Source organism: Aulonocara sp. 'chitande type north' Nkhata Bay, linkage group LG4 (assembly GCF_057382095.1).
Source record: "Aulonocara sp. 'chitande type north' Nkhata Bay isolate Kocher_YH1m ecotype deep benthic linkage group LG4, A_spYH_male_GT1.1, whole genome shotgun sequence".
Taxonomy (NCBI): Eukaryota; Metazoa; Chordata; class Actinopteri; order Cichliformes; family Cichlidae; genus Aulonocara; species Aulonocara sp. 'chitande type north' Nkhata Bay.
In genome coordinates this window covers 15,167,960-15,312,138 of record NC_141347.1, presented here as the reverse complement: position 1 = coordinate 15,312,138, position 144,179 = coordinate 15,167,960, and the positions used below count along the sequence as shown (strand labels likewise).

Sequence of the window (144,179 nt, the reverse complement as noted above, 5' to 3'; positions counted from 1 at the left end):
CTTTCTCTCTCCAGTCTCTGTTCTTTAACCAATAATAATCTTTTCCGTGTGTTGGCCAATCTGGACTTTTTGCTTTTGTTTCCCTACTTGAAGACCAGCGTCTTGGAGTCGTCTCTTCACTGCTGACACTGAAACCCTCAAACCAGTGTCTTGTGTTTTTCAGTGTTTTCGCTGCCAGCTGAGAACCTCTGAGGCATCTGTTTTTTGAATCAGTGGACTCTGATGTACTTGCCTTTTATAGCTGAACTGCACACCTTCCACTTCTCAGGAATTGCGGGCCTTCTCTCTTTCTGCTAAGAGCCAGTTTGCACTGTCCGAAGGGAGCACAGACTGTTGTATGAAATTGTAATTCTTTTTTTTTTGTCTTTCTTTTTTTGCCACAGCTTCCTGGAATTGCTTTGGGTATTTAGAGCAAAAAGGTCCTGGTGAGTTTGAGAAAAGCTCGTATCACAAAAACTAAACAAGCCAAATTTATTGCCTCTTCACCTGAAATAACACGATTAGAAAAATGATTTTTTTTAATGATTTTCTAATTTTAGCATGATAAGCTTACATGATGTAGCACAATGTGGCACTGGAACACAAGCACTATTAGGCTGACAGAAATGGGCCTTTTTGCATATATATGTAGATATTCCATGAAAAATTACAAGTAATTTAAATTAGTTTCCGCTATTTAGGACATTACTGATCAATTATTATTTTAGAGGAAAAGCAGCTTTTCAAAGTAACCACATACATTTGAGCAGATGTGTACACAGTCAGTGTCTTACGTCTTTATATGCAGTAACTTTTTGCATGTAGTTTGATAATTTTCCTTTACGTCACCGCAATTTCCTGAGTGTTGCGTTGCACTTCTATCCAAAGTCGCAATTGTTACCTCGTACTGCCAGAAGCCTTGGCCAAACGTGTGAATATGAAACGAGTGTAAATATAGCTCCATAACTCATGCTGTTTCCTCCATCAACTCTTGTTTGAAAAACAATGGCATCCTATTATTCACAGGGCCACGACTGACCTGTAGGACTTCGCTAACTGTAAGGGGCATTCATAGATACAGCGATTGCTTCAGTCAAAGAAAAAAGGGTTCTTATCCCTTTTAGACATGTTTTCTATTATATAAAAACTTACTTGCTCTTTTCTTCTGTCAAATAATATAACAAGTCTAAAAAAGGTCATCTATACCTGATATGCTATTTTTGGGCCTGCAAACTCACCAATCGGGCATTGTTCAGAAATGTCCTTTAAACACGAGTGATCATCAAAAGGTCAGAAATCTTAGAATAACTCCTGTGATATTTAGAAACACCTTTTATTTCCTGAAAACCTCGCTGATGCTGGTGGCGGTGATGCTGATGATAAGAGGAGTCAGTTGGCATGGCAACTATCCCCATGACCTCTCTAACAAAGCATCTGCACAAAAGGTCTGTTATACAACACACTAAATTAGGAATATGGGTTATGCATAGGTGCTGACATGGTTTAAGGCACAGCAAATGGTTTAAGGCATGATATCCCATACTTATGTGTTGTACCTCGTTATAGATATAACTGTTCTTTTTACACAGATGCTAAAGAATAATTGGAACATTCAGTTTTTCACAGTTAACTAATGTTAAATATTAGTCCTCTTAAAATTAACAACAACCATATCTACAGCATCAACAATAAGAAAAGGAATAACAATATTAAAGATGTCAGGGTTTATTATCTGTTCATCAAAATCATAGACTGCACATAAAAGACTGAGGTAGCATCTGGGACTGAAAAGTGATGCTACTTCAAAAGTGTCTTAACCTTAATGAACAGAAGGAGGCGACTCCTCTGCTTGCGAAAAGAAGTTTGATTGCGCAGGAAATCGTTTGGAAAATGATGCTTGTGCTTCAATGATCTGTGGCCTCAGTAAATCCTCACCTATAAGTTTTTAGTCTCAATCACTAGGTTGCGTTGGAGTCAAGGCAGTGGATGCTGTGGGCAGGGCCTACCTTCTGATGATAATCTCTACCATCAGAGCCGTGGGAAGGGCCTTGAAGTGGCAGGGGGCTGCAGTGCATGCACATATGTACACAATATGCCAGCCTTGAAACTATCAGATGCTGATGCACCCGGCAGACAAGAAAAAAAACCTGCCAAAACTGAACTGAACTGGACAGCTGAGAGAAATATACCAGCTTATACACAAAATTTTAACACAGGTGCGACAGTAGTTAGACCTCACAGGGTGCTCATGTGACGAAATTCAATAGAAAGAAGCTTACAACTACAAGGTTTGTTAAGACACAGCAGTCAAGATATGCAATAAACCAACTGAACACAGCTGATCAGAACCTGTCCGTATGTTAATAATATTTTGCTAGGCCCAAAAGCAAAATTTGGGGGGATAATTATAGGTATTTGCTGATGGCTCATTTTGAAAAATCACACATTTCTTAGAAAAATAGCAATAGGAACAGTGATGGGCAGTATCACAGCAAGGGCTTCATATTTTCCTCACACATGACATTAGTGGGACATTATTAGCTTATTAATGCATCCGTTTAGAAGTACCAGACTGTAACTTTTACTTTATATAATGCACTTCATATTATATAATAATAATAATAATGCACAAGACACTTTGTATTGTGATTATACGCAAAACAAGTTAATATGAAAATGAACGTGTGCACATAGCTTTAGATTAAATATAGTAACAGCATGGACTGTGGAAACAATAGTTAAAGTGGTGTACCACTGCTGTTGAGTAAATGTACTCAGTTACTTTGGTTGCTTTCTACAGTTAATGAAGTTTTAAGGTGCGTTGTAAAGATTCATGTGAGGAAGGAGGAAAAATGGCCCAGCCTTACAAATATCTGCATAAATGATTCATGGCTGAGGAAATATTCCTCAGAGTGGGTGCTGCCAGGCAGCTGTTAGTGGACAAATTTGGCTTGCATCGACTTTTCTTCGGACAGGGGGCAGCAGAGATACCGCACACTCGTGAAAATCTGCTCTCCCCTTCACCACCACCAACAACACGGCTGCGTAATCAGTCAGGTCCAGGGGCTGAGACGCACCGAGCCACACAGCGGTTTGCTTGTTGATAAGACTCCTTGGAAGAAGAGAACCGCAAACTATCTTCCTGCGACGTTATTTCTGCCTCTAAGCTGGACTTTTGGGACGCGTTACGGTTAAAGAGGAAAAGACTCTTGACTGTCGGGAAATGAAAATTCAAATGGATTTGTAATTTATTGCTTTTTTAAAAAAAAAAATTAATTTGGGACACACTTGGAATTATTTTGACTTTGCTTCCTTTCTAAATCTCTTGGATATTTTTTTTAAAAAAAAGTATTTTTCTAAAGTGTAGACTTTAATTGCTTGGAAATTTCTTTTGCTAAAATGGTCTTATTCTTTTCATCTGAGCTTTCAGCCAAAAACGGACACTTCAGCGCATCAAGGTGAACTTAACTGAGTGAACTAAACCGGACTTTGAAGAGTGAACTAAAAGTAGGAGGCTTACTGTCGCTCTCAATTTTTTTTTATATATTTCGAGGGGAACTTGGAAAAAAAGGTTTGGTGCAAGCTGAGCGGATTCTTCTTCATCTTTTGGGAACACCTCTGCTGTGGGACCGCGGTGTGGACGGACGCTCGCACGCGCGCGCAGTCTCGCAGGGCGAGCCGCTGTCCCCCCGCGCGCAGTGCTGAGGAGAGAGGCTCTCTCGCGCTTCCATAAATGCCCGGTCCGTCGAAGAGGCTCGAGGCTGGGCAGCAAGATGAGCTCGTGGGTACAGCTGCTGCTCGCGTTACTAGCGGTGTGTCTGCGGTTTGGCGTGGCCGAGGTGAGTTCAAATCAAAGTTCTAGAAACCTCTTCGGACACTTAAGAGGGATTAGTGGTCCCTCTGAAATTAGAGCACTATAAAAACAAATGTACCAACGAGTGAAGTCGCAAGGTTTATCTAAAAGTTTACGGCAGGATATAAAACACAACAGTGTTGTGGAGTCTTTATTTATTTATTTATTTTTGAATAGTAGTTTAAATGTATATAATACTCGAAGCATATAAATATATTAATGGGCCTATATGCGGTAGCCTACTGTATATTTTCTGGCTAACATTGGGCTCTGACTCTTGTAGTCTGTTTTTTTTTTTAATTTTGAGTAAGCATATCACTCCAACTACAATGCACATGCTGTTAAATCTGTGTCATTATTTTTTAAGCTCATGTCCGCCTTTAAAAAAACAGCCAAACAAAAAACCTCCAACTTCAGACTCAGTCTTTCTCTTACTGCTTCTCTTCATACAGAAGATAACTGTTATTCCTCCCCATTAACTGGCGTTATGAATGGATGCCCAGGGGCAGACACATGCAGGGGTCAACCTCTGTGGGTGATGTGCAAGGAAACGGGCGCTGCCATGATAGGCTCATTTACAGCTGGATGCTTCACCACGTGGTGAAGTGATGCATTTACAGATGCTGCTGTTCCAGATATTAAAGGCAGCCGGTGCATTCAAACATACATTAACACCATCCTACAGAGACCACATTTGTTGTTTCTGTACTTTTTTGTGTGACTTTTGTTTTTATGATTATATGTTGCTTCCTTTTTTAATCAACACCTTCTTTTCTCTTGCACCATGTTCTCTGCCAAAACAGTGTTTTAGAAACAGGTGAAAATCAGCCAACAACAGTGAATATATAAAGGCAGAAAAGATGGATAAAATCTGGTGAAGTCAAGCAGGAAGACTAAACTTAACCACGGGTCTCATCTAGGTCAAGACTCACTTGACCTAGACAACAATATTATGTTCATTTTAGAACAAATCCTGTCCACTTTTCCTTCGCTGATATGAAGTCTGATTTTATCAGTCTTCTGCTTCTATGCAGATTTCATCTGTGTTTCTGACCCAGGCAATTCATGTCATGTCAATGGGGTTAAAGCACAAATAGTTAACAAGTCAATCGTGGGAAGTGAAAGCTTAAACAATGTTTTTACAAAAGCAAGGAAAAAGGCATAACTGATTGAGTTAGTTTTCTGCCATAGAACTGATGTGTTGGTATAGTTTGTTCCCAGAATAACTTATTCAATTTCAATTCAGTTTTACTTGCATATCGCCAAATCATAATAATAGTCTACTCAAGGAGCTTTATATTGTAAAGTTTTAAGACCCCACTATAATAAAGAGAAGCCCCCAGCAATCAGACAACTACCTGTGAACAGGCACTTGGCGACAATGAGAAGGAAAAACTCCCTTTTAACAAGAAGAAACCTCCAGTGTAACCAAATAAGGGGAGGGGGGGCATCTGCCGTGACAGATTGGGGGTGAGGGGAGGAAGACGGGACAAAAGACACACTGTGGAAGAGAGCCAGAGATTAATATTAACTAATGATTTAATGCAGAGGGCTGTATAAACACATAGAGGTTAGGTTAAAAAGGTGAGCAAAGAAGAAACGCTCGGCCCATCACTGGGAAGCCCCTGGCAGCCTAAACCTATTGCAGCGTAACTAAGGGAGGATTCGGGGTCACCTGATCCACCCCTAAATATGTGCTTTGTCAAAAGGGAAAGTTTTTGATAAAGAGAGTGTCTGTCTCTTGAATCCAAACTGGGAGCTGGTTACACAGAAGAGGGGCCTGAAAGCTGAAGGCTTTGCCTCCCATTTTACTTTTAAACACTCTAGGAACCACAATTAAGCCCACAGTGTGAGAGTGAAGTGCTGTATTAGAGTAATACAGTACTATGTGGTCTTAAAGACAAGATGGGGCCTGGTTATTCAAGACATTGTATGTGGTAAGAAGGATTTAACAGGGAGCCAATGAAAGAAGCCCATATGGGAGAGGTATACTTTCTCCTGTCAGGACTCTCTTTTCAAAGAACTTATGCACATGTCTGTAAAAAGAAAATAAGTTACAAACACAATAGCTTTGCAAATGCTGAACTGCAGTATATCTTTATCGTGTAAAGCCCCTGAATCTTTAAACATTCGTTTTATTGCTTCATTTTCCTTCTTTCATCCACTCGTGTACATATAAGTAATCTTCCATCATTATCACTGCCTCACATAAAAGTACATTTTAAATGTATATTTAAAGATGACGGTTGACTTTCCTGTCGTCAAGCTGTCTTTCCATTTCACTGCCTCTGCAGGCACCACATGTAAAAGAAGACTTTGACAGTATTTTTGAAGGAGAAAGTCACAAAAGGCTTTGAAGGTATACAACCTGGAAATTCCCCACGTGTGATTTTAAAGTTTATGGCACGGCAGCTGGGGAAATAATAGAGACTGTATGTTCAATTATGGTCTTTGTTAAAAGAACTTCACCAGAAAAAAATCTGCTGGTATATAAAGTGGTTGTCACGTATAAAGCTGTAATGATCATATGCACCTAGCCAAGGACCACCAGAACGGAATTTAGTTTTAGCTAAATTGTATCAGGCCCCTTTCCAAGTGCTGATGCCAATTATGACAGTGGAATTAATTAAACTCACAGTTTCTGGCACATGCCCATATTGAGCATGTGTCAGCATACTTTCAGGGACTACATGTGAAACCTCACACATGTGCTATAGCTGCTGCTGCTGCTTCGCCGGCAGCAAACTCGACCCTCTAATTATGTACAATTAGATGTTCCCTCTCGTCCTCTGCCCACTGCAGCCGCTGCCTGTACCTGGCATTCTTCAATGTGTCCATGAGTTCTCCAGGGGATGGGGAGTTTCTTCAGGTGATAAATACTGCAGTATGTCAAGTCTTGTGTTTTTTTCCTGCCATAATTAGCAGAAAAAAGGGAGAAAACATACCTGAATAGTTCAGGTATAACACACAGTTTGGCAGGAGTGGTCTTTTGTGTTGTAGATTAGCAGCTGTCAAAAACAAATGCTTTGTCAGCAGAAGCTAATTATTCCAAACAGGCTAACTACTGCAGACTAGCTACAGCTGGATTTTGAGATAGTTTAATCTTTTCTTTAAGAAACGTTAGCTTTTTATCCTTTTTCAGAATGAATAAGGTGCTGCTGTAGGTATTAAAATGACATTCAGCTCTATATTATTATTATTTTTATGCTTCTGCCTGCAGGAAATATGAAATGCACCTATAAAAAACGCTTTTCTTAACCTTGATAATTCACCTTCATGCCATAGGTGCTCATTAATCATTATCAGAGTGTGTTTACATAGTCTGCCAGTCCAGTTTGCATCTGTTTACATCTGCTTTGTTTATCAGAACTGAAATGTTTATTTAATATTTCCTGCTTAGACACAAATTGTCATGACAGCAGGCACCACCGTGAACAAAAGCACACGTCCTATAATTAACATCAGACACAATTAGCCAAGCAGGCAGCTTTGCTCCATTGGCAAAAGGAGGAAATAATCATGACGACTCCTCAGGGGCATCGGCAGCTCCGCAGCAGAGATGCGAGTGTAATACAGCAGGCATTTCCCTGCTGTATTATTTGACTGTCTGAAAATCTGAGCAACAATGGGGGAATGTCAGTGGCAAACAGTATGGGCAGGGTGAGAATACTCGTGCATGAATGGCCGTTTCCTTTTTCTAAAACCTGCATCCCGCTGGGATTCATTATTTTCTTCAGACCTTAAATTAATCAGTATTAAAACTAAAGTTTATTTCCAGATGGCTTTGTGTAACATTTACTGAACTGAACATGGTTCACTTAATGCCCGACGCATTTGCTCTTTTGGTCATTTTCATCGGTTCCATTCTAGCGTGAGACTCCAAAGCAAGTGAACCACATTTACAGCGCTGAAATCAATGCAAGGAAGTGCCTCGACCCACGGCTGATCCTCGTCCGTTTCAGCCCAGCTTTAATTCATCTATTATTCCTCCTTTTTTTCAGATGCGCCTCCCTTCTCTCATCCTCTCTGTATCACTCCTTCCCCCACTTCCTGACTCCTTCCTTGCTCCTTTGACCCCTAAATGTTAGCAGATGAGAAGACACAACGCCAATAGTCATTCACCGTGCTCTTAGTGACCATTGTGTGTCCGCTTTGGTTAATTCTCCCCCCCCCCTCCTTAGCTGTCTCTTACCCATTAATGACTAGAGGGGTTAAATTCATGGACTCACAATGTGGGACTGTTTTTGGTTTTATGGTTTAATACTATAGAAATATTTGCCCAGATCCACCGTTTTCCTAGAAAAAAACAGCTCCATATTCCTGTTTCTGTGTCCTGGTCATAACATTGAACTGTGTGGTGAATTACCTTTCTATGAGTACACAGTAAGAGTAATAATGTAGCAGAGAAGTGTTTAAAAGCCCAGTCAATGTTTTTGAGATTTTATACATGAATACAGTTTATACATGCATCAGTTTAATCACATAGGAGCGACTATGTGTACCACCAAACAACTTCAGTGGTTCTACGTCTACTGCAGGGATCGAAGACCATTTTCCCCTCATTTGGTGTTTTGGTGATGGGGGAGGAAACCCCATATAACATGTTGCTCTAAATTCTAGGTGTTCAAGTGAGCTGCAAATTGGAGACTGCGAATGTCCAAGGATGTCTTCATAAATATCAAATCATTCGGTGACTGTGATGGGTGGGGAAAGTGGGCACCCTGAAATTTATGATGTTTTATCATAGGATGAAGGCAATCACTGAGAACTGTGCTAATATGTGTCTCTCAAACCATGCCAGCATGCAAGCAGCTAAACAGAGTAACCAGATGCCCTCATTGTAGGGGTCAAAGGTTCAGCTGTATTTTTAATTTATTGTGCATAATGATCTCTGTTTCACATAACTGTAGATTTTGAGTGATAGCACATCCATGTTCTCAATCTGGTGTTTGGATTTTTGCTTTGGTAACTTTGGCAACAGTTTCCCCAGATCAGATGTTACAGATGTGGAAAAATCTCATCAGTAGCCAGGTGTGCCGGTGATGATATGTCTCAATGTCGTCTTCTTCTGTGTTTTTTTTTAATCTCACAAACTATCCAGAACAGTGCATCTTAAGGTCTCTTATATATCTGTGTTTCAGGAGGACGCTCTGCCTGCAGCCCTGGTGGAGCTGGTTAGAAACAGCCCCATCTCCTCAATAGAGGACCTTCAGATGCTGCTGTTCTCTGACTCCGTAGGTAAAGACCAGAGCTTTCTAATATTATTACTGATACATGCTTTGAAGCCAGAGTCCAAGTTGCTGTCTGCAATTTTACTCCAGCCTTAGTGACGTCGTAAATTGAATACCATTTTCACACAACCAGATTAAGCTCCCCTAAAACATTTTTTTATTCTGTTCACAAACCCCAGTCATCCAGTGCAACCCAAAGCCCTTTTTAAAATATCTGTAGCTCTTCCCTAAACATGTATTGACATTAAAGTAAAAAAATGCTACTCTTACATTGTTGTTGTCACAATGAGAAGTGGTTTTCTTAACACATTAGCACAGATTAAAGTTGGTTTGAGAAAGCTGAGGTTATGTTGCACTTTCAAAATAAAGAACAAAATGTTGCGCAATTAAGAAAAAAACACATATTTCCTATTACAACAGAAATACAGTAATAAGTGGTAATTATTGCATTTTTTTACACTAATTGAAATAAGCAACCACACCTGTAATAAAACATACATCGGTGTACATGACGACAGAAACACACAGAAGATTTATTAGATTTATAAAAGTGTAACAACTGGTTGCCCTCGGACTGGGTCTCTTATTTTGTGACTCAAATGTGACATCGGCTATGCCCCCATCCTCCTCCCCGCTCTTTTGACACAAGCTCGTGTTTTATCTCTCCACATACAGAGGGCGCTAAAAGCCCTTGGATTATATATATGACGCCCCATGCAAAAAAAATGAAATGCTCATGATTTGTCTGGGACATAAGTCAAATGCTGTTTTTTGTTTCTGTTTCAGATGAGGAAGACGAGACTTCTGCAGCCAATGGAGGTCACAGACTACCAAGGAGCCTTGGTGAGCCCTTAACCCCCCCACAAAACTTCAGCCAAACTTCCTTTTTATTCCCATCAATATATTTTAGAAGATATTTTTTTGTATTTGAGATGTGAATGTATTGTGAATGCCTGAAACCCAGCCTCTGTAATTGACATTTGCCTTTGGTCTTTATCTTTTGACTTATTTGAGCTACCCTACTAAGTCCTAATGTGCTTAATAGAGGACATCTTGGCCTCTTCAATCATGCCTCACGTGTTTGGGTGTCCTCTTTAGCTCCAAAGAGGCAGAAAATCACAAAAAAGTTACACTGGTAGATAATTTTCTCCTCAGTTCTCAAGAGGTTATGACAAAAAGACTTATTATCTGTATGTGGCTCTTCAGATCTTCACAGAAATTCTTCCTAGTGTGGATAAATGTTACTCTGTTCATATTCATACAAGATGAATAGAAGGTTTTAGTGCCGCCATGCAGATTTTCCTCGTGAATGTAACAGTACTCAATCCTCATTAGTAGAGGAGTCCCTTCCTTGAGTGTTCAGTCAAGTTTCCTGTGAAGTGATTAATGTGACAAGTATGGTTTCAATGATACGGTTAAAACCCTTCCCATTAAGTGTTTTTTTTTCATTATTATGATAAAGCAGATATCTGAGTTACTTGTCATTAATCACTAACCGTCTGGTTGACTGAGAGACACTAATGGGCCTATGCTAATCTTTGCCTTTTGATGAGAAGACGCTCTAGCATATTTTCTTCTTTGAAGCTTCGTGCTTCAGGTCTACAAGCTGCTGAAGTGCTAATACTCAGTACTGACAGGTGATCAGACAGGAGCTTGTGTTTTACTATCGCATAAACAGACATGAAAACAAGGTAGTCTTACTAGAGTGGATGAATGAGCAAGCTGGAAAAAAAGAAAAAATGAATTTAGTGCTGGATGGATGTTTGAAATACTAATTTAACACCACTTCTGCCCTAATACTCATGTTCACTTGTGTCTCATGGCTCAGATGCCCAGCCGGCCCAGCAGGCTCTGTGTAAAGTTCGAACAGAAGTGGTTGAGGTCACAAGGGCAATGTTGGACCGGAGCAATGCTAACTTCCTGCTATGGCCACCCTGTGTTGAGGTGCAGCGCTGCTCTGGCTGCTGCAACACTAAAAGCTTGCAGTGTGTTCCTGTTGTCACACACAAAAGATACTTGCAGGTAAATAACATCACACAGAGCTATATACACATACATGTATACACACGCACATCCGTTAGTGCTGTTCTCAGAATTGTTTCCTGTTCCTCCCATCTTATTCTCAAACTCCGTAGGTTATGAAGGTCGAGTACATCAACAAGAAACCCACTTATGCTAAAGCAGTGGTGTCAGTTGTGGATCACGTGGAGTGCAGATGTCAGACTGCTCCTCGTCCTCCACCACACAAGAAGAAATCCTCTCGCAGGCAGCACGGCTACCTGCATCGAAACCAGACGCATAGCCAAGGTCATGCACACGAACAGGTGGACAGAAACTCTGCTTACTATCATTATTTTTCAGAATTAACACTTACTTTTGCCTCTTTGTCATAACAGTGCAAAGCAATAGAATTTTTATTTCCAAGCATGACTGTGTTGTAGCCTGTGCACTGCAGTGCATGTATAGCTGTAGATAAAATAAAAGTAAAATGAATTTTGTTTCTTTTTTTCTGACAAGGTTAAGGTGCATTCCAAGGATGAGCTTCATCAGTTGGATGAGCTCAAACAGAACCAGAGGGCCCACCTGGAGGATCTCCTGAAGCAGCAATGGAGCCCCAGAGGAGACACCTTCACTCAGCCCGGAGAAGGATACAGTCTTGCTGGGGAGGGCACTTCTCGTTCTGGAGAAGCCGTTCTCTTTGCTCCACACTGGGCTCATAACATCAGCAAGCTGGTTGAGGCTAAAGAAACTGAGAATGTGGAGAGGAAGGATGGTGTGGTCTCAGATGCCAACAAAACTGCCTCCTCAGTGGATACAGCTGGAACTAAGGTGAAGAACAAGTTGGTAGAAGGTGGGAACGGGTTGCACATCAAAGTTAACGAGGAGAACAAAGAGACACAAACACACAGCCCATTGTGGCAAGAAGACAAAGGCAAATACCCAAAGATTCACACAAGTGGATTCTCTCAGCATGTTACTCCTGAAACAAATTTCAGCCCTACCGAGGAAACCGTCACTGACACAGTTAGGGGCAGGTTCCGACCTACCAAAGAACCGAACCCGGAACCCCGTGAGCTGGCGCGACAAAGAGAAAACGAGACTCCAGGGGAGGAGAGGATATTACAGATTGTGGAAGCCAAACTGGAGGAGGAGAGAAAAGAACTTCTGCTTCTCCATAAAAAGTTGGACGAAGAAAAGGAAATACTGAGACAGCAGCAGATGAAGCGAGGAGAGGAAGAAAGGCAGAAAGAAAAGGAGACAGTCAGTCGGCACCTACATGGTAAACATCATCCCAGTCACCAAACAACTCAGAAACCAGGTAACAGAGATTATTAAACGTTTTTTTAAACAGTGCAGAATTAAGTAAATTGTTCAATTAACTAAAACAGTGTGTTTAAATTACTTAAGAGTATATTTTATCACAAGATTGTATGTAGAGTCAGGACCACTTCAGTCAAAAAAGATATTTCCATTTGCAGTAATTCATATTTATGTTATGGTTCAGTTGTGGGACTGTCCCATAGTTCATGCACACATGTGGAAAGCATGAGGCCCCCTCCCTGTGCATACATTTAAAGCAAAAGGCTGATTGCTTTTTAAGTAAGACACAGCATGTAAAGGAAAAGCTCGGATGAAGTTGGGTTGCAAAGCAGCCTACAGATTGCCAGCAACTGAGTAAACAATCAAAGTGAGCTGGCACTGACATCAGCTGATCTGCTGAGTTCGACTGAAGCCTGTTCAAGCCAATGTTATGCACAGCTTTTGTAATTTTCTCTTACACTCTTTGTTTTCCATCTTACAGAGACAACAACATCGACAACTACCACAAAAAAGCCATTGGCTCCTACGGCCCCCAGACTCCCAACTCGACCACAAAAAACAAAAAGGATGAGGAAGAATCGCAGACGGATTAGTAAAGCAGCCATGAGAGCAATGCTGATGTAGAACTAAAAGAAACCCAGGTTAGTTCATAGAATATATAAAACAAAACAAAACAAAAAACAATTATAATTCTGCTTTATGTTTCTTATTGTAATCCCATCTTCCTGTATTTCTACCACAGGGACACAAAGAGAACATGGTGCATTTTGTGGATAACCCAGAGAAGACCCAAATGGACTCCCTTTGTACAAGTATTTATTCATTTGTCAGTAACCTGCTCGTCCTGTGAGATCTCAGTAACACTACTAATGACTGTCTGGTGAACCTCTACCTATACTGGGAGTAACAGAGGAGGGGGAAACAAGAAAATGGAGTGTAAAGAAAAGGTGGACCTTCTCCAGAGAATGCTTGCTTCTTTGACAGTTGATGGTATGAAGCAACAAGTGGCACCCAAAGACTGATGAACTGTGTGCAAGCACTGTGCCTGTGGGGAAATGAAACCGCATTGCTGTAGAACTGTATAAAATAGTGCAATTTCAAAAGTTTCCTTGGAACCTTGTCTTGATATCAGCAGACAGAAACTGCACTTAAATGTTGACAGAACCAAGTGTATAAGGAGTTTGTTGCTGAAAGCCTGGATTGTTTGATAACCACAGTCAGATTAGAATAAGGAGTATATCTGGTGTAAAAATTAACCAAAAAAAGCCTAACTTAGCTGTTTTTCTAATTGGATAATATAATAACAGAGATTATTATATCGTCAACACACTGCAGGAGCAGAAGAATTTCCATGTGTGATATCAATTATTAGCTCATTAAAAATGATGGTCTCTCTCAAACCGTATTTAATTTTATGTAACTCATTGCAAACACTGGAATTACACTTATATGGGTATAGAAAAAATATAGTTTTGCATTAATGAGGTTTCCTTGTCTCAAAGTATTGTCACGGGTGAAACAAGAATTGGCTTGTGACCTGACTGTGTGCTGTGTTTCTTATTTATTTGTTGCTACTGTTACTACTCTCTATAAAAAATACTGCAAACAACATGTGGCTGAGATAGTCTGAAAAAAAAGATTCATTGTGTCATAATAACTGTGAGGTTTAAACAAAGGGACAGAACATAAAAAAACTAATCCTGTCAGTTTACCCCAGTATCCTGTTCAGCTTCAGTGTCAAATAGTGCGTGCATGTTTGTTTTGTATGCCTGTGTGGTTCAGTATGTGTTTCTGCTCACATCTATATTCTTTATTTGAGTTTTTTTCCTTTCATACAGAAATGTCTCTCCCCCACCAGATATGTTTTGGTGCAAGCAGTCACATTCATTTTAAAGTCCTAACCCCAGAGTGTATTTCTGTAGGGAGCCTACAACACATTATATTTGATTTCATTTACAGGCAACTAAAAGAGTGAAAACCAGTAACTCAAGGGTTAGCTATTAAAACAAGAAAACTAAGATAAACTTTACAAATGTTGTTGTTTTTATGACCTTTCTGTTTCCCTTAATAACAGCATGTAGAAACACACTGATGCTATTTTGTGTCTGATAATTTAGAGTCAGAACATTTTAAGTTATTGAAAAAAGGCTTGTATGTATGTTCCTTATACCATCTGACAACTGTTACTTTAAAAAAAAAATGTGTTTTCTTACCTGATCTGGTGAAAAAAAGAGAATGTTTGTGATAACTTTGCCACATAATGCTATTTTCATATGGGTATAAGAAGCTAATGTGCTTGAAACTTCTTTGTATGTGTTTTTATTCCCTTTCATTAATTCAAGGCAGTTAAGCCCAGTGCTACATGCTTAAATGATCGTGTTTCCTCCAAATACTAAGCGGGTACCATTTCTTTTCATCATGTTTAGCATCTTAATTTAGCATATCAGCACATGAAATTACTAAAAATTACTAAACCGTAGACTACTTGCTATAATGTCACTTTGACCTTTCATTTTATGGCCATCACCATTTTGGCCCTTTGGAGCCTGGAGACTGGTCAGACAGTTGGCTGGTTATCAGTTAGCAATAGCTTGGTTAGCAATATGCATAGCCTGAATGTTTTTGGCACAGGTTCCTGATAATAAGCAGTAAGTGACATACAAGTAAATGCAAAAAAGCATTTAAAAATTGCATTATAAAGGACAAAAAGACAACTCAAACAGCGGCTACAGTTAGCTGAAGTGAAGCCTCGCAGACGGCTAGCAACATAGTTAGCTCTCACCTCAGTATTTAATAAGCTATAACTTTGAGGCCCAATGAGTCAGTTATGAAGAAAGAAAATGCAGACCAAAACCTTTTATCTAAATTGAGCTATAAACTTGTTTTGTACATGTTTGGGCTCATCTTTCAGTTCAACAAACTACAGTTTTAGTCATTTTACGCTAGCTTCATTTTGTTGTCAAAAAAATGACATAACATTAATCAGGAGTATCATCAGTTTAGCCACCCAGTAAAGCATGGATAGTTTAAATATTGACTGGATGATGGTGATAGATGAAAAGAAAATAGATCATATTATTTGGTTTGGACCTGAGTGCTGAGACTGTGAGACTATCCTCATTCATGTGGGATTTTAAGGCTGGATACAGAAATGTTCATAAACTTATCACTTTAGTTTATTTTTTATATATGTAGCTGAGCTGTTTAACCTAAAACACCCCCAACTCTTCAGAGGCATCATTTCCACCTTACCTTGTATATTTAGAAATGTACAGTGGGGTTTGTAAAGTGTGAGAGGAAGAAAGGGGAAAAAAAAGCAAGAGAAGAAAATGTGGGGGTTGATGTACTGTAGGTGAACTCTGGCACACACTCTCTCTGTAGTTTGTTTTTCACAATTACCCATTTGACTCTTGGCTGCAAAAACTCCCCAACTCAGCAGCCAGCTGCACTGGTATGTTTGTGAATTATCGAGCCAATAAGTCATCACGGCTCCTGTCATCATATCAGTCATACAAGGAATTACTTGACATAATAAATACTAATGTCCTGAATAGTATAGGGTTAAAGGGATTATTTGAGTGTGGCTGCGAGTGCATATAAATAAGACCTTGTCGTTTTGCCTTAATCTGCATAAATCACTACGCTGGATCTCATATTATTGCGCCTGTAAAAAATGACAGTTATGTAAGGGTTTGCTCTGTATCTCCATATGTGATTCAGTGATTCGTGCATTACTTCCAGCCCCCCTCTATAACACCGTCAATCTTGCACAGGCATACTATTCCTAAACAGCAGGCCATCTCCAAATTCAGCATTGAGGTGGGATGCCTGTTTTTCCATGGGTGTCCACCCAGCTCCCCAACCCCCCGCAGCCTTCAAACAAAAACAGGCGAGAGTCGTGCACTGAGGCTTGTTGACTGCGACAAACACACACACAGGCAGTGCTCATGCTCATTCACATACATAGAGGGGTCAGCCACCGTAGCAGAGTGGGAGTGTCTCTGAGGGACAGGGACTAAAGGCACGGGACTGCTCATAGCTGACTGACTGACCTTAAAGGACATTATGGCTTGTTAGGTCTCAACAACACAATTACCTAACCAGCACACAGCCACTGGAACTAATAAATGAACAATCATGACCCAAAAACCTGACAAATGCTTCAATGCAAATTAAACACATCATGACCCAAATTTTGACCATCCTGTTTCATAATGCTAGTTATGTCAGGATTCAGAGCTGCTTTGGCTGTAAGTTAGCGCTCTGATAGACTTGGGAGATTGACAGAAAAACACATGCTGAAACTATAGTGGTTCAGTAGGGTTATAGTTCACAAAGTCTGGGTAAATTTAGTGAATTTGTGACCCTCATAAGGTTAGTGCATGTGAAATCAGGCACTCAAACATGTGGGGACCTTTGGGAGAGTGCAACCATGCAGAACTAGCTGCAGCTCTAATCTTATTTACATCCACCTGGCCAACTAGGGCTAGGATTATGATTGAATTTGTTTTAGCCATATGCTAAATACATATATTTACAGAAACTAGGCGATATTAAGTTTTCAATAAAGTCTTCATTTTTTCCTTTAAAAGCATTAAAAGTTCCATTTGGTTGCTCCAAACAAGGGAAAATTGTGTAAAAAGTTAAAATCCTTTTGAGATATTCTTTTACTCGCACTCATTCATCATCTAGATTGCAAATATGGAGACTTAAGTAAGACTGACAAAACCTATCTTAATGTCCAGGCTGCTTTGAAAGACATGTCATAAGTATGTGTGCTCCGGTATGGCTCAGATTCCCCAATGCACAGTAGTAAGGAAACAGGAGGCCTTTGAACAGGAGGTTACACAAGCATCCGTGTGGCGCCACGCACCCCCTACACCTTCCAGCACTTTTATTTTCCTGTTTTTATGTACGACAAAGGACAGGGACATGCCGTACACAGATGACCACACAAATACCCCCGTCATTAAGCAGTCTGGTCTTTCCATCAAAACATACCTTGGTGCTTTATCTCGACCACTTTCCATTTCTCCTTAATATGAATGTGTCCGTCACTCACTCCCTGGCCTCAGAACAATAGGCCCGTGACGACGACCGTGAGACCAAGGAATGTGTCTGCTTTTTGGGGCATAGTATTTGGAAAAGCCTGGAATGTTGGGAAAACACATCAAACACCTTCCCCTCACCTTCCACGGACACATTGCAGGTCAAATAAATGAGTGTGTAAGCATAACATAAGCATCATTTCTCAGTTAGCGAATGTCAAACTGATCCTCGATCTCATCAGGCAGGAAGTTGTACCTAACGATGGGTTGAAAACACAGGAAATTGATATCAGCATGCCTGGAATTCCACCATTGTGTTTTTTCTGCATAGAGAACAGAGTGACAATCTTATAGTTCACTAACACTGAGACAAATCACTGATCACCGAAGCACAATATCTTCACGAGGTGACTCTGATACAGTTATGTTGCATAGCGACCTAAAACATGCATGCATACCACAGACTCTGTGTATTACACACACACACACGCTCACACCTGCTTTCAGAAACTAGCAGCCCCTGAAAACTCTCTGCAGTCCTGTCAGGCCAAACAGATGGGAAAATAAACAGAGCAATAAATTAGATAACGCTGTGAAACTGTGTGTGATCCTCCCAACACCGGTGTGTGAGGTTAAGAAATACAGTCACCACGCAGACACGCAGACACGCACATACACACAAACACACAAACACAATCTGTTCCAATTTACAAAACCATTTTCAGCAAAACACGATAAATACAAACGAATTATCTTTGTCTCTGTGTACGTGGATGCTTCTGTGCATTAAAAAAACAGGCAAGGAATATGAAAGTGTTAAAATGCAAATGATCACAACTACAATTATGCTGCACAACATTTCATTTCTTTTAAACCTGAACTTAAAATTTGTAGGGGGTTTTTCCTATAAAACACAAATAAACACAATGCCAGCCTACATTTGCTTTGGTCATACCTCTGTATGTTTGCTCAGTAACAGTACTGCACTAACAATGGCTGGACTATAAATGGTACTTTCACACTTAGCTGAAAAAAAAAATCAACCACAAAACCTTAAAAAAAGCCATGCTATATTAAGAAAAGGTAGCTGCACACCTACTCCTAGCTTTTAAAAAACTACATTGTAAAGAATTTTCCTCACCTTGTTTTTATGGGCCACATTTGATCTCATTAATGGACAGGTAAGTTTGCCTGCCTCAATGCAAAACACAAGTACACCTTGTATAAGCCAGTTGCAATGTTTGTCATTATATTTGGGCCACACAACACTAATCTCAACAATTGTTGAGTTAGCTATTGAGTAAGTTAACAAATGCCCCAAATAGCCTAAACTGAACCTATATTTAATGCTATAATGCTTAAGTGCTATAAAATTGCTCAACAGGAATCCAGAATTACTAGTATTGCATGCGAATGAATTTAACTACAAAATAAGGACAACCTGAAGAAGGATTATCAGCGCTTTGGCTACAGAGATGCAGCTTATGATTGGAGAAAGCAGAGAGACATGCACCGCAAAGAACACTGTCCCCACACTGAAACACACTGGTCTGAGAATTATGCAGACTCAGTTCGTCTTGAACTGGAAATCTCATCACAGTTGAATGAATCCAGTGGACAACTACAAAGTTTTTTATAGTCTAGTTTTGACCAGCTGCCATAATAAAGCATGCACTTCAATGCATCAGTGTTTTCAGTATATTAGCCGTACTCATAATGGTACATCAGTAATAGTAACATCTTACTTTTGATATTTCTTTGCATCTTCACTGTGTCAAACTGTCTTCTACCTTAAGGACCTTCGGTCACATCTTCATTATATTGAATTTAAGACAGAAACCCAGCAAAAATATAATATTCTTTTAATTACAGCTGACAGCAGTTTACACAAGTTTATTTCCTTCAGCATAAAGATCATCCACAGACAGAGTGCATTTATAATATATATATATTACATAGTTTGGCAGCCCAACGTTTCTTATTTTCTGTTCTTTTGTATTTACAGGCAGAGTTGTGCTCCTTCACCTTTGATTGCCATTACCTACATTAAAATAGACTTTATGTGTTTAGATTTACGTCTCTGTGCCTTTGCTGACGTCAGTTCTAAACTAAAACCTTTGCACACGGCACTGGTTATGCTTATCTTAGCACAATCAGCACATCACAATGCAGATGACATGTTCTACACACCTTTGGCAACACTTAGGCTCCAACACTGACAACAAGGTCTCAACTCAGACACCTCTGTGCAAAACACGCATATTGTACATGACCACAGTGAATGTTACAGTTGGCAAACGTACAGCACACACTGTTTCCATGATGTTAAGTTCACATAGTTGCGTCCCTTCAGCTGTGAAGGCAACAAGGAATTAGAGGAAGTAATAAAAGAAGACTAAATTTCAACTGAGTTCTTAGAGTCTGCGGCTAAATGTGCACATCCTGCGTGAAAGGCTGTCATTACGCTGAAAGATTACACAGGCAAGTAAAATGATGGTGCCATGCATTTGAAAAGATGGTGCAACGCTTAGACACAGGCAGAACAAAAATTGAATGCATTGAGAATCACGAAAGCTGTTTTGCATGGCTGCTTTTTGGATTACGTTTGGATTACATACCATCCCCGTCTATGCCAGGAAATTATCTAAAAAAGTTCAAAGAACAGGCTTAGTTTGCTTCCCATAATATTGCATTCTATCCCTCACAAGCTTATAGACCACCTACAAAATTTGGCTCACTATTGCCCTCAAATGGTGAGACACTAAACTACACTTCAGTATATTTGATTTTTCTTTGGATACTCTTCCTGACACAACTCCAGAGTCATTTGCATTTCCTTCTGGGATCAAAACTGAGATCTTTCGCCTTTTCTATAAGCCACTACACTATGGAGCCACTTTGTCAGTTAAGATTAAAAACAGGCACAAAGCTTCTCAAAAATGCTAGAAGGAATTTTTTTTCACATTGAAGCATCAGTAACTCAGAATAAAGTGAAAAGTTTATGCAAAAAGAAAGTTGTTTCATGTGCAGAGAAAGTGATAGGTCCTCTTTTGATAAAATCTTCCTATGAATTATGCAGGCTAGCGCGTTGCTCTTGCATGAAGGCTGTGGGGAGGTGGCAGTACCCTGACGCCTGTACGGTGGCCCCTTCAGGCCAGTGGGTGAAAGGTCCTGGCGTGTATTCTGGCGGTTTGCCCCCAACGGTGGGCTCGCTAAAGCCAGGCTTGATGTCCGAGTTAACGAGCCATGGTGTTGGATCATTGCACCTCTGGTCCTGCTCAGCACTGTCACACCAGTGTGTGCTCGTGTTTTCATCACAGTGGGACATGAGGTCCTGTGTGGATCTGGAGTTGCTGTGTCTGGGCAGACACACATAGCCTTCGCCGAAAAGAGTGAAATTTACAGGAGAAGGCGATGCAGAGTCATCTGACGGGGTTTCTGTGTCCATCTCTTCATCCTTGACACTCACTGACTCGGGGGCTGGCTCCGGCGACTGTCAGATAAGAAACAGTGCTGTTTAGTCTTCAATCAAATGCCTTAATTTTTCTTTTCTTTCTATCTTTACCAGTGATGTTTGCTCATTTATGGTTTGCTATACATAGATTCAAGTAACACAGTTTTATTTGACACATTCATGAAGGGCACAGTTTGGTGTTTTTCTACGAATCTACATCTTCACTTTCTGTTTCGATGAAACGGCTGGTACAACTTTCATCTCTGTGAATTAAGCGGCCAAAAATCTTAGCACAAACACCGGAATCAGTGGGAAACTGCTAACCTGGCACTTCCCATCACCGCTATAGGTGACATTCTGTTTTGTGTGTCTGTTCTGGAAAAAATAAAAACAAAGTGCCAGAACTGCATGCTGTGCTTTTACTGATGCAACAACTGCTGCAGTTAAAACTCAAAGGTTCAGGCTATCAGTCGTTAAACCAGTGGGCAATGTCACAGTGGCTATATCTAGTTCATATATAGCTTACAGGGATGTTTTTTTAATAGGACCAGAGACTTTCTATCATTGCACCTAATTAAGAAATTATCTAAAATTCTAGACAATATAGTGTGTAAAGTGTGTTCTTCTCATCTAACTATTAGCAAGAAAACTATTAAGTAAAGTTGTCCATACAGTATGTGGATATGCAAAATTGATTAAGGCTAGTTTAATATAAATTGAGTTTCATGTTTTTGGTTTTCAGGCTCTGGACACATGACAAATGACTTGGTTAGAGTTTCTGAGCAGCTGACCCGACAGAGGATGTATGGCCCGGTGAAGCTTATCGCAGAAGTGTCAGAGACGTTAACCTCCTCAGTAGGAGAGGGCAGGTTATCACAGCTCCAGCAACCCTCATCCTGATCCAGGCACTTTTTTTCTGTGTCCTTGGTCGGCCACAGCGAAGCTTGTGATGAGCTACAGGGGAAGAAAATAAGAATTTTATTGATTTATGTAACAGCTCGTCATTTTGCAATTCACTTTCTGGGAGCTACGCCCAGTGATTGGTGACATTCAGGAGCACTGAACGGTCTGTCTGTGTGAGTTATCTAAGGGAACAGCTATAGAGTATCACTGATGCTGAAAGTGTTTTCTTTTACTAAAAAAAAATGTGCAGACCTCCGGACAGGTCAAGTGTGAAACATATTACCATGTAGATAAGACGTCCAGTTGTTGCACTTTGCAAATATACAGCTTTTCAGTCTGCGTAAGGGTCCGACTGCCGGGGGACTGGATCGCAAATAGATGTAGAGAAAAAAGGAAACACATTTACATATAAAAACAGCAAGTGTGCAACATTTATATAAAGATAAAGAAGTAGCAAAAAAAACAGCAAACTGTAAACTGAACAAGTCTTACCATCAACTCTGACAGGATTTTACTTTTTCCTGGAGAAGGAACTGAGTCCACCCACCCAATTACATTCCTAGTGGTTAAAATTTATGCAAATAGGGTTAATTTATCATTTAAAAAAATCATTCTTATGAAATTAGAACATAATAAATGCATTATTTATACTTTTGATGGCAGTAGTTAATTTTTGCTTTACACAAATAATGTACCTTCGACAAGCTGGAATAGTGCGGTACAGAATGAGGAAGACTAGAGCCACTGCTACAGTGATAAGTATATAGATCCAGGTTGTGGGGGACCAGACTGTTGGTGCGGAAAACAGAATTAATGATCGTGTTATTGGGGGAATGACATGAATCATGATATGCTTCTTTTTTTTAAGTTTTAAGCTTAAACATATTGAAAGTAAAGCCCACAAACCTTCATTAGTGGTCCACTCCACAGGATCCGTCCATTCTGATGGGGTTCCTTTATACTCTGAACCTGATCCAGGGACAACCAATGACCTAACTTTGACCTGGTAATCCTGGAGTGGGGCTAAACATTTTCCAAGGATGGTCCAAGAACTTAAATCCCTTACTTCCAGTAGCGTAGAAGAATTCTAAAAAAACCCCAATAAATAATATATATATGTACCTGATTTTTTGTTATTTTTTTCAGTTACGTCACCTTTAAATTAGTACGTCTTTTATAGTTAATGGGAATGAATTCCAATGCAATTATCAAGATTAAAAAAAACAAACACTGATAGTAAGGCTTCTTACCTCATCTTGTTTCCTGTAATAAAGGACCTGATAATACAGGCCGTGTTTTTGACTCTTGTTTGGTTCGGTCCATTTCACGATCCAGTTATTGTCTTCTTCCCTCACATTTACATGCTGTGGGGGGTTGGGACGAACTGTGGAATAAGAGCAATGCAGAGAAGTTCGTTTATAGCTAAAGTTATTGTGGAAAGTTTTATGCATATTTAACAGCTGTGTGTGGTATCGCTTTTGCCTTGTGATTTAGTGTCTGCACTCGTTTATCTTGCCAAGTGGGGACTTTAATCTTACTGCCCACCAACCTGTAAGGACTTGTATTACTGTAAAGACTAAAATTAGCCCATGCTAATTTTTTAGGGTATTATTAAATTTTAGGATAAAATTAGATTTTAGATTTCACGTCTGAGCCATTAGGCATTCATTCTTAAGCTCATTGGTTAACTTTAGGGAATGCATTATGCCAATAAATAAGCCCCACAGGGTGTAGTTACTGTGTGTGTGTGTGTGTGTGTGTGTGTGTGTGTGTGTGTGCTTGTTTGTTTTGTCATGACAGACTGTAGTGGAAAGTACCAAAAGGGGTCTTAAGCATCTATCTATCTATCTATCTATCTATCTATCTATCTATCTATCTATCTATCTATCTATCTATCTATCTATCTATCTATCTATCTATCTATCTATCTATCTATCTATCTATATACATACATATATATTGGGTACACAGTCTATTGGGTACGGCATGGGTGCAATAGTGCTATTTAAACAGTAGGTGGGGCTACTCAATCAAGACCCTTTTTTCTAAGCGCTCCTTGAGTGTGGATTTGGAATTTAGAAGAACAAGAATTATTCCCAGGTTGGAGCACCCGACCAGAATGCTGTAGCTCCAGTCACATGGTTACTCACTGTTTTGGTAGAGTTTAAAACTCTTGGCACTGTGTGTTGGCTGGAGGTTCAGCTGCAGATGTTCTGGGTCTGTGACAGACAGTGTGCAGCTGTACCTCAGCATCATCCTGGTGAGGTCAGAAGTGACTGCTGGGTTCAAACAACATCTCTCAAACCTGAAAGCAGAGGTTGAAAGCAGAGGAAATGACACGAACGGTCTGACAAATGGATGGACGAATGATGAAGGTGCATTTTTAATTTCCAGCCAGGTGGTGTTGCCAGCGTCACGCTCAACTTACGGCGCACTCTCATTGTGTCGACAGGCCAGCTGGTAGGTAATGATGTGAGCCAGCTCTCTGCTCACTTCCCAGCTACATGTTACCTCCTTCTCTCCGTCCAGTACACAATGCAAAGTGGGAAGCTGCCCAAAGTCTGTGGCCCAAGAGAGAAAAAAAGAGCTAATAACAACAGCTGCAAAGCCCCAGACTTATCTCTAACCAATAAAATTGGACAGAGGGAGAAGATTAGAAATGTGAGGAAAGCAGATAAGAGTGTGGGTCTCCTTAAGAAGGAAAAGGCACTACTTGTGCAAAATTATTCAATATATTAAACATGCCAACCAATTTATTCAGAGCTGAAGTTGAACCGATTTCTTTAATTTACCTTCTTTAGTGTGCCAGGTCACCACAGGACTCCAGTCACTCCACAGGCCCATGCTGGCCCAGGCCCTCACTCTGGCTTCATACCTGTGACCTGGACGCAACAGCTGCCTCTCAAGTGTCATACTGGTGTTTGTGACATTCACAGTCTGCAAAGAGAATCAGGTGTTGTGAGTGGCTTATGGAATATTTATTTGTTGACATTTATTCAAGGTTAAAAAAGTATTTGGATCAGCTACTGAGTTCTATGTGCATCCTTATTTTATTTTCCAGGTTTTTAGCTACCTAGAATGTAAATGTATGTTTGCGTTATTTGTTTAAATCCAAACTGTGAATGTGTTAGTATGCTTATGTTTGAATTCAGAACCTCCCCAGGTGTATCCTAATCTGTTTTTTCTATTTCTTTAAAGCTGCCAGGCTTCTGACTCGAGGGTCTCGTAGGTTTGAAGCTTTCCTGTGAGAGGAAATCTAAAATGTGATTTATATGCATCAGGTCACTGGTTTCATTATTATTGCTAAATATATTGCAAGGAAGTATGAAGAGTGTTAAATGCTACCTCGGTTTCTATTTTCGACCTTTCAGTTAAACTGACGTGCTACAAAGATGAGGCATTTTCAATCCAGTTATGAGCTTGCATGCGCGATGCTTACCACCCAGTTGTCCTCTCTGTGCGTCTTATAGCTGAGCTGATAGGTGAGGTTTTTGTTCAGGGATGAGGAGGGAGGGTAGGGGCTGGACCAAATGAGCTTTCGGCCACCATCAGCTGCATCGTGCGTGGAGAGATTCGCTGGTGGGAGTGCTTTCACTGTAAAAATGCAAACGCGCACAACATCCCTGAGTGTTTAGTTTCACTTGAATGCTAAAGGAAGCACAACAGAATGAATGTTAAACTCACGGTGCTGTAAAAGATGAAGAGTCTTGTGCTGGACAGAGGAGGAGGAGAGACAAGTCTTGTTTTGGAGGAAGAAGGCGGTGTGTTTTAAGCCGATGCCAAATGCATTGGCTTTATATCTACAGCGGACATCCCTGTGCTTAGTTGCATCTCTAGGATCAAATGGCTCACACTTCACCTCCCTGCAAGGACATGAACACAGTTATTCCTTGAAAAAGGCGTCCCATGTATCTTTTTTTTCTGTTTGCTTCTTCACGTCTTTTGTCCCTTTTTTTTTTTACCTTCCAGATCCTGTATCGACCCAGAGCTCCAACTGTGTGTTTATGTGTCGCCTCCACTTGCAGTGGACAAGGGACATGTAGTTATTATGGCATTGTAATGATTCCAGTATTGAAGACACTGAGCAGAAAAAGAAAAGCATTTTAGGTAATCGGGCAGTCGCTTTGTTGTATTCCTGTAATCTTTAGTCATCTTCAACTCAAAATGATTATAATTATATAAAAAAAAAAACAGTTAAGATATTCTTACACTTCACCTTTCATAACAAAATACATTTCATATGACAGTTAGCCTTTTTTGCTTTACTTTTCCTCAGAACCTTTATCAGATTTTAGGTGCTTATGGCACGATTTGCATGAAAAACTATTATAAGCTAAATATGCAAAAGTCACTGTATTTTAAAATGAAAGTACAATAAAAATGAAAAACAATTACACCGGGCATATATTTACCATTTTGTGAGTTGTTGATCTCCTGGATTACACAACGATCTGAACCGGAGAAAAGAGCCAGCTTAGGAAGCTTTGCCAAAAGCAGAAGCCAGAAGAGAGGCACCATTATTGCGCCCAGTGAGGGCAAGGTGGCCCTTTTGTTATGAGCTGCCCTCACGAAACTTGTCCAACTGCTTTTACTGATATCATCAAGAAGTCTGAAGACAAGTCGGAGCAGAGGGCAGTGTGCGAGGCAGAAAGAGAGAGAGAGAGAGGGGAGAAGAATTAGTTCATTTACTAGAAACAATGAACAAATGAGTCATGACCACACTACGAGCATTCTTCCGCTTTGAGTGTCTGCTTGTTGTGGGATGTCACCACACATCCGCCTCTCTCTTATCTCTTTTTCTCACATGTGATAGACGCAGATAAAAAGAAATAAACACACTGGGGATCACACACCGCCACACATATGTATGGTTAAGTTGTGTGCGTATGTGTGGGTGTTTGTATATGTGTATGTGTATGAGTGAGGGGTGGTGGTGGGCATTTTCTTTTTGTTTTAAATGTCTGTTTTTTATGTTTTAAAGATATGTAAACACCGTACAATGACTAAATGTAAAAAACACAAAATAAAAAAATCAATTTTTTTACCCACATTGCAAGAAGAAAATCAATTGATTCATGTTGCGTCCACTTTTTTGACAATGTAAAAACAGTAAAACCTTGTACATTTTTGACAAATAAATGCAAATTAAATCAAAATGACATTTTGTGAAATGCATTTGTCATTTTTTTTAATTGATCCCTCAACATGTTTAAATAAAATTTGATGTACAATCATAAAAAACGTGAATGCAACCTGAAATGGTAATAAAGTTACAGAAAAATGAGGGAAAAAAAGACTTCAGTACATTGTTTTAGAATATCAACGGGGGATTTTAAGGGTCACTCAGGCATTACTTCTGCCTTTAGAGCTGCTGTTTACAGTAGAAGGTTGGGGGAACCCCCGTTCAGGAGAATGTGGGAATCCAGTATTCACTCTGAAACTAAACAACCTTGTCAACCTGTTATTGTCAGAGGTGCAGTAGGCCACACTGTAGAAGTGGAAACCATCAGTTGAGTTGAAATCAAAGACAGAATGATTTTCAGAAAATAGCACAAGTAAAAAATGTAAATGTAAAAAAAAAAAAAAAAAAAAAAACCAAAACAAAAAACCCCACAGCACCTGGAAACACCTGTATGTTACTGTATTAAGCTATTTTTTTCATTTTGTACACTCACTGTATTTTCTGGGCGATATTTTAAGCGTTCATAAAGAGAAGTGCGCATGTTTCTGAAGAGTCTCAGCCAATTTCTCATCTGATTGTGAAAATTCTGAGCAAATCAAAGGAGAAGAAGTCACAGGATGACATATGCTGGGAATTCATGTCCGCTTTCATGAGCTCAACACATTTTAAAATGAGCTCTGATGAAGCCCAAAAAGCAAACCTGTGTATTTGACTTTTGTGGATTTTTATCATTATTTCTCAATAGGGCTGATGCTCACACATCAGAGGTCATTAACTTTTAAAATAATATAGCAACATGATTTTCTAGCTGTGAAAAAGTAGCACTTGTGAGAGGCAAGCATTCACCCCTTTCCTAGCTCACCCATGATCTCCAACACAGTGCAAGGGTGTATAAAATAAATGGCTCACTTACCTACCATAGATTGTGAAGGCTGTTTTTCCTTTGTCCTTCTCTCACTGTGGCTTCCTTCTAGTCAGCCAGCCGAGAAGTCTGTGGGAGTTTCCTCTGTGACGAGTTCAATTTCCCCTTTTCTGTCCACAGTAGCATTTAATGTCACCTTCACGTCAAATGCATAATCAGCTGTTTTAAATGACAAGCTCTAAAAACATGCTGTCGGATTGCAACACTTCTTGCGAAAAAAGCCTAAGTGCAGAAGGAAGACGCAGTGGAGGCTTTTGGTTTAGTTCAGAAGTTTATGAAATTCAGAAATGACAAGTATGATTCATGTTTTTGTTTCCGAGGACACAGAAAACATTAAAAACTGTTCTAATGAGTAAGCAAGTCACAATAATAAGTAAGAAATAAGTAAGTTTCTGGCAACAAATTTCTGGCTTACGTGTAAAACGGTAATTATTTCAGGATGGCGAAAGTTATCACAAAACAAAGTAAAAATCTTGACAGTACATATTCTGGTTTTGCGATAAGGCCTTATCAAGATCTGCCAGCCAACGTTTAAGCAGTTAACCAACCACATCCCTTCAGATAATGGCAAATTTTTATTTATGTGGCTTTACCACAGGCTCCTGAAACCTCCGCCTCTCAGTATCACATTCGGGATACACCACATATTTACGTCCTAAAGCCATCAGCACTGAATCCACGTTTTACAGCTTTCTGATTTAAAGCATTATGTGTTCTGAGCTGCTTCTTCTCATACTTTATATTTTCCTGCAGTCACTTGAAAGGTGGGCGTGATGAAGATGTCATCAAATAATGATCATTCAGTGTTATAACATGTAGAACGCCCACATCTCCTGAGTGGGTAGAGTTTCACATCTTTTTGTCAGATAAATGTACATTAGATTAGATTAGATGAGGTTACAGATATTTCCCCCTTAAAATATACAGTAAACTCTCACTTTCATGATTTTGAAAAGCTTTATTGAAATGTTCAGTTTGTACCTGAGAACACGAGTTTAAAATAAAAGAAATAAAAAATTTTTTTCAATAAAAAGTTCCTGATCTGTCCTGTTATGGTACTGAAACTAATTTGAGCTAGACTCTTTCTAGTCTGTTCTACAGTGTTGAGTCAAAACACGCAATCAAATAACCTCCTCTGGTTACAAAATCACTTATATTTAGACTTCTAAACCCCACATACACTCTTCCTCATCACACACACTTTTTGCACTCTAAATAAAAAGTACATATGCAGTATGTGCACATTGGCAGTATACTATTACGTATGTATAAAGTTACTGAATTTTTATCGGCACTCGCAACTTTTTTCACTTTCCTACCAATAGTGATTCCTCAAACTAAATTTGAAACTGAGTAACTGCTTGACTCACACAAGCTTTTCACATCTTCTTTCACTTAAGCATGAACAGTCATATGTGGGTATTTGCTCTTTAGGAGTAAATATCTTGCTGCAGGAGAATAATTGTTTATTATTCCTTTTTTTTTTGCACAATTGATTTCATTTACGCAAAAATGATGTCTTTTTATTTTAATAGACTGACTTTTTGGAGTCAAAAGACAAGAGCAATATAAAGATGACAGAGTTCGTGTTATTTCTTTATCTCTTTCCTTTTTTCATTTTTAGACCCATACTGTAACTTCCTGCCAACAAATGTCTTTAACACCTCAGTCAGAACAAAGTTGATGATGAGCTTAGATACCGCATGACCAGTTCCTCATTTCAGCTAATGACACTCACTCACACATTTCACAAAAAAAACCCTCGAAAAAAGGACAATTTATTGAGTTCAATGCACAAAATATTCTTAGAGGTCACATGTGCAAGAGGGTCAAAATAATTAAATGTCTTCAATAAATTTGCACAGCTTGTTTGCTACATAAAAAAATGCTATCATGAGCAATCAACCACTTGTGACTGCTGATACAGAGCTGTCAGTGTTATCACTTCAGTGTGGGTTTGGTGTGAGTCCTGCCGACTTGGGAAAACTAGAATAGCTTCTTTCTCTAGAGGTTTTATAAAGTAAACAAAAACTCCCTTTGCTTCTAAGAAGTGATGAGGAACTGACCAATCAACTTGCTGAACTTCACATATCGGCCCTGAGGTTTGAGTCAAGAAAAGACGAGTATGAAGTATGATCTAACAAGAGGTAACAGCCATTCTTACGTTTTGTTTTGGAAATGCGTCATCAAGCGGATCAAAAAATAACATGAGAAAGTTCAGTGTTTGAAGAAAGCTGGTATCTGGTAGTAACTTTAAAAGGTCTTGCTTTTCAAAGCATGCCATGCAAAATGTGCAGGAATACTCTGCAGATATAATTTAGAGCTTTAAAACATTTACTTTGCACCCCTGATATGGCAAGATAATCAATAGCGCAACTCTAAAATAAATAATCTACATGTGATGCTTTTTTTTGTCCTTCTTCTGTTTTGCATGTTCTGAGGTCGCTTTCCTCACCGCTTATTTCAGCCTCGACCGTGCCCCCTAGTGATCTTGAGCTACAACTGTTGATCTGCAGGGTGGATGGATGGTGGAGGATGAAGAGCAGTTTAAGAGACTTTTGGTCTTCTTAACAAAAAACAGTCACTTGATCTTAATCTAAATACTAAAAGTATTTGTTAAGATGAACAAATTCACAGTACAGCAACTTACACATACTTAAATTGATGTGTGGTTTTAAATTGGTTTCTCCTTGAGTGACGAATAAATGACATTAGTCCCAGGAACTGTAATTGAATTCAGACTCAGTCTCATGCATAATTCAGAAACCTGACACATGAGCACATTTCAGTGCTCATTTCAGCACATTTTAGGAAAGTTTTATCCAGTAAAATTCTGCCAGGTAACTATTTCCAAATCATTTGAACACAACATATGTAAACAGTTACATGTGATTTACTTTTTACATACCACTTACTTTAAGCTCGTTCATGCACTTAAATATGCTTTACTTCTGTTGTTTGTTCAGACAGGTTATTATTAGAAATTATCCAATAGTTTTAGAAAGAACCACTCCCAACTCCATCTTAAAATGTTATATTTCTTTTATAAAGAGGAGACTAAAGGGTTGGAACCATTGCTTTAATCTATAATAATGAACAATGTGGTGTTTTTAATTAGATTATTAGATTACTATTGGTATTATCCTAATATATAAAGTCATTATATAAATTATATATCTATCTTTCTCGCTCAAGATCGATCTATCTATCTATCTATCTATCTATCTATCTATCTATCTATCTATCTATCTATCTATCTATCTATCTATCTATCTATCTATCTATCTATCTATCTATCTATCTATCTATCTATCTATCTATCTATCTATCTATCTATCTATCTATCTATAGTGAATATTGTGTTTTTTGAACTTAAGACAGCTGGCAGCTTAGACACATCCAAAAATGTTATAGGATGCTATTTTACACAAAGAGAAAAACGGAATGATCGGGCACAACTGCTCACATTAATAACAATGTGGTGTAATAAAAGTCTCAAAAAAAACAATAATTAAAAAAAAACTTCCTTTCATACTGTCTCTGGCTTTTTTATGGCACAGGTACAGTTTCATCCAATGCTAAAGCACTGTTAAGGTGTCACACTAAACAATACAAAAGTATGGCAAGACAGATCTGAAGTGCTTTGGTTCCTATATTTGCACGCCTGGTTTAATTTGACTACAGTCTAAGGAACTGTAGTGGTTAAAACTTAAAGTGGGAATGTGACTTCTCTAGCGAAATAATTTTACATGATTTACATGACTGAACCTAAAACAACAGGAAACTTATTTCCTTTTCAGCACCAGCAGTCAAACTGCTGTGCATCCTGTTTAGCCTTGCGGGCAAATGCACCGAAAAAGTAAAAGACAGATATCACATTAGGATTTACTTTTTGTGTGTGTGTGTGTGTGTGAATGTTTACTCTTTTGAAGTATTTTTAAATGTCACTGTTATTTGTCATGCTTTGTTCCCCTTACTTTAATAATGACATGCTACTTGAACTCCTGCCTTTTGTTGTGTTAAGAACAGCAAATTCATGATGTAGAATTTCATTTAATGATACAGCAACAAACTACTTCTTTTGCTAATTTTGGACAGGCAGGCAGCTGGATTTCCACAGACAAAGCAGCTTCATTGCTCAGTTGTGTTTCTCAACAGGAAAAACATTTACTTTGAACAATAAGTAGCTGTAACCCGAACTGTTAGATCAGCGCTCGCAGCATTTGTACACAAGCATGGACCAATCTGTTGTAATCTCTGAGGCAAAGTAATGTGAACTAATGGGATCAATACGAGAGTGTGTGAGACAGAGTGGGCTGTGCCAGAGCTGAAAAAGCAGAGAGTCAATTACTGAACTTATGAAAATTGGCATACGTGCCCAATAAGGATACATTAAAGTAATTACAAAGCAGTTCTGCTTAAAACTGAGCTGCGTCCTGCTGGAAGAGGCACGTCTGCCACTTCCCAGTGCTTCGTGGTTTTTGTGTCTTCTTCTGTCCCCCCCCCCCCCCCCCCCTTTTTTTAAAAATCAATTGGCATGCACAGAAAATAGACAAAAAACTAATATTGTAATTGAGCCGGACAGTTGCATTACTGCCTGATTACATCACTTGAAAACAAGAAAAATCAAAGCTTGAGATGACGTTTAAAACCTCAATATGACATATGCTTTTAATATTCAAAGATGAACACTGTTAAGTATTAAACTTAGAACATGAGTGTCAAACATTAGGCCCAGGGGCCAGAACCTGCTGGATGGCTTTGGAAAATGTTAAGAGGGGCATAAATCTTTGGACTTAACTGTATTTTTATGTTTTTTACAGCTTTTTCTGTTCCCCCATAGCCATTCATACTACATTAAAGTGGATAAGTAATGGATAAACAATTGAATGACTGAAAGGTTCCTGTTTTCTTTTCTGTCTACATTCGAAATTTAGGTAAAAATAAGAAAATTTTCATCAATCAACAAAAGCCTTCGGTTTTATAAATGTGGGGGAGTCTGGGCAGTGAGCTACCAGAGCTTTTTTTGTAATTTTGCACATTTATCATATAGAAAAATAGATGTGCTGTTGACCTTACACTTCTTTATTTTATGTTAGGAAAACTCAGCGATTAAATGTGTAGTTAAACGTCTTTACATGGATAAAAAGTGGAATTTCACTCAGCCTGCTTAAGACCAAAACAGTCTGTATGTGTCCCTCGATGTAAAATGAGTTTGACATCCCTGACTTAACAGAAGCAATGATAGCAGTGAATCTGTCAAATAACATTAAGAAAAGTCTAGATGTGTCAATGATTTTCTAGGCGTCTGAGCAGCAGTTCTGCCAGACCTCTTTCCCCCCTCCTCTTGCTTTTCCTTCTACTTATTATTTTCCCCCTACTTCTTCTTTGTGCTTCCTCTTCTACTTGCATGTTTTGATTGATTCGTTTTCAAGGTTTTCAATTTGTTTTACATCTATACAGTGGCATTTCAGCCAATCAAAACGTACTGTGAATTTTCATCTACTCAGTTTAGTCAATTGTGGCCTCAGAATCTTATATTTCCTTTGGTGTTTGTTAGATAGAATGGGGTTTTTTTTCATCGGTTTTATCAGTAAGTCTGGCTATTGTAAGTCTTTTTAAAAGCACTGGAAAAAAAAGGAGAAGAAAAAAAACCACCCAAGTGTTACACATGTCATATTATGGCCTCATCATGTCTGTGATGCCAGCGCCTTATGATAGAAGCACAGTATTTGGCCCTGGGCCTAGAATTGCACTGCAGACAATGTGTAGAAAGCAATGTCTCCACAGTCACTCTGTGTCTGTAGGAAAACTTTTCTGAGGATATCCAGGTTGGAAAGTCCTATGAGAACCAGTGTTGCAATGTATATGTATTTATATAAGTATTCATTAATATCAACAAACCTAATATTTTAAATGCTATCTGCATAGACAGTATCTTGGGGTCTTGTTCATGAGTGCGGGGAGAGTGAGCAGGAGATCAACAAACGGATTGGTGCAGCGGCTGCAGTGATGCGAACGCTGTACAGGTCCGTCTTGGTATAGAAAGAGCTGAGTTTAAAAGCGAAGCTCTCAATTTACTGATCGATCTACATCCCTACCCTCACTTATGGTGACGAGCTTTAGGTAGTGACCAAAAGAACAAGATCACGGGAACAAGCGTTGGAAAAAAAGGGTGGCTGGCCTCTCCATTAGAGATAGAGTGAGGAGTTCAGCCATTGAGGGGCTGAGAGTAGGTGGTTTAGGCATCTGACAAGGTAACTCCTGGGGACCTCCTGGGTGAAGTGCTCCAGGTATGACCCACTGGGAGGAGACCACAGGGCAGACCCAGGACATGCTGGAAAGACTATAGCTCTCAGGTGGCTTGGAAACACCTTTACAGGAGGTAACTAGGGAGAGGGAGGTCTGGGCTTCTCTGCTTAGGCTGCTGCCCTGAAATAAGCTGAAGAAAATGAATGTATGGATCTGCATAGAGTCTATGCCTGCATGTAGTATTATTACTTCCTCTTTTATTACTAGTTGTGGCTTTTGTGCAATGGGAGTCTTTCTTTGGATATTCAGTCTACACTTATGGAGAAAACACCCTGTTGGGTGAAAACATTGCAGACATAACCTATGATATAGCTTTACACGAATGAAAGCATGTGGAAACAGCTGTGCACAGAGACTGCAGCCAAAGCTGATTTTAGCAGTCTTTTATGAAAATAGACACCATCAGTACACTAAATAGCTGAGTACAGCTTTTTTTTTTGAAAGGGAGAAAAGAAATCCTAGGATTAAACTGTGCATTGGCAAGCATCCACTCTGCTGAAGTGTCCTTGAGCAAATGAATTCTCACCTTGACAAAAATGAATGCCAGCCAGCTTAAGAGTACTGTGGGCTGACCCAGACCTCTGACACTGAACACAAATAGACAATTGCATGAAATCTATATCTGACAAAGCATCTGCATGAAGCGATGTCTCTCCTTTAGAAGCCAGTGAGAAAGGACCCCAAAGAGATGTGAGAAAAGATACAAAAGCGACCACAAACAGTTTTTTTATATGCTAGTTTAGGATTTTTTTCATTTTCACTTTTACATTCAGTAACCTGCTGATCAACAACAGGTGGAAAATCAGGGTTTCTTTTTAAATCCATGAAGAGGAGCAGACTGCATCACCTACATAACCAATGTAGTTCTGCTAACTTTCCAGCAAGAGTGCAGCAAGCTAGCATTTAGCATCACGCTGGCTCTCTCGCATCTGCTCAGCGGTTAGAATTGCTGCATTTACCATAAGTGGGTCCTGGGTTCAAACCAGGGTACGGCTCTTTTGTGAGGAGGTACACTTCTCCCCATGCTTGCAGAGATTTTTCTTGGAGCTCTGTTTTCCCCTGACGTGAAACGTTTGCTAGGTTAATACTGTCTATGAGTGGCTGTGGCTTAGGAGCTACAACCTGTCAACCTCTCTGTTTCTTACTTTGGCTCCTGAAGTCAGCATGTTGAAGTATCCTCGAGTTGCCCCTGGTGCATCCATCAGAGTGTTAACGTGTATGTAAGTGTTAGATAAAAATACCAGTCTATTTGACTATGTCAGTATAGGAAAATCTTGCAAAAGAGACGCTTAGTTTCACTTCCTGGTCAAATAAACACCTAAAAATATCAAACTACAGTTGGATTACCAAGAGGATAGTCTATCCCAGTGGCCATGGGTGTCTATAGGAGTTGACTCGCTTTTTTAAGCAGGCCTAAAGTGGTGATTAGAGGAATTGCAGTTTTCAGTCATGAGACTCAAACATCATTTTAATCCAAACATGATGTTTTACTAAAAAAAACCCAGAATGCTTTATTGTGTTAATTTATTTGAACAGTATCAGAAAACCAAATTTGAAAATAAAAGTGTAAAAACAGCAGTGCTACATGGGACTCAGACTCCTGGAAGCCCCATGGTTTCTCAAAATATGCTCCTGTGTTCGGTGGCATGGTGTTTCATACATGCAATCAGGCAACCCCCCTATGAGCAAGCACTGGGTGACAGTGGGAAGGAGAAAGTCCCTTTAAACAGGAAGAAACCTCCAGCAGAACCAGGCTCCAGGGGGCAGCCATCCATCATGACTGGCTGGGGGTCGGAGGAAAGAGAAGAGAGCAGAGACAGGCAGTCTATCCATAGCTGTAATGCGGTTTGCTCACATTAAAACTTTTTGTACAGTATGTTACAATCCACATGTGAACCATTACTCTCCTTAAAGTTCCTGAAAGGTATATGTATGCTCACCTCCCAGATTCCGTTTTTGTCACCAGCCTCTCACAAAGATCTTTCGCTTTATTTTCCCCCCAGTTTTTCCATCCGCCGGTAAGTTATTGCTCCAAAGTTAATCGCAGTATCCGTACTGCAACACATCAACACAAGATTGGATTACCGTAAGATTTAATGGATGGAAGGACATTTTCTGCACTCTGAAATTGATTGTCTCCAGGGACCGCATGCATGTGATGGCTTGACATAAGTTGTTCTTGTATTATTTGACGCTGTTAAAGGTTACATAACGGTGCCCTGAAATCCCACACTTCCACTTCTCTTCCTTCAAATCATAGCTGATCACACCTATTTCCTGTCAGGTGTTTTTGTCCTCTGGCTCCCTTTTAGACTTTTGGTTCTGCTGCCCTGTCTGCATTTTCTACCTCTAATCTGTCATTTCCGTCCTCCTCGGATACTTGGCTTTAGGTCATCTTTCGCATGCATCTCACTCTTTTATCCTCCCTCCTCCATCATTTCTCATCAATAAACCTCTTTTTCTCTTTGTTCCCTTCCCTCCTCTCTCCTCTCTCCAACTTTCCCTTCATCCGCTGCAATCCCTCCTCCTCTCAAACATCACACAATCCCCTCCTATCCCAATCCAGTGCACCCTAACTCTCTCCCTCCCTCTCCCTTTATCTCTCCCTCCCTCTCTCTTTCTCCCCTTCATCTCACCTCCAGCTAGCTAGGAGAATCCTGCTCCTCCTCCACTTGGATCGCTTCAGCCCGCCCCTCTAGTCCACTTTTTCCCTTCTCTCACTCTCTCTCTTTATACCTCTCACTCCCTCTCCTGTCTTGTCTCTCTTTCTCTCTCTTCCTCTCTGTCTGTCCTCCACTTCTTTTTTATCTGCCAGAAGCTCACAGAGGCTCGCTGCTCTATCTTCAACCACTGAAGATTCAGAAGCACTCCGGACGGAAGATCCTGTCACAGAAGGTAAGTGTCTACGCTTGTGTGTTTGTGTGTGTGTGAGTCTTTAGGCATTCACCCTACCCGCATCACCACCTTCCTCGGGATGCAGATGGGATGGTGAGAAGAAAGAAGGGTAAGAAAAAGATGGAGTGACAGATAGAAAAAATGTTGTGGAAAAAGCAAGTTGTGCAATAAATGGGAAAGTGGACAGGATAATTAAAAATATTTGGAAGAGGCAAACAGCTGTGGATGATGGTGAAGGTAATGGTGAAAGAGGGGGGATATTTCAATGCAGCAGTCACAGCCAACTGCACCATCCAAAAAAAGATGAAAAGAGTCAGAGAGAGTTCAAGAAGAGGGAAAGAGTGATGCTGCAATAATAAAAACAACCAAAATAACCATAACATTAAAAATGAAACACAAAGAGAAAATGAGAGAAATATTTGAGCTTGTGGAGGAAAAAAAATGAGAACGGGATGCTGTAGCAGCTGCATGCCTACAACACAGAGGTGCCTGCCTCCTCCTCTCCCGTAAAAATCCCATTCACAAACAGGACCTGAAAACAGGCGATGGTGATTGGTTCCCTGAGCGCTGTGTATGTGTGCTTTATTGTGTGTATGTGTGTGAGCATAGGATCGAAGGAAAGGAAGATATGGAGCAAGAGTGAGTGTGAGCAGTGGAGAAAACACAGTGCATCCCCATGCGTGTGATGATTTGGAGTGAATGAATGTGCAGGGCGTGTGTGTGTGTCTGTTCTTGTACATTAACTGCACTGCCATAGTACATACTACACAATGCTGCAGAGGCATTGAGACAAACAGTGACACTGCATTATATATCTGTGGAAGCACTTTCTCACTGACACCACAGCCTCACAATGACAGACAGATGTGGTCACAGACTTGGGGTGGCAGTAATTTGCAACCAGACTTGAACTCTTCCTCTCTCCTTGCGTCATTCACATTGCCATTCCAGATTGTCATCCCTCTCCCCACCACTGTCACAATCTTCTCTGCCGCTGCCAACCCTTCGAGATTAACAGCTGTCCAAACACCAACGCTCTCATGACTCCCCAGTTCTGGCCAATTAGAGAGCGACATTTGTTTGCGGAGAGGGGGAGAGTCGGTTGCACTTCAAGTGGAAGGGGGTGATCAAAAATGGTTAAAAAAATGGATGGAGAAAACTTCAGATGCCTTCTTAGTGTAGGAGTGATAAGTTGGACTGAAAAGGGAGGCGTACAGATAACGATAGGATCCCGTAGAGGCCAAGAGTCAAAGACAGAGGATCACCAAAGCAATTAAAATATATCTTCTGGTAACCATTTAAAGCCTGTGCAAAATTTGGGCTAAAGCGACAAGAAGATTTAATATCTATAATTCTGCAGTACTGATATGTTATTCTTGGACTTTATAATAAATTCTGTGTTCTGCCAAATACATAGAAAAAGGCAGATCACGAGCTTTGGGGCATGTAAGCCAAGCATGTCTAACATATTCACCAGTCCATCCATTATAAAGTTGGACGAAAGATATAAAACAGTATTGTCTTTTCACTGGTAGTTAGCTTTTTACCTTAAATTATAACTTTGCAGCTTGACTGAGACACTTACAAATTATCAAAGAGATATATAAATGTTTGTCATCTGCATATGATTTGGCATTATATAAATAAAACTGAATTGCGCTAAATGATTTATGACCACTTCCCTATTAGATGTAAAAGTCAGATGGTAGAATATATTTTTGTGATTTCATGGCAGCCCTGCATAGAGCCCTGTGGAATGTAAAATACCTACATATATAATTATGTCAGTTTTCGTCTTTAGGCTCGAGATATGAAACAAACCAAGACAAATTATAGGGACATACAATTTTGTGTCATCTGCATATACAAAAAGTGCATATGCAGACAAAAGAGAAGAGAAAATAGGGCCCAGATCAGACCCTGATGTGTACCACAGGTAATTTCTCTAGATGAGGAATTGGCCCTCCAAAAAACCCCATTTTAGAGTGACATTAACCTATAAAAACATTCTTTTTGCTCCAATATTTCAATAAAAAGGATAATATGAAAATACAGCCCTCTGTATCTGCCTCTTGCTCTCTCTCCATTCCTAAAACTCACACATCACACAACCCCATTAAACTTTGTCACCACTTCCCTATTAGCTATAAAAGTCAGACTCAGTGCATGGTAACATATCTTCTTGGGATTTCATGAGAGTTCAATGAATTAAAAAGCACAGGGCCCTGCGGAGTGTGAAATACCCAGGTGGGAAATAATGCTCTGTGGGAGGGATGCATGAGACGGGGTTGCAGGGTGTGTGTTAGAGAGAGAGAAACAGCTTCAAAAAGAGGGAGTGAATGTTTTTCTTATGTCACCGTGTTTGACAGGACAAGAAGATAAAAAGAGGGTGACAGGGGAAAGAAAAATAAAGATTGGTGTGTGGATCATTATATGTCTGTGTGTGTATGTGCGTGTGAAGCTACAGCAATGATGTGCATGCGCATTTAAGGACACGTCTTGAAAACTGCGGCACAGTATATCTAGTATATCTGTAATGCAATTTTGTCCGATTCCACGTTTCTTCAACTGCTGCCATTGCAATATTGTCTCTGTTTTAGGTACTAGTTTGAGGTACAAACTTGTTTATGTTTAGGTGCTAAAAACTTATTCTAAGGTTGTGAAAAGATTGTGATCTGTAACAAAAAATGGTCCTTCACAGCAGTAACCCTGACGAAACACGAGCTATGATCGACAGTCCCATCTCGCTAATGCCATGCGTTAAGCTCCGCTGCTTAAGGACACCTTGTGCTAAATGAGCCAAGCCAACAGCTTTGATAAAACACCATTAATTGTTGCCCCAGGAATAAGAACAGGCTGATTTAGGGAGGCACAGGGAACCAGTGTAGAAATTCCAAACCTTCAGTGGCAGATGCGCAGCAGTTGCGCTGATGCGTCACATTAACAGTATGACTGGGACATGAACGAGTGCAGTTATGTGTATATTGACAATGTGTGAACGAGGTGCTACCTGTTTAACAGTGACAGTTTGTTTTAGAAGACTGTGCTCAATTGTGTGGTAGAGTTACACACAGGATATATGAATGATGCCATTACTATATTAGCAAGAATATGGATGCTGATGTGCTGTCTAAATCGGCTTTGAAGTCTTAAAATATTATTAGATATGATGTTACGCTACTGACTTTTTAAACAGGAAATTGACAGGAAATTGAGGGACAGGAAATTGAGGGTGTGGTCAAAATGAGTAGGATTCATCCTGTGGTGGCTATAAAACTCTGTAATACATTTCATGGTAATCTATCCAATACTTTTCTATCATCTTTTACAGCCTCGGGTAAAGTGGTGGACTGATACACAGACAAACTGACATTAACATCCTTAGCGTACAAACAGACAAAGAAGCAGGAAACACATGACTGACATCAAAGTGCTCTTTGGTTTACAACAACTTTATTTTGTCAAGTGAATCCAAGTGAAACCATGCATAATAATAATAAAAAAAACCCTACTGCCTACTTATGGCTGCTGATGATTGTGTTCAGGGTTTTATTTTTTCCTGCGTATTGCTGAGGATGTGCTTTGGCCTACAATGCAAATCACAGTTTGCCTATCTTTTGTGCTCTGCTGCCCATTGTTGCTTCGCACATGTTGTGGAGACATGACTGTTAATGTGAGCAGGGAGGATGGAAGCCCATTGGCAGAGGGCTGAGTAGGGAAGGATAGTGGAGTAGCTGTTTCTGGAAGCGTGTGATAGCACATAAGAGAACATCATGAAATCAATAGTCAGAATGTGAGCAGTATATTGACGTTTCTTCTAGACATTTCTTTATTTATTATTTTTTATTGTTATTTTAAGCATCACTATCATCATTGTTCCTTATTTTTGGTGCTTTACTTCCTGAATATCTGTAAATCCGAACATTCTTCCACTGATCCTCCACATTCTTTCACTTCCTGTGATCCGCAGCATCTCGAGGATGAGACCTGACTACTGACCATATGGTTACCCCGTCACCATGGTTTCTTAAGAGGTTGTCTGGATAATTAAAACACTATTCCAAGGAACGGAACAGAGGTCACGCAGAGAGAATTTGCATTTGAGCTGATTTCACGAAAAGCACAATTAACCCCCTGTTCAGAGGGCCCTCGTTGAACGGCGTTAATTAAAACACAGATTTTAATAAAGATGACTGAAGAAGAGGGAGTCACGTGGTTTTGCTGAAGAGATGGAAAAAAGGTCAACCGGGGTTCGGCATTTAGGAACAATTGATGTCCATTTTTTAAATTCTCACCCCTATCCAGTGTGTAATGCACACGGATACACAGAAACAGGGCCTGTAACGCTGGGCCAGTCATAGACCCCCCATATACCCCAATGCACCCACAAACTAAGTAGCTGCATTTACACAGCACAGAGACACATTAACAAATGACCCTGTTATCATAATTGACCCGACAGAAGGCTGTGATAGGCGGAGCAGCTCGCTATACACTGGTGGGTTTTCTTTGCCAAGGTCAAGGACAGATGTTGTTTGTGGCGGTTGCGTTGGGAGAGAGCTTGATGGTTTCAATGATACGCAGGCTGATAATTAAAAGAAAATGTGCCCAATGCTGCCTGTTTACAGCTTATTATTGGGTGTGCTGGCCTGCAGACACACGTGTGTAGACGCTGCCGCGTGCGTATATGTGTGGCACTGTGACTGTGTGTGGACTGCACTGGTGCTGGAACAGAGCCACCTCCTAACAAAGACTTATGAGGCTGGAATGAACAGCTTGTATCGAAGCATCAGATGTTGCGGTTTGGCTAATATTTGAATAAGTGATGGGATTGTGGCAGTGCGCAGTTTACTGCCAGACAGTGCTCAGCTGCACACTGTGTGATTGTGTCAAGGTGTCACATGCTACCAGAGTGAACAGCATGGTGCAACAAGCGGCAAATTGCCCAGCAATACTGGAAACTTGCATTACTTTTAATGGTCCTGGCGTATATAGGGCCTCTTCCTCTTTGTTCTATCAGTGTAGCTCATCATGTAGCTTTTCTCCATCCAAAGTAATGTCACTAAATCCACATAAAGTCACTATTTCTCCAAAGGCAAAGAAGGCTTTCCTTAAGGGAGCTCCAAAGGTAATTTGAGCAATTAAAAGGGTCGATGTGGACTTGTAAGGTCAGTCGGTGAGAGAAACTTGACTATTTTTAGTGGGGTCACGAAGTCTGTGCTAACTTTAGACCGTCACAGAGGTCAGTCCAGAGAAACAGTAGTCAGCCCACTTTCAATTAGAGTACCCATGACCTCTTAAATGAGATCATTAACAACCTGTTGGTCAGATGGGAGAAGGAGTGAGCAAAAATTGGATTGAGAGTTTTCTTATTATTTTAGTTGGGTCTTTTTTAAGAAAAGGAACATTAATAGGATGATGATGTGACCTATTTTGTCAAAGTCACTTAAAGCCTCCATCTATGGGGAGCCAAATCTTATCTCACACACACACACACACACACACACACACACACACACACACACACACACACACACATATATATATATGAATGCCGTGAGTCCTCAGGTTAAACATTCACCGTTCAACAAATGCACAGCAATTATTCAAATACAGCTTTGTAATTGGTTTAAATTTCAGGCACGTTCTGGCTGGTTTCACAATAATAAGGCTGAAATGAAACGAAAATGCTACTTTGGATTCAACGAATAGTTTGGAAATTACAGCTAAGTTATGATGAGGACTCGACATAAGCAGCAATGTGGAACTTTCGCTTCTTTGCTATTATTACACATCCTTCTATAAAAAGTAATTTTAGTAACTGGCTTTCTTATTTCTTCAAGAAAAGCAAAATTTAGCAGATCAACATCACATTGATTAAACAACAACAGCACCAACAGCATAAACACAATGAAAGCTGATCTCAAATACTCTCTAATGTGGAGAAAAAGTAGTTAAATGGAGGGATGGTTTTGCCACAAAGTAGTTGTGGCCTTGTAAAGGCCTGTTTATTTAGAACAATATCCATCAATCCCATTTAATGTTAACATATACCAGGCCACATCTGGCCCCTTAGGAATAAAGCCAAGGATGCTGATGGTGCGTAAGTTTCCATTTATCACTTCTTCCTCTTACCTTCCTCCCCTTTCATCTGACCTTCATTTCCAATTCCCTGACGCTACATTCTGTTTAATCCAAAACCCTTATCCAATCATCCACCCTCTCTCTTCCCTGCTACCATCTCTGTGTTATCACCTGCTTTCCTGCTGGTTTATACTGAAATATAACTGTCGATGAGCCTGGTTGGCACCCAAGATAAATTTGACAAGAAGATGACAAATCTGCATTTTACCATTAGATCTCTTCTTCTGTACTGGTATTGTGTTTCTCATGCACTCAGAGACTGGACTGAATGATCCTTCAGATTGAACAGAGAGCATCATTTATCAACAAGGTCACTTAACACAAAAGTGTAACCCCCCCCCTTTAGTCCCACAGGCTTTTAGTGCCATACTAGGAGAATATAGATCCACCTGGAGTTGTTTTGTTTTAAAGCATTAAGAATGACCCACAAAAATCTATTAATATAGTTTAGTTTAAGGGTGTGGATTTACGCTTGGCCTTTGTCATTTGTGTGTACGCATGACCCGAGGGTCTCTATATCTGTTTGCAGAGTGCAAACAAATGCAGGAGTTTAATCCTGGATTTGTGTGTGAATTGGTCATATGCAATATTTAAGCACAGGTTAGTCAATGAGGTCGTATGACACTGTTAAGTCGTCTGTTAACATGGGGCGTAATATTATTAACCCAAACCAGCAATTAAAATGAAAGCTGGCTCAGTAGTTTGGGTGTATAAAGAGCAAATGAAAGCTAAATTCAAATAAAACTGAAAAAAAGTAAAAAAAAATGGAACAAAGAACAAAGCACAAAGCTCTCAAATGGGATATGAACCGCTGTGTTTTGGCTGACAAACATGAATCTTTGTGCATTCCTCTTAATGCCAGTGACTTCTGACAAAATGCTGGTGAGTGTGCTGAGTACACGTTGTCACATCCTGCACGTTGACTTTGATGTGTAAAATTGGTGGAGCCCCCTTCTACAAAGTAAAATTTCATTATAGTTAATTAATTGCCTTTGCCAAGCCCTGTTCTACTTTGTGTGATACCTAACTAAAACACCATTTGGCTTTATACGATGCATTTGAAACAGACCTGCCTTTTAATTAAAGACAAATATATTTCTAGGCTTTAAATACAGCAGTGTTTTCCCAGCAGGATTAACAAAGCCCCAAAACAGACAAAAACTCTCTCTGACAGCGTTCATGCCATAATGCACTTGTTCCTGAAACCCATTCACTTCCCTGTCATATTCAATCTGGCGACACAAGCCTGAGGCCTGTGGTATTATCAGAAAGAGGCACTAGGTTGAAGAGAAACAATGGTTTTGTCATATTTAACCAAGGACTGGACTCAAAAGGCAGGACTTGGAAACCGACTGCAGTTTCACCGGTTTTATTGCAATGATAAAAAGTGTAATTTATGGGCAGGTAAGTGATACTGGCAAGTGGAGGTTTCTCTAAAGGCAAAGGATAGGAGGCTCTGCCAGAGAGGAGGGGAGTGATTAGTGATGGCCAAGGTGAGTCAGAGATGATCTTGCAGATTTTGCAATTAAACTCTAAGACCTTTTTAGTTTCTTGAGCAGCTGATTCAGAGTGGGAAGCTGGCAGATGGATAGGTTTTCAGGAGGGTGGAGAGCGGGCAGGCAGGTAAGTGTAACTCGTCACAGGTGGAGTGGATGGCAGGGAAGCTCAGGTGAGTGGAACTGGATGTGTGAAACAATGTTCTTAATGAGACAGGAATCAAAGGAGCTGAACAATGGTTCAGTATTTCTGACTTAAACAAAAGAAAAAAACCTGAGAGAGTAGAGGTGACCGGATCGATTTAGCTCTCAACAGTATCACTACCGATGCTGGTATTGGCATCGCATTTATACTTGTGCCAAAGCACTGATTTAAATTCTAGGTCTCCAAAAAACCCAGATTCAAAAAGTAGTAAAAAGCTAAAAGGTGTGTTTTGTTCTGTTAACTAATTATTGTGGAAAGTAAAACGTGTTCAGAATTTGCAAATTAATGATGATTCGTCTCATAAATTATGACACACTGCTCTCCACTATAAAAAAATGGCTTTATAGGTTAAAAGTATCTTTATTTGTATTAACAATCTTGGCCCTGCATTTACTTGGTATCTGATCGATTCCAGAATTTGCAGTATTGCGCAGCCCTAGAGAGGAGGCAAGTGCCCAAAAATGAAGGCTCCGCCCACAACCAGGTCTAACAAGGAGGGGTGATCCACAGCTCCACCTGAAAGTGGGGATAGAGAGTCTGGAGAGAGAGAGAGAGTGGAAAAAGGAGAAACTTTTATCTGACTTTTACCAGCTGCAGGGGAAGTTGGGGCTGAGGATGCTTTTTGCTTTCTATTTCAAGCGTGTGTATGGGCATTACATACATTCATAATGCACTTTGTAGTGCACGCTAACGCATGCATAGAACTGTGTAAAACTGGGTGTGTGCGTGTTTATTGATTTCCCTCCCTGCGGGTAGAACTCAGTTTCACTCTCTGTCTCTTGTCGCTGGAGAAACTGATCAGGAGGGCTAGCTCTGTGGTCGGCATGAAGCTGGACACTCTGGTGACAGTGGCAGAGAAAAGGACATTAAAGAAACTGATGGACATTATGAACAATGCTGGGCATCCTCTGCACACGGCCATAAACAACCAGAAGAGTCTGTTCAGTGACAGGTTGCTTCTCCCCAAGACAAGAACTAACAGACTTAAAAACTCCTTTGTCCCACACGCCATCAGACTGTTTAACTCCTCTCTGGAGGGGAGAGGGAGGGGAAACAGGAGGACAAAGGAGGGGGGAACAACTAAGCTGTAGTGCCTCTGCACCTCACTGTACAATACCTTGTGCAATACTTTTTGTAAATAGTCAACAGTGCAATAGACTCAATACTTGAAATGTGCAATTCACTTGTATTTTTATTTTTTATTCCTATTTATTCTATTTATCCCCTTTGTATATTTTATTTATATTTGTCTCTGTATTTATATGTGTGTGTGTGTGTGTGTGTGTGTGTGTGTGTGTGTGTGTGTGTGTGTGTATATATATAACAGTTCTGTAACTGTAACTTTGGTCGTTGCTGTGCTTTTTTTGGAAGTCGAATTTCCCAGAGGAACCCACCCGAGGGATTAATAAAGTTCTATCTTATCTTATCTTATCTTATCTTTATAAATGAATGCACATTTGCTTCAGTATATGGGAACACGCGTATTCTGTCCTCAACCACCAGCCTCGGGCACATTTTCTGTCTTGTCCATTTCCTCGTGTAAGAAGGCTGGCAAACAGGCCTGAGGTGATTCCAAAGTGTAGACCGAGTGTCTGAATGAGCACGAAGAGATGCAAGGGGTGAGAGCTGTGTGTGCGCTGTCCCAAGAGCGCTTTAGCGTGTGAGCAGTCGAGGGTGTGCTAGTATTGTTGGAACTGTTTGGGTTTTCTGCTGCAAGGTCAGTGGAGCTCTGCTGCCCCATCTTTTTTCCTTCTTGCAGCACTGCAGGAGCTGCTGTCAGTGATGGGGTGGGAGGTTTACGTGTGTGTGTGGGGGGGTGTCAGCTGCTGACCAGGCATTGCTGCCAGGGTAGGATACAGAGTAACATGTATAAACGGGCATCCATGCGCAAACTCATTCGTGCAGGGGAATATTGCTCAGTCATGGAGGTACAAATTCAAATGCATCCAAACACACCGTGCCACCAGCATCTAAAAAGTCTACTGTTGAGCACTTGACTTGCCACGTGTGTGGATAGCCATCCTTCTCCCTCTCTCACCCCTCTAACTGCATCATTATCCAACTGTGAGGATACACTGGGAGTCTATATTTAAGAAAAAAAACAACCCCACAAACGGGCAAACTCAAGCGCAATGCAGACTTGTGTGTCAATATACAAATCACCTGTGTAATGATGCACAAAATCAGGCAGAATTATAACATTCTGCAAAATGCATTTCTAATTTCTCCTCGCTGCAGTAAAGTCAAGCTATTGTTATGTTAGGAAGTGAGTGATGGTGCATTGTAGTACCTTCTCTGGCGTCAGAGCATGCCACTTTGCTGACTCAAGGTCAAATTCCCTCTTTAAAATAAAACCAAAAGAAAAAAGAAAAAAATCAGTCTACCAATGTGGGCGAATGCCCCCAGACACCTGCCTTTATGTCAAATACATTTAACCAGTCATCAAACTGTGACTTTAACAAGCCCTCCTCTCCTCGCTGCCCACCTACCTGTCTCTCCTTCCCCCTCTCTGTTCACTCACATCACAGACATGGCCCAGAATACAAATTGTGTTTTTCTTTCTTTAATGCTAAGGAGAATGAGAGTTTGAGTGAAAGTGTCCAACCAAAGCTAAAAAAGAGGTGGCTGCAAGGCGTTAAAGCAACTCGTCAGACAAGAAAAAACAACGAGCGGACAAAGAAGTGAAGAGGAGGTGAGGTCGGGTGGGAGAGAAAAGTATAGGTAAATGGAGGATGTGTGAGCAGTTAGCGACAATGAAGAACGATACAAAGACGGAAAGGCAAAATGCAGATAGGAGGTGCTCCGTGAAAGCCAGGCAGCTGGACAGACGTCAAAGAATTCAACTGTCTGCTCCGGCCTACGGCGCGAATTGCTGCCAAAATGTTGGGAAAACTGCACAGAGCTGCAGTTGGTGCGTTGATTCTTAATGCTCAGATGCAAAATATTGTTTAACAGGGCTTTGATTTCTCAGCGTCTACCTGAGAAACAATCAAAAGTTATTTAATAATAATGGCCGTTGATTTTGTCATAATGCATACCTGACTACTTAACCAAGCTTTCGGGTTAGGCCACAGAGCCTAAAGAAGTGCACATTTCTGCATGTCTTTTCACTGGATGGGTAAACTGAACTCCAAATGGAAAATCCAGCAAAGTGCCCGTTTCAGTTTACCCTCACCCCTGCTTTGCTTAGTCCGCCAGGGCACTGCAGCATGACACAGTGCATAGTTTTTCCTGCATGAACAAGCATCTGCCTGAAGTGCTTTTGAGCAGGACGCTGAAAGGGACTGCTCCTTACCGACAAGGACAAGAGTCGTGATATACAGACCGTGGCACTCATGAAGCAAGCCATAACTCTCGGTAAGGCAGGGTTGTCCTGCGCACATCACGGACAGTATGCAGTGAGTCAGGTCTCAGAGTCCATCAACCTTCATTAAAATCATCAGAAAGGGGTCTGCTGCCACTCACGCCAATGGATCTCTCGCTCTGTCCGCTGGACGGACGTCTCGCAATGTTTCACCGAAGCTGTCTCTTCCCGTTTTTCCTCACCAACGTCAGAGGAAACAAAGGGGAACAGGCAGACAGATGAAGAGGGGAATCAGGACCCAAAGGCCGGGGATGCTTTTTGTTTGTGTGACTGTGCTTTATAATTTTTTTTATGTCTGTATAACCATGAAGGCCAAGTGCCTGGAAGAGGTCTGTGTCTGCATGAGTAAAAAAAGAGACACGTCTCTCATGACTCCCTCTGACCCTAGTTAGTCACGACTCAAACCATATTTGTGTTGTGTTGCCCTAAGTGCCACACCAGCTAGTATGCACACAAACTCTGTGGCGCATTCAACGTCTGTCTCATTTGATTAAAGGTTTTTCCTGCACAAAGCCCGGCCGAACTGGCCTCCATCACTTTAAAGGAGCCAAGGAAAAAAAAAGGACCCTTACATCATGCTGCTGTGAGCCAGCGAGGCATGACGAGGACTGCAGTGACCTTCAACTGAACGATAAACACTCCTCCACCTGGTTTCGCTTTTTTTAAATGGCTTCATCAGCCATATCCATCAATGCCACACAATGTGCGATAGCAGCATGATGTATAGTGCACTTTTACATTTCTGCCATGAAGAATCAAAGTAAACAAAGAAAAAATACTCATATCATAAAAGACAGCAGAATCGTTCCCAGAAAGACCGGAGGCTGCCATTGCCGATAAAGTTGTTTTAAGCTAGTCATATGAAAAAGACTGTATGCAGTCTTCAGAAAAACTAAGTCCACCTTTACTACTTCCATAGGAATTAAGAGGGCAAGTAGCAGCTAGATGCTGACAATCAAATTCACTTGATTAATTGAGCAGCAGCAAGTGTGAGCACCTCTGTAAAAGGAGAAGTTTTCTCAGTTTGCTGCACTGGGAGGATTCAGGTGTGTTAATACACACACACCACAGTCTTTCCAGAACCTCTCAGGAAAATCCCTCCAAGGTCAGACGGTACAATGCACAGAGAAATGGATAACAACACAAGAGCTACATCTCAGACTCTACAGGCCTCAGTTAGCGTGTTAAAGTTCATGATAGTATAATTAGATAAAAACTGAAGAAGTATGGCTTGTTTGGAGCTGGGGCTGCCTCTTGTCTCTAAAATGAACATGATAGCATGGCTTAGGTTAGCAAAGTTGGGTCTGAACAAATCACAATGTTCTTTGAACAGGCAAGACCAAAGTGGAGATTTCGGGCCTAAATGCACAGCTCCACATTTGGAAACTAAACACAGCATGCCAGCAAAACACCTCATACCAACTGTCAAGCACGGTGGTGGAGGGGTGATGATCTGGCCATGTTCTGCAGCCCCAGGAAACTGGGCATCTTGCAGCTACTGAGTCAAACGTGAGCTCCTCTGTACATCAAAGTATTCTAGTGTCAAACGTGAGGCCATCTGTCTGCAATCTGCCAATTGCTTCACTTTATCTGAATGATACCAAAAATGTAAGCAAGTATGGAAGTAAAGTTTATTTGTGGTGATTTTCACAGACATGTAAGGGCTGTAGAATAGACAAAAGACAAAAAAAGCTGGGAATGTAGGAAGCTTGAAAGGGTCTAAAAACTTTCTGAATGTACTCTGATTACGTCGGTTAGAGCTGTTTGCAAACGTGGGAGAGAGATTAATCTCAGAAGACCTGCTTCTTGAACTTTGTCATGCAATGACAGTGATTTAACTCTTGCAGTCAGTGGCTTGTCTGGGTCACTTACGAGTGTGTGCTTGTATGTCTCTTTGTATTTGTGTCTTGACTATAAATTATGCATGCATGTGCAGACTTCATACTCTATAAGAGGAAAATACATGGTTGGATTTTTAATCCTGTTAAAATGTGTGTGCGTGTGTGTGGGTGCATATGTGTTTTGGCTGCATCCGGACCTTCGGGGTCTTTGTCTTGCAATGCTGCTGAATAAAACAAGTGAACAAGACAGTAAAAAGGACAAGGCATTGCAGTACAGAGACAGGGGAGGGGAGATGGTGACACTGATCACAGAGACAACTAAAAAACACAGATTCCCCCGTCAAAGCCAAGGTCATCCGAGCTATAGGAATGATCTTGGGGAAGTGCATGTTATAATCCGCTTATCATTCTTTTAGCTATCTATCAATTTGTTTTGTTTTCATTAAGGTTGTTACATTTAGAGTTTTTTCCTTTTTGCTTTACTACGTATCATGTAACAGTCATAAAATTGGTATTGGCAGGTGGGGGTTGGTGTTCAGGGGTCATGGACAGTAACAGTGAACACATCAGCATGTATGACAAAGTCTTTTGTCATTCTTTATCTGTATCACCCAGCCGCTGCTCGCAGAACTCAAATACAGAGAAGCTGATAGCTAGATGATGTAGACAGTTAAAGCACAGTTTGTATAAAATGCAGCATAACTGATTTTCTATTTTTTCATTGGTTTTTTTTTATGCGTAACACACTGGTGGACAGTCAGTTGACTTTTACTCAGCAGAGGCACTGTAGATATAAGACTAGCTGAGCACATGCTGGGAATGCTTCAACACTCCCTCAACTTAAGGATGGTTTTAGTTCATACAAGCCAAAAAAAATAATCAGATCCACTTTGGATTTAGAAACTGCAGGACAAGCTGAAAACAGACAGCCATAATGTGCTGATGGTTCATGTGATACCCTTCTGTCCTTGCAATGGACATATTTAACACAGGGCACACTATATAAGATTCCATGTCAATTCAGAAGATGAGTCTGTCAATTTATTCTGACCGCTTTAGTGACACTACAGAGACAGGTCAGGAATGACTACTCAACTGTTGTGTATTATTACTATTTATCCATCCATCCATCCATTCATTTGCTTCCGCTTATCCTTTTCAGCGTCGTGGTCAGCTGGAGCCTATCCCAGCTGTCATAGGGCGAGAGGCGGGGTACACCCTGGACAGGTCGCTTGTCATGATCCTGGGTCTTTTGACCCAGCGTTTTAAGTTTGAGTTTATTTTGTTCATTAGGTTATCTAAGTTCATTTGGTTATTAGACTCCTTGTGTTTTCTTCCCCTGTATTTAAGCTTCCCCTCACCCTTCGTGTTTCATGCTGCGTGTCTTATGTTATCAAGTTTGTATTATCATGCCTAAGTGTTTCTAGTTCTTATTATTTCCCCCTCGTGGTTCCAACCATGTTAAATCTCCCCTGCTCTTCATGCTTTTCATGTCTGTGTCTTACATTGTCAAGTTCTGGTTGTCGTGTCTAAGTCTGCATGTTTCCTGTTTTATTTTGAAAAGGGGTCTTGTGTTCTGTGCTCATGCGGTTAGTTTTACTCTTGCCTGTGCATCATTATGTTTATCCTAGTCAGCTGTTTCCTCATGTGTCTCCACTTCCCCTAATCACCTCCTGTGTATTTAAGTCCTCTGTTTTCAGTGTGTGATTGTCAGGTCGTCTGTTGTCCATGCCATGCCATGCCATGCCATGCCATGCCATGCCATGCCATGCCATGCCATGCCATGCCATGCCATGCCATGCCATGCTTCGCCATGCTTCCAAGTTTCTTGTCTAGGTTTTTCTTATTGTTTGTTTAGATTCCCCAGTTTAGGTTTGTGTTAATTTTGCTTCAGTTTCCCTTGCCCTTTGTTTGTACCTTTTCTACCAGCCATATTAAACGGCTCACCTTTTGTTAACATTCAAGTTTTGTTCCCTGTTCCTTGGAGTCTGCATTTTGGGTCCTTTTTTTCAATTCATACAGTCTGCCCTCGCCAGACTGTGACATCGCTAGTCTGTCGCAGGGCTAACACACAGAGACAGACAACCATTCACACTCACATTCATTCCTATGGGCAATTTAGATTGATCAGTTAACCTATCCCCACTAACTGCATGCCTTTGGACTGTGGGAGGAACCCACACAAACATGGGGAGAACATGCAAACTCCACACAGAAAGACCCCCGGCCTGATGGTGGAATTGAACTCAGGACCTTCTTGCTGTGTGGCAACAGTGCTAACCACCGTGCTGCCTTATTGCTATTTAATCATATATTTTTCATGTATCATTATTTATATATTAATAATATTGATAAAATGTTACTATTTAGTCATATATTATTTTATTAATATTATTATCTAGGCAGGTCTAATCTAGACTTAAGTCTGCCTTAAGTTGTTGCACGTCTGCAAGCAGCTTTGTAACCCACAAACAAATCCAGCTTTTTTTCCTTTTTGTGCGAAGTCTGACTTAACCTCCTAGGACCTGGCGTCCACATATGTGGACATCACATTTTGGGTTATTTAGACCAAAATACTCAATTTCGCTCTACAAGGGCCTGATATCTACTTATGAGAACATTATACTGCTACTGTTCTATCAAAAATTTAAACAAATATCCTCATATGTGGCTCTCTTTTTTCTTAGAAACAAAAATTAGGTTAAAAAAACATCTGGTGATTCTTTGTTTTTACATTCATCAGGTCCCAATCAGCCCAAATATCAAAGAGAAATTAGAAATGCATGCCATGGAAGAGTTTGGGTCTTAGGAGGTTAATCACTGTCATCGCCATCGTGACAGATGCAACGTCTTTTTTGTATGGGCATCTTACTTCATATACTTCTTATACTTTTCATATATGAACATAAAATGCAAAAAGCAAATCTAAGAGAGTGCAGATGTTAATAACAATTATCTTTTGGATTATAGTGGCAAATCCATCCATCCATCCATCCATCCATCCGTTATCTTCTTCTTCTTAGCTAGGTCCCGGGGGCCTAAGCACAAAAACTCAGATCTCCCTCTTCCAGCTTATCTGGGGGAACAGGCTAGCCGAAAGATATAATCTCTCCAGCATGTCCTGCGTCTGGCCCGGGGCCTCTTTCCAGTGGGACATGCCCTGAACACCTCACCCAGGTAGAATCCTAAACGGATGCCTAAACAACATCAAATGGCTCAATTGAATGTGGTGGAGTAGCAGCTCTGCTCTGAGTCCCTGTTGAGGGACTGAAGTCCTCACCCTATTGTTAAGGGACAGGCCAGCCACCCTTTGGATAAAGTTCATTCCTGCTGCTTGTATCTATGATCTCGTTCTTTTGATCACCACCCAGAGCTTGTGATCATAGGTGAAGGAAGGGATGTAGCTCAACTAGTAATTCAGCAGCTTTGCTTTTCTGCTCAGCTCTTTCTTCACTATGACAGACAGAATTACAGCATTGTAATTAATATACATTTAATTTGGCCCTAACACTGAACCTTGTGGTACACCACACACAATGTCCAAACATTCAGGTCTATACTCATCCATTCATTCATCCATTGGTCGAGAGACAATTCAACACAGGTCTAACAAAGACAGGCAGACAGACTACCTGCACTGACATTAACTGTCTTGGACTGTGGAAGGAGGCTTGAGTACCCAGAAAGAAAATGCAAACTCCACAGAGAAAGAGCCCTGCCAGATGGTGGAGTTAGCTCCAGACCTTCTTGCTGTGAGGCAACAGTGCTAACCACTGAACCACCATTTTGAAAAAGCAGAAGGGCAAGGAAGACCTTATTTTAGAGGGAGACAAATTTCCTTTGTTCTATGATTGCATGACTTGGGAGAACAATTTTAACCCAGAGGGTTAAAACATAAAGTTAGTGCAGCCGCATTGAAGTTCTATTTATCTCTGCAGGCGGATTTGCAATAGCATGTGTAGTGCCATGGGTTCAAATAGCTAGTCTTTTTTTAAGCCTCTGTTATTTGATTGAGAGTGTTATACAACAAGAAGAATAAACTTCTTCCACTTTACTGTGTCTGCAGCTCAACACACCCTCAGATGAATATCTGTTTCTTCGACAGAGGAGAGCATCTCACTGGTTACACTCATTGATACATAATAGCAGAAATGATGCCAGTTCAAGCACTGCACCTGAAACTTAACCATAATTTGCAGTGATTGTGCAATCATTTCGTCATAAGTAGCAAAAGACTCCCCATAAGGGCCAAAACTATTGCTTATCAGAGGTTAAGATTGGATAAATGAGACATATAATTTATTTTCCCCACATTGTTTTCCCGAGTTCTTTCACATTCCATAAACCTCTTATCTACTTTCACTGATTTAAATTGTTAACAATGGTGGCATTTTGTTGATAAATGCAGAAACCGCATAAATCTGTCCCACAAGTGAGGCTCACACAAATATCAATCCAAAAAGTAATTAATTCAGAAATTCTCCTTGGTAGTTGCAAATGTCTTACTGATTTCTACCATGAAAGATTACTCCCATTCAGACACTTCCATCCAAATACAGTGACTCTTCTGTCTTCCCCAACAAGTTATAATAGCCATTTTTACACCTCATTGAGCCTAGAGGCAAAATTATGACAGCACAGTATTGATGCTGTTGTCTATTTAATGAGCTAGATGAATTAATCCATTTGGAATTAGAAGAAAAGAGAGAAGGCGAGAGTAATGGCTTGGCAACAGTTGGGACGATGGCATGGAAAACACATTTATCACACAGAGCCAAAAATCTCAAGGGGGACTGTACCAAGTTTGATTGTGTGTGTACATTTATATGATATGTTGAAGGTATACATTTGTACCTCCACGTCGGTGTGTTCACCTACATATTCATGGATTATAAGTCAATTTCTCAAGACACAGAATGACTCTATGTTTGATTCGGCTATTCTAACGCAGGCTGACTGGCAAAACATGACAGATAGTCTTCCTGGAAAGAGAGGAAAGGAAGAAGAGGAAATGCTGGGCACAGAACTGTTGGTGCAATGATTGGGCCATTGGCTGCTCATCACAGATGTGCGTGTGTGCGTTTGTGTATGTGTGTGCATGTTTTGTGTGAGCTGTATCCAGGTCCTCCTGTGGTCAATGCAGTGCACCTGGAATATAATGGCCCATTTGCTGTGGCCAAATGATCTCGAGGGGGACGGGTGTGTGAAAGGAGAAAAAAATAGAAAGGAAGTTTAGGGGATTTAGGGGCGAGAGAATGGGGGAATTCAAAATGCACATATGAGACCACGTATGTGTGCCACTTCCAGGAAAGGAAAGTGGAAAACTATGGGTGGGAATAGTGGAGATGAAAGGGAAAGAGAGAGAAAGAGAGAGGGGAAGATTGGGGGAAAGGATAAAGGCTAAATGAAAGGGAAGAGATGGATGGAGAGCCAGAGAGATAGATTAGAGTGTTACTTTAGGTTGCAGGGCCACATTGTTTCTGCAGCTTCAAGGGGATGGAGAGGAGTCACGTAGACAAATGAGGCAAATAAAATTAAAAAAGAAAACGTGGAAGCAAAGACTCAGAGAGCGTACATACAGGAAAGCCTTGTTGTATTGCTACCTTTTCACTCTGCTGCTGAAAATGGCTCCAATCCCAATAGATGATATCATAACACTGATTTAGAGTTACTTCAACATGCCTCCTCTCCTCCCTCCTTTATAAACTCTGGGGGAAAAAAAAGCACTTTTAAAATTGGCAGAGCTGGCAGAGATTCACTGATGCAGTGAAGTTATTCCACCAAAAAGTCCTCCGACTATGCGATCCTACTGGCTTTTCAACCATATCAAACAAAGGATATTTGGAAGAACTGAAGAATCCAACATTAAGAGGCAGGTGGGATCGATGTTGCACACTTATTTTTGGGATCACTTTTAAGTGTTATTTTCACATGGGACTAACATTTATAACCAAGTCCTTTAAGAAGTTTCCACATCTGCTAGTCTTCTGGGGTCTGTTTGAATCTGAGTGGTAGAGGTGGGCGGATCTATGCAAATATTGATAATTTTGATACCAACGCTGGAACTGGTATTGAATCAATACTAGCACAGTACGATCAATGCTTTGTTTCTATCCTCTGAGTTGAGTATGTAGCCCACTGAATTGTGTTAAATTAAAATTTTTTAGCAATTTTCTCCTACACATAAGCTGCCTTTAGAAGTTAAAAGTATCTGTATTGATATCGGCGTTACTAGCCCTTTATTTATTTGGTATTGATATCCAAATGTGCAGTACAGCACTGAGCCGACATCATCAGGGAGTCTGAGTAGACATCAGCATACTTACCTGTTTTCTGTGGCCCCTTCGACTCATCTGCAGAGCCTCACTGTTGGTTAACAGTAAAATGACTATTTATTAAGTTTAATTAATTATCGCCTTACATCTTACTATAATGAAATAAATACTAATGTATATTAGCCCTTTTCCATTAGTACCTACTCAACTTGAGTCGACGCAGCTTGACTTGACTTGAGTACCACCTAATGTGCGTGGGGTTGTTAAAGCAACATGGCCAAAAGTACTGTGAGGTCATTTTTATATTACCCAGAACAATGGAGGAGTCGATTGAGTCATCTAGTGATGTCACTGACTCGCCAATCGGTGACATCAGATCTCTTACAACCCCGTATGAGTAGATCCTAAAACAGTACCTGGTATGAGGAAATCCCCAGAGACCGAGTCGAATCGTGCTGAGCCGGACCAAGTAGGTACTATCAGAAAAATGCTAAATGTCTTTATCTACCCTGTTTCCTTCATGTGTGTGGGCCAAGTTTTGGACAAGGATTATCACACACAGAGCAATTGTTAACATCTCTATATTTTTTTATCTTATGGATTTAATCATCATCACTCTACTGTGGTGAAGAGAAAGCTGAGTGTGACGTTAAAGCTGTTGATTTAGTGGTCGATCTACTTTTTTTTTTTAATTAAATTTTTCTTTATTTTAAACCCCTTATAGTCCCACACGTGGGAAATTTTGTAGTTCTTTGCATTTAACCCCAGCACCCAGGGAGCAGTGTGTAGAGACGGTACCTTGCTCAAGGGTACTTCAGGGTAGCCGCTCAGTGGATTCAAACCCCTGACCTTCCGATCCCTACCCCCACCTATGCCCACAAGGGGGTTAGTGACCAAAAGAATGAGACTGCTGATAAAAGCAGAAGAAGGAAGTTTCTGCTGAAGGGTGGCTCTCTCTTAGTAGATATGGTGAGGAGCTCACCCATCTAGCAGGGGCCCTGCTAAAGCCAGGATATCTCCACATCAAAGGAAACCATTTGAGGTGGATCTGAGGTATCTGACTAAGATGGAGGAGGCCCCCAAGTAGATGGCACTCTGAAACTGGCTATGGAGCACCTTGATGTCCCCTCGGATTCCAAGGTGGAGGAAGTGTGAACAGGGAAGTTTGGGTATCTCTGTTTTTACTCCCACCCCCTGACCCAGACTTGGTTAAGTGGCAGAAAATGGATGGATGAAAGGAAATGAGAGAGAAATACTTCAGGCAAAGCATTAAATCTTTAAATGGAAACCAACTTCCAACTGGCTTACAACTTGCTACTAACTTCTAACTTGACTGTAAAATACACTCAGTGTATTTTGTATTCATAAAAAACAAAAATCAATGTTTTCTCTTTTTCAGATGAACCAACAAATAGAACTCATAGAACTTCAGCAGGGGACAGGAAGTAATGAAGGACGTAATGATTTTGGACATAACCTTGTTCTGAATTTGACTGTTTGCCATCTCACTGATGCAACGCATTCAGTAGCTACTTGAGATGCAAAGAAACACATGCCCATTGAGGCACAGCATCTGACTCTGTCTCGTCTCGCATGAATGGAAAGTGGCGTAATAATGAAATGAGAAACTCAATCATAGATCTCAAGAAAACTGACAGGTGCCAACATCCAACTGTGTGAGAGAGAAAGATACAAATATTTCTCAAAAAGAAAAAGAACAACAAAAAAGAAACAAAGAAGAAACTTTATTTGATACCAAATGCTACCTAGGAGAGAAGGGATGACATGGACGTACAACTGAGAAAATGAAGTGGGGATGCTGGGGAAATGAAAAACAGAAAGAGGACTAAAGGTGGAAGAGAGAAATAGAAACCGAGTATACTCACACAGCCGTTTATCTTCAAAAGCTCATTGCAGATCATCCTATGGGAAACATGATTGTCTGCAAAAAATATTGCAGACTTCATTGTGGACCGACGTAAAACTCAGGGGATCAAAATTTCATGGCACTGTCTAGCAGCTGTTGAGGTATTTCAGTCTGTAAAAAAGTGGGGGATGACTTGACTTGCTGTGTGATCGAGGAAGAAAGATCAAAAGATAATTTAAAAGGCGTGAAAAAAGCTGGTCTATTATTGTTTTCATTAAACTGTCAGCACAGCAGTTGACTGCTTTCATCAAAGCTCTGCCACTCGCGTGCACGTATCTCTTGCTTGCGCTTCCTCTTTTGCCCCTATCTTTAAGCCCTCGACGCTCTATTTCATTCATACCTCTGCTTCCCGCACCCCCTTTTTCCAGCATTGCATGCCTCTCCTAATTACTCCCCCTGTCTGTTTCCTTGTCTCCCCCCCACCCTGCCCTTCCTCACCTGCCTCATCTGTCACCTCTGATTATGTGTCAGGAGCTCTTATTGGCAGGCCCAGTTCAGGAGCTACTACAACATCAATGCTTAATGTAAGCCTGCTTCAGTGGGTGCGATGTGATTTAAGAGATAAGGAGGAAAAGATGCACGCGTGTGTTTGTGTGTGTGAGTCCGGGTGACTTCTGTTTATGTTGCTGAGCGTGAAGAGAGGACAGGCGAACCGCTCTTGAATGAATGATAAACCAAAGTCTTGCGAGGGGACGAGGGGATCAAAGGCAATCTCTCAGACACTCAGCTCTGTTTCTTTCTCTGATTCTCAGTCGCTGTGCTTGCTGCTCCCCTCATGCACCATCTTATCTGCTCTGTATTCACTTCATCTGTGCTTGTTCTGCGAGATGCCAGAAGTGAGGAACTAAGAATCTCTGCACACACACACTCAGAAGTAGCGTGTGGACACTGACATGCTGGTGTGAAGAGTATAAGTTTTAATCCTGACTCCCTCTGGTGCAGCAGCTACCCTTCAGGGAGTAACAACTAAGGTCAAAGTATTGATCATTATTCATTGTCAGGAGCTGTGTGAGATAGTAAAAACTTTCTCTGCTCTTTTCTCGGAAGCACACACAGACACACTCTTCCTCTCCAAGGCTTGCATTCAGGAAAGTTAGGGGTGTTATTGGAAGAAGATTTACAGATTTACATGTTTTATTATTAAATTTATGGAGTATATTCTTCATAATAACCACAGAAAATGACACCATCAGAGTTTAGACTGGTTGCCTATAAATCTTTCTTTCATTGCTGGCACCAGCCTGCCTGAGCTGGAATTTTCCTGCACTAGATCCGATTTAAGAAAAAGAGGAAGTAAGTCAGCAACTGCATAAAAAACTGGAAGCACGTAGTGGCTAGCACTAGGCTAGGCTAGGCTAACGGTAGCTCCTGTCCTGCAGAAACAGCAGGAATAGCAAAGAAGTAATTTCTTAAAGAAGTTGTAAGTTTTTCCTTCTACTTCTTCTAAATATAAGCAGGATTTGACAAAATAAGTATTTAAGAGGATTTTGAGTGTTTTATTAGTTTTACAAATGATACATATCATTTAATTACAAAACAGAATGGTGAAATATATTTCACTAATAAACAATGGGTGCAAGAATCAACATAAACAATAATTTTATTAATGTAGAAGAATTGGATAATGGAAAACGTGAAAATTAAAGTCGCATTTAGCTGCGCTAAAATAAAGAAGGTACAACAACAGAGCACTCACTGTGAAACAGATTGAACCAGTAATTTTAAAACTGACCTCACTATGTAAGTTCACTATGACAAAATAAGAAACATGTTGGGTAATTTTATTATAGTAAAAAAGGAAATAAAGTTCATCATCTGCCGTCCACTCTGGTCTCCCTGTAGCCTTTCTCAGCTCTACTGCTCGAGTCTAAAACTCGGCCGATTTGCTCCAGATTTCACTCTTTATTTGCTCGGATTACTCCTCCACACTCCACTCCCCCCCCCCCCTTTGTTTTTTTTTTTTAACATAGACTCAGTTGTAACTAACCTCAGGTCAGAAGGCAGCTTCTTCCAAAGAGCAGGACCACATTACCTGAAAGCACCCTCGGCACTTAGATCTAATTCTGGGATCAGTTAAAATATCTGCACCTGATAACCTGCAAGTCAGAGATGTCCTGAGTGCTTTATAAACTAATAGAAGGGTTTTAAAGGCAGTCAATGACGTCACCTCAATACTGGGGCCTGCTTGTTATGAAGGCTTGGGCCAGTTTCACAGTATGGGATTAGAATTTTCTTACTTTTGACTTTTTCAAGTGGAAGAAAGCTGTTTTGGCAACCTTATTAACAAGTTAAAAACCGAGATCACTATCTAAAATAATTTCAAAGTTCCAGAGTTAGTAAATTTCAGAGATAATTGAGAACAAACTCTCTGTCTGACTTTTTGGACCAATCTATCTATTGTAGGTTTAAGTCTTCACTTCTGGTACGAATACTGATCATATTAAAAGCCCAGCCAACATTTAAAAGGTTCACACACAGGCAATAACCACAATAGCAAATCCCACGTAGCTACATCTGCCTATAGACATCCAAGTATGTTTGCCTACACAAGTACATTAACACTTGTAAGCTGTCTCTTCCTCATTTCATGGCAAACATGTTGCACTTTAATTACAACCCAAATTTCCCCAAATCTGGGACTCTGTGTAAAATATAAATAACAATAGAGTGCAATGATTTTTAAATCTTATAATCCCATTCTTTATTCACAATACAAGTACAAGTTCACTCCCATTTTGCGCAGTTGATGCACTTGTAGCGCATCTTGGCGAGCACAGGTGGCAGAAGTTAAACAGAGCTACAACACAGACATCATTGCTCGCACTCGTTGCCAGTGCTGTTCAGAAAGCACAGGTAACACGGGCGAGCTGAGGGTTGATAGACCTGGAAGGCAGAGGAGAGCGAGTGCGTTTCAGAGGTGGTGGAATTTGAAACTGAAATTTGAGCACCTGTGATGATGTTCATGTAATGGCAAAAGGGGAATGAGGACAGAGTACAACCCAACTTCAGCACATTCTCTGTGGCCACTGTGTCAGTGACATCTCATTGCTGACAGGGCTACTGTTATCAAATCTGAAAGGACTGAACTATTAAAGACAATGTGAGTTTAGAAGAAAACAACACCAATGCAGCAGGGTGCTCATGAAAACAACTGTAAAGAGAAACCTTTAAAGATCAAAGATCGGGTCAGAGCTGGTCCTCATGTGATCCCGAGTGAATCACTTGCTGACTTTGATTTCGAGGTTAAATTGACAGTGTGCTGTAACGTCCTTTCCATTTGCATTCTGCCAGCATCCACTGGCCTTTCGCAGTGCTGTATTTTTAGTGTATGCAAGTGCTGAAGCCACAGAAATTCAATACTGTATTGCCTGCTGTACAAACAGCACAGAATTTCTTTGCTGTTTGTTCTTTATCTAAATGGACCAACCACTGTGACTGTTAAGCATCACTTTAGTGTGAGTGATCAGAAAACACCATTTGGCTGTTTGTTGGTTTGGTCTCCCAGTTTTCCCCAAACTTTGATGGTTGCATGAAATTTTAAGCTTCAAGTCTCAGCATATGTGACAGATTTCTCATACATCAGTGATGCTGGAAAAGAAATGAAGTGGCTGGATGGTCACTGTGTTTATTGTGTCTGTGTTCAGGCTTGTTGTTATTGTAATGTGTCAGGAGCCGAGGTTAATGTAAAAGCAATAACAGAAGGTATGTAATGCCATATCCAATTTTATCTGGGTAAAACCACAGGATGGAGGTGAGGAGTGAATATGTGCGTACACAGGGATGAGCGAGCCAAAGGGGGTGAGCCAGCGGCAGCTTGTTTGGAAGGGAGATGTTTGATTCAAGGCAAACAATGTACGAACCTCCGAGAAAAGAAACGGAAGATGAAATTGAATCTCGAGGCTGTTGTATGCTTGTTTTTCCCCCGCAGAGAAACCCTCACAAAGCATTTTTCTAAAGCTTTTTCCTCTTTTTCTCGTCTCTATTTTTCAAAGCACAACTTGTTAAATTAATATTTGGCATATTGCCTACTGGCAATATTTGCTCCTGTTTTGTCCAACAGGAGATTTTTTTGCTTTTTCTTTTCTTCTTCTTCTTCTTCTTCTTTTTTTTTTTTTTTACAAAGCTGGGTAACATTAGCAACATTAACAGCTTACAGTCATTTGCTGTAACGGCTTATTGTAAAGGGTATTACTTTTTTCTGGAGTTCCTTATTCAAAGAGTTCCTGAATTTCTTTATTGGGGACAGTTAGAGGAAGTAATTCGTAGAAAGACTGATGGCCTCTGCTTCTTAGAAAAGCAATAAAAGATTTTTGAACTAGCTCTTGAAAGCCTCGATGATGCTTCACCCAAACTTTCTAATTGTAACTGCAATCTCCATTATCTACTCCATAAAAAGAACTGGAGATTTCTGTGACTCGCCTGACTTCATAAACCATTGTGTCTGTTGCTGCTACTGTCTTGTGTCACACAGCAAGGTGTGCAGGTTGAATGGATGCTCTTTTATTTAATCAGATCATACTGTGGTTCCAAGTGTGCATCTAATAAGCCTAACAAGTCATGCCACTCTGGGACATTAGCAGGCTGTGGATCGATGCACAGGAGACTCCAGTGCATTAACTTGACTTAATTATAGTGTCCCTGTAGCGTCAGACGTCTACTCCTCCTATCCTGCAAAACACATTTGCTATACTTTGTTGCCCATTAATTAGGTACACCTGCGTAGAACTAATGCAGTCATGTGGTTGAAATTCGCTTAAAGAGTGATGAGTGATGGTCTTGGTGAACATAGTTTGTTGGCTGTTCTAGTTTACTGCAGATGTCCTTCAATATATGAAAGAGGCTTTAAAGAAAGAACACCACTCATAGTCACCATGTTTGCAGCTTGTAACTGTAAATACACAGGAACATACACCTACTAATGAACATGCAAAGACTAAGGACAGCGGCTCACAACTGAACTAAAGCTATAGTCTAGTGCATGCACTACATGCACTACCTTTTTGATGCACTGCCACTTTAACATTCAACTGATTGATGATATAATGATAGCGCGCCCTCTTTTCTGCCTTGCAGAGCATTGCTCTGAAGAACATCTCTCCCAGGAGAGTCCTTGACTGAAATAAGTGTTTGACTGCAGTGTGGCTGGCTTTCAGTGCACAGCAGGCTGTTATCCACCTAGCATAATGTGTGTTAATAGACCATTCACTTAAGACAGATTCTTGAACTTATACTGGTCATAAAAAGCAAATAAAGCAAGACATCTGCAGGATGAGACTGCAGAGCAGGTGCTGTTTTCTTTGCAAACGTGGCCTTGTTATCGCTTTAATGTCGTTGTAATGTGCAGTGTTTAGCAGGCGGAGACGCCAAGCATGCCCATAGATTAACAAAAGGAATGCACAAACATAAGGCTGTGTCTGACAAGAGCATATTTGTTGGTCATTATCATAACCTGCAGATTTCCACCGATGTAATTTAAAGCTTTAGAGGATTTAAGGCTGAGTAATCTTCAGAGATTTCCCTTGATGCCTTTACTGCCTGACACTAGTGATTTGCTCTTACTCCACACCTACTGTAAGAAATGCATTTTCTAATTCATACTGAATCTCAAGGTCAAGTACTGCAGTCTTTAAAATGCAGTATATGTCTAGGTATACCATATATGAGCATATTTGCATATCTATACACGAGTGTCTGCTGGCTTATAGGTTGTGTTTGCAATGTTTTTAACTGGTACTGAGCAAATATGCTGAATGGGAGTGCATTGATGCATGCATGTGTGTTTGTGAAGCAGTTTTCTCAGTAATTTCATCCCCTTTATCAGCTATTTCAACTTTCTTTCCTTTAAAGATTAGCCGGTTGTCTAATTTGTAGGAATAAAAGAGTTTTACCTGTAGTTCAAAATGTTCAGTTGTGCTAAACCAATAGATACTGAAACACACAGGTGAGTATATACACACAGGTTAGCTGTGACTTAAGATTTATAATGTGTGTATTTTTGGATTTTATGTGCATTTTCATATAAAATATATCCTCACACATATTACAGTTATTCATATTATTTATAAAGAAATTCATCTAGTTTATAAATGACTTAATTTTATATAAAAGCCTCAGTAAAGGTGAATGGGACACATCACATTCTTATTCCCTTTGTCTTCCACCCTATCCCAACATCCTTTTCTGTCACACCATCCCCCTGTCCTCCTTTGCTATATCTATGATCACTACACAATTACCACATCTTTTCGGAGGTCTTTCTTTATTTCCTTCTGACTGGCAGCTCTATACTCAACATCTTTTCTCCACTATATCCACAAACTCTTCTCTGCACATGTCCAAACCATGTCAGCCTTGCCTCTCCAAACTGCCCAACCTGAGCTTGTCCCTCTGATTTGTTCTTTTCTAATCCTGTCCATTCTGGTCACTCCAAATGAAAATTTTAACATCTGCAGCTCTGCCAGACGTTTTCTTTAATTGTCAGCAGCTGTCTCTAAATCAAAACATGATATCCCAGCAGGTCTCACTATTATCTTGTAAACTTTCTTTTTCACTGTTGTTGCCGTCGTTCTGTCACAAATCAGCCCTGACACTCGTCTCCACCCGCTCCACCCTGCCTGCACTCTCCTTTTCACCTCTCCTCTTAACTTAACTTCAACAAATCTTCCCAGTACCTCCATTATGTGATCAACTTTTTGATCAAAACCCATTTAAATTCTTTAAATATCTAAAGATAAATTGTGATGCCATTTTTAGCCCCTGTGATGGACTGGCGACCTGTGTTTGGTGTGTACTTCTGTTGTAACACTGTGTTATACATAACCTATGTGTTACTGAGCTTCCCTCAAGTGTAGATAACACTTGAACTATTTACCACTTACAGAAATCTAAAGTTTAAAATGTCTTAGGTGAAAAAAGTACCGAGAGGTCAAACATGCTGCAACTTAAGAAAACACCATCAAAATCGAAAAATGCTGCGAAAACGTACAAACAACATCAAGTGTTGCCGAAGTGACTGTTAAAGGCTAATGGCAAACATGTACACTACCAGTCAAAAGTTTGGACACACATTCTCATTTAATGTGTTTTCTTTATTTTTACTACTATCTACGTTGTAGATACAAACTGAAGACATCAAATATATGAAGCAAGGTCTATGGAATTATGTAGAAAGAAAGAAATGATGAATAATTCTAAATCTGTTTTATATTTTAGATTCTTTTGCTTTGTTGACAGCATTGCAAACCCTTGGCCTTCTCTCAGCTTCATGATGTAGTCACCTGAAATGGTTCTCACTTCACAGGTGTGACTTGTCAGGGATCATTTGTGAAATTTCTTGCCTTCATAATGGGGTTTGGACCAGGGAAAAGCAACAAACACGAGAGATTTTTGGGGACCAAGAAACACAAGAAATGTACATTAGACCAATCAAATCTGTGCTTTGGTCTGACGAGTCCAAATTTGAGATCTTTGATTCCAACTGTCATGTCTTTGTGCGACGCAGAAAAGGTGAATGGATGGTCTCTACATGCATGGTTCCCACCTTGAAACCTGGAGGAGGAGGTGTTATGGTGTGGGGCTGCTTTGCTGGTGACACTGTTGGAGATTTATTCAAAGTTGAAGACACACTGAACCAGCATGGTTACCACAGCATCCTGCCATCCCATCTGGTTTGCGTTTAGTTGGACCATCATTTATTTTTCAACAGGACAATGACCCCAAACACACCTCCAGGCTGTGTAAGGGCTATTTGACCAAGAAGGAGAGTGATGGACGGCCTGGCCACAGTCACCTGACCTAAACCCAGTCGAGATGGTTTGGTATGAGATGGCGAAAAGGGCCAACAAGCACTCAGCATCTCTGGGCAGACTATTGGAAAACCATTTCATCTGACTACCCCATGAAGCTCATCGACAGAATACCAAGTGTGTGCAAAGCAGTAATCAAAGCAAGGGGTGGCTATTTTGAAGAATCTAAAATATGAAACATGTTTTGAATTGTTTCACACTTTTTTGTTTACTACATAATTCCATATGTGTTCATTCATAGTTTTGATGCCTTCAGTGAGAATCTACAATGTAAATTGTCATGAAAATAAATGAGAAGGTGTGTCCAAACTTTTGACTGGTAGTGTATGTACACTCTTATATGAAGGTGTATCTGATATCCCCGTGTCCTGCATCATCATAATAATATTGGTCCAGGATCAACATTTGTGTTGTTGGGATGTCAATGCGTTGGAATATGGAAGAAAAAGAAAAACCAAATCCATTTGTTTATATAAAACTGTCTGCTAGAAAAAGCTGGTAAGTGTTTTTAAGTGTTGTCTTTATTAATTTATACATATTAGCAAGTTAGCTAACTTCTTGGCTAATGCAAAGTGAACATCCAAACTTCAGGACTCGTGAGTCGCAATGTTGATCCTGCACCAGCACTGATCAGGTTGTGCATTATGCGATTAAAAAACACTTTATCTTGCATCTTTTTCTCTTTCACAAGACTGATGAATCTTCCCCTTTTTTTTAAGCACATCTCAGTGTCATTCTTGGCATTTCTTGCTTTTTGTGAGATATTTGTGAAATTTCCATTATGTTTTATTCAGCTTCCTACTTTGGTTTGTGTATGTTTTTGCAATCTTTTTCTGTTTGCTGGTGCTTTCTTAGATTGCAGTGCATTCGAATCCCTCAGGGCCATCATAAAAAAAGAGTTGTTGAGATAAAATAAAGTTAAATTTGGTGACTCACAGGCACAGCTCAGAAGAAGAAAACAAGACAAAAAAAGAAAAAGTTTTTTTGGGGGGGGAAACACTCATCTTTTAAATATTTCCATATATCAGCTAAAACATTTAACAATGCTTTGAGCTGACAGATACATCCCTCTGGGGACTGGGAATGTAAAAAAATCTCACAACAATCAGACACTAGTCAAGATGTAAAATCCTAACTCTCCATTTTCATGCTTTGTCTTTAGAGAGCTGCAGGACAGGTGTTATATGATGGGAATGTTTGTGGATCTACTCACAGATCACTTATATCACCATCAGAATGAGATAACGTTCCCTCGTGAACTCTCTTCAAGCTTTTTTCATCTCTCAGTATCACTCCCTTCCATTTAAAGAAGAAATTAATTTAAATAACTTCACTGAATGTAAACCAACTGCTGAAGGTAAAATTAGTTCACTGTGATTTTGCCAGCGATCAGGTTACTTGGCGCTACATTCAAATCGTGCTTGGCAGAAACTGTAAACCTCCTTCAGGGACACCAGTGGCCACAAACACGCTCTCCCAGCTCTCATATAGTTCCAGGTAGACCTCAGTTTAAGATGTTTAGCTTGCTTTTCCCCTAAATCGCTCTATTTCCCCATTTCCAGTACTTTTCTTTAGCAACAATGTGTCCTTTAACATTTCATGTTAGATATACTTCCTCTTTCTCATTCCTTTCGTTATCAACATCCCTTTTTCTGCTTATACAACTCCAGCTCTCACACTTGGACTTTTTTTAAATGAGGAAATGTAACTTTTTGAAAACAGTAAAAGAAAGAAAGAAAAAATTAAAAAGCGAGTTTTTCCCCCCTTTCTCACTCTCCTCTCTCTCTGAATATCTACAGCCTGTCATATCTGGTTGCTGGAACTTATATTGCTTCTGAAGTCACTCTCAGCTATTCCCAGACACCTGTTGCCTGAGTTCACACCATTCATCCAGCCAAGGCTGACACAAGATACTGTGTGAATCGAACACATCACCCCATCTCTCTGCAACACCGTGCACTGTAGCTCGTCACCACTCCTAGATGCAATCATATGCCAAGTTTATATATCACAATGGTTTTGTTTATATGTCTTTTTTCTAATTGTTTAATAATGCATGGAAAAACAGTTATTGCTAACCTCATAAAACTAAAAAGTAATGTTTCTCTATCATGGTCGGCACCACATATAAAATACTGGGATGTGAATATTTGGAGATAACCATGTAATGCATCGTGCAAAAGCATATATGCTGGCAATGCTGTTGGCCATTTGCATGAATCAGCAGATTAACCAGTGGTGTCATTGACCTGTGGAGCTGTGGACCCAAATTCAAGACACGGGAGCCAGACTTAAGCGATGGAGAGCAAGCCCTTTATTCAGACCAAAACCAAACTCCATATTCAACATAGTCCAGTAATGTGAAACCAGCAAAAATCCCCGAACACAAGAGCTTGCATGGTGAAGCAACAACAGATCATTTGACAATGGACAAGAGAAAAATGGGACTGAGGAAGTAAAACTAACAGGACACAAGACTAACTGTTACAGTAAAACAGAAATGACACTTATCAAACACAAAAGATCCACGGGAGCACTGGAGAACAAATACAGACCTGTTGAGGCAACTAAACACACAAGAAAATAATAAACTTATAAAAAGGAACTGAAGCTTAAACAAACAAGACAAGCAATCTAAAGCTTTGCCAAAACTCTCACCTTTATAGGCTATAGCAAACTATTTTAAACCACAGCATGAACCAGTGTGCATAATTGAACCCGTACACTCATAGTGCACTCTAAGAAAAATTGTAGTTACAGTATACAAAACAGGAGACACATTTTCTGAAGTGGATTAAAGAACTAATCAGACTCTCGGATGAGTGAGGGTCACCGACTGTGAGCGCAGAATGAACTGAAAACATTTTGTTTTGTCATTTAAAAGCGAGAGCATTCTTTAAAAGTCAGCCTCATGAGCTGATATGCGACATCTTTTTAGTTCTAAACACATATAAGAGAAAGGAGAAGTTCCATAACTTCCATAACCCCGTGTGCTCAGAAAATCAGTGTCGATGATCAACCTATTGATGCAGATGCACTAAGCTATGTCAGGTAAAGGCTGTGTGCAGGCAGGAGTGGTGGTATGGAGGACACAAAGTTTCGGAGGCAAACATGAACTCAAACTCCGCTTTATTGCTGGATGGCAAGGCAGAACAGAAAACTAAACAAACTGAGAATACAGATAACTAACTGGCAGGCAGCTGGACAGCCCACAAAGCATAGGATGATGGTAGAGCAAAACACAGACCAATGAAAACACAGGGCTTAAATACACAGAGGGAGCAATCAGTGAATGAGAGACAGGAGGGAAACACAGCTTGGATAAATCAGGGCTAACGAGACTAGGGAAGCAAAACATTAACATGAGACACGGACTTTCAAAATAAAACAGGAAACATAACACAGAGACGCGGGCTTGACAAGGGGACACAGCTGATAGGGGAGACGGCAACTATAGAACACAGAGACACAAACCATAAGACAGAGAACTCTAACAAATAAACCAAAAGAGTAGAAATGATAAATAATATCAAAATCAAAGTTCAATAATAATGAAAACTCAAAACTCTGGATCAACGACCCAGGTCTCCTAACAAGCTACTGTCAAATGGATAATTAGCACGAGCTTGGTCTTTAGTGCATTAACTTATTGGTGAGCTGAATGCTTTCATTACCAAATTGTATGACTTCATTTTACTAGCTGAGGGGTGAATCTCACCCTTTGGGACAGACCAGAACCCACCAACACCTTGTAACAGACGATAATTAATGAACTCAGGATCATCAGACCAGTTCTTATTGGAAGTTCTGTTTTGTTTTGTTTTTTTCTTCAGAATATATCAGAACCACTTGTCCTGAAATTTTCAAACCTTGACCTCGGCAATGTTGGTCTGATCCACTTTGATACAGATCAGGATATATCAGCCAAAAAATTCAGTGTTGTTTATATAGTGCCAAATTCCAACAACAGATGCCTCATGGTGCTTTTTATTGTAAGGTAAAAACCCAATAATACCGAGAATACCCTGGTGACCGTGGGGAGGAAAAACTCCCATTTAACAGGAAGAAACCTCTGGCAGAACCAGGCGCAGGGAGTGGCAGCCATCTGCTGTGACCGGTTGGGGGTGAGGGGAGGGAGACAGGACAGAAGACACACAGTGGAAGAGAAAAAGGATTGCCATAACATTCTTTGGACAATCTGTCATCTCCGCGCTTTCAACCAAATAAAACATCTGAATGATTTTAGGCATTGTCATTTTGATCATGGATGCTGACATTAACAATTCAAAGTAATTTTCCACCATATCCACGGGACATATTCTTATTTGCATCACAGTAACTGGTTAAGCTCATAACTCGATTCGTAGGTTTTTTTTAAATCTATGGGATGATAATCTTACTCCAGCTTGCTCTGATGGGTGTGCGCCAGAGTCACCAGATAAAATCACTTCCTTTAATACGAAAGATGGTGAATCTCTGAAAATCAGCTGAAGGGTTTTCATCCTCATCTTGTTAAGTCAGCATGACAACTGTTTCAACAAAATTACCATGTTCACTGTGGCCACATGAAAAATAAAAGGGATGAAGGCACAGCTGATGACAACACTGTCACCTCATGGATAGTTCAACAGTCACTCGATGTGAGAAATTTTATTTTCTCAACTCTCCAGACCAAAAGATGGACGCACAGATGGATATCTGACAGGCACACTCATACATCTTCCACCCTAAATCGCATCCAGCAAAATCCTCTTTTCTTCGATGTGGCTTTTTGTCTCGTCTTTTTCCATCTTCCATCAACCTTTCTTCTCTATCGGTACATCATCCTCCTTTGTGTGTAGAGACAGGTCAATCATTCGTTCACACTTCCAAGTCTCTGGGTATCTTTGTCCAATATCTTCAGACCCTGCAGCAAGGAGTGGTCCTTTACATCTATAAATTTGCAGAAACCTTCTAGGTTTACGGGATGCAGTTCTATAGTTCAAGGGGGGACTGATGATTATTACGGTGAATAACCAGGTGGATTTTTCTGTCTGTCTATTACACATCTTTTCCCTTTTTCTCCTATTGTCAGATTCACTGCCACTTTTCCCGTCAATCTATCAAATTTTGTCTCACAACTCTGTGTACTTTACTTTTCTTTCTGCATTTCGATGTGAGAGCGAGATGGATGGAAGCACTGCTGAGGCACAGTAATATAACAGTGCACATGGAGGACACATGATGGTTGTTCTCTCCAGCTTTCTCTTTCGCAAACACTCTTACAGCTTATGTGTGTGCGCGCGTGTCGGGGATGTTACATTTAAAAAAAATTGTGTGTCTCTATCAAGGAATACAAGAGTACTTTTATTTGCATATTTATTTCTTAATTCTTTTAATAAAAAAGATTTTTTTTTGGTTCCTTTCAGTCGCTGATGTCAAATTCAAATTCAAATTCAAATTTTTATTTGTCACGTACACAGTCATACACAGTACGATATGCAGTGAAATGCTTGGACAACTGCTCGTGACCTAAAGAAAACAAAAAAGGAAAAGGCTATGAATAAGATAGGAAATAAATATGAAAAATTAAAAAGGGTAAATTTAACTAGGAAGGAATAAAATATAAATTAAGGTTAAAAATTAAATAACTGTACAACACACTGGGAAAGAATAAGATAAAATATATAAATTAAATTGAAAATAAAATAACTGTACAACAAAATACACAATATAGAACTATATAAGAATGTATGAACAAAATACACAAGAAGTATAAATAAATATATACACAATAACAGCAGCATATACACAATAACAGCAGCAGTGATTTAAGTGATGAAGTGAAAACAATGTCCAGAATGTCCAGTGTGTGTGTAAGAACTGTATGTGTGGGTCAGTACTGTGTGGTGGTGTGATTGAGAGACCGTATCGCCTGCGGGAAGAAGCTCCTCCTCAGTCTCTCTGTGTTGGCCTTCAGGGAGCGGAATCGCTTTCCTGACCTCAGCAGAGAGAACAGTCTGTTGTTGGGATGGCTGAGGTCCTTCACGATCTTCCTGGCCTTGGTCCGGCACCGCCTGCTGTAGATTGAGTGCAGGTCAGGGAGCTCGGAGCGGATGGTGCGCTCAGCTGACCGCACAACCCTCTGTAGAGCTCGTCTGTCCTGCATGGTGCTGTTCCCGAACCAGGTTAAGATGTTTCCCGTCAGGATGCTCTCTATGGTGCAGGAGTAAAAGTTCCTGAGCACCTTGGAGGGCAGTTGGAAGTCTCTCAAGCGTCTGAGGTGGTAGAGACGCTGACGGGCCTTTTTCACCACGGAGTTGATGTGACAGGACCATGACAGGTCCTGCGTGATGTGAACTCCGAGGTATTTGAAGCTGTCCACTCTCTCCACTGGGCACTCGTTGATGACGGGGGTCTGGTAGTTCCTCTCCTGCTTAGTGCTGAAGTCCACTATCAGCTCCTTTGTCTTACTGACGTTTAGAAGGAGGTTGTTCCTCTGGCACCAGTTCTCCAGATTCCTAATCTCCTTCAGGTAGGCCGTCTCGTTGTTATCAGAGATCAGGCCCACCACGACGGTGTCGTCAGCAAACTTGATGATGGTGGTGGAGCTGGTAGTGGCCACACAGTCATATGTGTACAGAGAGTACAGCAGGGGGCTCAGAACACACCCCTGGGGGGCTCCAGTGCTGAGAGTGGTGGAGGCTGAGACATGTCCGCCCATCCTTACTGCCTGTGGTCTGCCAGTTAGGAAGTTGGAGATCCACTGACACATAGATGAGCTGAGTCCCAGATGCTCCAGCTTGGTGGTGAGTGTGGAGGGAATTATGGTGTTAAATGCAGAGCTGTAGTCTATGAAGAGCATTTTAACATAATTCCCCCTTCTAGTGTCCAAGTGAGTGAGTGATGTGTGGAGGAGATGAGAGATGGCATCGTCTGTGGAACGATTTGGACGGTAAGCGAACTGTAGTGGGTCCAGTGTGTCTGGTAGTGAAGAAATGATGAAGTCTCTGACCAGGCGTTCAAAGCACTTCATCACTACTGAGGTGAGGGCTACAGGGCGATAGTCATTGAGAGAAGCAGGGTGGGGTTTCTTCGGGACAGGAACAATGATGGACTCTTTGAAGCATGTGGGGATCACCGACTGAGATAAAGAGATGTTGAATATCTCAGTGAACACAGGAGCTAGCTGGTATGCGCAGTCTCTGAGGATACGACCTGGGATGCCGTCTGGTCCTGCTGCTTTCCTGGTGTTCACTCTCTTGAAGGCTCTCCTTACTTCATGCTCGGAGATCACGAGCACGTTTATTTATTGACATTCTAACCTAAAACATTTCATTTCCTCACATCAGATTTTTGCACAGTGAAGTATCCTCAAAAGAGGCCTGGATTTGATTTGGATGCAAGTAGCACATAAAAATCTCAAAGGGGGCTTATTAGGTTCCCTTCCAGCCACTGTAGTAGCTTTGCATGATTCATAATTCAATGTAATCCTTATTTGTTCTGTGGTAGGCACTGATGTGACCCTCCAATTCATCCACTGCTTGAAACAAGCTGCTTTAGCTTCCCCATCTTTGGCCGCTTTTCCAAATGACGGCCACTTTCTTTGGATTGGCTGCCACTCTCAGCAAGATTTGTAGCAATAGCAGTATCTGCATATCTCCTCTCTTTGTGTCTCTGAAATTTAATTTTCAGTGCAATCTGAAGCCGGAGGTTTTGGATCACAGAGACTTGTATGAATGCTGAGCTCATTTTTGAAAACTTATGCCATATTAAATGTTACTGTGCGGTGACAACCCAACATATATATTTTCATTAGATGGAGATGACACATTTTTCAAATTGGTTTTGTTAGTGGAGGAAGAAAGAGAATCAGAGGGGGTGGGGAGTTCCAAAAGAATCACAAGGTTATCTAGGACAGAAGGATATTTCAGACAGGCATACCAAGACCCATTCTTAGACCTCTGTGTCATGAACTGGAACAAGAAGTTGACACTGATGTCATCTGCAGAGTGAGACAGTAGCATGTTATGAGACGATATTCATCAGATGACACCAAGATAGGATAACTTCTGGGATGTCAAGGTATTTGAGTTTAGTGTGCAAAAGGTCACGTGTCATGTTTTAGGGTGATTTTGCATCCATATATGAACAGTGGATTTAAAAGAAAAATCTAAATGTAATTCAAAGGCTTTTAATTCAAGAGACTTAACAAAAGGATTTAGGAAGCTAAACACCTATTTTCATACACAGTTCTTCTTTTTAGAGCTTCAAATGTGATTGGACAAACTAACATAAATATAATAATCATAACATCACAAATATCCTTTGCAATCAGTGACAGCCTAGGCATCAAAATAGGAAACTCTTGGGTTGCTTTTGTCTTTGGGTCATTATCCTTTTGCACTGTGAAGCTCTGTCCCATCAGTTTTGCTTCTATTAGCAGTCAAATCATCACTAAACACTAGTGACCACCAGTTCCACTGGCAGCCATACACCCCAATGCCACGACATTGCTCCAGATGTCGGGGTATGCTTGTGGGTCATGATTTATTTCTCTTCTCCAGATTTTTCTCTTCCCATCATTCTGGTAAAAGTGCATCTTGGTTTGATGTACCCAAAGAATTAAGATGTTTTCTAACCCTCTTGTTCTGGAGTGTAACCAGTTGTTTGCTGCAATCCCTCTATGTTTCCATTTACAAAGGCATCTCTTGAGTGTAGATTTTCACAAAGACGCTGAGATAATGACACCTACCTCCTCCAGAAGAATATGAAGACAAGAGAGAAAGAGGTCAACCCCCCTTTTTTTTTTGCAGTACATCCATGCATTTAAAATATGCAGGGAAGCAGATAGTTCGGAGCAAACTTCCTTTTTCCCTATCTCTTTGTACTTACCAGGTTCCCATTGTGACTGCATTATGTTGGCTTACCTGGATTCCCGCTCAAAGGAATTTCATTCAACCCAACTTCTCTTATTAGCATTTCTCTTTCTTTTCCTCCTTGGAATTCTACCTTATACTTTATCATCTTAGTTGATCTCAAGAATAACCTCCCTTTGTTCTGACGTGATAAGTAATCATGTTTTGCTTAGAATCCTTTTAAAAAGGAGGCCAAAGAAATAATCTGAGAGGAAATTAATAGTCATAATCTTAAATCCCAACTCAATAATTAGCAGTTTTTTAACGCAAATAACTTACACAAATATTTGATCATGATTTGACTAACAAAGCCAGATAAACTCAGGAGAATCCAATAATGAGCCAAACGAGTTTGCATGATTAAGAGTAGATCCGGTCTGCATGACTGCTGCCAATGAATCAGAGAGGTAGGTTGTAATTTTCCACCTTAATGTGCCATTCTGCGCACGACAACATATCCAAATCCATTTGGAGCAATCTCAAACAAACATTGACAAATGGGAGTCCCATAAGTAAACACGAGCCAAAAATCTTTTTTAATGAAAACGGTGCAGCGGCAAACCAATCGTTTGTAGCAGCAGGGCGACTGGAAACATTCAGATGCTGTTCGGGAGGGTGGAGTCTGTGCTGCCATGGTATTGGGACAAAAGAAAAACTCCCAAACATTTGTTTTTTGTCTCTAAATGTGAGCCAATGATGAACCTGGAGTCCTGCAGTCTTTGGGGTTTGAGATAAACCCAAACACATAAGGCAAACTCTGGGATTGATCCTTCCTCACATTCGGTCCTTTTGCTTCGACAACATTCAACCCCTCTGTACACCATCTTACATCGAAATTCCTTTGCATCATCTACTGTCAACCTTCTAGCCCTCTACTCCTTCACTAGAGAGAATGCTCTCTTTGCATTCCTCTTTAAATCTCTCCTTTGTCATTACTATTTTAATTTCTGCACTTTCATCACCCACCTTTATCTCCCTCCTGGCTTCAGTTGTCACAACTCCATCAGCTCTCTCTCTGTCTCTCTCTTCTTCCCTCCTTCGTCCTGTCACCCTGCTGACTCCTCTTGGCAGGCAACAGCGAGAAGCACCCAGGCAATGAGGGAATCAAGGTAACTCCCTCTGCGGCCCTTTGGCTGGACAAAGTGAGAACTTAAAAGGAGTGTACTAGCAAAAAAACGTAATGGGTGGAAGGAGGGATAGAAATTCCTGTCACAACGTTGCAACAAAATTAGATAAAGATGGAGGGAAGAAAAAGGAGAATACACAGCAGCAAGGACAGGGGCAGAGGAATTAAAAGAGAAGGTTATTTTTAGTTTCGAGTTCTCACATAAGATCCTAAACCTGAACATAATAAGGTATTTGTCAGTACCTTCAATTTCATATCATTGCTTTTTGCCACCCTACAAGTAACTGTGACTAGATTACTGATCTCATATCTCAGTTTCCCAGTTTCTGTCAACATGTTGTAACTAAAAATGTATGATTGGAAAAGAAAGAGGTCAGTATCATTTGGGGGTGGTTTAAATCCCACATAAGAATGGCAGACACCACCAGTAACATTATATAGACTAGGAAGGTCATTGGAGAACTCGATTTAATGCCATTAAAACCTTGTAAGGATTGCAAAGTCATGGTGATGACAGTCTCAGGCAAATATACAAAACATTTCATAATTAGATGGCAAAGATAATAAATCTTTGCCCGTTTAAACACTTTTCTTTCTAAAATAAATACCCAGCATGAAATTGATAGTAGCCTCATAACTACAATATCTTTACAGTAACTGGGATGATAGCACCTGGTGTCCACAGTCGCTCGACAGAGAATACACACCCCTGTTTTTAATGTCTCACTCACACTCCTGCACTCAGCATTCACAATGCATGCACGAGTCCCAAACACACAAACACAGACTTGTTTACGGCTCTTACATGCAGACAGTAGTGCCTAAGCCTTGGACTGTCTTTCTAAAGGTCACTGTGAGCGATTCTTTAGTGGAAACAGCTGTTTCCACAGCTATAAGTACTTCACATCTATAAGTGAGCCTCAGGGACAATTCCTGCACTGAGTGTGCTCTGCTGGGCCGGAGATGTAATACCTGCCACTGCCTGAGTGATCAACAGCAGCGTGGTCCTCTTGCAGGTTCTTTCTCTGCATTGTTCACTGTGGAGGTGTACTTCTCTGCAAATTTTATTCAGAATACTGTTCAATTTTCTTTTCCTTAATTCATATCTTAACTTCAGAAAACTGATTTTAGAAAATCTAACAATTAACGATTCACAAAGCCCCTCCCTTAGAAAGGAAGTAACGAGGTATGAATCAGCAGCCTGGGTAAGCCACAGCAGTTTCTTCTAAAAGTGAGATTCATGCCTCTGCATTAAATCTACATTGTAGGTATATAGCATCCGCAAACCCTTCTGAAACCCTAGCTAGCTTTGATTGACCCACTGTGGACATATTGTTGGCTTCTGTCAGTTCCTGGCCGCCTGTTCTTCTGATTCGATTTTCCAAATCAATGGAAAGAGAATGGATAAACTAGTGTTTACTGGGAACTAAAAGCGCTATATAAATGCAATCCATTATTATTATTATTATTATTATCATTAAGTACTGTTTTGGCAGCAAAACTGCAAAGCAACACCCCCAGCATTGGTATAAATGCTGGAAACATCGTAGGGGCAACATCGATTCAAAGCAGAAGTATAAATCACACATAAGCAAAAGGAATGTAGGCCATACAGAGTTAAAAGTACCAAGGATGGGGACTTTTTTTTGAGAAACTTTTAACTTGGCTCTTTTTCATGTCTGAAATCTTCTCTCATGTATCCTCTTTTTTACATTGGATTTAGGAATGTTTGCTTTGGGCCCAATATACCCTTTATGGAAATATATTCTTCTTTTTTTCCCCACTATATATTCTAGATAACCAAACTAGTATTGTTAAGTATCCTGTTTGCACCTACCTCATGGGCTTATATTAGCATAATTAGCTAACGTTTACAGCCAACTCAAGGGGCTAATGTTAGCTTAATTAGCTAGCTAGCCACATGACAAATTTCACCATCAGATATAAACAGAAATCAAAAATGTTTTGCCACCACAGGTGTAAACGACAAAGTATAACAATACAGGAAATCCTGAGCATCAATACTAACTAAAAAAAAGATTATTAGACAAAGCATCATAAGAAATACCCTAAAGACGATTTTGTATGCCAACTTTCTAACAGTTTAAATGATCAAGAGATAGAAAACAACAGTGATAGAGAGCAGGGCCTTGTAATTTGTCACTGATGATGTGGAATGCCTTAAAGGAGGAATTCGTAGAGGAGAATTAAAAGTGAAAATTAAAAGTTTAAGAGAATGGAGAGAGAGGAAGAGAGAGAGAGAGAGAGAGGCAAAGAGAAGTAGTGGAGTGAGTGATAGGATCAGAGACGGATTAGAGGACAGAGCAAAGTCCCTCGGGTGGGAGGTGTGAGAAAATTAGGTGGAGAAATCGAATGGCTGGAAGGAGGGAGAGCTAGAGTGAGGGAGGGGTGAGAAAGGGTGAGCATAAGAAAAGAAATCTGGCTGGAACGAGGGGTGGAGATTGATCCAAGATTATTAATAGTAATGTTTGATTTGCACGGGTCCAGTCAGGAAAGTGATACAGGCCAACCTAGCGGGATAACATCCCTGTCCCCACACTGAACCCGGAGCCCATTTTTCATCCTAAAATAGTTGGAGAGGACAGGTATAAAACTGAAAGAGCAGAGCCTCTGATCTTTGACTGGACATCCCTCCTGAACCCATCTCGCCCCTCTTCCCGCCTTAAACCCGTCCACCAGCAACAAGGTAAGAGGAAGAATGAGGGAGAGACAAAAAGTTTGCCTGAAAGAAAAAGACAGCGATAAATGAGAGATGAAACGACAAAGGCCAGTGCTTTAAGTGTAACCTGCAGCAGATCACACTTGACAATGATTTTCAGGTACCTTCCTCACAGGGCTGATGAACGCTTACAGCTGGCTTTGCTTTCTAATCAAATGAAGTGATGGATGCAACTAAACAGGAAAAGCAATTTGCCTTCTTTCACTGTCTCCATAGAGTCTGCTTAGATTTAGATAGAGCGACAGGATATCAACAAAGTAATCACTTTCTGATAGTAACGCTTTGCTGCCAGAATTAAAGGACACAGGTTTGCAACACCGCTTACGTGTGAAATCTGTCAAGGTCAAATTTTAATTACCACTTAATGAGATTGAAAGCAGTGTCCTGTCCGTGCTCCATGGTAATGCATCTGTAGCAAAATGCTGATGAAGTACGGGAAATTTCTCTTGAGAATAAATCCGTGTGCTTATGATTAAAATGTTGCATATTACTCACATACTAAACTGTGCCATGAATATTAATGAGGAGAACAATACTTTAGTGGTTGCAGTCTTAATTAATGAGGAGACAGAGTTTTTTGGTGCAAACATGACACAGGGACGTGCCCCTCGGGTAAAGTGGTACAACTTTTGCCATCTTTGCTCGTGGGCCGTCATTAATGGTGTATCTGCTTCACACCAGGACATTCTTATTACGTTGGCATAATTTAAAGTACAGTTTTACTTCAGGTGCCAAATGACATATCTCTTATATACTGGTCTCTAAAAACTTACTGTACAGGAAGAGCAAAAAGATGCATGTCTCCTGCTTGAAATACACAATAACACACCCCATGTATATAAAGCTTCACTTCAGACTAACAGATTCAGCCCATAGCACACTGAAATGTCTAAAAAATTATTTGTATGATCATTGTTATGATTAGATTACAAGTTTTGTTTTCCTTTGACCAGGAACTGAATATTTTCTTGTAAAACAATGCACAGATCCTTCTGCACACACACACATACGCACATGCAAACCACAAATGCAGCGCTGTTGCTGATGGCAAGCTGTAACTGTGTGGTTAAGCTATCCTCTCCCGTACCTGCCAGCGGATTAGACAGTGGCCAGTGGTGATAACAGCCAGATGATCCCCATGCCTCTGCTGCTCTTATCAAATCCTCTTTTTACTCGCTGCAGTCGCCCGTGGCTACATGCACGCACAAGTGTGTTTGTTTCAGTTACGGAACTGACACCACTGTACCATCTCTTCCCATAAGGAGCGGTATACAATCGATAAGCAGTCTTATGCACTCTAACAGATAGCTCTGGTTGAGGTAATTTTGCAGATCAGTGGCGATTCAGATTAAAAGCTTTCAGGGAGAAAGAAAATCATTGAGGGCTCCCTTTGTTTCAAGAAAGAATAGCCCATTAGAGTGCTTCATTGTCTTCACATTAATGGTGTAGCTAAAGCTGCTGGCACCCTTTAAGGGAACTGAATGACAAATGTTAAATACTGAAATCTTTTGTAGGGATATGAAATGCACTGTATGGTTATAGGCCAAATGAAAAATTGTGAAGTTTTTAATTACAAAATAAACCTCGCTGTTGGCGATCGTAATGAAACCTTAAATCAGCATAAAGCTTGAGGGGTGTTTAAGTCACATAATAACAATAATTCCACTAGAATGTGTTTATTGTTTAATGTTAGATTGCTGTAAAATGCCAGAGAGGCGGAAAGAGAAAAAATGAAGAAGGTTCATTTTCAGTTCACACTGCAGTAATACTGAAGGGGCACCTTGCCTTGGTTTATCTATATAAGTCTAACACACACTGGCACACACATATTACCTCAGCTTTTAACAGAGTTCCTCTCAAACACACACACACACACACACACACACACAAACACACACACACACACACACACACACACACACACACACAAACACACACACACACACACACACACACACACACACACACACACTCTCTCTCTCTCTCAGATTCACATTCTCAAATGAGCACAAACGGCTCAGGTTTCTTGAAATGCAAGTATATTCTTCCTGCATTCCACCTCTTTACTCGAGTCTGCCTGGCACCTCAGTAACACATTTAAAAACTTTCACACGCACACGCACACACACGCAAATATATTCACACATCCATGCAGCTGTTACTGTAAACTGGAGAGTTGGCACTCTTGCACTATAGTTGGGTTTCCCACACCTAGCAAGACCATCAGAGTCATGTGACTTCCCAAGTCTTTCCCCACTTTAAAAGGTTCACAGGCAAGCCTTGTGTAAACCAGAACTGCCTTTGAGATGTTACTTTATCCTCAAGAAATACGAAGCGTTTTCTAAAGTTCGGTCTTTGTAGAATAACTTTCAATTTTTTATTTAGCCAGACAAAAGATGTCATCTAATAATAATCAAACATTTCACCAATTATGAGCTAAATGTGTTACTGTATACACTGTGTACAAATAAATTACTCTGTTAATAAATAGGCAAAATTACAAATGGTTCATTATCTGACATTTTAATAAACTACTAGAAAAGTAATAACAATAAGAAGTAAATAATATACAAAGCAGTCATTGAGTCCACACTTTGAAATACATGAATAAATTCATAAATGCATAATGGACTTTGCTTGTTGTGGACATGGATCATGTTGACTTCTTAATAATTGTGCTACTATGGCTGTTCGTTTTAGATTCATTTCGTGGTATTGAATGAAATCCCCCGACATTAAAGTTTAGAGTTAAAGCAATCTGTCAACTTTTTAAAAAAATCTGCTGATTACCTTTCTCACTCATTAGTACATTTGATAAAACAAATATTTAATATGCCCATGAATAAGCTTTAGAGTTGTTGGTATGTGGATTTCTCTTATGCTAAGAACAAATTTCATCCACTTCCTTCCAATCTATTCTGGCTCCAGTATCGTATACTTCAGGCACGCCTGATATTTCAAGTGTTCTCATTTGACTTTGCAAGAAAGTCGAGCAAACTGAATTTATTTATTTTTAAAGAAGTATTTAGAGATGCTCTTCTATAAACAGAATAGTTGATCGACTGTTGCCTTCCTATAAGCTTGGCCATTTTCTCTGACCTCTTTCATTGGCAAGACCTTTTCATTGGATATTTTCTCTTTCCCAGACGGCTCTCTATGAACCCTAGAGATGGTAAGTCTCAAGAGATCGGCAGTTTCTGAAATACTCGGACCACTCCATCTGGCGCCAACAACTATGCCACTCTCCTGACAGACTTTCTGACTAATGGGTCACAATGCGTGAGGGTCAATCATGTATTTTCTGATGTGCTCTCCTCTTGTACTGGATCACCCCAGGGTTGCTGCCTCTCTCTCCTCTTCTGTTCATTCTGTACACGAATGAGTGTCGCAGCAATTTCACGAACAGACACATCCTGAAGTTTGCTGATGACACAGTGATCGTCAGTCTTCTGGTGGGGGACGAGTCAGGCCATGGACAGGTTGTAGATGATTTTGTGGATTAATGTGATGAGTCCTTCCTTTCACTCAATGTGTCAAAAACTAAAGACATGATTATTGATTTTAGGAAGTCCTTTTATAGCTCATCACCCACTATCATTAAAACTGCTGATATTGGGATCGTTGAGAGTTATAAATATCTAGGTGTGGTACTTGACCATAAACTGTGTTTTGAATCTCATGCTGATGCCACTACTAAAAAAGTTCAACAAAGACTGTTCTTTTTAAGGAGAATGAGATCTTTTAATGTCTCATCTGAGATGTTGTCTTTGTTTCATAGAAGTTTTATCGAATCTGTGATGTCTTTTTGTATCGCTGCCTGGTTTGGTAACCTGATGGTGAGGAATAAGAATTGGTTGGGTCTTTTGGTAGAAACTACTAGCAAAATTTCAGGGCGCTGGAAAGATGGACTTTTGGCCATTTACAATAAAAATGTGCTTAGAAAGGCTCATTCTATTGTTCATTGTTCGAACCATCCACTTCACAGTGAGTTTGAGTTGTTGCCTCCTGACCTCTGAGGAAGACCAAAAGACTCCAAGCTTCTTTTATCCCTACTGCATCCTGTCTCCTAAATGGCATATAACCGTTCTGGGATTTTCTATTACTATCATTGTCATTTTATATGATTGTTTTGTTTACTTTTATCCTGTTGCTAAACTAATTTCCCTTTTGGGACAATAAAGATTGAATTTGAATTGAATTATATGATTGGCTGATTAGATCATTGCATCGATGAGAATTAAAATGAATGCCATGTGATCTACTAATCACATAGACATTACCAACATTAAAAATGAAATAAAATGACACCAACGAAGAAAATCTGCACATTTCCTCAAATACCTAATTTATTTAATAGATTATTAAAAGAGATCTGGGATGTTATAGATTAGTATTTTAGTAGTATTTTTACCATCCTCACAAGGTGAACTGTTAGTCTGTTTGTATGCGTGCAGGTGTGTCTGCGTGGTCAAATGTGCTACTGTAACAGGAAATATCACAAAGATGGATTTTTGGATTTTAGCAGTTTTTTGTGTCTTTCAGAGGAAAGGCTTGGTCAGCATGTAAAAGCATCATTCGCATGACTTTACTGGTGTATAGTTGAAACCAAAATGACTCTGAAGATAGGTTTTCTTAACCGTTAAGGGTCATAAAGGTACATAAAGAGCTGCTAAACATTCATTTTATTGTGGCTATTAAACACAGTGATATCTGAGGCATGATGCAGCAAAGAACAGGCGGCATGAGTCATTTGCAACCTGCGGAAATGTATAGGTCATACAGACCGTATTTCCAACAATGAGAAGGACGGAGGGGTGATATTGGCCAGTTCAGTATCATTTGCTGAACAGAGAGAACACAGTGTTGATGACGGTCCAAGGAAAATGATGATGGAGTGTCATTCCTATGACTTTAGCTGAGACAGTTCAACTCCGTCAACTCTCAAAGTTTTCCACCAGAGCATCTGACTAATCTTTGAAGTCAGACTCTTACAAATGTGTTCCATGTTAAAAAATTAAGAAGATGGATTACTATGAAATTAAGCACACTTGTTGATAATTGGTGAATGCATTATGGTTAATTTGTTAGTGTTGCTATGTTTCAGACAACCTCAGAATAGGATATTTTGAAGCCTTAACTAGATTAAAATGAAAGGGCTGAAGATTTCAAGTATATTGTATAAAATAGAAAACGTATTGTCTTAAAAACAAGCTGGTGTTTTTTTTAATCAGACAGCCCTAACAACACTGGATAAAAAACTGAAAGTAATATGGATTAAATTTTCACTTTATTATCACCTGTCACCTACTGACAAGTTTTTACCCTTGGAAATCATCCCTTCTCCTCCTGTCCTCCACCCTCTTTCTTTCTCCATCTTTGAGAGTGACGATTCATTTTTAAATTTTTAAGATGCTATTAAGCTGTTTGAAACACGCTACTTAAAAAAAGTAGCTCTGCTTATGCTCATCCCCCATCTGTATGAGCTAGACGCTGAATAAAAAATCTCTTTATTGTTAACATCTGCTTGCACAAATGAATGACAGGTATTAGAGGATGTGTGTGGACTGTGCTCTGCCATGGGGTGACATTACGTTCTGATTTGCTGATTATCTCCGTGGCATCTGCATCTGAATCAAACTACGTATCAGATATCAGATTTAATTGCTCGTTAACTGAAGGTGTCAGGACACCGTTAGGGATCACGTGCGTTCCAGTGTGGCTGGTATTGCTTTCACCTTGTGAATCGTTCTGTCTGTCTGCGTGTTTTTGTGTTCTCATAGGAGAATATAGTGATTGTGACGCCAATATATACAGGACCTGCTGCAAGGGCACTGTTTTGAGTGTTTTGAAGTGTTTTGCACGTGTACACTTACTGGCTACATCATTAGGTACATCTTGCTAGCAACCGTTTGGACCATTTTTTTGTCCTTAGAGCTGCCCTAATTCTTGGTGGCATAGATTCAACAAAGTGCTGTAAAACATTCCTCAGAGATTTTGGTCCACATTTATATTCACAGCCAGTTTGGCTTTGTGAGATGGTGTGTTATACTGCTGAAATCAGATGGGTGGACACCATCACCGCTGACTTGAACCTGACCCTCCTATGCCGGCACAAATCAAGACTCATCAGGCTAAGACATGATTTTCCAGTCCTCTGTTGTCCAATTTTGCTAAGCCCATTCAAATGTCAGCCTCAGTTCCCTGTTCATAGCTGACAGAAAGAGCACTGTGGTGTTTTGCTGCTGTAGACCACATCTGCTTAAGGTTCTTGAGATGTTGTGTGTTTAGTGATGTTCTTCTGTGTATCTTGTCAGTCAATCACTTTTGCCTTTTTTCAGCTCAAAACAGTCTCTCCTTTGATGTCTGGCATCAATAAGGCATTTTCTCTCAGAGAACCAGCACTCACTATGTTTTCTCTATTTCAATCCACATAACTAAGTCTACTTCCTTAGACACAGTTATGTGGCACAATCCCAGTACATCAGCAGTATATCCGTCTGGCACCAACAACCATGCTCAATACTCAAAGTCACTTAAATCACCTTTCTTCACCACTCTGATGCTCAGTTTGAACTCAAGCAGGTCATCTTGACCACATCTGTATGCTTAAATGCACTGAACTGCTGCCACGTGACTGCTGATTAGATATTTGTGCTAATGAGCAGCTGAACAGGTGTCCCTAATGAAATGACTGCTGAGCTTGTGTTTGAAATATGAGGGACCCTGTGCCTTCCCATTTTACACTCTGCTACACAGTCTTTGGCTTCTGATGTATTTGTAACTTCCACTGTGACGCAGCTTTATCTGAGGCACAAAAATGAGAGATTTAGGATGATGTAAACTCCCAGAGATGTCATTGGTACTCTAGGCAAGCATTTTTTGCAACTTTGTGGGACACAAAGTAAAACATATGCTTCCAGTTTATCATTTTTGATTAGTATGGAATAAAACTGGTGAATAACTTAAATAAAATTTATTTGATCTAGTAAATGTCCTCAACTAGTTAGTCTCTGGAAGACAGTTCGGCTGGCTGGTGTCCTCTGCTGACCTTTGGCTTTTTGCTGTGGATTTGAAGTTAGTCTGTCTGGAAAATTCACTGCACAGCTATTGTGTGTGGTGTTGTGTGATAGCCTGCACCTGACGTTCTGAAATGCTGTGATTTAATGTTCTAATTTCAATGTAATGTATTATTCACCTGATTTCCAAGACATTTTTCTGGTGAACTGTGAATAGCGCAGAAAGTCGTACATTTGTCCATTCAGGCAAAGGTTCGTGTGGATGTGAGTGAACCAGTACTCATTGATCACACAGCCTACTTAAAATAATGTGTTGCCCACAAAACCCCATTATGGTTCGCCTGCCTGTAAAGTGAAATCGGAGTACTACTTCCTCTAATCCACACATAACTCGCTTCCCCTTAGCACCACTCCTCTCTAGCTTTATAACTTCCTCCTCCACTCTTACAGATTTGTGTTTACCGTCTAATGTATACATCCCATACACGTGTCTTTACACTCTCAACAGAAGGAAAGAGGGCATCAGTCAAAGTCAGCGGGAAAGTGACAACTTCATAAGCAGCGATCAGGTTCAGTCACACACACGCAGTAAAAAGCCAAAGTGCAGTTTAGCGCAGGGTTCACCTTTCATAGCACAAGGCACAAGAAGAAGATTCTCCATCTGGAGTGGGCTGACAAACTGAATTCTCCGGTGATATTTCAAACACAGCAGAGGACTCATATGGTCTGTTAAACCCCTGCTGACTTGGCCTCTCGCCCTGTTTGTGTCCCTACCACCTCAAAGATATGACACAGATAAAATGGAAAACATTTGAAAGGCACACTTGTTTTTGTGTCCATCTGTCATCACTCGTCTCCATCATTCTGGTATTCTCCTTCCATCCTGATTTTTGTTTTAATTTCCGCAGCCCTGGCTCTACATCCTGAAATGCCACAAACAAACCTCCTTCACTTCCCGTATCTCTCAACACCCTACTACAGCAGGATACCTTTCTCCTCTCATTCTCCTCTTTCCCTTTATCACTCCTCTTTTACTGTCACTAATTCATTCTGTCACTCATCACCTCCTTCTCACATGTCCTGATTTCCTGCTCCATTTCTAGAGTGTCACCAGTGTAATACGAGAATGTCTCAGTACTGTCTCTGCTCTCTGGCAACCTTGCTTTTAACCTTGTCCCCTCTCGGGTCTTCTCTTTTGATTCAGTCTCTCTCCCCTGACTTATTTTATCCTCCTCCAACAGCCGAGATGGCAATGAGCAGCATCCTCAACACCGATGACATCAAGAAAGCTCTAGATGCATTTGCAGGTGAGTACCAGCACAGCCGTGACGGGAAAAAGTTAGTCCCAAAAAAAGCTGGAGCCAGAACTTTTGGGTTTTTTTTCCCTTACGTCGTTCTATATCGGTTACACTCAACTTATAAAAAATAATTTTCCACCTTTGGCCTTCATTAACCAGACCAACACAGAATAAGAAACTTCCCTCGACATTGAGAAATTAGTAGTTTAATTGTATTTCACCATGTTCTGACAGTTTGTGAATATTCACACTTACTTACGTCAGGAATTTAATGCCCTTTAAGTGTCCAAAAAAAGCTTTGTCTCTTTTTTAAACATTAGAAGATCCAATCGTATCTAAATCACTCTGTTTTTTGGATTATCAAGTTTTAATAGGCATCAAGAGGAGTTTAAATGAAATCGTCACAGTCCTGATGTGGCTTCTGTGTTTTTCTGTGTGTCCAGTTGCTGACTCTTTTGACCACAAGAAGTTTTTTGAGCTGGTGGGTCTGAAGTCCAAGTCTGCCGACGATGTGAAGAAGGTCTTCACGGTGCTGGATGCGGACAACAGCGGCTTCATAGAGGAGGAAGAACTCAAGTGAGACAAACTAACACATGCACTCAAACACACACACGTGTGTGCAAAGAAATCCCCAAAAGAGTAACAATTATCCACACAAAAGCATTCTGTGACACAAATCCAATCTTCTTTGCTTCCTCTCGTAGATTCGTCCTGAAGGGCTTTGCCAAAGATGGCAGGGACCTGACAGACAAAGAAACCAAAGCATTTTTAAAAGCAGCTGACAAGGATGGAGACGGCAAGATTGGAGTCGATGGTAAACGCAACACAAATACATCAAATTATTCTATTATTAAATAAAGGCCCACACAAAAAGAACCCAAAAACCCAAATGGCAGGTTTTTTTAAATTCGCATTTTCATTCATCTATGCATGTGTTTAGTGCTTCATGGATAAAATCATGAAGAAAAAAAACAAGAAAAAGCAATCAGGGCAGATTTTAAGCACAAGTCTATCAATGTTCATATTTAAGAAAACCTTTTTCAGTTTTTTGCCCTGAACTTTAGGGTAAAGCACACTACTAAAATTTAGCCTTGCTCCTTGAAATTGGCCATAGCAGTGTGGTTGTGATCGCATCCATAAACAGAAGCTACTGTATATCACCTCTGCTGCAGCAGGCACGTTATATGGCCTAAGACAATTATTCTGAATCTTGAACTCATCTGGACACTTTTACATCCACTACACTGCAAAAACTCAAAATCTTACCAAGTATATTTGTCTTATTTCTAGTCAAAATTATCTCATTACACTTAAAATAAGACACAATCAGCTACAGGGCAACATTTCAGTAAGCTAAAGGAACTTGTTTCAAGACAGTGAATCTTGAAACTAGAGAAAAACTAGAGATTTTTCACTTGTTCCACTGGCAGATTTTTTCACTTAATACAAGATATTTTAGCTTAAAATAAGTGAAAAAATCTGCCAGTGGAACAAGTGAAAAATCTCTAGTTTTTCTCTAGTTTCAAGATTCACTGTCTTGAAACAAGTTCCTTTAGCTTACTGAAATGTTGCCCTGTAGCTGATTGTGTCTTATTTTAAGTGTAATGAGATAATTTTGACTAGAAATAAGACAAATATACTTGGTAAGATTTTGAGTTTTTGCAGTGTACTAAAACTGAATTAAGAGATATCTATGTCCTAGAAGACCTAGTGAACTCCCTCACACCCATACAAGAAATCCACTTGGCCATACGTTTCTTCTGCTGTCAATCTGCATTTTTTTTCAATGTGTAATTATATCTATTCATTTCAAAAACCGGTGGGCGATGTAGCCACTGAAAGTGACACCTTAACCACAACAGTCAACTAAAGATAAAGGGCATGTGGTACAAAAGGGTTGGATGAACATCTTTGTCCTTAGAGTGGCAAGGATGTACAGTTAAACCCTGATACAGAACTGATAGATATGATTTTTGTCTTCTTAATATAGTAAACATAAGATTATGCAAAAGCTGAGACCCACAGTAGATGCAGAATTCATACAAATGTCTGTCTACCGGTGGGTCCGCCTATAGGAATCATCAGCCCACTCACTGAAAACTCAGATCCACACTTACACAGCTATTTTTTAAAATTAGGATTTTTCAAAAAAATCTCTGTCCACATGGAAACGTTGGGGGAAAAAAAACATGCTAAAGCAACAGATGGTGATGAAGCAATATTGTGGTGTGCAGCCTGATGTCAAAAAAGGCGACAAAGGTTCCCATCTTTGATGTTGCAAGATAAAAATCAGGTTGTGAAAACATTCACCTTGGAAGGTGTTTACTCTATAGCTTGGTTTTCAGTTATCTAAATTGCAGTTTCTGTGTGGATGACAGTCCAAAACACATGAAAAAACTATGTGAATCAAAAAGCCGTGTACGTGTGGACAGGAACTTTAAAAACGAAAAAAATCATAGTCACTTTTTTACTTATCTTACTCATTTTTTAGTTCTTGTTCTTTTCTAAAGGCCCGAGTTGTCCCTACAAAAAACCCCGAATTCTGTAATTGTAATGTGTTTGATTAAATACAGAAAGTATTTAAGAAAAGTAACATTTATTTTCTTTTGTAAGCTCAAGAAAATTCAACTGCCCACCCAGAGATAACAGCGTGACATGATTTTTAAAGGCATGCATGTGATAACTTGTTTGATGCAGATAAGTCTCAAAACCTTATTCTGATATTGACAGGGTATAAACATTGTGCATAAAATAAACCCGCCTGCACGTGCTCCTCAACAGCGTTTTGATGATTTGCTGTTTTCGCACTCTCCTAACAGGTTGTGTTTTTTTCCTTCTTGCAGAATTTGCTGCCCTTGTGAAAGAATAATTCTTCTGCTCCCACTGCAATGAAGGATCACATGGCAACCAACACCACATCCTGGCAATCCCCCCACCTCCCCCTCCTCCTCCACCTCCGCCAGCACCTACACCTCTCCTTCCCACCAGGCTGAAGCCGATCCCCACTCCGATCACTCCTCTCCTCTTCACCTCCCACCTGCAGTTTTCACGAAACACAATGCTGCACTGAAGTAGGCTGTGCTGTGCAACCTCCTCACGTCCCGAGTTTCCCCTTTAGCCGTATTCACCCTATTTATTTAATCCTTTTTATACAAACTGTTCTTGTTTCTGTTTATGTATAGATTAAAAAAACATGCCTGCAGGAGTTAAACTTACATTGTAAAGCATAAAGTAGATATATAAAGATAACAGAGATTATAAAAGAAAGACCCTCATTTCCTTCTCTACTTCTGACTTTGCATCCTTTCCTAGCTTTCAATTTCCATGAACCAGTTCTTCCTCTCTCTTCCCTTCTTTGTTTATCTTTTTTTCTCTTCTTCTCTCTACTCATGTCTGGCTCAGTGCCCCTTACTGCATTCGCTCCCCTCTGTCCTCTCCCACACCATCAACCTATCTATCTAGCTATCCATCCATCCCTTTCTCCTCTGGTAATGAGCTGTTGTAAAACACACCAAAAGAAGAAAGAAGTCAAGCTGTGAAAGAACAAAATAAAGTGGAAAAAAGAAAAGCCTTGAGAAGGCTGACTCACTAAGTCGCTTCTGTTAATTCCTTCCTTTGATGTGACTCTTATCTGATTTTACACTTTCAATCTTGTTGTCCTTCTTTCTTTCTCCCTTCCTCTATTCTGTCACTTTTTCCTTTATCAAGCAGATCAGCTGAAAAAAAAACCCCTAATGTTGTAAGAGACGGTGTACTTTCAAAAACAAAACTGCTGTGTCTAAGGGGGTTAAAATGATCACACAGTATCATTTTTTTTTTATATTTCTTAATATATAATCTGTGGCATAAACAAAACCTCGGCGGAGTGGAGGTTTAAAAGGCCATATCTCCCATTTACTCAAAAGTGCAATACTAGTTTGAGAACCATGCTGTCGAGCCATTAGCACAGTTGGATTCATGCCGAGGTTCAATTTGGGTTAAGTATCCCCAGCGGAGGACCCAAACAGGCAACACAGGAATCTTTATCTTCTTTAGTAGAACATTTTACTGCCTGAGCAAATAAACACAGATCTGAAGCTCGAAGGATATCACTTTATTTAGCAGGCATGAGACTATTGAGCTCAGTGCTGCTGAGACAACCTCAATGCTTGTTCCAACAGACAGTTACGATAAGTTTGAGGAAGACAAAACCCGAGGAATTATAGAAAGAAGTATGTGGGAATGACATCCTCTATCACAGGATGAAGTTACCATGATAACTTTGTTTCCTGAGATCTTTTGATGAGTTCTCAAACTCTAAATTGCCTAACAATCCTTTACCATACTGTGGTACCTAGGATTCCTAATAAACTACCACATGAATTCAATTCAATTCAATTTTATCTATATAGCGCCAAATCACAAGAACAGTCACCTCAGAGTGCTTTATATTGTAAGGTAGACCCTACAATAATACATATAGAGAAAAACCCAACAATCATATGACCCCCTATGAACAAGCACTTCGGCAACAGTGGGAAGGAAAAACTCCCTTTTAACAGGAAGAAACCTCCAGCAGAACCAGGCTGAGGGACGGGCGGACATCTGCTGCGAGCGGTTGAGGTGAGAGAAGGAAGACAGGACAAAGACATGCTGTGGATGAGAGACAGAGATGAAACAACCATCATAGTAAAATGTCTTTGCAACTAATCAAAACATTGTATGTTAGTCAAATAAAGGCACCTGATAAAATAAGCATTATTAGGGTGTGTGAAACCAGTGATCTTCTTATACGTATGTAAAAGGAGACCTCAGTTTAAGTATGGGCCCCAGGGATAATAAAGGCTGAATACATGTCATTCAGATTGCTTCTACATTATGAACCAATTACAAAAATTGGTTCATAATTAACTATAAACAACACACACTAGCACAGAATCACAGAAAATGATTTGACATTTAATTTAATGTAATTTGAAATTTAAAAAATCTGAATGTTTTTCGTAGTTAAGAGTACTGTACTATTTAGTGTGCCAGAAAGAAATTTAAATGTGTGTTATCACACACTATGTCAAAGATGCTAGGGTATTTTAAAATACTGCATTTGCAGCATGAAAAACATCATTGCTTTTCTGATCCACAATCCTGTGAGCCAGCTATACACTCTGCATCAAGTTTAAGGTGCAATTTATAAAGTACAATACTGTGCAAAACTCTTGAGCTACACCTCATTTCTTTATATTTTTCTAGGAAAATATGACATAGGTGCAGAAATTTCTTGAAACATTTACAAACATGCATGGTAAAATATTAAATAAGGCAAAAAAAAGAGTTTGTAAAATTCTGAAGAGCTTGAAAGACCACCTTTATTCTTTGACACAACTACGGATGGGTACCGGTAATGGCACCGGTTCTGACATAAATGGTAGTAACCAGACCAAAAAGCACATTTCGGTGCTTTTTTTCCCCTGAGATGTCATACACGTTGGATTCTAGCCAATCATTTTACCTTTTCAAGGATAGTAGGCGGGCCCAGGTACGTTCTTTTAGAGCAGAGCTACAGATTAAAAATGCCCAAGGCGAAGCGGTCAAAATCTTGCTGTACTTCACAGCAAAAGATGCAAACTCAGCAGCCTGCCACAAGTGCTTTAAGGTGATACTGTGCAAAGGAGGTAACACCTCGAATCTAATGAAACACCTGGCGACGCATAGCGTTGTTTTAAAAGCCGAGAAATGCACCGTATTTGATAGCTTGTTGCAAGACCTCACACGAGCACATCTACTGCGGGTGTGGTGCCTGCTATTGGACCCAGAGTTGGCAACATCCCCCAAGAACCCGAAGAGTAGAGTCCTGGCCCCTAGCCCTGCCAGTGTAGCAGAAATGATAACGGATGATGGTGGCAGCAGCAGCCGCTCTTCTCTGGGCGAGTAGCTTAATTTTGTTCGTGTGTAATTTACGTTGAGTAGGCTAACCACGTTATTACATTAATGCACGTAAGGTGAACTAGCAAACACTGTCGTAGTTACATGCGGCTGTCTTCTTGTTTGATAGAGTGATACCATATATGCCCAAGGCTAACATTGTTATCTTTTTACAAAAAAAACAGCTAAACATGAGAGGTTTTAGGACAAAGTTTGTGTTTTCCATTGTTTGAGCACCGGTTCCAACCAAAGGAGGTATGTTGTATCAATAGAAAAGGCTAACTTTTCTAGAAAAAAAGAGACTTCTAAAAATAAAAACATTCTCCATTCTTTAAGCACAGGTTCGAGCACCGTTTAAGCACCGGCACCGTTTCAAAGGTACCGGTTTGGCACTGGTATCGGATAAAACCTAAACGATACCCATCCCTAGACACAACCTGATCTCCCTCAGGCAGCTTTCTTGTAATTTTCTTTAAGCAGACATCAGGAATAGTTCTTCGGTGCTTCTGCTCTACAATCCATGATTAATAGTGTTCTGTTGTGTTTTCGTATGCATATATGCTTTCCTTCAGAAGGGCTGGACTGCTGATCAAGACCACAAGTTTAAAGAAAGTCTGACTCAAGGTAACAAGACAGGTGGCTCAAGACCTTTGCACAGTACTGTGACTCTATTAACGTTATGGATTGTAAAGGCCTGGAGTGTGTACTGAATGCAGAAAAAATCTGAAACACTAGATTTGGCTGCTCATATGTACCCGTGACAAAAAGTATGCCTCTGTGGATTTTGTAGGATGAGAGTTAATACTTTTAAAACCATTAAGGTTCATCTGTGACCAGGCTGCAGTAGATGCTCATTTGCCCTAAAATGTGCAAAACGCTCTGATTATTCAGAATGACAGATGGAGGAAGTAGAAAGAAGTGGTGAATTGCACTGAGGTACTGATGCTAGGAGCAGAGGCCAGATATGAGGTCGGGACTGAAACACACTTGGTAAAGTAACAATGCGATGCTATTAAGGTGGTATTACATTATCTTTTAATACATTACATTATTCAGTACATTCCATCTCAGGCACATCATCCTATTTTTATAAAATATTACATTAGGTGCCTGCGGTTATATCATCATTTTCTAAAGTACATTTGAAGTACAATTAATATTTAGCAATGGACTTAATATCACATGTTGAACATGTGGAGGAAGATGGTGAAGGTGCAATATAAAAACATAAAAAAAAAGATAATTAAAGCAGCTGCATGGCATCGAGCACCCTCCCTGAGTTATCCTACATAATGAAAGATACACTTTACATTAACACAGTCTTGGCTCTGATTCCTAACATCAGCTGTACATTATATACATGTCACAGACAGCGATTAGTTATTTCCAAAAAGGACAAAGTTAAAAGCGTTCGCATGTCATCTCTTGGCAGAAAGACGTAAACATCACAGGAGAGGAATGATGATTTAAGACCCGTTGTGATCAATGCACCCACTGGTTTGTGTTACAGTGATTCATTCTTACTATTTTACAAATCATTTAATGCAAGTTTAAAAAGATCTGACATAAATACACACCTCAAGTCCTTATTCAGACTTGTTTCTTCTTTGTCCCATTTTGTGTGACAAAGGGGGGAAAAAAGACTCAATTTTACCTCAGAATTTAACAGTATATACTGCCAAGGTCAAGAACGAACTGCTAAGCCTAATAAAAGCATTTATTTCAGGGTCACGATGTCATCTTCGATATAAACGTGGAGCCGATCGGTCATTGGTGGACGTGGGCTTCAGCTTAACCGTGGCGAACGGATTGGTACCCCTGCAATATACAAGGAGATAAGGGCAGAGGAAAATAAAAGTTGGGTTGTATGAAGGTTATAACCGGAGAAATGAGCATTACATTTTGAAAACTGTACAAACATCAGCTCAAAAACCTGAAATGAGAAGGACAGTCATGGTTTTCCAAATGCTGCTAACTAAAATGGTTTCAGCACTAGAATGCACTTCAAACTCTAATGGAAGCAGTGATGTGCCATTTCAATCACTGCCCTCAGCTGTTGCTCTCCAATTGTACGGGTTCATGATACACTTCAAGAAAATATCATTAGCTTTTTTAGAAGAGAAAGCAAAAGCACTCCATTTTAACAGCCTGCCTCCAATTTGAAAGCAAATTTGAAATTATATTATTCTTACTTTGGGAAGAGCTGCGGTCGGGAGTCATTCACTTGCGATCGCTGTCGAAAAAAAAAGGAAAAAGAGAAAACATGATGAAGAAGGTACAGTATGAGATAGTGAGAACCATTACAAAACCACAAAACAAAGACACATGCACTAATGGGAGCTCAGCGAGATCGAGCTCTTGACCCTCTCACCCTTTCTTTTTCACTTGGTCCTCCCACAAAGGGGCTGATTGATGACCTGTGTCAGGTTGCCCCACACGCATTTCGCAGTGGGTCCACAGTTGACACAAAGTGCAAAACTACATTATTACAGTAGTGATGGACTGTAAAGACAACAACAACTGAGAGCAAGCAAAAACAATCTGAAAATATGCTTTAAGCTCCTGGCACTCAAATTGTTTCTGCATGTTCCTAAAACGCAAATGCTATTCAGAGCACTTTCTGATCTCAGTAGCACCAAAGTGAAAAGATCATTTCTGGAATTATTTTCAGATCACGGCAGGGTGCTAAAGAGGAGCAAACGAGGAGCACACACACACACATGCACACAAACTCCAGGCTCACATCAGCAGCTCGAGCTTCCTCCCTGCATCCACCAGAAAGAAGGATGGGGTGTCATTGAGAACAGCACCTGGCCACAGTGCCCCTGCTGGACAGATGGGCAAATGCCACATTTGTAGCAAAGGTCTGCAAATATCGCACCCCATGAGAAGTTCCATCTCACTTGCCTATCTTAATTTTCTCCATTATCTTTGCACTCACATGCAGTTTTACATGTTTGCTGAGTCCCACACTTTTTCCCAGTGTGGTTTTTGAATGATCTTTATCGTTAATAATCTGTGGGCTGGTGGTTAGAACTTTCTGTTTAAAACTTGGGTTAAGACCAAATGAACCACATATTTATGGGAAAAGGATGTACACAACTGTGGGAAAGATTGATTTTTGCAAGCGGGCAAATAAGAAATCATTGATAAATTATCAGCAATTACACATGCGTATAATATGACACCACCCGACTAGATATGTACAATTCACAGTGGAAGAATTAGATAACTAGTTGTAGCGTAAATCTCTTTTACAAAGACTGCAGATGATAGATGATAGGACAGAGGATTGACTGATATTCTCCTCGCTGGTTATTAATAACTGACTGTCATACCTTATTTTCTGAATTAGACATGTTTGAATTCATAGGTGGTGCCTTATTCATAGACTGCGAATGTGGTTTATTCAAAGATGGTGACTGCGGTGGCGGCGGCGGTGGTGGAGGAGGGGGCGTGGCCCCACTCTGACTGCTGACTCTTGGATGGTTGGGCAGGCTGTTCATGCTGCTGTTGCTCCTGAGAGTTGCTCTACTGAAATTATACAAAAATTAAAATTAGTTTGGAAATACAATTTTTTTTAAAAGCACCTGGACTTTTTAGGTCCTATTGATATAAAACCTGGTATTGGTATCTCAACGATACTTTGTTTCTGTCCTGTAAGTTCAGGATGTAGCCCACTGAAATGTGTTATATAAGTTATCAGACTTTATAATTTTTGTGTTGACTGCTGCGTATACTTCATTTATAGCTTGTAGCACATTTAAATCAAGGAACTTGACCCAAAGTCTGCAGTATAAAACACAACTACTAAAAAGTCCAGTTGCCTTTTTTTAAGCTCTTGAGACTACCACAGAAATACAGCATCTCTGTTTTTATACCCAACACCTGATCCCTTTCTCTCTCTTATTCACAAAAGCAGGTCTTACTTATTAGCCGAGGGATGGATGGATTGAGTTTTCACATGAGATGCACGGGCCTAGCTTTGGTGCAGTTGATAACGTTCACATTTAGCTGTGACAGACTGTGTGTCTAACTGAAAAAGTTTTACTTTAGCAGCTCCTGCTGAATTTCCCCACAGCAATAGGTCACCCAAATATTTTAAGTAGTTCACCTATTATTTCAGACCATGAAGTTTCATACTGACCCTCTTTTAAATATGTTGGCCCCAAAAACAATAGGGACAGCCTTGGGGCAACTACATCATGTTTTCTGCATCACGTTTGAAGGCAAACATTGTGCATGAGGTTTAGTTTAAATCCATTATTACCTGCTACTATTACAGAAAGGAAAGATATACTGACTGAAAAGCAATAAACGCGAAGCATCCTCCATTCTGAGCAATACGTTGTTTTTGTCATGATATACCAATACACTTCTGTAACAACCACCGATTATAGCAACATGACGTGACATTTGACAATAAGAGGCACCGCTTGCCACAAGGGCTGATATACTTTAAACTACAGCAGGGCCAAAGTTTGTAATGGCACTGGGGAACAGACCCAAGACCTTTCTAGAACTTCATTCGTTCCAGCTACAAGTACCAAATAGGATTGTGTTTAAACAAACTTATTAACAACAACTAAAACCACCCACACATGAAGAGGAATTATACTTCTGGGAATGAAATGAGACTGAAAAACAAGGGAGACGAGACAAAAAAAGGAGACAGTGGTGAAAGGAGCAAATAAGTATGATTTTGTATAATGCTAAATAGCTAATTAGTGCTAGCATAACCTTGAATGTAGGAGTGAGAGACACTTGAATAATGTAACTTCCACTAGCCCCAAATCATGTTGTTTACTTCGAAGTTTAAGCAAGTTGGCTGGGTATCAGAGTCTGGACAGCAGGAGTTAACTTGTTAGTGTAGCTAGCATGCTGAAAGAATGCAGATGCTAGTAGCTGCAGTATTAATACTTCAAAATCAGTCAACTCAATCTTGGGCATTATTACCATAATGCACATGCTCTCTGCCAGTTTTGTAGGACTGCTGGTGGTGTCAGATTATATATAACATAATGGAGAGAAAACTCTAGAACTGTTGATCACTGATGATCAGTCAATTTAATGAGATCTTTATTACCTGGGGGTGGGTGACACTGGTGGATCGTCCACTGCTTCCACAAATGAGGCTGGAAACCATCCTTGACTGAAATCAAAAGGTGACAGAAAGTAAAAGCTACAGTTGTTACGTGTTAAGTGAAAGAAATACACATATAGGAACATGTAACGACTTGTGAGCCTTTTAGTACAAGTGAGTTATGCTTTTAGTAGTTTTTATCGATGCTAGCTGTTAATGCGGTTAATGCCAGTCAGTCAGGTTGGAACTTTTGCCTTTGGGTAGCATCTGTGTTCAAGTACAGACTAAATATTTAATTTTGTTATCTTTGCTTCATTCAGTGCACTTTTTTCATTTTTCTTTCTTTCTTCTAGTCTAATATTTTATTCCTGTATTTTCTATTCATTCATATGTTGGCATAGTGAAACCGACCCTTCTTAAGTCAAAGGAGCTTGCAAAGAAAAGCGTCTGGACTTCTATAAGTTGCTTGAAGACGTTTCACCTCTCATCCGAGAAGCTTCTTCAGTTCTAAGGTCAAATGGTGGAGAGTCCCAGATATAAACCTAGTGGGAGTATCCCCCCACAGAGGGACAAAAGGACCCCCTGATGATCCTCTAATCGCCTGAGCCAAGGTGTAAAACTGGGTGTGGGTCCCAATCAGCCAGAGTTTCGGGTATGTTCATTGTGAAACCTGGCCCCACCTTATTAAGAACGCCTCTTTGCGTTCTTAAAGTCAGCAAAGAGGCACAGAAAAGAAGACCAGACACCAGCGAGGGAGGATAAGAAGGACAGACGCAACAACATTGTCATCCCCTATGTAGCCGGTGTATCTGAGAAACTCAGGAGAGTTTTCTCCAAGCATGACATCCCAGTGCATTTCAGACTCAGAAACACGCTCAGACAAAAACTGGTTCACCCGAAAGACAAAACGCCAAAACACAGACTTAACAATGTGGTGTATGCTGTACAGTGCAGCGAGGAATGCCCAGACCTCTACATTGGAGAGACCAAACAGCCACTTCACAAGCGCATGGCACAACACAGAAGTGCCACCTCCACAGGACAAGACTCAGCTGTCCATCTGCATCTTAAGGATAAAGGACACTCTTTCGAGGATGCCAACGTTCACATTTTGGACAGAGAGGACAGATGGTTTGAAAGAGGAGTGAAAGAAGCCATCTACCGGTATGTCCACTGTGAACGACCATCTTTGAACAGAGGCAGGGGTTTACGACACAAACTCTCTGCCATCTATAATCCAGTTTTGAGATCCCTTCCCAGACGCCTTAACGCCCACTCACATCCTGGGCCATCTGATCTCAGGAATTCGCACGATAAGGTGGGGCCAGGTTTCACAATGAACACACCCGAAACTCTGGCTGATTGGGACCCACACCCAGTTTCACACCTTGGCTCAGGCGATTAGAGGATCATCAGGGGGTCCTTTTGTCCCTCTGTGGGGGGAAACTCCCACTAGGTTTATATCTGGGACTCTCCACCATTTGACCTTAGAACTGAAGAAGCCTCTCGGATGAGAGGTGAAACGTCTTCAAGAAACTTATAGAAGTCCAGACGCTTTTCTTTGCAAGCTCCTTTGACTACGATGACCTGGATGACTGAGAACCTTCACAGACATACGACCCTTCTTAACTTTAACAACTACTGCTTGCACGAATTCTAAGGACTACACATTTTCTCAACACGCAGAATGTAGAACTGTCCAAATTTGTTGAACTTACATAACAAAAAGCAGTAGAACAGCAAAATATATACACTGTGTGTTCTGATAAAAGATTTCTAGGTAGTTTACAGACAATCTTGATGAGTAAGTAGTTATATGTAGCAGAGCTATGCAAACAAATTAAGATTTAATGTGTGTTTGGAGTTTGCTTTTGCTTATTTCTAAATGGGCTAGAAGGGCTTATGAGGCACTATCTCTATGTCTACAAATAACCCCATTCATTTTGTACTATGCTAAAATTATTACTTTTTTCTTATTAAACTGGCCTATGTCATCTGCAAGCAAATGACAGGAACGGACACTTTGCACATCCACACATGCAGTCTCCACGCAGTCACAAACTACGATTTTTTTTTACCGTGGGCTGTTGTCGGCACGTCCAAACAGCCAGCCGTTCCTGGGCTGTTGGACCAGCACATTAATTATCTGTCCCCTATTGAAGGACAGCAAGGTGGGGTTGGAGCCAACAGGCTGGTGGGCCACCCGGGCCTTCATGACTCGTCCTCCACCACCACCACCACCTCCTGCTGAGTCTGCTCCGAAGCGAAAAACGCTTCCCTGTGGAGACGGGGCTGGAGGAATGACAAATGAAACACGAAGGTACGAAGAGAACAGTTTGTTAAGCTGATAAACTTTCTTGGCAAAGAAGAATCTCTGGTGAAATTATTAATTAAAGAATATTAATGACTAGATTTTTTTGTGTGTGTGTGTAACTCAGAGGGTTAGGAGATTATTAAGTGTCTTACTCCAGGCGCAATGCTTTTGTTTTAGCAGCGGGGTAATTCATTGAATTATACTGAATAAGCTGATGTTATTTTCCCCACCAGTGAACACTGGTTACAACCTACATTATTTCGCTACTGTTGTTTATGTTCTATTTTGATAAATCATTACTCCGTCTATTTTTACTCTAAGCAACCAAATAATTAGCCTTTTTTCAACTGAAAGTACAAATGAGGAGCCATGAACGTGCACGATGTGCAACGTTATTAAGAGGGCAATAAACAGTTAGAGAAAAAAATTGATAAAAACATCTGGTAGCTGTAAGCATCATAAGCACTGATGAATAGCCATGATGGGATGTGAATATTTAACAGACAAGCATTAACGTGACGGGAACACATTTATTTTTAAGTGGAACTAAACATCAGATCACTGAAATGGGTTTTTCATGGTGGCTGTGGCTCAGGAAATAGAGCATGTTGTCTAATAATCAGAATTTCGGTGGGTTCTCCAACCATGTGGGGCGATCGTGGCTCAAGAGTTGGGAGTTCGCCTTGTAATCGGAAGGTTGCCGGTTCGAGCCCCGGCTTGGACAGTCTTGGTCGTTGTGTCCTTGGGCAAGACACTTCACCCGTTGCCTACTGGTGGTGGTCAGAGGTCCCGGTGGCACCAGGGTCCGGCAGCCTCGCCTCGGTCAGTGCGCCCCAGGGTGGCTGTGGCTACACTGTAGCTTGCCATCACCAGTGTGTGTGAATGTGTGTGTGAATGGGTGGATGATTGTGTATAGTGTAAAGTGCTTTGGGGTCCTTAGGACCAAGTAAAGCGCTATACAGATACAGACCATTTACCATGTGTGTCAAAGTGGGTAAGATACTGAACCCAGAGCTTTCCCTGATGCATTGTTTGGAGTGTGAGTGAATCTTAGGTCAAAAGTGCTTAGGCATAGATAAAAGCTAGAAAGTAGAAGAGCACTATGGATCATAAATGCATCACTTGAACACCTAAAAAGCTGATGTTAAGTCTATTTTAAAGCATTGTAGTTCTTTATTAATCCGCTGCTCACCTCTTGATGGTATTTTGCCGAGGGGCATCTCGTCTCTGCTCCTTCTGATCTCCTCCCTCATTCCCACCTGTATGAACATATAACAAGCACAGACTGAGACTATATTCAAATCTGTTGTCATTTTACTATTCGTGTAAACATGAGGTACTGCTGTTGTTTTTGTAGGAAAGAGTAAACTAAGAGTGGACTAAATAAGCTCAAGCCTGCTGGAATTTCAGGTGCAAACAACATTTCTATTAATGTCAGAATCAGAATACTTTATTAATCCCGAAGGAAATTATAGATCTGATGTCCAATCACTAATCTCTCAAAGGTTTTTGAGAATCCTCTAAATCAAACTATACTGACAGCAATAATTGGGGTCGTTTCAGTCTACGCTGACCTTCCACAATAAAAAATGAATACTCTGCCATTTGTGTCTCTGATTGGTAGATGACTAATTTTCCTAAGAGGAAACATCGCCCACATAGACTGACAGGATTTGAGGTATGATGCATTTTTTGCATCTGATTGCTTGAGGGGATGTAGATGACAAATTTTAGGCCTGGTAGCCGTTCATTTCACGTGCAATGAGCTGAAAATTGGATGTTTTATGTAGACTTTACCATGTGAAGTAAAGCGAAAATTAAAATGATAACTGACCTGTCTTAATGAATCGTTCATGTTCATTTTATAATTTTTTTTTTTTAAGTTCTCCTAGGTTCTCATTAATATTATGTCCCTGTCTTGCTTCTTTTTTGGTTTCTTTTCTGCTGCTGTGGGAGCTTTTTTACTTGTTTTGTTCGATATGTTCTTTGTTCCAATCACTTGTACATACTGGACTTTTTTATTACAAACCCAGTTCCAAAAGATTTGGGAGGTTGTGTAAAATGTAATTATGATTTGGAAGCCCGTGTTGTATTCACAATAGAACACAGTGCGAGATTAAACTGCATCATTTTTTAGAAAAAGATTTTGAATTTGATTGCAGGAACATGCCTCAAAAAAAGTTGAGACAAAGCCGAGTTTACCACTTTAGCTTTCTCTTTTCTTTTAACCACAGTCTGTAAAAATCTGGGAACCCTTGAACACAAATACCCACAGATTCTCAGAATCTTTAGAGAATAAAAAAACATTATTCTGAAATTATCCCACAATTTTCAGATATTTTTTTTAATTCACTGATTTATTTTTTTTTAGAATGGTAAACCTCTGCCCCTATAAGATGCTGTTTTTCTTATATCCAGTCATGTGACTGACCTGTTGCCAGTTGACTTAATCGGCTGAAAAATGTTCCTGCAGATGTTTTCTCGCAGTACAACTTCATTTTCTAGTTTTTTGTCGACCCATCCCAGACGTATTGCTTGTTGTTAAAATGGTAAATGGTAAATGGCCTGTATTTATATAACGCTTTACTAGTCCCTAAGGACCCCAAAGCGCTTTACATATCCAGTCATCCACCCATTCACACACACATTCACACACTGGTGATGGCAAGCTACATTGTAGCCACAGCCACCCTGGGGCGCACTGACAAGATGAGATAAATTTTCTATGTGTATTCTGTTCTATTTTGAATAAAATATGAATTTCTGAGATTAACAAATCATTGCATTCTGTTTTTGTTTGCATTTTACACTTTACAGTTTTGTTTCTTTTTGGATATAAAAAAACCAATTAAGTATCATAGCATTTCTGTTTTATAATAATAATAAAAATAATGGATTGGATTTATATAGCGCTTCTCAAGGCACCCAAAGCGCTTTACAATACCACTATTCATTCACTCACTGGTGGAGGCAAGCTACAGTTGTAGCCACAGCTGCCTTGGGGCAGACTGACAGAAGCGAGGCTGCCATATTGCGCCATCGGCCCCTCTGGCCAACACCAGTAGGCAAGTAGGGTAAAGTGTCTTGCCCAAGGACACAACGACCAGGACCAGGACAGACATTGTGGCATTTTTGAAATTACAGTTGTTGAGTGTTCACTATTTCTTGTGAAGGTAGTTTACTTGTGATAGCAGCTGTGGCAGATTAGTTTGCACCAGCGGGCCAGGAAACAGCGATTCATTTGAGCTTAAAGGAATAGTTCCACTTTTACTCACTGACTGTTAGATGAAAAGATTTATTGCACACTACAGCCAGCAGCCAGTCAACTTATCTTAGAAACATGGAGGGAACAGTGTGGCTCTGAAGTCAGTATACACATAGATGCTTTTTTTTCCCTTTTAATTTGTCAAACCTGACTCACAGGCTTTTCTCTGTGATACACTGGGATAAATCCCTCATCAGACCAAAACAAACACTGGATCAATGCTAATCCTCTGATTGTTATTATGAAAGCATATGTGGGATATGGTGGTTCACTGGCATGTCGCCTTCCAATGAGGAACAGACCAGCAGGGTTTATCTCAGGGACATCTTTGGTCTTTACTTCAATAGTAATTGCAGCTGTTATTACAAACAACAATGTGGTTTTGATTTGTGCAATTATCTTTGGTGGTAATAAATCACTTTACCGAACTCAGAGACAGAAAAATGTGCACATATTTGAATGCTACACAGGGTTCAGATTCAGATAGCTTTAAAAATGTGTGCCGCATTCTTCAATTTATAACTTTATCCCTCCTCTAAAGGTTTTCTGTAATTGTGTTTCATGCACCAAGTGTGATTCATTTTGAAGATTTCAAATCAATCAATGCTAACCACCAGAGGGCACTCTGGTAACAAAAATGTTGTGCTTTCCCCCACAATGGCGTGCCTTGGGTCTGATGTTATGCATTTCTCAGTGGAGATAACTCACAGTTGTATCGCAATTGGATTTCTTATCTAATATGTGGCTCATGAATTCAGTTCTACTCAACAATGCAATTTTTAAACTTTCAAGCGGTTTTCAATTTTAAATTTCCCAAAATAGACTTTAAAGAGATTCACTCAGTTTTCCACCCCAAAGACAGGATTATACCCCACACAGCTGCATATTTTTGGAGTTGTGGAAGTTTCATATGTCACTGTGGCCCCAAACCTTGCATAAATAATTCAGTTGCTAGGGTGAGTCACTGATATAGACACACTTTCTTCTGAACTCACAATGTTGTCCAAAGTTGAAGGTCTGTGGGCCTCCGGTTGTCTGGTGGCATCAACCTCTTCTGTCCAGGCAGCAGCTTTCTGCTGGAGAGTAACCCCGTTCTGCAACACATCATCATCAACACACACACATGCAGATAAATATTTTTCCCCATTAGTAAGTGAGGATTAACACAGTTGCAAGCTTAGGTCAGAGCAGCTTATTTTAATACTCATTTGGCCAAAAAGAGGAAACTGAACACAGTCTTCAGAGTGATGCTATTACACATACCATTCGTACAACTTTTGAAAAAACAAAATGTAGGTTTAAATCAACGTAGTTTTATTAGTCTTGCCTTACAAATATGCCACCAGCATGCCTTTCTGTTTACAAGACCAAAATCTGTTTCATCTGGAAAGGTTAAAGCTGTGGCACTAAAAGTTTGTGAAAAAAGTTTATGCGATTAGGCAATAACTGCCAGATGGGGCCAACTTTTTGAGCATAAGCGACAAACAAAACAAAAAAACAAAAATCCCAACTTCTGATTATGAACTCAGCAAAAACTTTTGAGTCTCTGAACTCAATATTTAATTTCACATCTTATTTACTACAACTTGATATTTATTTTGTAAATCATGGCCCCATTTTTGGTAAAATAGATATTAATGCCAGGAATGCTTTTGGGAATTCCCTGCGATTTGTTAGTTCAGGGGTCCCCAATCCCAGTCCATGAGGGCCGGTGTCCCTGCAGGTTTTAGATGTGTCCTTGATCCATCACAGCTGATTTAAATTGATAAATTACCTTCTCAACATGTCTTGAAGTTCTCCAGAGGCCTGGGAATGAACTAATCATGTGATTCAGCTGTGTTGACCCAGGGTGATATTTAAAACCTGCAGGGACACCGGCCCTCGTGGACTGGGATTGGGGACCCCTGGGTTAGTTGCTACTGAATAGCTGTGCAGTGTCTGCATTTTCTAAAAACCAAGTTGGTGATGCCCGAAATGTTTGACTTAAAGCTTCAAGACAAAGGTCCACATTCGCTACATCTGTGCTTTATATGCAAGCTATGTTGCAGACATAGTACACCCCAACAGGAAAATCCACCACGCCTACCATGTAAGGTGCACAGGCACAAGGAACAGAAAAAGGAGCCCAAGAGGGTATGTTGCAAAAGTACCTCCTATCTCCTTTTCTAACCACTTGTCCTTGACCTCGATGACATTTTTACTGTGGTCAATGACAAGCGGTGTGTAGGAGAATTCGTATGGAAGCAGGACATGAGAAGAGCAGTTTGCTGAGCATCCAAACGACCCTTGTCTCCTAAAATGATGTGAGGTCACTGTGTTGAATCAACAGTGTGCAGAATATGAACTACAGAACGCACGTCTTACTTCACCACAACTTGTTCTTAGCCTAAAGCTTCAAAATGAGAATGACGTGAAAACTAACACTTCATCAAAAAGGTTGGAACTTTAAAGAGAGAGCATATAGGGCCAGATTTACAAAGATTATATGGCAGCCCAAAGCCTTCTCACACAAAAAGCTTTTGGATTTACTAACAGTTTTGTGAACATCGTGGATATTTTTGTTTTTTGTTGTTTTTTTGAGTTTTTTGGCAGCTGGCCTGTGACGTATGTATGATGTATCTGTGACGTATATTATGACACACGTATTTGCAAACGTGATTTACTCACATTTGTTGTGTGTTATTTATTGTAAATTGCACAAAATCTACCACAAAGCCTAATGCCTGTCGTGGTTGTCATAGTTGCTTCTCGCGTCTTTATGTCGAACAAGAGGGGTAAATTTTATCAGACAAAGTGTGTTATTGGTATGGATGGATGGCTCAAAAGTTTGTTCTGTCCTAAAACTCTTGACTCATAATTCACCCTGAGTAATTAGAGGCTTATTTCTGCTTGTCAGTAATGCTGGTATTGTAACACAGCAGATCAGAAATTAACTTGACAGAGCTGTTTCTCAGCAGTGCGCACACAGTGAGTGATTTCTCTCCAGTCTTTAATGAGTAAAATTGAAATGTTTGTCAAAAGCTTTTTGCAGCTAATAATGAGATTATGTCACTATGTTAGATGAATACTCAGAATGTTACCTTCGTTAACACAGGGCAGCTCAAATTCTGATGGTAAATAACATTTGTCATTCTTCTACACATCCTATAGGTCAGCTGTTCCACACAGATTTCAGTTTTATACAGTGTAATAGTTTGTAATATTGCAGCTCTCCTCTGGATAAATCCAGCTCTCCGCCTCAGTCTCAGTCCTCAAGACTTCAAACCCAGTGCCAAGAGGTTTCTAACAGAAGAGTTATCCCTCATATCCTTCAGACTCCTCCACTGATCTGACCTGCCTCACTGGTTTCTGAGAGTGGAAACTATACACGCGCCTATGCACTGTAATATTTTGGTTAGTAGGCCCAGATAACTCTCTCTCATGCTTCCTCATTGGGTCTGGGGCTGCTCTTGGTAGAATGCTGGTTAGTACTGCGAGACAACAAAGACAGCATCATTTAAACCAAACTAAATTCTACGGACGCTTGAACGCACTTCAATTAATATAGCTCATAATCTTGATTTAGAAAGTTGATATAGATCAATGTTGTGTAAGGCAACAACGGGATGAGAAGAAGATTATTTTTTACAGCAGTGTTATGTTCAGAGTTCAACTGTGCATTTAACTGTTGTTGAAACTTCAACATTGCTCAGCAGGTTAAGGCTTGAAATGGGAAACACAATTATAATTCACATTTACATGATATGCTGTCACTTATGGGATGGTGTTTACTCCTCTCCTTTCATAAAGGATGGTCCCAGTGTTTTCTGTGCTAAAGGGGGTAATAAAGGAAGTAGTGGAGCTTATTTCTTAGGGACCAGGAGAATTGGAACATTTCTTATTATGTCTGCCGCACAGACACTTACGCATCACTTCACTCAGTTAGGAACCTTCCTGAACAAAATGGACTACTGGAAGGTATCAAGTGATCCAAACAACAAACTTTCCAGATCAAAATCTGATCAGCTGCAATGAGCCTGTTCCACATGGCCCAAACCCTCATAGGACCTGAAGGATCCCCTGCCAGCACCCTGGTGCCACTAAACCCACGGGCCTCCTTGTTCACATCATGTTTAAGCTGCTTTGGTGGATTTTATGCTCCCCTCCCCTTGTGTTTTTTCCTCTTTGCTTCTTCTCCTTTGCTCCTCTCTCTCCTCTCTCACTAGTTTCCTCCAGTATGTCAGGGGGAGTAATTGATCCTTTCCCTGGCAATAATAGTAACTATAACTGTGCTCCTGTCATGTCAAATCTATTATTAAATTGCATGAGATAATCTGTGGTTAAATAGTAACTGTGTCTCTTTTGAGCTCCGGCTTCATTACATCTGCTGATTTAATCTGACTTTCATGATTTCGATCATTCATGAGCATCTTTCCTCAGATTCTTTCTCTGTTATTCATCTACTGCATTTTAGCATCTCTTTGAGCAGCTTTCAAACTGCTGATCATAAAGGCATACAGCAGAGTGGCCACATCTTACTTGCTTATTCTCACATGACGGTAAGATTAGTTGTTATGAGGTCATATTTAATATGTTGCAAGGGTCTGTTTTGTACAGTAGTAGCTATTTATCTATTCCTGTTGTAGCATACGGTTCAACCAACATCTGCTCAACAGGAACAACTAACATGAAATGTTGGTAGAGCGGTATCATAAAAAGTGAAACAAATATCATAAAAGTGAGTCCAGAGTTCAAAGACACAACCTGCAACCAGGCTTGCTGTAGGAAGCAAACCTGCTCTTGAACTTTAAAAGTCTGACAAATGGTTATAAAACAGGATGACCTCACTCTGGGGAATTATATCTTATATCTTATCTTATGTTTCTCTGACATTCATTAGTAAACTTCATCTGCGAAGCATCTCCAGTTAGTAAGCCAAAGTGAGCTATAAATATTAAACTTACAAATGCTATTTGAAGTAAGTTGTATACCTTATTCATGAGTTTGGTGAAGGACTCTATCAGGCCACAGTGCTTTTCTGCCAGGAAGCGGTATCTTCTCTCTTCCTCCTGCAGAGCCTGGTTATGGCTCTCCCTGAGGAAGTCCACATACTCACTACCACCCTGAGGATACGCCTAATTGACAGAACATGGATACAGAAAACTGTACAAGGACACATACACAAACAGCAGTGCTGAATTTCTCTCCAGTGTACTGAAAGAGTACAGGAGAGAAACGCACAAACCTGGCTGGGTCTCCTGTTCAGTCTCTCCAGAGCTGCTGCCTGGCTGCGGAGTTGCATTTCATACGTTTCCCTGCTGCCCTGTATGAGAATGCATATCACACCTGTGTAAAACCATCTCAAACGCTCAGGTATTTACATTAAGTTGAAAATCTATTTGTAGAAGCTACAATTTTCAAGTTATATTAATTTCCAGCTTGATTTTTTATTTTATTTAATTTTTTTTGGACTCTACTAGAGTAACTTTGTATGATTCACAGTTCAAAATAAGCCTTTAAAAAAAAAAAAAAAATACTAGGTTACAGCCCTGCCACTCAGTCCATCCTTTATGTGAAACAAGCTGGTTTAGTTTGTTGCCTTTTTAGGCCACCCTGGCTTGAAACCAGCATTCTTCTGACTGGCTGCCAATTGCAAACAGAAGGTTTGAACAGCAGGTGTGTTGGGCGCCGTTCACAGCCAGACCTCTGACATCAGACAGATCCAAGAGAAGATAATCTGAGCTGTTAGAGCAGTTTGAAGTCTTCTGGGTCACTTTGACATACACTGACCTCATTATTTTTAGCTTTGGCCACGTTTAGCATGAGCACCATTGTAAGCATATATAAGAGGGAAAGCATAAGAGGTTCAGTTTACCCTATCCTGTCATACTCTTACAGTCCCTTCTGTTTTGTTCTTACTCACCAATAAGTAATCTCTGTCTAATCTGACATTTTTTTCCATGGAGTCAAGAACCTCCAAACTGAACCAGCGGAACTGAGAAGAGACAAAGAAAATAAAGTTACCCTAAAAACATGGAAAACCAGGAACATATTCATTATATCGTAGTCAAACACCATGATGAGCAATGAGTGTCTACTAATATGTAACTTACTAATCCCTCCAGTTCTAAGGTGAGTCTTCGCTGGCTCTCAGAAACCTGAATCAGGACATCTCCTGAAAGATGAGTGGATTATAAATATATAATATCTTTACAGAACAAAAACATGAAATTATATAATGTGCATTTTGACTTCCAAACTCATCAGGTATCAACAGATTCAAAACCAGATTTATCAGTAATGATAAGCAGGTAAAACATGTTCTGTTGTTGCTAATATAAGATCAGACCATCATGACTCTAAAGTCCTTTTTGTGTCACAGATACTGAATGATCTCACAACTCACTATTACACAAGTGGCTGATTTCAGCTTTGTGTTGCTCCAGCCTAATTTTTTATTGTTTTATTAACCCAGATTATGTTTCTCTATGTAGGTGCATGTAATAACACGATAACTCTAGCCAAATTAAGGAACTGTATTTCTTAGTCCATTAAAAATAAAGCAGATGTTGACCAAAGTGTTGCACAGCTGATGGAGAGAAACCAACATAATGGCTTTGACAGTATTTTGGACAATTTCCACTTGTGAATACAGCCTAGAGTAAAGCCGAATAAAGACTCGTGAAGGAGTAAGCCAACCCTGAAACTATAAATGTTGGCAGCATCAGAGGCCCACCTTTCACTGTTAACAATTATGGAACTACCATTATATTAGCAGGTAAAGAAATGCTGTAAGAGTTATTTCAAAGCGAATCCATAAAGACGTGTTCAAGGCTGTACTAACAGTGATTCAGAACAACAATAAGGAAACTGTATTTATGAAAGGAGACCAGGGTCCAGGGTGTACCCCGCCTTTCGCCCTATGACAGCTGGGATAGGCTCCAGCGCCCCCCGCGACCCTGAAAAGGATAAGCGGAAGCAAATGGATGGATGGATGGACTGCTCCAAAAGTACATAGCTACAGTACAATGAAAAGTATTTACCTCCTTGTTCGTTTTTCTCATAATTTGTACACTGTTTCTCAGATAATCAAACAAATTTCAATATCAGGCCAGTATAACCCGAGTAAACCCGAGTGCTTGAGCTGTAGGTCACAAACTGATGGCTGGGCAGTCTTCATCAGTTTTTGGGCCAGGTAGGTTTAGATAGCTTTTATCCCTTATTACAGGAAAGCCAAACTCATTTTCCATTGTGGGCCACATACAGGACTGGTAAAAGTATAAATTGCTATGGTACAAAATAAAAATGAACTTTTCTTTCATTTAAATATTTGTCTATTACGTGATTACATTGGTGTAGTATTAACAGCCATAGCCAATGTCTATGTAGCAAAAACCTGTAAAACTTAAATATTTAAGATGATTTATTTAAAAAAAAAAAAAAAAGATCATTTATAAACTGCATTCTGTGCTGACTCTAGTTATCTCTGTCTAATGATAAATGACATGATGATCTGAAATGAGGTAGTTTGCTAGCTCTGGAAGTTATTTTCTTGCTAACCCTGTTGTGTATATTACAGTTTTCCTAGTGTTTTACTCTTTGTGGCTTTATAAAGTGTTCTTTACCACTTTGTGTGGATGGCTGGTGAACTTTCATTTTTGACTCTTGGGCTTGAGGACCAGTGTAAGTGATTTGACTGTTACTTACATTTTTATACAGCTTCCTTGTTACTATACTGAATTGATTTCTTACAACACCTCTACTTCCTTTTTAATGAATCTCTGCGTAATCGCAATAGCATCCTGAAAGTTTCGCAACTTCTTCCTGAGAAACCTCAAAGGTCAGCTCCTGCTGTCAAGATTTATTGGAGTGAAGGGTAGGGGATGGACCTAAACACTGATAAGAGCTCTAACCCAGTTCCATCATCATTTTCTAGCCTACTGAAACATTGCAGTACATTCTGGAAATGTTCGACTTATTCAGCAGGGAGACTATATCATTGTACAGTGTACAGTAAGAGTAGACTAATGATCCAGTTCCTACAAGGTCTTCAACTCCAACTGTTTAAACTGTCATACCGCTGACATAAAGCAGTTAAGTGAACGGAGCACGGCCCGCAGCCTGTCTTCATCTATTATTCATGTCCCCCGCTGACATCTGACACCCATCTGCCAACATTCTTAACTTACATAAAAACTCCCTGAAACATACATCAATTTAGCTTTGAACCCATCCAGCTGTTATGAATTAGAAATTAAAGTTTAAAGTTCTGCCACATTCTTCACTTGATTTGAGCCCAATGCAAATATTAGGTGAGTCTAAGCGAAATCTTTTAGTCCTTGTGTGCACTGACTGTTGCAAATGCTGTGAAATGCAGTGCCTTCAATAATTTCAAACACTATGTTTAACACACACATCAAAGGGTATGCTAATCACAAGCACACATTACGCATGCACAGCAATTATGAGTGCAATAAAATGCTGCCTCGGGGAAAACTGGGGTCCTCATGTTTTAATGTGTTTAATAAATGGCCACGAATACATCACAGACAAACTGCTCATATCCTGGTGAGGTGCAAAAACGTCTTTGCGTTTCCACTCATCAGCTGTGGATTCTCACATACCTATGGAGCGTGATGATGCCGTGTGGAAAGCTCTCTCCCCAATCTTTGAAAGTGCGCTAAAGTAAGCGTCACTTGTCGCAGCAAGAGCTGAAACACATACACACAAACACACACACACACACAGCACAGTCGTTTGATGGTTTTCTTTAGCACAGTTCATTTTCCAGATATGGCACTTCAAAAGCAGATGCTAAATATAAGAATATGGAAAATTATCAGCCCTATTTGTATTCAAATGTAACGTTTATATACCCAGGTCCTCTGCCTGTAATGTACCAAATGAGTGGTTGAACAAAAGTATGCAAAACAGTCTGAGAGTGTGAGACTGGCTCATTTCAAGAGTGAAACATTACTGATTGTGCTTTATTACTGTCAGTCTGCATTTTATAAAGTGACGCTGGGACAGTAAAATTAACAAGTTCTAATTTTGTCACTTCCTGGTCTTGGTAAGAGCTCAGTGACATGTTATAAGTTTCAGGCTCCGCCCTGAACACACACAAGAAGTTTACAGCCCCCCTTTGCGGCTGACAAAGAGACACATCTTAATCTAGTTCTTATGTCTGCAGGACTGTTGATGCACCACTGCTATTACTGATTAATTCTTGATACAATAATTGTGCTGTCTACACAAACACATTTAACTTAATATAATGAATATCATTTACATTTCATCATTTTAAAGATCTTCACATTAATGCACCAGCAGTGGGATGAGTGATGAATATGATGTAGGTAGCTGAAAGACAGAGTTTAATCCTGGCTCTGCAATCAGCTCTTCCCTTTCTTACAAGACTTATAGAAAACATATAGAGCTACACCTAAAAAGAATCCAATAGTTCTATATTGAACAAAAGCGTCATTGTTCCATTATGTCCACATCAAATATAGTGGTGGAAGCGTGTTTGTCTGCTGATAATGTAGTCATAACAACGTTGGTTGGTTACAGACCCATAACTAAGGCTGTAATAGCACCAGGATATTCCCAAAGCATATGAACTTTGGAGTTGCACTCATATAGATACCTGGCAGCTCCCAAACTGCAGTTTATGGCAGTTATAAAGATAGTTTTGTGATTTTTCCCCAAAATAACATTTAAAAAAATTAGCAGCAGATTTTTTCTTTGTTTTTGCTTCCATACATTTGTTCTTTTCTTTCAATACTTACTCTTGAAGGCTTGGATGTAACTGTTCCCCAGTGAAACCAGTTTCTGTAGGCCTGGGTTGAACTCATTAATCAAGCTCTGTTTACAAAAGCACACACACACACATATGCACAATTACCACAGTTTCTTTTGAGTATTGATAGCCAGAAAAATGTAACAAACCCACTTAAAGAGGAATCAATACAATTAATCTTGAACTCAATTTATATTTATGAGCACACCCGCTCTCTCTCTCAACACTGGAGCCTCTGCAACACAAGATTCAAATCTCTGCTGCTATCAATTGAAAGCGAATGCTCGTTGAATTCGAAAATGGCATCACGTTTTCCACCTCAGTAGCCACGAAATGTTTCCATGTTACAAAATTTGCCCCAGTTCCCCAAAGAATCTCTCAAGAGGAAATCAAGTTTGTTTAATGCAAGTGCGCGGCCCACACAAAGTATCTGTTTCTTACCGAGTAAATCCCCAAGGTGGAGCGATGCAGCTGATCACTATTCATTCCCGACATGTTTATATCCAGAATAGTGCAACTGTGAATTGAATCCAGAGAAGGTCTGCAGGCCTTAAATCTCTCTGAAAAAGTCCCACAACCTCTGAAAGAAATGAGAGTTAGATTGGGTGTGGAGCTGAAGAGCGAGGGCAGCTCAGTGAGGTGGTAATCAACACCGGTATGGCCTGAGAAAGATAGGAGTAAATAATTAAACGTGGCCCAACCATAAAACACACTGACACATGCTTTGTGTGTGCTCAGGTGGGTGTTACCTGAAGTGAATGTTTTATTCAAGACTTTAGTACATATCTGCTTTCACAAAGTGTTGGAAATGATTAAAATAACCTGTAAAATTACACTGTTATTATCATATAAAACCATATTTTTTCAATATAACAGAATAAATCCAACAATTTCTCTCGGAATTCAAGGATTTTCCTTTCCTGCCCCAGATCAAGGCTAACAGTTTCCTCATAGGTACGTATTGATAGTTTATCTATTGTACAATTTCTTACAATAGCATTTTTCAGGCGCTAGTTTTTTCTCCTTTTCTTCTTGGATTAATACATATACCAGTTGATTTTTATAGCGGCAGTGTATATGCCTTGTAGGATGTAAAAGCGTTGAAAGCTTCTTGATGATTCTTATTTTTAGTGTTTATGAAAATGAATGAATGAACCTGTTTCTTCTCAAAGCAGCATTATTAGCTATGCAACTAATGTCATTTAAAGAAAGAAATATATTATTATGTCAACTGAATATTTCTTTTTTAAAATGATTGACAGAGTGCTCATATCCACCTTGATAATTATACGTTAATGTAGTATCCATGGCAAAAATTAAGGGGACAAATTGTTCAGTTTATTAAAAGTCCATATGCAGTATTGGATGCTTTGGATTGGGTCCCCTGGGACCTCAACACATTTGTGCTTTTAAAAACACTGATCAACACAAACAAAATGATTGGCAAAGTCATTAAAAAATGAAAAAATAAAGAAAAAACACTTATCAGACATGAGAAAAAACATACTTCTGGTGTCTGCACGGACCATAGTTGGTAGGATGTGGTTTTAACAATGCTCAGTTGGTACTAAGAATGCAGAGATGGTTTACCTCAAATTGTGATCCTACCATCTAAATGTCAGGGCAGAAATCAAGACTCGGATCAGAAAACACTTCTCCAGCCGTCCACTTTCTAATTTCAGTGAGCCCATTGGAAAATCAACCTGAGGTTATTGCTCTTAGCTGACACAACTGGCACCTGATGTGATCTTCTGCTAATGTAGCCCATCTACTTTAAGGTTGAATGTGTGATACTCTTCTGCATCCTTTGGTCGTAACGAGGGGTTATTTGGCCGTTCTCCTGTGACTTCTGCCATTTTCACCCAGATAACTGCTGCCCACTGGACATTTTCTGTTTTTTGGAGCATTCTTTGTGAATCCTAGAGATGATTGTGTAGGAAAATCCCAGCAGGTTAGATGAACCCATCTGGCACCAACAACCATGGTCAGTTTGAACTTCAGCGAGTCATCTTTACATGACTACATGCCTAAATGCAATGAGGTGCTGCCCTGTGATCAGCTGATTAGATATTTGCATTAATCAGCAGTTGATCGGGTATATCTAGTGAAACTATATGGAAGACGTATATAAGTGTAAAGTATATAAAACATAATCATTGCATAAGGAAGGAAAGAAACTTGAAAACCTTTTCACCTATTGTTCAGAAAGACAGGGGCAGAGTTGTTTGCCATATTTGATCAACATCTCAAGTGTGTGGGAGGAAGGTTATCGACTCCTCTCTTTACTTCAACTATCACATTTTGGTACGCGACCATCCTGCTGGCAAGCTGAAACACACACTGCATTCATCTCGCAGGTCAGATGGATGTATTATTGTCAGCCTGTAGGTTGTTTTTTAAACATGTGAGTGTCAGTGAACTCCTCATGAACTCCCAGGAAAGAGGTGTGGGTGTTGCATGGACAATGATGTATTCCTTTAGTCAATTTTAGGGCATCGATTGTCTTCTATTTTTTATCCTGATGAAGAAGCCAGGCACAGAGTCCAGAAACACTTAGTGAAACCTTTGGTTAATTTTTTAAGCTATAATAAATTACAGACCCAGAAATCTCTTCGTAGATTTCAGATAAAACCCTGTGCAAAAAGTGCAACAGCAAAATGAAACATTTCTATCACAGAAAAAAAAAACTTTAAAGCTCTAACAGCGCAGTAGCACACAACACAAAGGTCAAGGGTGACTGAGATAATAAACTGAGCTCAGACATGCTGGGCACAGAGTCTCACAAAAGCTTATAGACGTAATAGATCAGGACTGCATTTCTATCATTAACTGGCCAGCAGCAGCAGAGTCCAGCATGCTTTACCCAGACTGGCCTTCTTAATGCACTCACATCTTTTATAATACAGCTCAATGGACTAAAAACAAACCATGCTACAGGGCTGACCCTTTATTTTGTTTACCAAAAAAAATCCAAAGAAACCAAAGAAAATATAATGTAATATTCATTTAAAACATTCACAGCCACAAGAATTACTGCAGGCAACATCATACAGTTTTGTGTGCAATATATTGTGCATGCTTGTATGTTGAAGGCTCTGTTGTTAGTCTCACTTGCAAACTGCTCACGTACAAAGAAATGAACAGTCTGTCATTTTTATGGCAGTTTAATTTAATAAAGAGAGATATATCAGCCAAAATTCTAGAAAAACACACATTACATAAAGTTATAGATCAATTTACATGTCATTGAGTCAAGTAACACTTTGATCCACTACAAAACAGCCACAGTTCTAGCTCCCACAGTTACTGATAGTCCTGATCTCAACTCAATGTGTGTATAAAACACGTCCATCCATAGAATCACTTTCTTCCAATCCAACCTCCCCACGACCAAGGGCCAGATCAAAGAGCTGTGAAAGGATGTGAGGGACGTGATTGCAGACCTGCATAAGGCTGGAGTGGACTATAAGACCATCAACAAGAAACTTGGTGAGAAGGTGAGACCTGCTGGTCTGATGATCCAGAAATTCAAGAAATATAAAACTAAAAAAAGTCAGAAACTACATGGAAGGAGCTTATTAATGAACTGAAGACAGTGGGACCACAATCATCAAGAACACCACTGGTGACCATGTTGGTTTGAAAACTTACAGCACACACAAGGTCCCACTGCTCAAGAAGGCCCATCTTTTGTTTTTCACTGAAAATCTGATTCGGAGAAGGTTTGGGAGGAAGTGCTGTGGTCAGAAGAAACCAAAACCGAGCAGTTTGCCATGAACTCAGCCCGCCATGGAGAAAGAGAAATGCTGAGCATGACCCAAAGAACACCATCCCCACAGTCAAGCAGGGAGGTGGAAACATTATGCTTTGAAGCTATGTTTCTGGTTACAGGATAACTAACCACGCTGACGGGACAATGGACATAAAATCTTAGATGATCTTTCCTGAACCAGAACACTGAAGATGGGTCGTGGATGGCTCTTCCAGCATGACAGTGACTCAAAGAAGGATCACATCCAGGTCATGCCTAGCCAGTCTCCAGACCTCAGTACAATAGAATATCTCTGGAGGGAGCTGATGCTTCAAGTTGCTAAGCAACACTAAAGAAACCAAAAGGATTTAGAAAGTTTCTGTAAAGAGGAGTGGGCCAAAATGAGATGTGTGCAAACCCAATGACCAACTATAAGAAACATCTTACTGCTGTACTTGGCAACAAGGGTTTCTCCAACCTCCAGTACTACATCGTTTCCCTTCACGATCAAATACTTATGTCACTAAATAACATTCAAAATAATTGATAGTTTTTACATAATATTTATTCCTCTAAGGATTTTTGAGCGGTCCTGGGTTCAAATCTTTCATTTTTCAGCCTTTCCGCATGGTGTCTCCATGTTCTTATGTGTGAGTGGTTGTCTGTCTTTCTGTGTTGGCCATGCAACAGTTTCTGCAGGGTATCAACTAATTATTTCCCCCACTGAAGTACTTGCACACTCACATGTTCTGGAAAGAAAGCTACAATAACACATGCTACTGCGGCAGTGCTCAGACACTTGCTATGTGCTACTTAATGTGACTTGCTTCTATTTACATTTCTCAGTTACCTCTCTTCATATCTAAACGACTCATTAATCTTTTTTAATATTCTCGATCTAGTGAAGCCCATGAGCTTTTTTCCACAGCAGACATCTTGGATGTCATCTCCCTCACCTATCTTAAGTTTGAGCCTTTAATACCTGTGACTTTGAGCAGTCTTAAGGTAAATCCCCTTGTTACAAGTGTGAGAATGCATACTGCAACGCTCATTTTCATACCAGGGAGACAGGGATTGTTCCCACACCAGCCTATATGCTGGCTCCCATTTTCTATCTAAAGCACATGCATAAATACATTTTTTTTAATTAAGAGTGTGCATCACACGGTGTAATGAAACCTCTTATTAGTTCCGGGTCTTTAACACACACACACACACACACACACACACACACACACACACACACACACACACACACACACACACACACTAGGGTCATCATTTTGTCATCTCTGCTGCTGTGGCGCTGTTCCACAGGGAGCCTCCCGGGTGAATTATGGCTCTGCACACATCACATTACAGTATAGCCGGTCTGTAATGTGTTGTTGAGCTGGAAAATATAGCTGTAGCCAAAGGGCCGAAAAACTAATTTTCTCGTGTAATGGGAGGGTTTTTTTTATGTATGTATGCAGGACAAAGCTGGCTCAGAATTTGATGGAAGCTGAAGTGAAAATGGAAAGAACAAAATCACCTCTCCTCCAAAATTTCTTTGCATGTATTCTGCAAAATAAAATTTATCTGTGAAAACGGGGGAGAAAAGGGTCGCCCTCCCCAAAGGTTAAAGTTGTGCTGTTAAACACAGTGCAGGTGGGGGACAGGTGTGTCCTGTATTTTTATTTTTTTTTACATTTAACTTCTCCTCTCTCTCCTCCATCTCTCTCCCCCTCGTGATTCCGTCTCGGCATTAACAGGCTGGATTTTTTGCCTGAAAACCGAGGACATGCGCGCTGAACAGGAGGAGGAGGAGGTGGAACACACGATCTGCTTCTGATATTTTCTGTTGACTCCGTGATCACTCAATTATGGTGCGGAACTCTCATTTTTCCATCTCCTGCTTTTTTTTCTCTTAAAGCGGGGATGTGAGGAGTGATTTTTGTCCCGCTCTCTCATTTATACAGACTAAACTTCAGTCATTTCACACTTTATTTAGCTTTATTTGGTGGCAAGATTCCTTTTTTATTTCTTGCAGATAAGGAGTGTTATTATTATTATTGTTATTAGATTTTTCTAATAATCGATCGCCCCCGCCGCCACCCTGAAGTTCATCGTTATTATATTGGCCGCCGGGATGGTGGCCTTCATCGGAGCGGTTATCTGCATCATCGCGGCTGTCCACACCGGATCCTCCAAGGCTGCTGCGGCTCAACAGCAACCAGCAGTCGACAACCACTCGCTGTACCCGGACGCCGCGGCGCAGACACCCGCCGCTGCGGGCTCCGTGGCCCGGCCCGGCTCCCTGGGTGCTCTCCACGGTTCTGAAACGCCCGATTCAGAAGCGCCTACCTTCAACATTGGGCTCGGCGGGCTGGACGGGGTCACCGGACTCACCGGACATGACCCGACCGTCAGTCGGCTGATCTGCACTCCGATCCCAGCCGGGGAGTGCAACCCGAAAAACTTTCAGCAACAAGCGGACGACCCGTCGTTGTACGCAGGCGAAGACTGGGGCTACCTCCGCACCACCGCGGAGGAGCTCCGGCAGAGCGTTCTGCAGCAGAAAGACCAAATCTTAACAGACCAGCGGACCATAAGGGAGCTGACGGGGAAGCTGTCCGAGTGTGAGAAGGGGCTGGACGGGAAAAGTGGTAGGAGCAGCGGCAGCAGCAGCGCGGGAAGACGTGGGAGCTCCGCGGCGCTGCGAGGAGGAAAAGGCGCGGCGCAGGAGGCGCACCTGGACCGGATCATGGTGCGGGACAGCCCGTCTGCGACCTCCGACGGTGTCCACCTGCTCACAGTGCGAGCTGTGGATGAACTGGAGCAGGCTATAACTCAGCTCAAAGACCGTATAGAGAAACTGGAGGTAGGTAGAGTGTCGAGAAAAGCACACAAACCACACTCTGCATACAAATCAAGCAGCACTTGATCGAGGTGTAATTAATCCCAGGGAGCAGTATTTAGTCACCACAGGCACCTGAGGGCACAAAGAAGAATCTCCACAGTGTAAGACTGATGGAGAGGGAGCTGTTTTAAATATTTATAACACACTCCTCCATGCTGGCCACTGTGAAGACACCTAGCTGTTTATTTCTTCTTCACTCTAGAGCTCCCTTTAGGATTTATGGATATGACCCATGAAAACAAGGGGTTTATTTTTTTCAGTGAACTATCTGCTACAGTGTTTGTGTCAGTTGTTAATAACACCTAATTTTCTCCATGTCATCACACCTGACATATGTAATGAAGCCCACATACACTGTTGCTAATTCCAGAACTGAAATGATAAAATAATGGAAAGAGTGAAGAGTGATGCGTGCAGGGAGAGCAGGAGGCAGTGAAGGAAAGAAGACAGCAGAGTGACATCAAACACGCTCTTACTTGACCAGATTCAGATGAAGGATAACCTCATTTTGGGGCTAAAGAAATGACGTGAATAATTCAGGAGGTTCCTGTTTGTTTGGTCCAAACACAGGCTGATTGTGTTTCCCTGCAGTTCTGCTCCTCTGATGTAGTTTATGTAGGACATGCTTGTGTGGTGGGTCACTTCCTTTGTTCGGTCTGTTGTGTCTGCATTGCCACTGTCAGAGAAAACCTCTATAGGATGCATCCATGTGATCTGTCACACATAACCTTATCACCCTACACTGCTGTCAGACGACTTTCATCCCTGTTCTCACAGAACTTAAGTTGTGCCTGAGTTGAATTCCTGCTCTGTTGCTATTTTATCTCTTGTTTTTTTCTTTCGCCCACGTACCCCCCCAAACTGTTTCTTCCACCATCCAAGTCACGTACAGGTACAGCAGATTTCGATTTTTTTTCAGACCTTGTGAACTGGTGGACAAAGGTGGAAAGCACTGGTTAAATCCCCTGAACCTAGCTTTCTTCTTGCATGTGGTCTGCAGATGTTGTTTTGCATCATGTCTAGTCTGCTGCAGCTCCTAATACAGCCAGCTATGCCCAAATATTTGTACAGCCAGAAAAACAAAAAGGAAAAATAACTGTTGATGTCTCCTCACATATCAGGAGAGCAATTAATCTGAATTGAACATATCCCATCAGCATTAACACATTAGCTTCAATATATTACAGCAGAAGCACCACACAGTGCTTGAAAATTTAAATCAAAGAGCCTTCTCGTTCTGGGTATTATTGTCTGTATTATACAGTAAGCATCAGTTTTTTACTAATCATATAAAATAAGACATTTCTTCTCTTAAACTAGTGTGCCAGGAGCATGAATAAAAATATTTAATTACTGCAGAGGCTGACTTGACTTTTGCTCCAGTGCCACTGTGCGTGCTTTATTTTCACTTGTGTTTTTAGTAACGTATTTCAACCACTTCTGAATGTCCTGAAATTTGCAGGATGAGCTCTAATTTGGATGTGCTGCTGATATTTCATCTGTGACCAACATTAGGTTAAAACCTCACATGTGAAACTCGGTCTGCATTTTGCTCAAAGCACTGTTGTGCTTTTAAATACAGCCTCACAGACAAAGAAAGACACACAAAGAAATATGGCAAAAAAAAAACCCAAACAAACTCTCCTAATCATCTCTGAGATCATGCCAACAAATGTACTAGCAGTTACAGTTGGCGCTGCAGTACAGACTTATAAAGCAGAACTAATGTGAGCATAATTTTTTTTAGGGTAGCTCAGGTGGTACAGCAGGTCTTCTACTAAAGGTGGTGGGAGGGGCAGATCACCAGGGAGGCAAAGGGAGCGACTGGCACCCTGACTAGACCTCTCGCCCCATCTTTGGCCCCTCATGTAAAATCTTCTAGATCCGCCAGTGGTTGGTAGTTTGATTTCTCGCTTTTCCAGCCTCTAGTCTGCAGGCCAAAGTATCCTTGGGTAAGATACTGATCCTGAAATTGTTCTCTAATGTGTGAATGTTAGATATAAAACACTTAAGCAGGAAAAAAAAAGAGTTTTTGTGAATGGGTGAATGAGACAAGTTGAATACTGTTGGCTCCTTAAGTAAAGTAGAGCTGTGCTATAAACCAGAACCAGACCAGTTACTATTTCCCATAATATTAACAATGAATGAAGCATGACGACACATCTGTTTCAGAATCAGCGATTAAAGCTTTTTTTGTTTTAGCTTGACGATAATGACATATTGCAGCTTTCTGGAAAAAGCCTTGCTGACAGTTTTATTGCTGATTTTATCAGAAAATGCACCCAGTCCTGCAAAGTGGTGTTTTTATGGCTGGAGAGATTGCTAAAGTACATCTTAATATAATGCTGTGAGCATTTCATTGGAAATTCCATCTGTCATCTATCTTTGCTCCATCAAAAACCTTGCATATGCATTAAAGCTGCATATACATGTTCAGCGTGTTTCTCATGAGTATAGTATATTTCCCAGGCATCTCTGTATATTTAGACTGCATATACCATGTAATAATGTGCTCGGGGAACAGCCTGGACAAGCAGGTTTGAGGAAACTTGCTGAGTCTTTATTTACCTCAGTGCTTCCTTTGTGGTTTGAGTGTTCAGTGAATCACGTTAATATGGAATTGTGAGTTTCTGTTGTTTGGTGTGTGATACCTAACTGAAAAGAAAAAAAATTCTCTTTAGACATGAGATGACTCACCATATTTAGCAACTCAATAAACATTTTTTTTGCCATTTTCTGTGGAGCAACAAGTGCTATTAAGTTTAGACTGCTTTATTCATGCTTCTGTTGTTTTAGTGGAAAGTGAAGCCTTAGGATAAATTATGGCCAATGAAGGAAAAATTAGTCAATGTTTAGCTGCGGTGAACTTAGAGATTCAATAAAGATGCTCCCTTATTCGCAAGGTGTCACCACAGCAGGCAGACTTTTTACTCTGGATGCCCTCTCTCACACAACACCAGAGGGATTTGTGTCTCCTTCTGCATTTGAACTGAGGATCTTTTGCTTGCTAGGCAAATGTGTAAACCACTATACTGTGGCGCCTCTAAAACACAGAGATCCACTATTATTAAGAATATTAAAAAAAAAACAGTTTAGAGGAATATTATATAGAAATACATTTATTTAGAATTTTTGCCAAGAGCTGATATCATCTAACTCCCTTCTATCTGCCTGCTTCGTACTGACCTGGCTGTCTGAAGACTGAAAAAAAGCGGGCGTGCTCTGTTTGCAGGTAGGCTGAACTGAAGCAGGTGTTTGGGGAACTGGAGACCAGCTCGCAGTTAGAGTTTAGTAGGGCTTGTGGCAGACAGAGAGTGGGCAGGGAGAGGAGCTGAAAAAAGCAGAATAAACCTTGATGCAAAATGAGTCTAGTCAGCTGGAGTAAACTTACAAAGAACTGAGACAATTTGCATGTTAATGATCAAGGAACTGACCTCACAGCCCATTGTTCTTCAAATGTACATTTTATAAGCTTGGGGAAACCTGCAGTCAGCTGAGACTGAAGACGTCACTTGGATGACTAATGAAACGTTTCTCCCACAAAATGTTACGTCCAGATGAACAGAATCAACCTTTTGGGAACTGAGAAAGTTGCACTTATCCAACAAAAGGCATCTGGAAAAATTGAAGCTAAGATACTAGTGAGGATAGTGATATACAGTATATATACATATGAGTGAAGCAGGGACAAATGTCTGTTAAGATTGATATACAGTATATATACACATATATGAAATAAAAAGCCAAAGTATAAAAATAAAATGTTCTCTTCTTATTGGAGTTTGTGCCAGACTATTTTTGCCTGCATGCCAACCAAGCAAACTGTGCAACAGGATAGAAATAGACTCACACACGCTCAGAAAACATGCTTCCCAAAATGCTGATGTGTTCTTTTAAGTGGAAAAAAGGTTAAACCTATCCGCAGCATATAAAGACTCCTTATTAAATCAGTCAATCAGTTCTTTTTCCTTTTCCCCAAAACATAGTTTTAGTGTTAGAGTTCAGAGCTAGGGTATACATGAAGTTTGGATAAAGAACTTGTTGCTGCTTCTTTTCTTTTCATATAATACCCATACTGCTAGAATTACTAAACAGAATTCCATAGAGACTGTGCACTTTTATTTCATCCTTAGACTGTATAAACCACATTCTGACCAAGTTTTCTTCCACTGACTTCCTCCTCTGCAGTCAGATATTGGCCCATTTCCTCACAACCAGACAGACAGCAACACCTCCGGAGTGCCAGAGGAAGGTGGGATGTCTGGCAGCCCAGAAAGGTTGCCTGATCTTGGGCACAGAGCTGGTTCTGACAGCTCCTGGAGGATGGACGACTTAGAGGTCGAGCTGGAGAAGAAGGTACAGCTTCTCGAGAAAGAGAGAAAAGCCTTGAGGCTGGAAACGGAGAAACACAAACAGGAAATCGAGCGGGGCATCAATAAACTACACCACCGAATCTCAGGGCTGGAGGAAGGTACGGCATCATTGCAAAGGGGGAAAAATGGAAGAAAAAAGCAGAACATTCGTGTTTGTGTGCAGGCGCATTTTAATGTGCCTTAATGAAAAAGAATTTTAAAATGATGAGAGAAATGACGAGTGACTGATTAATCACTCACAAAATGAATTAAGTTACTAATGATGAGAAATAATCTGGCATAAAAAATAACCCTCTAGGTTCGACTTTCTTTCGCTTTTAATCAAATCAAGCCATGGGCTTTCATTATAATGAATAAATCATGTTCAACTTGTGTAAAAGAAAAAAAAGATGAGAAAGACTATAAAATTCATACCCAGCTTAAAAAACACATCAGATGCTGTGACGAAAATGCAGTTATATAATAAAAGCTGGGAAACTGTTTGATCTGCTTAACTGGTTTCTGGTTTCTGTCACTTCCCCAGGTTTCTCAGGGCATTCTTTCCCAGAGGGATACAGATTGTCCTTCCCAACACGGACAAACTACATGTACGCTGTTGTGACGCACTCCATGCCAAAGCTGCGGGCCTTCACGATCTGCCTGTGGCTGCGCCCCGCGGAGAGAGGCATTGGGACCCCCGTGTCGTACGCTGTCCCCGAACAGCCGAATGAACTGGTGCTGCTGCAAGGCCTGCACGCTCCTGCTGAGCTGCTCATCAATGACAAGGTACTGAGAGTGTCTGACTACAACTTCTCTGTAGTCCTCTGGATTTTCAAGGAAGCTTCTCAGCCTTTTTTCAAATGATTTTTCAGTTCAATTCAGTTTTATTTATATTGTGCCAAATCAGACAACAGTCACCCAAATGTGCTTTATCTTGTAAAGACCCTACAGTAACAGAGAAAAAACCTCAACAATCAAGGTTCAAGGTTTAAGATTCAAACAACCACCTTTGAAAAGCAGTTGGTGACAGTGGGAAGGAAAAACTCCCTTTTAACAGGAAGAAAAGGGGAAGAGCAGCCATATTCTTTGACAGCTTGGGGGTGATGGGAGGAAGACAAGGTAAAAGACACACTGTGGAAGAGAGCCATGATCTATTTGATGATTAGAACCTTAAAGGCACTCAAAGCCAGCTTCTGCTTTCTGGATGGTTCATTCTCATGTACAATGTTTGCCACTAGTGGGGTACATAAAAACCATAAAAGGGTAATGGTTTAATCCACTAGTCAGCTGGAGCCTTTCTGTGTGGAGTTTGCATGTTCTTCAGGGACTCTTCCAATCCCCGTCCAAAGACACGTTTGTTAGGTTAACCTGTGGTTCAAAAACAGCTATAGGTGTGAATGGTTGCCTCTCTGTGTGTTAGCCCTGCTACAGACTAACGATCTGCCCAGTGTGTACCCCACCTCTTGCCCTGTGACAGCTGAGAAGCTGTTAAGAATAGATGGATGGATCGATAAAAAATTATAGCCTAAATTTGAATTTCTACTGTCTATTGAGGAAGAAAAAGTGCTTTGAATTAGCATACAAATAAGCAGAACACATCAAACAAAACAGCCAATTTAGACAAGCTAAATAACCCCATTCATGTGTTTAAATGATAAACTGAGATACCACCTTGGGTTGCAGGGTAGTGTAGCGCAGTGCAGTGGCTTTAGGCACAATCCAATGAAGTCATTATGGTAATAGATGCCTGGAGAAAAAGTTGTGTGTCCTTGGAGGTAACAGAATGTCTTTGGTAAGTAAAAAGCATTATAAGAGCCATCTTTAGAACTTTAGCATCAAAAGGTGTCTAAGGGCTTTCTTATGACTTTAGAGCTGCATTTCTTTCATGCAAATGCAATCTCAGCACAAGCTGTCTGATGACCCGCCTTACCTTCAGAACTGTGGCACTCACAAAACCTCTCACAATGACATCTGCTTCATCTGGACTGCCCTTTTGTTCCCCTGCTCTTAGGTGGCTCAGTTGCCTCTGAACCTCTCCAGGGGCAGCTGGCAGCACATCTGTGTGAGCTGGACACAAAAGGGAGGAGTGTGGCAGGCCTACCAAGGGGGGAGGCTGAAGGGAGAAGGTCACGGACTAGCCGCTGGACATCACATTCGACCTGATGGAGTGCTCATTCTCGGGCAAGAGCAGGTGAATAAAATACATAATTAAGTAACTAAAGTTTTAGCTGGTTAAAAGCAGACAAGAAGCTTAGAGAAAAAGTTCGTTTGGCGAGTCCTCCTGAGTACAGCGCTGCAGTCAAAAGTTTAGCCACTGCGGCTGTGCCTCTGCTCACCTATTGGCTTCTCTGTTTGCTATAATTAAAACTAGAAAATGAAAGCATCAGTGACTTTGAGAAAGTAAGTAAATCCATGAATTATATTTTCTGCTTGCCTGCATTCAGATAGTGTGCTAAGATGTGATGCTATGAATGAGATGTGTATGTGTGATGGATACAGATCTGGTAGTTAAAAGAGCCCGCCCCACATGTCTGCTTTTGTTTCTTGGCTTGTGTTCATACTGATCACCACATCTTTTTCATTTCCCAAATTCAAATCCACGCTCTTGCCAAAGGCAACAAAAAAGCTAAAGCTGTGCTCATAGGCATTAGAAATAAAAGTACATTTATTTTAGGTATGTGTATTTTTTTTCTCCAGGATTCTCTGGGTGGAGGTTTTGACTCATCCCAAGCCTTGGTTGGAGAGTTGTCCCAGGTGGGTCTTTGGGACCGCGTCCTGACGTCCAACCAGGTGGCCAGCTTAGCCCGATGTGGCAAAATAACCCAGGGCAGTGTGATACCCTGGGCTGAGAATGGAGTTGATGTTTATGGTGGAGCAACCAAAGACCCCGGGGAGCCTTGCAGTAAACACAGCAGGAGTTCTCAGTGAACTACAGGGGAGGGTTTTGAAGGGAAAGAGTCCACATCTCCAGTATTACCACTAACAAGGGACGTTCTAAACAGTAAAAAACTTCTAAAACTGTGTGGCATTGGATAACAGTTGTTTAACATGGAAAAAGAAACTAATAGCATACATTTATATGAAGTGAGAAGGGGCTGAGACACCTAACAGTCCAACAGATGCTCTTATCATCTGGAAGGTTGTGCAATACTAGATAAATACAAATGTAGTATACAAACAGATTGTATTTTTAAAGTACATATAGTCCATTTCTTAAATTAGAATATAAAATGAAAATTACAGTGTAGATTTGCTCACTTAAAAACAGCAGCTAATAGCTATTGTTAGCAGTAACAGTAGCTAATAGCTAATTAGAACTTGTATAACTACTTAGCTAAAATGCTACACTGCCATCTTTAAATAAATAAATGATTCCTCATTTTACAAAACATACTTTCTTGTTGGGAGTTTTGAGTAGAGGTATTTGAATGTTGTAAAGCAGCCAGCTAACTTAGCGTACCAAACAATTTCTTTACTTAGACATGAAAGTCCTCAATCACTTGTGTTCAGTTCAGTTGAATTTCGTAGATCCCGAAGGCTGCAGAATTAAATGAATTACCACCGAAATGCATTTTAGTGCCAATACATTCAATACTGACAGTTTTTAGTTTTACATATACTTTAGAAGTGCTTACGGCTAATAGCTGATGAGTATTATTTAAAACGGAGTTATCAAGTTCTAATAGCTTCTGTGGATTTCAGTGTTTCTGTAAAATACCTGTAGTGGGTTGTTGAGGTAGAGAAAGTTGTCATCATTTGGAAGTTCAGGGCAATCCAAGCTTCTTAAGTTTTATTGGGAAAAATAACAAACTCCAAAAAGTTCTGTTAGTGTGTATATGGCACAGTAAATGTGTTATAAGAACACACAGAGTGAATGGGTGTATTGTAAAGTTTAATGAAAGTAGAATTGTGCTATATAAATGCAGACCTCATTAACAAGAAAAAAAGGAATTACATCTGATGTGACAAGATTTGCAAGAAACTTCTGATGATTATCCAGCATTGTGAAAGGTCTTGATTTCGCTGTAAGACAACTATGTATTTACTCCATAGATTTTGTACAAAATACAATATGAATGAGTTTAATGGCAGATACTGTAACTTTTGAAGAATGGCAGATGATGTATTTCGAACACTTTTGCTAAGTTAGCCAGCTGCTGCAGTAGTGTTAATTATATACATTGTGTGAGACTGGCAATCGCCTTTTATCAAAGTCTTAACAAGAAAGCAAATAAAGAAAATTCCAACCTGTGGAACTTTTACTTAAATCAGCTAAAAATAGTGGCTATGATGTCATTTAGCAGTCAGAACTGTGCAAAAATTGAATTTTTCAATAGCACTTTATAATATGGCCTGTTACTAACAGTTTAATTCTCTACCATAAAATACCATAAAATGCCATTTTATGGTATTTTATCTAAAATTATAATGTAATTTTTTAAACCTATAAATACTTAGATTCACTAAAAAGGGTGGTTATAATCCAATGCTTGTTTTCTTAAGGGTTTTTTTTAATAAGTAGGAATATGTACATCTATTACCAAAAATTCATCATGCGCACCAAAAAACTGACATGTATTTACAATTTAAGGTTGGAAGGTTAAACCACTCTATAATATGGGCTGCATCCATAAATGTACTGCATACTAACAAAATAAACTAAAGAAATATCATTTGTGTTTGTACCGAAACATATGGAACTTTCCACCCACCTAAATTACGTACTTTATTCCTTACTTTATTACTTTATTCTTTTTTCTAAAAACTTCACCCCCTTATTGTCATTTGAAATGGAATACTGTTAGTCGTAGGCTGTATTATAAAGTGCTACTTTATAAGCAACTTTTCCATTTATTCATTTATTTTTAAGCTGCCACATTGTATGAAAAATAATGAGTTGATCTCAGTCTCAGAGATCTGACCTCTACTATGAAAGCGAGAGGTTGTGTCAAGCCAGCAGAAACCCAGCAGGGTTGGGCAGAAGTTAATTAAGGGCTGTGACTGCTTTAGAGTTTAAAGTCAAGGTAAGGTGATGAAAAATGCTGGAGAAAGTGGTAGGAATATTAAGCAGTAGGTGGCAGCCAGGAGTAGATGATGAAAGAGAATGAAAAGAGAAAGTGGGGATAGAGATGGATCGGATACTTGTTATAAGTGATGCTACATTGTTTTCACCCCTGCATGATGTATTCATATGCTTTTATTGTCTTGCCACTGCAATGTGTTGCTCACCGATTTCACAGAAGAGGACAGAAGCGTTTGCATTCATGCAAAGGTGGCTGTCTGTGTGTCTGTCTTTAAAGGTCAGGGGGGTCTGTTTTAACCCCTAATTACCTGAAATTACAGAAATATTTTTCCCTAAGGAAATTCTCAGTACAAACAGAATGTTTTTAATGTCTTTAATGTTTTTACTCATTTCTTGAATACATTTTTCTCCATTTATGTAACCTGAGAAATTGAGAAATCAAGGTAAAAATACACCCAACCAATAAAATCTCAAATGATCACACTATACCTTATCTTCTTTAAATGGATAGATACATAAAGCCCTTCACATCTACATTCTTAGATACTCTTTGATTTTAAACATGCAGCCACTCAGTAACACGGGTGATCTGATATCTCTGTGTTGGTGTTCTTCCTGCATCATCATAATAACGTTGATCCAGTGATGTTGTCTGAGCATTCAGTTAGCAATCGAAATTTAAAGAAGTAAAGTTACTTTCTTTCCAAGCTCTTTAACTAATGGCATACATTTGTATGAAGTAAGAAGGGGCTTTATGGTTCCTTCAGAAACGCTTAACGGTCCAGCAGATGCTCTTAACATCTAGAGAGTTGTGCAACATAAGATAAAGATAAATGTAGTTTGCAAACAGATTGTATTTTTAAGGTACATATAGTACAATTTCAAAATGAACATATAAAATTAAAATTATTATATTGCTTATGTAATGTTAGCGGTTAGCTATCCGAAACGCTTATGATTAGCTAGCTTAAAAGCTATACTCTTACCTTTAAATGAAGGATCCTACATTAACACGGATGATGTCTCCGCGTTGGTGTTTTCCCTGCGTCGTCACAATAACATCGGTCCAGGATCAGCAGACCAGTGACATTGTCTGAGGTCACTGTTAGCATTAGCCAAGAAGTTAGCTAATGCTTCTAAAAATTATCACAAAAACTCAACATGAGCTACCTTTAGAAAATAGCAAACCCTAACTTGATGATATATTTATAATACTTTATGACTTAATAAATTAAAAAAACATAAAACGAAATGCCCCTCGTTAAACAAAACTTTCTTTTCACCATATTGCAAAGCTATGACATCATAACATCCTGATGGGTCAGCTGCAATGTTGATTTTGGACCAACATTATTATGATGACGCAGCAAAGCTAACAACACGGGGATATGAGATACAGTTAGTAACTATTTCAGCTGTAATACATTCCATGCATGAGTTGTACTGTTGTTTGTAATATGCCTTAGTGAGTTTCATAAAAATCCACCTCTAACCATTATTCTCGACTGGTTTATGAGACATGCTGTTGAATGCAACATTTCTCTCACACTAGCTCTCCCTAGCATACAAAAAAGATCCTTAGTGGAAAGTGCCTGCCAGGGTGTTTGTACCCATGTAAACAAATCATCAAATGAATTGTCCTGATGTAAAATTCTCATCGCAAGATATTTTGAGCTAATTAAGCATCTGCATTTCTGTGAATTCCCCGGGGCTTTTTTGAAGACGTAAGAGGTTTGAGTAAACATTTGAAAACGCCGTCACTAATTGAAACGTCTGCATAGTGCCGCCAAACTGGTGCTAAATCAGGTCAGAATCATCTTGCTGTGGCTAATAGTGTCTTTGATGATGCCTCTCAGTCTGCAGTGGCGATATTATATGTCATGCTTGGTGTCTGTTCAGCTCCCGCCTGAGCTTTGTTTGGGCTTTTTGATAGTAGTGTGGAGTTATATTGTTTACAGCTACTGGAACTGATTCTTTTCCATTGTATGCATTGGTATCTGTCTGATTTAATGTTGTTGAAATACTGTATGTCCATGTCTTGTGTGGTGTTGTATTGTTCTGCACATGTGCCCTGTACAAAACTCAAATCTTTATTAAAGTAATAATTTTCAGATGCAGTTAATGTCATCATTTCATATCAAACATTTTCTACAAAAGTGTAGTAGTTAATGTCTATTGAAACTATGAGAAATATGAAGATTTTGTTCACAGACACACACACAAGCCCACAAACACACCTGGACCTGGAAAGCAGCAGAAATAAAACCTGCTGGGAGAGCAGACTATTCTATAGTAAGACAGGTTGGCAGAATGCAGAAGAAAAATCACAGTTTCTCCAGCCATAAAGAAGGAAAAAGAAGGAAAAAGAATCATCCTTCTTTGCTTGCGAGGTTAATTAATGCATAAAAAAGCCTTATAAGCAAATTAAAGGAGAGAGTTCAAGGAGAGAAAAAAAACCCCGGAGTCTTTTGTCTCAAGTGCAGCAAGAGTATGTAGCTAGATGAGTAAACTGAGGAACTGCGAGACTCAGTGAGTCATTTGTTTTTGTAGTATTAAAATGAAAAGATTATATTTCTGTAGGAAAAAGACATAAAGGGTTTATGACCTCATTACAATGAAACACCAACAACAGCAGTGCCTGAACATGAAAGTGTTTTGTATCTGTAAGAAGAAAAAACAAAACAAAACATCTACCACTGACTTAGCACATTGGCTCCTACGGTGCCGCTTTAACCAATGCTGTTAGAGCACTCTCAGTGTTACGTCGCGAAAATACCCCAGTGCTGTGATGTCACTGAATATATTTGCTAAGTACTATATTGATTTTTAATGTACTTGTATTTTATGCTGGTTTCTAGTCTAGTGCTGACCAAAAGTAATAAATCTAACAAGAACAAGAGAACTCAAAGAGCACATCTCCCCCTGAAGGGCAACCTGCTGATGTCAGCCTGCTTTTCTTACAGTGTGATAGTGTCAGGCTATTATGACGTCACTGTGACATCGCAGGTCGCCGTATTGAAAAAATAAACTGTGTTGTACAGCTCTCTTCATGCTCTGTCATATGATATATTACTCAATATGGTTTCTTGAAATTTTGTTTGAAGGTCAATTTGGGCACTAACAATGAAGGTCAAGGTCAAATGCTCATTGTTAAGTTTGATGATGAAAGAATTGTGGGTAAGATGATGTTTTACTGTTTTTGGTGTGACCTCGACCTGATTTTCACCAAAATTAAATCAGCTGGAGTTGTTTTTGGTATCTATCATCACACAAAATGTTAAATATATCTTGAAAAATGTGGACGATCGACTGCTAACAAACAGGCAGAGACAGATAAACAGACAGAACTGATTAAATCCTCTCTCACTTCAGGAGGAGAATAACAGCAGTCATTGTTCCCTCAGCTGCTAGACTGCAGAAGCTACTAGATAATCATTAAAATAGAATCAATTTATTAAACTTTTAAAAACTGAAGGCAGTGTGGCTTTGCCTTACACCTCTGTTCTTTCTTCCTAACACTGAGCAACTCATTCAACTGGAAAAATCTTTGATTTGAAGTGTATAGTCTTAACAGCATTGAGATCATTTTAATGCAGAATTATGTTTATTTAGTAAATTATGGTCCGAAAAATAAAACAAAATGCTACTTTGTTAAAATGCTGGGTTGTCACATTTGTGAGATGAGGCTGTCACTCTGAAGTAGTCATTTTAACCAAGGAGTTTGTAGTCACTAATACTAAACATACAGTTAGTTTTTCTTTTTCAGTATCTCTAACAGAAAAAATGACTTTTGTGTTCATAAATAAATCTTGACTGTACATGTTTTATCATCTGAAAAAGGGTCTCTTTCAAAGAAGCAAAAACATGAAAGAAAGAAACTTTACAAATGACATCTAGATGAAACGTGCTCCTCTTCCTCCTCACCTCAAGCCTCATCTCCTGAACTGAAGTCAGGGCTCTAAGACCGAGTGAGTGTTCAAAAGGTGAATGAATGAATGCGATTCCAACCTGACGATCCACAGAAGGAGGTGAACAGGAGGACAGGCCGGTGAGCACGGTGAATATTCAGATTCCAGAGATGAAACAGTGGAGTTGTTTGGAGATTCTTGCCAAGAGACCAGCCCGTAGATATTGACAGCAGCCGAGCAGCGATGGCGCAGTGAGGAGAACTGTAGACACAGGAAAACGTGGCAAGTACAACAATCTGAAGTGAAGACACAATGTGAAGGAACGATGGTTGCTCATCTCAGTGTCACTGTCATCAGACAGAAGTGAGCATCACTGACTCACCAACCCATATCAGACTCCTTTCACAAAGCTCTACAGCCTCCTCCAGAGTAAATACACTTGGAAGCTTCACACCTGACGTATTGACAGCTGAGGTAAACAGTGCACTGACAAGCCGACCCAGATAGCAAAAGACACCAAGTGGATCTGGTCCGTAGTCAGCGTGATCTCTGGGAACACTCACTGCAGATGAACAGAGTTTTTAAATTATTTGATTGACATAAATACATTTTGTGAGCTTTAATTAGACACAAACCCTTTAGACTTCAGTCTAAACTGATATGAAAGCAGTTTATTCTCATGTAACGTTAAGCAAGAAAGCAGGTAAAATGTCAAGAAAATAAACACTGTGAACTTTCCCCAATAAAGTATTAATTCCAATGCAGCTCTCTTTTGCTGGATTGGATAAAACCCCACCTGTGTGCATCTTACTGTAGGTGTGATGTAACTGTGCAATCCCAATGCCGATTTTTCTGTGTATTAGAATAGAATTTATATCTCACTCACTGTTCGCTCTTCCTCTGCTCTGCCATCCTCCACTCTCACCCTCCACTCATCTTCTCACTCCTCCTCCCCTGCTCTCACGTTACAATTCTTTTACACTCCCTTCTTCTCTCCTTGTTTACTGTGACATGCTTTTTGCCCAAACCCCACATTCCCCGTGTCCCATTTGTCAGCCACTGCCTAAGCCAAGTCACCCTCAAGTTTACTGTAAAAAACACACCCTCCAAAAAAACAGAGAGAGGGAGAGAGGAGCCTACACAGCATGAAGGCTCAAGTTTTCAAGATTGCTGTCAGAAAGCTGTCACTTTTACAGACTTGTTTGCAAACAATGAGGGAGGCATGTGTACAAGATTTGTAAAAACACAGCCATGAGAAGGGATTTAACAAAAAGTAACTCTATGTATGCTTCTTTGCCTCGAGGCATAAGTCATGGTATGACATTTCTGAGTCTTTCACGGGCCTGCTTGTACCACCACTGTGACGGTTTGACAATCTGTCAAGAGACTACTAATAAAAATGCAGCAATCATACCTGTAGGTGCAGGTAGTTTACGGCACTGAGAGGTACAGAGAAAAACCTGTAATCCCTAATTAGCACGACACAGATGAGCGCCGCTTTTTAACACAATCCTCCTTTTCAGCGGTGGACTTACATTTAAACTCGAGCAGAGGTTCTCCAGCTTGTGCCTGGCAGTCACAGTCAGCTGTCTGATGTCGCACAGTTAGATCTTAACTAAGTCAAAGCCCCTCTAACCGTGTTACTGTGTGGCTGCTGTGTACGAGGAGCTGCTTATACTCAGTACTGGGCTGGAACATCATTTTAACACTGATGGTATCCATCAGTAGCCACTGACACAGTCAGAATATTCCCAACACAAACCACTTTAATCCTGTCATGTTTATATTCAATTAAATATTACTCAAAAGATAAAGGTTGTTGAAATCTCCCAATTCTTTGAATTTTTGGGCTGAAGGAGGGACAATACTCAGTGTATTTATGCTCAGGCACATGTCTCAAAATGGTGACGGGTTGCTCAGCTTTTTATAGTCTCTAGTGGCCCCCAGCTAGTCGTAAAAGCCAAAACATCACATTCTTTCTCTGTTACAGCGCCTAAGTTATGACCTCGGCAGTTGTCTCTCTGCTTTCTGTAAGGTGGGGGTGTGGAATGTAGTCTATCTATCTCCCCTGTCTTTAGACACAGAGTCTCCTGCTTACAACCTTCTCTTCATGATTCAACAATTAAGCATGTCAAGAAAACAGTGTAACACATTCCCAGCAGATCAAGGATACAGAGTGATGCACATTTATCTAATGAACTAATATGTGAATATGTTCTGTTAACTCAAAAGTATAACGAGAACTAAACTACATACAGCTCACACACTCTATATTAAAGGGTATAATGTGATCTACAGCAGTATTCTAATTCAACTACTTTGATTACATATATAAGGTAACATATAATAACAGAATAATATCACAATTCCCCCTTTGATCTCTTTTCTTCAAAGAGATCACTTATAACATACACTCCAGCATTGCAAGGTCCAGGTCTTCTTGATCCTGAGGCCCTCTGTCCCCCTTTAACGGGTGGACCATCTGTGGGATGACCTCTGTGTTCACGCAGTTCAGATGCAAGCAAAGTTAGATTTACAACCATAACAGCAGTTACAGATGACTCTCCCATCACTCCCCAATTCTTCCACAGCTTTATTTTGGTGCTCCAGTTTTCCACCCCCTTCTTAATGCCCCCTTATACCTTTCAAATGTACTTAGACTAGAACCTCTGTCTAAGGAGCTTTTAACCTTCATTTTTATTGCTGCAGCTACCAGTGTCTTCCAGTTGGGTGATTCTCAGCTTCTTTCTTCGACCTCCGGGGTTAGACCACCCTTTAGTCATTGCACAGTTTTGGGGATTATTCTGCCCTGATTTCAAACAAAGATCTGTGTATTTTGGGGTCACCGCCGTGTCCCCCTTTTTGCCAAGAGTCTCTCGAACCTCGTTGGTCTGGTGTTCCTGGTTTTCGCCAACCCCTTCATGGTTATTGCTGTGTTTGTGGGATCCATGTTCTCCAGGAGCCCAAACGCCATGACACTTGACCCCAGTTGCTGTCTCGGCAGTCCCTACATCTGTCTCTGCTGTGAAGGGTCCTCACCTCTCCGGGTCCCCGTCTGGTGTCTGTTCCTTTCTCTGCAAGAGACAGAAAACCAAAACACCTCTCTCCCTAGCCTTGATAATCTAATATTGTTATCCATTGTTCTTCTAATGATTCAAATTTGGTTCAAAATATTATGTTCAGGACTTATTCTAATCATAATCTATGTGTGTGTAAAAGAAATCAAAAATTAATGAATCCTCTCTAAGTTTAACCCATTATATGCTTAAGTTTTACCATACCTAAATTATTAAACACAGAAATAACGTCATCAGATGTTCATAAAACCATTGTTTGATATTTGGACTCAACTCCCCCTTTTTGACACACTCCCCTGTGTCAATTCATTGGAGCTAGACAATTAAAAGAGAAGGTTAGTGACATCATATCTCAGAAAGTATCAGAAATTCTTCTCTCGAGTACCGTTGCTCCAGCCTTGTCATCTCAGAGGATCTTCAATCCCGAAAAGTTCCCTTCTCCTCATGTAATAAAGTCTGTCATCCTTGCATGCCCTGGTAACTGGTCCATCCAGAGCCATATGATCTCAAATATACATACAACAAGCCAAACCACACCCTGGTCACACCAACCCTTTTCTGCCCTGAAGATGTCCAACGCCATCTTAGTCTGGACCAGGGTTGTAATAGTTTTGCAATTTTCATCAGTTTTAATCAGTTTTTACCAATTGTTTGCTAGTTTAGTTTAGTTTTTATTTTCTGAAAATCCTTAGTTTCAATTTAGTTTTATTTGTGTCTGCAATAATTAAGTGTAGCAAAATCCCAGTCCCATCATATCAGTCATGCTCTTGTGCTTATCCTTGGGTATTGTGACTATTAACTCTTGCAGCACCGGGTGCTCCCAATTTTGGTTCAAGTGAATTTACAAGCTTTGTGAAGGGAATTGACTCCTCTGCACACTGGAATAAACATAATCAACATGATCCACATTTTACTGCGTGTTGTTTCACCATCTTATTGATTCAAATGCTCCATCCTTATGTGGTTTGCGACATTATGTTTATCCACTCTGTCTCTAAATGTTTGAAGAATTTTCAAGTTTGGGGTCAAATTTTAAGAATTTGACCATAAGTGAAAGTTATGGTGTCATCACCCCCTTCGGGGCTTACCTTTCCCAGTTTTGATGATATTCCTCCCTATTCTTTGCAAATACCCCCTGTTGGTGGCGAGAAACTGTTGGTGTGGTCAAGTGGGTGCTATAGAAACAACAGCTCAGGACAGAACAGTTATCAGTCATGTACTTCATACAAATTTTGCATATGTTTTATTTCATATTGATCCTCTGAGTGTAATGGTACATTTTAATTTGAATTTATCCAAACTAAACACAATATTTTCTTTATTTACTTTGCTCTTGTTCTTTTTCAGTACCACATCCTATCAAATGTCCCTGTCGATTATATTCTACATTTAATAACTTACTATTTCAAATGAGAACCTAAATCACGTGGACCAATGTTTGTTATTGCATATCTCTATTCTGAATGTGGCCAGTCATTCATAGGTATTGTTAAAGTTTTGACGATTTTCCTCTATAAAATTTAATTGACTTTTTTACAGTGGCCTGCTATGGTTAATAATAACATATTCCAGTCATGAGTGGTATCAAAAGTCTTCTCCACTGTAGCATTTGGCATTCCCAATAATATAACATGATACCTTACTCAAAACACAGCTAATATAGCACAGTTTTCTTAATGCAAACATCAGTAACTCAAAATCAGCAACCACAGTGTTAAGTCTGCAGTTCATACTTATGTGAAGCTAGAGTCTCCTCCTCCAGTCTCTCTTATCCTCCTGCTCCTGAAAAACAAAACAAAACAAAGCGAAGCATCCACCCTTCTCTTGCCGGCTGGGTGAATTGTTTATGAATTGTTTATTGGCATTTACTAATCCTAAAGTGGGTGCAGTCATTGTCTCAGTATCAAGTCAGTCAAAACTTTTAGTCGTCAGTCCATCACAGTCCATTCACATGCATACCTCCACACACATTCATACCAGATGTTGCTGATAATGGAGTCTCACGCGCAACCTATTCGAGCCTCCATCACCAGCAAGATGACGTCATCATTTTAAAGGAAAACAATTCCTTGTTGTTTTTTGGGCCGGATTGACTCGGTGCAATCCTTTTAGACTCAGAACTTCTCAGTGTTCCCTATAAGTGAATTTCTCCCAAGCCAATTACAATCATGGAGAAACACACTTTGCAACTGTTTTTGTAAGAATATTTCATAGCGCTTTAAATCTCAATCTTTCAGGCCTGGTTTAAAGAGCTGATTGTTAAATCATAAACTCACAAAATATCAACATATCACCACCGGTGGATCACACCTCTCAGATTTTCTTATCTCAGTGCACTGTAACAAAAACGAAAACAGACATAACCAACAAAATACTACTAAAATAACACAAACTAGGGCCCGTTGCAGACATGTCCAAGCATAAAACTATCCCTCTCTCGCTTACGAGAAAGAACACAAGCCAAAGCTCACTGATAAAATCAAGCTAGCGCTAAGCAAAGCCACAAAATCAACCAGAAATTCACAGGAACGTTTTTGCTTCCTGCCGGGACAATATTGTGTGGGAATGAGAAGCTCAGGTGCCATAACACCTTTTGTTCCTCCTTGAACCAAAACTCAATCACAGAAAATGCCGTACTCCGACCTAAAACTTACACTATTAATTCATCATTTTCACTCTGTGCCACTGTTCCTCATCAGGGCTGTGTGAAGCACAGCAAAGAATTCAGTCAAGGCCTTGAGCCATAAACAGACATCACGCACAGACATTGTTTTCATAACCAAACCGTTTTAGACCTTATTCCTAAAATCTACACAAATGCCCTCTGAGTGACATATAACACATTCTAAGTAATCAATGGAAATCAATGGCTCCTCATAAAAATTATGCATTGGGATGTTTGTGTGCAGCATTTTGCATATCAGCATAAGCAAAGCATTCTTCATTGCATCAGCGTGTATGTGTGTGTGCGTGTGGATCACTCTTCATTGCACAAGCGTGTGCATGTGTATGTGTGCATCACTTCTCAGTGAATCAGCATTCCAATGTGTGTGTGTGTGTGTGTATGTGTGTGTGTGTATATGTGTGTGTGTGTGTGTGTGTGTGTGTGTGTGTGTGTGTGTGTGTGTGTGTGTGTGTGTGTGTGTTCATCACTTTCCTGTTCTGGTGTTCTGGGTAAACCACTGCCTGAAGCATGCCCTGGGGTCCTGCCCCCCTCCTTTTCAGTTCGTTTGCGACCATTGCTGCTGCTGCTGCTCAAAGTTCAGTCCGTCCTGGTTCTGACCCCAATTGGGGCAGTCCTTTCTCCAGTGTCGATGTTCACCGCAGGTGAAACCTGCATCTTCTTCTGTGTTTTTTGTCCATTCTGAGGTGCCTTCTGTCCTCAGTTACTCCTCCTGTCTCGGTCACGCCCTTTTTGCCGCCCGATCATCCGTGTTGGTCCATCACTGTCCTGCACAGTGTGAATGCAAAGTTATCAAGGTCAGCATTCTTTCGCTCGGCCTTACTTTTCATTCGGACTTGGCGGGCGTCTCTTTACAGCTCTGTCAGCTGACGCAGTCTGGGAATTTTCCCCCGTGTAGTGAAACGGGCCTTAGGTTTAGTGCTCTCCGTCTCGGCTGCATGAGATCACATTCCTGCAGGTCTGTTGACATTCTCAGGTCGTTGTTGTGGGTCCAGCTGTTGCAGCATTTGGTCAGTGTCACGTATGGGGGAGAGCAGGAGTCCAGTCAGCCTCGGCTTTCAGGGCCGGCAAAGCAGCCTGTAATTAAATATATATAGAGAAAAAACAAAAAAACAAAAACAGGCAAAAACAAAAGCAAACGAACAGGAAAATGATGTTGTGTTGGCTGTATTACAACGAGAGGGGAGAAACACCGGGACCAGGCCCTGTGTCAGCCTTCTCTCCCCCTTTTTTTTTGTTTTTTCTCTCCCGATATAATCAACTCCTAACCCACCAAGTTGACAGGACAACATGCACCTGTTAAAATTCTTAAGATCATGTTTAAAAGACCAAAAGGAAATTTTCTTTCATTCAGTAATCACTTGTATCAATCAATCAGCAGAAAACATGTCACAATTTGAATCTCTTAACCCCTAAATTTGTCGTGTCATCACTGGTTGGTCAGACCAGTGTCTTTTTCTTTGAAGTTAAATTGTTGTCCTGCAACCCAGAGGGTTTATTTGTCAGTAATGTATTTATCCTTTAACAACAGATGTATGTTAAGTTTCGCTGCTTTAGCCTTGCTGGAAAATCTTCACGTGTTCATGAGTGTAAGCTGTTTCTTCATTGCGTGTATGTGCATTTGTAGACAAGCAGGTTAATTTTATCTTTTTCTCAAACTAGGCGTTACCTTAAAAGGAGCCTTTCTCTCAGATTTCTCTGCTTGTGTGTTTTTGTTTCACCTTTTTGTTGTGATGCTCCGGACGCCTTCCCAACCTCCACAAGTCCGTTGGCCCCAATTTTATGTGTTAAAACTTCTCTTAATTCCTCCTCTAATTCTCTCCTCGCTGCTGTCTTTTTCACAGCTGCTGATTCGTGCTGGGTGTGGTTCCCATTACCTATAATTTTGCTCCGGCCGCTGTGCTTGTGGGGGCAGTTGGTCCAGGTCCGCAGCTTCCTGTATTAACACACTAAGAGATTTATTTAATTTCATTTTCATCACATGTTAAACAGATAAGCAGGCAACACGCCTACCTTGACAGCGTCATAATTCTCCACTACACACCTCTTACTATCTCTCTTTTTTATTTTTATTTTTTTATTACACCACAGAGTAATACACCCAATTATGCCCGTCTATCTCTATGTGGCTCCAAATTCCCTCTTTATTTAATTTCACACTCGTCAGGGGACAGGCACACAACAATTTTAACCACTGAAACGAGGAATTTAACCTTTTTATTTCTTTACTAATCTAGACTCAACATTTGTTCGCAAAATGTGTCTTGTTCTAGTCCGGAATAAATGTGAACCCGCGATTACGCTGCGGTCCCAGTGTTATTCCGTAGCTATGCGGGGGCCCTCACCTCCCCAAGTCACCACCTCGGCATCCGGACGCCGCCGGTCCTGCCCGCGCGTCCACGAACAGGAGGGTCGCCACTCCTAGGGCAAAATGTTCCACAGGTACACTAGGCATCAACCTTTGATCCTAAAATGTGTCTTTGCTCTAATGTCCTCCCATTCACACATCAACCGTCACTGTCACTGTGTTCATATTTCACACACAGAAACACACAGAGAGCGCGTCTCACAAGCAGAAACACACACAGAAACCTCTGAGCTCACCTTTGAAAATGCAAGCACACCATAAGCCAGACTCTATTTCACCTCTATTTCATATGCTAAACTTTGGCCGCGTCTTAGAAGTTTTCCCCATTTCTTGCAACAGAAGCCAGTCATAGACAAAGTTAAATGTGGAGGGTAAAGTGGCTGCAACTAGTCCAACGTAGTATGTTATTAGTATCTCGGTAGAAGCAGTTTATTTAACACACTGGAATTCAGCCTCAACTTATGTTGTTAGTATCTTGCGCCAAAAACCAGACACTGACAAATTTACTGTGAAACTACGTGCAACTCAGTGAACAGATTAATTTGGAAAGCCCAATATGCACATTTGGTATTTATAATACAACAGGCTGTGCTTACCTTTCTGTTTTAGGCCGGCCTTCTGTTCACCTTGCCCCACGATCTCACCAAAAAGCCAAATCTGCACTTCCTCAGCACACCAAAGATCCGGGTCACACGGCACCAAGTTGTTGAAATCTCCCAATTCTTTGAATCTTTGGGCTGAAGGAGGGACAATACTCGGTGTATTTATGCTCAATCAACAATCATTTATTTCCATACAATTCAACAGTCAGAGCATTACAACGTCCGGACGGGAGAGATGCTACCAGAGGGTCAGGCACATGTCTCAAAATGGTGACGGGTTGCTCAGCTTTTTATAGTCTCTAGTGGCCCCCAGCTAGTCGTAAAAGACAAAACATCACATTCTTTCTCTGTTACAGCGCCTAAGTTATGACCTCGGCAGTTGTCTCTCTGCTTTCTGTAAGGTGGGGGTGTGGAATGTAGTCTATCTATCTCCCCTGTCTTTAGACACAGAGTCTCCTGCTTACAACCTTCTCTTCATGATTCAACAATTAAGCATGTCAAGAAAACAGTGTAACACATTCCCAGCAGATCAAGGATACAGAGTGATGCACATTTATCTAATGAACTAATATGTGAATATGTTCTGTTAACTCAAAAGTATAACGAGAACTAAACTACATACAGCTCACACACTCTATATTAAAGGGTATAATGTGATCTACAGCAGTATTCTAATTCAACTACTTTGATTACATATATAAGGTAACATATAATAACAGAATAATATCACAGCGTGCATCACTCTAAATATTCCTGCTGGATCTGTAGCAGCTGAACAGGCTGTGCTGTGTTGTGTTACAGTGGTACAGCCAGTGACTAGACATAGCGAACTATATTATGCAATATGAAAATGTTCTCAGCTAATTTCTGTTGTAGCGACGTGTCTCACACCTGCTGTGGTGCTGTAGCTTTAACAGAATTGCCTGTCGCAGCCAGTTTCTAACTGCTTTTGGCAGGCTGCTTGGTGTTAATTTATTTCTCGGCGCTCGCAACATTTCTCAGAGGCAGCAAACAGAAAAACACGCGGGCGGAGACACAATTTCAATGTGTGATTCTTTCACATTAATTCAAAATCTCTCTGTCACTTTTTTTTTTTCTGTTTTAGCACCTCAAACAAAGGCATCAATCTCAGAAAGTGGTGCCTTTGCACAAAGAGCACGGTGACGCCTGCAGCACGAGGCGGAGGTGAAAAGGCACTTTGACGGGAATGGATATTTTGGCTTTGGCGAGGACTTAACCCGTGACCTTGTGGTTGCTGTTAAACCTCTCACTCTGACCATCTTTAGTGTCCAACACATATTATCCACTGTCAGAAGTTAATATTCCCCAGTGGATTATCCACCCCAACCCAATCCATAATGTTCCATCTAGGATTGTAATCCAATCTAATCCATGGGACGGATGGAGAGCTTGTCTGCTACCAATTCTAGCCAGACATGCTACAAAGTGAACTAGCCCATTAGTTCACCCATTTAAGTTACTGCACAGGATTTTCTAAGCTTGAGTTTAACTGGTGAAGTGTGTTCAGGCTTTCCTCGCGGTAAATTAGAGACTATATAAGAATCAGTCCATTTACCATTTACAGTTGCTGTAACACTACATTCAACGGCTGCAGCTCTCCCGCTTCACATCAACAACAACAACACAAGCAGAGCACATGCCGTGCAGGTGAGTCCATCTTACCTGCAGCGGCATTAGACCACACCCCGCCACAATAATAAAGCATTTTCTATTTAATTAAAAACCCTTGTCCTAATTATGTTCTGGGTTTTAACTATTTAATAATAAAAAAGAAACATCACAAAAAACACTTAAAGTCATGAAAATTAATTGAGATTTAGCAATTCAATGACGCATCCACCGCATTTATTGAAAAGTATCGGTATCGGTGTTACTGTCCAGTATTTACTTGGTATTGGATTGATACCAATATATGCAGTA

At 40.3% G+C, this 144,179-nt stretch overlaps 5 protein-coding genes across 8 annotated transcripts; 3 read left to right on the top strand and 2 right to left on the bottom strand.

Moving 5' to 3' along the window:
• Window positions 1-3,033: 3,033 nt before the first annotated feature.
• Window positions 3,034-14,742, top strand: pdgfbb (platelet derived growth factor subunit Bb). The gene is made up of 9 exons (XM_086288669.1): window positions 3,034-3,437; window positions 3,533-3,818; window positions 8,974-9,070; window positions 9,850-9,906; window positions 10,892-11,085; window positions 11,199-11,387; window positions 11,581-12,382; window positions 12,866-13,025; window positions 13,127-14,742. The coding sequence occupies exons 2-8, from the start codon at window positions 3,753-3,755 to the stop codon at window positions 13,006-13,008; spliced, it is 1,548 nt and encodes a 515-aa protein (XP_086144795.1). The 5' UTR covers window positions 3,034-3,437; window positions 3,533-3,752; the 3' UTR covers window positions 13,009-13,025; window positions 13,127-14,742.
• A 4,570-nt stretch (window positions 14,743-19,312) lies between these two features.
• csf2rb (colony stimulating factor 2 receptor subunit beta) lies at window positions 19,313-27,931 on the bottom strand. 2 transcript variants are annotated; one of them, XM_086290575.1, is made up of 15 exons: window positions 27,889-27,931; window positions 26,202-26,398; window positions 25,752-25,869; window positions 25,474-25,652; window positions 25,229-25,383; window positions 24,582-24,726; window positions 24,218-24,350; window positions 23,940-24,094; window positions 23,040-23,173; window positions 22,696-22,876; window positions 22,485-22,578; window positions 22,282-22,348; window positions 22,073-22,152; window positions 21,678-21,840; window positions 19,313-20,925 (listed from the first exon to the last, which is right to left on the bottom strand). In XM_086290575.1, exons 2-15 carry the CDS (start codon window positions 26,305-26,307, stop codon window positions 20,497-20,499), a joined length of 2,139 nt encoding a protein of 712 aa, XP_086146701.1. In that variant the 5' UTR covers window positions 26,308-26,398; window positions 27,889-27,931; the 3' UTR covers window positions 19,313-20,496. The 2 variants fall into 2 exon arrangements, with proteins under 2 accessions (XP_086146701.1, XP_086146702.1); XM_086290576.1 differs by having other exon boundaries at window positions 27,885-27,917.
• An 8,911-nt stretch (window positions 27,932-36,842) lies between these two features.
• pvalb6 (parvalbumin 6) lies at window positions 36,843-90,826 on the top strand. 2 transcript variants are annotated; one of them, XM_086288666.1, is made up of 5 exons: window positions 36,843-37,100; window positions 87,178-87,243; window positions 87,678-87,810; window positions 87,939-88,048; window positions 90,078-90,826. In XM_086288666.1, exons 2-5 carry the CDS (start codon window positions 87,183-87,185, stop codon window positions 90,101-90,103), a joined length of 330 nt encoding a protein of 109 aa, XP_086144792.1. In that variant the 5' UTR covers window positions 36,843-37,100; window positions 87,178-87,182; the 3' UTR covers window positions 90,104-90,826. The 2 variants fall into 2 exon arrangements, with proteins under 2 accessions (XP_086144792.1, XP_086144793.1); XM_086288667.1 differs by lacking the exon at window positions 36,843-37,100 and adding an exon at window positions 78,692-78,887.
• Window positions 90,827-94,196: 3,370 nt separating this feature from the next.
• Window positions 94,197-119,480, bottom strand: baiap2l2a (BAR/IMD domain containing adaptor protein 2 like 2a). 2 transcript variants are annotated; one of them, XM_086288664.1, is made up of 14 exons: window positions 114,017-119,480; window positions 113,565-113,640; window positions 112,401-112,487; window positions 109,890-109,951; window positions 109,700-109,771; window positions 109,022-109,099; window positions 108,768-108,911; window positions 104,793-104,891; window positions 101,725-101,791; window positions 100,297-100,510; window positions 98,222-98,287; window positions 96,474-96,669; window positions 95,328-95,368; window positions 94,197-94,953 (listed from the first exon to the last, which is right to left on the bottom strand). In XM_086288664.1, the coding sequence occupies exons 1-14, from the start codon at window positions 114,068-114,070 to the stop codon at window positions 94,872-94,874; spliced, it is 1,338 nt and encodes a 445-aa protein (XP_086144790.1). In that variant the 5' UTR covers window positions 114,071-119,480; the 3' UTR covers window positions 94,197-94,871. The 2 variants fall into 2 exon arrangements, with proteins under 2 accessions (XP_086144790.1, XP_086144791.1); XM_086288665.1 differs by having other exon boundaries at window positions 96,474-96,666.
• Window positions 118,688-131,717, top strand: nptxra (neuronal pentraxin receptor a). Its single transcript, XM_086288663.1, has 5 exons — window positions 118,688-120,186; window positions 124,414-124,696; window positions 125,122-125,363; window positions 126,589-126,768; window positions 127,275-131,717. Exons 1-5 carry the CDS (start codon window positions 119,455-119,457, stop codon window positions 127,503-127,505), a joined length of 1,668 nt encoding a protein of 555 aa, XP_086144789.1. The 5' UTR covers window positions 118,688-119,454; the 3' UTR covers window positions 127,506-131,717.
• Window positions 131,718-144,179: the final 12,462 nt, after the last annotated feature.

Bases quoted from the DNA above. Each gene is read 5' to 3' on its own strand.
- pdgfbb (XM_086288669.1), top strand. From the start codon at position 3,753: ATGAGCTCGTGGGTACAGCTGCTGCTCGCGTTACTAGCGGTGTGTCTG. The intron at 9,907-10,891 runs GTGAGCCCTTAA...CTCATGGCTCAG, and splicing joins CAGACTACCAAGGAGCCTTG to ATGCCCAGCCGGCCCAGCAG. The intron at 11,086-11,198 runs GTAAATAACATC...CAAACTCCGTAG, and splicing joins CACACAAAAGATACTTGCAG to GTTATGAAGGTCGAGTACAT.
- csf2rb (XM_086290575.1), bottom strand. From the start codon at position 26,307: ATGGTGCCTCTCTTCTGGCTTCTGCTTTTGGCAAAGCTTCCTAAGCTG. The intron at 22,877-23,039 runs GTAAGAAGCCTT...GGGTTTTTTTAG, and splicing joins ATTACAGGAAACAAGATGAG to AATTCTTCTACGCTACTGGA. The intron at 22,349-22,484 runs GTACATTATTTG...TTTAACCACTAG, and splicing joins ACTATTCCAGCTTGTCGAAG to GAATGTAATTGGGTGGGTGG.
- pvalb6 (XM_086288666.1), top strand. From the start codon at position 87,183: ATGGCAATGAGCAGCATCCTCAACACCGATGACATCAAGAAAGCTCTA. The intron at 87,811-87,938 runs GTGAGACAAACT...TTCCTCTCGTAG, and splicing joins ATAGAGGAGGAAGAACTCAA to ATTCGTCCTGAAGGGCTTTG. The intron at 88,049-90,077 runs GTAAACGCAACA...TCCTTCTTGCAG, and splicing joins CGGCAAGATTGGAGTCGATG to AATTTGCTGCCCTTGTGAAA.
- baiap2l2a (XM_086288664.1), bottom strand. From the start codon at position 114,070: ATGTCGGGAATGAATAGTGATCAGCTGCATCGCTCCACCTTGGGGATT. The intron at 108,912-109,021 runs GTTTGTGCGTTT...TCTGTCAATTAG, and splicing joins TGAACAGGAGACCCAGCCAG to GCGTATCCTCAGGGTGGTAG. The intron at 104,892-108,767 runs GTATACAACTTA...GATGTGTTGCAG, and splicing joins TCACCAAACTCATGAATAAG to AACGGGGTTACTCTCCAGCA.
- nptxra (XM_086288663.1), top strand. From the start codon at position 119,455: ATGGTGGCCTTCATCGGAGCGGTTATCTGCATCATCGCGGCTGTCCAC. The intron at 120,187-124,413 runs GTAGGTAGAGTG...CCTCCTCTGCAG, and splicing joins ACCGTATAGAGAAACTGGAG to TCAGATATTGGCCCATTTCC. The intron at 124,697-125,121 runs GTACGGCATCAT...TCACTTCCCCAG, and splicing joins AATCTCAGGGCTGGAGGAAG to GTTTCTCAGGGCATTCTTTC.